The sequence below is a fragment of the Sus scrofa genome, chromosome 14 (assembly GCF_000003025.6).
Source record: "Sus scrofa isolate TJ Tabasco breed Duroc chromosome 14, Sscrofa11.1, whole genome shotgun sequence".
Taxonomy (NCBI): domain Eukaryota; kingdom Metazoa; phylum Chordata; class Mammalia; order Artiodactyla; family Suidae; genus Sus; species Sus scrofa.
Genome location: NC_010456.5, coordinates 49,208,148 through 49,322,948, shown reverse-complemented (window position 1 = coordinate 49,322,948; position 114,801 = coordinate 49,208,148). Strand labels below are relative to the sequence as shown.

Below are 114,801 nucleotides of genomic sequence, written 5' to 3'. Positions count from 1 at the left end.
ACCCTTACACCTGGGGGAGGGGGGCTGGGTCCTTGGAGCCCGAGCTTGGAGGTTTACCCCCAGGGTGTCTTGTCACACCCTTGATGTGACCTCCTCCAGGTCACCATGGGCCAGTGAAAGGCTGAGTTGAGCTCAGGGCCATGCCCTCTATCCCACTCTCCCCAGGACACTCCACAACATCCGTCCCCTTGGTAAAATGACACCAGTGATTCTCCACAGCTGGCGGGGCTGGAGAGGGAATTACAGTCCAGGCAGTTGACCTTGTGCCACATTCCCCCCAGACACCCTGAGAGCTGACCAGGCAGCTGATGAGGAGACCCTCTTCCTGGGGGGGTCTGACGAAGACCCTGGGAGAAGCTCAGGCTGACAGGGGCCGAATCGGGGTGGCCTCAGCTCCCTCAGTCTGCATCAGGAATGCCTACCTTGCATGCCCATCTCCACCTGGATGTGGCTTCCCTGTAAGCTGAGTGGCCTTTTCAGAGAGCGAGGCCAATGGCAGCTGAAAGTGACCCATGTCCTGTCTGTGGCAACAGAAAGGCTGGACCTGGCAGCATCACCGGAAACCACTGAGGCCAAGGGGCTTGGGCAGGGCCAGGCTGTGTGTGGCTAGAGTCCCCCCTGTCCTCAGCATGGCTGGTGTCCCCTCTGCCATTTGTCCCAAACCAGATAACCCCACGCTCAGCAGAGCAACCGCTGGACCCCGGCCTGGACTGTCGGCTCCACCTGTTCCTTCTTTCAGCTCTTGATGCCACCCCCAGCCCCGTCCCAGCAGTTCCGGGACCCTCAAAGGTTCCGATCATGGGGGTTCCTTCCCCTGCAGCCATCACCACTGACGCAAGTCATCTCAGGGAACTTTAATGAAAGTGTCAGCAGTCCTTTTCCCCACAGTGGTACAGAGACGGCCGAGTTCAACTTGGACTTGCAGCTGCCAAGAGACCACCACCCACCAGCGTGGGGTCCGGCTGCCCCCTGAGCTTGCTGCTCCAGACCCAGGGCCCCGGGGCGGCGAGGTGTCTCTTCTCGTCGCAGAGTCCGGCAGCCGAGCCTCAAAGAAGGTCACATGTGGGCCCTAGGCTGTCACCTGCCCATTGGCTTTGCCAACCCTCAGGCCTGAGTGTCAGGGGGAGGACGGGGCACGTGAGGACCCAAAGTGACTGCCGCCACTGTGGCCCAGCAAAGGAGCGCTTTGACATTCCACCATTAAACAGCACACATCCTACATAAATAAAAAGCAGAAAGGGGAAGGAGGTGGGGGAGGGAATGAAAGTTGGCACAGACACTGAGAGATTGCTTTCCAGTTTCAGTGCGACAGACGCAAATCATGGGACTCCAGGGAAACAGAAACAAGGGCTGGGTCTGGCTTTTCTAAGCGAAGGGTGCTCCCCTTGCAGGGCTGGACGGGAACATGGAAGCCAGGCCAGAAGAGGCCGGGATCTGGTGGCCTGGGAAACCCACTGAGTCCGGAAATGTGCAGAGGACAGAGGACCCTGCTCCCTGCCCTCCTCCCCCAGAAGGGCAGTGCTGCCTCAAAATGGTGGGTCTTGCGAGTAAAAAGTACAACTAAATAAATACAGTATGCAGACTTAAGACCTTCAAGTGACTTCTTTTTTGGTCCCCTGCCTTGGCAGGTCTACAGGCCAAGGGGAGAGTGGGGGCACGTGGCCCCCGTGTGCTGTGAGGTTGGGCAGGAGCTGCCCACTGCCTCACTGGGTGCCAGGGACATGGGAGGGGTCATGGGACAGTGCCTCCTGCTACCGGGTGTAATCATGTGAAAGCAAATGCCTTTTCCTGAGTCATGCCACTGCTTCTCTCCTCCGGTTCAGCTGCATCCTCTCTTCCTGCAAGTCCAGCATGGAAACTTGGCCTTTGTTTCTTTTCTCCTCGCCCGCGACCCTTTTTTGAAAAAAGTGATGCAATTCTTCACAGACTTGTTTCTTCAAACTACTTTGCGGCCCCCCCAGTTCCTCTTCCCCTAGGTCAGCCGGTCAGAAGGGTTACCAGGAGCGTTGAGTGTGGCCAGGCAGGCAGTGGGCGGGTCTGTATCTCCACCTGCTCTGGGATGGGAGCCCACCCTCGGCCTGGCCTGTGGAGTAGCTAGCCCCTGTCCCCAACCCCCCAAACCCCAGATGCTGCAGAGGTTTCAGAAGCAGTCTCCTGGTGGAAACTGAGCTGGCGCTAGGAGGAAGACAGGATACCACTGGGACTCCGATTGTCCACAGAGTACATTCTAACATCTTATTAGGTATCTGAATCTGTTAGGAAGAAAATTAGAAACTATGTATAAAACTTAAAAATATTCAAGTATCAAAAGGCTATTCGGATCAAAGTTTAAAACAAACTGTCTTGTTGGCAAGCTGCCGCTGCTGCCAAGAGAAAACCTTTACAAAAGTCTGCTGCTGAGTGTGTGCAGGGGGTGGCAGAGAGCTAGGAGGGGAGCCGTCTATAGGGGAACCATTAGGGGAGGAGAGAGCGGGGGTGGCTGGGCCACAGGCTGGAGGAAGCCGGAGATCAAGGCCTTTGTGAGCTGAGGAGGATGGCGTGTGCCCGGCAGGGCAGCTGGAATGGTGCTCCGGGTCACTCTCCCTAGACAACTAGCCATAAAGTGCACAGCCTGGGCCTCCCTCCCCTGGTGTTAAGTCCTGGATGGGAGCTGCTTGCCGAGGGGCACATGATCAGCAAAAACAAAGCAACAGGACAGAGCAGGAAGACCCATTTCTACATAGATCCTTCTGGAAAGAAAGAGAAGAAAGGAGGTGAAAGGGGTCAAGCGCTGCAAAGAGTAGACTTAGCTTTGCAAGCCCTGTTACAAACAGGAGTGGAATTTCTAAGTCTGGGAAATCAAAAACTCCACCCACAGAGGGTGGGGCCTGGCCCTCAGGCTTGAAGCAGCAGTACTTATTCAAGCCAGGACAGTGCTGAAATCTGCTCCTGTTCCCTTGACAGCTGACCCAGTAGGAATCTTTAAACTCTGATAAGTTAAATTCTAAACACCACTCCTTTCGCCCGGTCCTGCCCAGGCCCTCAACAGGAGATACACTGGCTTGGGGCACCCCCTGGTGGTGGCATGGCAAACCACAGTCTGAGGCCACCCAGAGCTCACAGGCCTCATCTGCTGGGGGCTCTGAAGTGCCCAGGCCACTTGACTGTTTGCCTTGTCTCTTGGTAGACAGCTTGGCCCAGGGGGTGGGGGGCGGTGTGGCCCAGTTACTCCTCAAGAAGTTCCGGTTCCCATTCTCTGGATGGCCCATTTCCCTAGGAGGTTCCCGGGCCGTCCTGCCGGCCCTGTGGGTGGAACTGGGCCCTTAGACTTCAGTGGAGAAGAGGACACTCTGTCTCTTGCTGTCCGGGGCAGGGATGGCCTCCAGCTGCAGGAAGTACAGCAACACCTGCACCTGTGGGGGCAGAGGAGGCAAGCAGCTCAGAGGGGAGGTCTTCCTGGCAGTGCCCAGGCCTGACCACTGAGATCACAGGATGCTGAGGGCTCTGCTGGTGACACCAGCCCGTCACAGCAAGAAGGACCACCAGATGGGGTGGGATGAGAGACCCCAGGAAGGTGTAGACTGAAGGGCAGTGGCCTGGGCCCTCCCTGCCTTGTGGCCCTGGACAAGTCCCACTCTCCAAACTATGGCCACCTTCCTGGCACAACTCAGGTGGGAACCGCCAGCAAGACTCAGGGTGGGGCAGGCAGAGGCCATCTGTGTCAGGCCGGCCTCCTCATACCTGGGACATGACCTCCAGGGACCAGCTGTCAGTCATGGAGATGGGCTGGCTGGGGTTGGCAGGGAGCTTGCTCTCCTTCTCGGAGGGCCGCAGCAGCGTGGGGCCAAACACCGTGGCGAGGTTGTGCAGGGACATCTTGTTTACTGTCTCCTTTTCTGCCACCCTGTGGAGGGACGAGGGCAAGGGGCTGCTGTGACACCACCTCTAAGATGGAGGCCAGCGGGGACCTGGGCCACCCTGGGAGGGAGGGTGAGCTCCGGCCCAGCTAAGCTGAAAGCAGACCCCACCCCAGCTCTTCTGGGTCGGAAGGGCCCAGCATGAACAGTGCTCAAGGCCAGCAGGTGGCCAGGCGAGCTCTGGGCAGGGGGTTGGGGGAATGTCCGGCTGTGGCAGAGAGGGATGGGGGTGGCAATGGTGCTGATACCCAGAGGAATAACCACAATGGGAGGGGCAGGGAAGGGAGAGAAGGCTCTGGGTGCCAGGGAGTCTGATGGGAGCCAGTGGGACAAGGGAGGACCCCCCTCATTGCTGCCCCGGAGCCATGAGCCCCCCAGAGCTGCTGAGCTTACCTTTTCAGGTGGTCCAGAAGGAAGAGAAAGGTCAACAGGTTGGCCTCCGGGAGGGACAGGAGCAAGTTAAGCATGCAGCTCTCCTTTGCAACAGGGTCTGAGAGCGCTGTGGGGAGGGTGGGTGGGGGGTGGTTACTTCTCGGGGTCCCAACAATGGGCTGGAGGTCTCTTCCAGGGCCCATGTCAGAGGGCACAGGACAGGCCATGCCCGTCATTGTCCTGGTTCACACAGCACTGGCCCCCAGGGAGGAAGGACCCTGTGGTAGGAGCTGATGTGGGGAGTGGACTTTGACTTTTCTGAATCTCAAAGGGGTTGAGGGACCAGTGGCAGGAGGTGCCAGGCACAGCTGTCCTCCTGGCTGACTTGGCCATTCCTGCCTCCTGCTTGGAAGAGACCCAGGCACGGGAAGCTAGACTGAATAAAGCAGGAAGAGGTGCCCGCACCACTCAGTGCACCCGAGAGACCTGCCCCATGTGCCAGCGCCCCTCAATCCAGGTGGACTTGGGCTCAAAGCCCTGCTTGGTGGGGCCAGGACCTGGGGTTAGTGAGGAGAGGGTGGCCTCCAGGACCCCTCACCCAGCCATGTTCCCAGCAGCACTGGCTGCTTCACCTCCCGGGTTGCATGGGGGGACAGGCACAGTGGGCAGCCTGCGGAGGCCTTCCAGGACCAGTTTGGACTTGGCACGGTCCTCTGCCACGGGCAGAGTTTGGGTCGAGACTTGGGTTCCCTCACCTTGCCCCTGACCCTCCCAAGGACAGCAGCGGACAGGAGTGGGGTGGGAGGTTCCGAACTCACCGATGCCCTCGGCGAAGTTGGGGTAGAACTCGTCAGTGAAGAGGGGCTCGGGCAGCTCCCGGAAGTAGAGCTTCAGTGTCCCAGCGATGGCGTTCACGTCCATCTCACTCATCATCACCGACACGTCCTTGTTGTCTGGAGAGAGTGCAGATGTGGCGTGAGGCCCATTCATGGACCCCGAACCGGCTCTGCTCTGTGAGCCCCAGGCTGGGCCCATGCTGGCCACCCAGAGGGGCCCGCCCAGGGGAGCTTGGCTGTCTGGAGCTTCAGGCCAAACCGAGGATGCAGGTAGAACTCCTGACTCTGGCCGCATCTACTCTGAGGACCCTCTGGGGTGTCAGATAAGGTCTGGTGTCCTTATCTGGCAACTGGGGCAGTTTTACCAGCTTCTCTGCAGCCAGACACACTGACCCCTGGGCTCTGGTCAGCACCTCTTGTATACCCCCAGGGCAAGCAGGCCGAGCCCCGGGTGAGATGGGACAGCCCCACAGAAGCCCCTGGTCCAGCTTGGCAAGAGCCATGAATGTGTGGTTAGGACAGGTTTGGCACCGGCATCTGCAGAACCTCTACCCCCAATTCCCTTCCCTCTGCATCGTATCAAATGGGCCCCGTGCCCACACCTCCCATCCCACACTGCCTGGCCCCACACTCACTGACGTCAAAGGCTGCCTTCAGTGCCTGGATGTCCGTGGCCACGCCAGACACGCGGTAGATGCCCACTTCCTCCATGCCCCGGCGCTCGATCTCCTCCACACACTGGCGCACAATATAGGGCACCTTGGACCTCTCCCTCCTGTTGGGGGGAGGGGATGCCCTCAGTGCCCAGCAGCCTGGCTCAGGCTGCAGTGGGGCTGGACCCCTGGGCTGTCTGCACACCCGGGCACCCAAGGCCTTCCTTCCATGTGCGCTCCCTCCACTCGGTGATCTCAGAGCCAGCACTGCTTACATCTTGTGAGGGCCTTTTCAACAGCTCCAGGTAGCTGACACCCTACCAGTCACACCTGAACTTTGCAGGAAGGTCATGAGGCTTTTCTAAGGGAGGTCAGCTGTCGGAAGTCAGTTAAAAGATCCTGGGCCTTGGGTTAACAAGCAACGGACCACAAGGTCCTGGAAGCAGCTGGTCTCCGAGTTGGGTGAAGGGACACGGTCTTTGCACTGGCCCCCAATGGCTGTTGCGAGATGCTGACCCCTCCAGGCCTGGGCGAGAGGTGGGCCCTGTGCTCGGCAGGCAGCTGGGCTGGAGGACTGACTCAGGGCTGCCTCAGGCCACTGCTCAAATCCTGTGATTCTACATGCATTTCTCTTCCACAACAGACAGACAACAGACAGACAACAGACAATCCCAGAACCTCTAGTAGGACACTGGAGTGAGGACACCTCAAAATAGGAGACGTGTGTTTGGAAGGTCAGCTTCAGTCTAGCAGAGCTCTGTCCCCAGCCACGCCCACGAGTGGCACTTACTTGGGTACTGCAGGAGAGAGTGCTCTCCGCTCCTGTCTAGGGCCACTCAGAGGTGCTGGACAATGGTTGGGGTGCAGCTGGTGGGGGGGGAGCCGTGTTCAGACACAACAGGTATCTGGGGAATGTCTGACGCAGGTCTTAGTCTGATGACCAGCAAGGTCAGGGGCCCGATCAGATTCCAAACTGGGGAAGTGAAGGGATTCTGGGAGAAAGTGGCCTGTGTCCCTAGGAACTGCCCTTAAACCTACACACAAGTGTCTCCTGGCAACTGACCTGTGACAAAGAGGAGGCACTGGTCATCACTGAACAGGAGCCCTGATCATGACAAATTCCAAGCAAAGGAAGAAAACCCTGCCACGTGCAGCCCTGGGAGCTACACGGGAAGGGGGCTAGACACCCCTCAGCTCATGGGGACATGTTTCAAGGTAAACATGGGAGGCAGCCAAGCACAGAATGCTTCACGGGCCTAGGAGGCGTCCTGCGCACAGGGTGGGAGACCCACACCTGCTCTTTCCTCTAGAAACACCTGGGGAGGGTATACCCTCAGTCCTTGGGGACAAGAGATGCATGACCCCAGTCTCTGGCCACTTACTTGGTGACCACGGCAATCTTGACTCCGAAGACACCTGTCTGTTTCCGGGAAGGCATCCTCTTCAAGCTGAACTCCCTGCTGGTGAACTTTACTGAGAGCTTCACTTCAATCTGCAGGGAGAAGTTGGGGCAAGACCCTCTCACCCTTCTGGTCTTTGCAGCCCATGTTCCCAGGGTCTTGGGGTCTTGGCAATTCTTTCCACCCCCCAGGGTGAGCAGGCTGAGTTTCAGGTGTGGAGCAGCCCCTGGTCCAACTCAGCATGAGCTGGGCACAGTCAGGTAGAGTTAAGGTTTGGCTTCTGCAGGTCCTTGCCTCCCTCAACCCGGAATCCCTCTGCTTCTCTTTCTTCCTTTTATTTTTCTCTTTACGGCTGCAAGTGCAGCATACGGAAATTGCTGGGCTAGGGGCTGAATCCGAGCTGCATTTGCCAGCCTACACCACAGCCACAGCAACACCAGATCCGAGTTGCATCTGGGACCTATGCTGCAGCTTGTGTCAACACTGGATCCTTAACCCACTGAGCGAGGCCAGAGATCAAGCCCGCATCCTCACAGACACTATATCAGGTTCTTAACCCACTGAGCCACAATGGGAACTCCACGTCTTTCTTATTTAATTCTAATAACAAAACCTCCACGAAACAGGAGTTTTGGCTGTGGTGTAATTGGGTTGGTGGTGTCTCTGGAGCACTAGGACTTAGGTTCAACCCCTGGCCCTGCACAGGGGGTTAAGGATCCAGTGTTGATGCAACTGCAGCCCAGATCTGATCCCTGACCCAGGAACTCCATATGCCAGGGGATGGCCAAAAAAGAAAAACAAAACAAAAAAAACAACCCACAAAACACTGGAGAAAATGTACAGAGAATCCCTTTGGGCAGACCCCAGGGTTGAGGTCTTCCTATCTCTGTGATGCCACTGGGCCAGGAGAGACGCTCAGTACCTTACGGGCTCCTCCCCACACCCCAACCACTGAATGAGCTCCTCCCTGCAAGCAGTGGTTCCGTCCTCCGGGGTCCCTGCATCCCCCTCAGACACTGGCTCAGGCTGAGCCTCCTTCTGACTATTATGGAAGAAAACAGGACTACCCCAGCCTACTGCAGGAAGTACGTACCCCGTTCATGGCAATGACTGTCCGCTGCCAGTCTCTATCCTGCAGGGCCTGGGGGTCCAGCTGGAAAGCAAGGGGTCAGGATGATCAGATGCCCTGGGGTCTGTGCAGAAGGCCTGCAGAGGCCTTCTCTGCACTGAAGCGGAATTGGAGCTGGGCCTCTATGCAGAGGCCAAGACCAGAGAGAGGAGGACCTGACAGAAGCCTGCAGACCTTTGCTGCCTGTAGCCCAGGCTGGCCCAAGCGATGAGTCATGGACAGCTTGTGCCCTGCCCCCTTGTCCTCCCTCTGTCCCTGTCCCCTGAGCTGGCATCCAAGCTCACAGCCCACGAGCTGGGAGCCGCCCCGCCCTGCCCCAGCATCACAGGTGCTTCATGCAGCTCAGAGGCGAGCGGTTGGTTTATGCGACATTCTGGGAAGCCTGATTTCTGTCTTTTTTTTTTTCCCCAATCTTTTCCAGGGCCGCGCCTGCAGCATATGAAGGTTCCAGGCTTAACCCACTGAGCGAGGCCAGAGATCAAACCCGCATCCTCACAGACACTATATCAGGTTCTTAACCCACTGAGCCACAATGGGAACTCCATTGTCTTTCTTATTTAATTCTAATAACAAAAACCTCCACAAAACAGGAGTTTTTTGGAGGTCTACGCCATAGCCACAGCAACAAGGGACCTGAGCCACGTCTTTGACCAACACCACAGCTCATGGTAACACCAGATCCTTAAACCACTGAGTGAGGCCAGGGATGGAACCCGAAACCTCGTGGTTCCTAGTTGGATTCATTAACCACTGAGCCATTATGGGAACTTCTGGGAAGCCTGATTTCATTAGCGTCTTCCTGGGGGTGCATCATCCAAGAGCTGGGGACTTGGTCTTCCCCCTTAGCGCGCCCTGTGGTCAGCTTTCAGGAGCCCGTGCAAGCAGGGCCTCTAGTCCAGGCTGGACCCATGGTTCAGAGTCAGCCCCACAGAAACCTGGAGCCCAGCTCCAAGTCACGCCGCTGGCCTGGAGGCTGGAAGAGGCCTCTGCAGCCCCTCTCACTTCTACCCCACAGAGAATGGTCCAAGCTGTTTAGTGTCAGCTGACCTTCTGTGCTGCTATAAGATGCCCCAACCTGGTCAGGCCATGTGCCGTCCTCCAATTCCCCAGGTCCTGGAAGAGCCACGCGGGCAGTGTGACCAGACCTCCCAGGTGATTCTGGGGTGAAGGCAGGTCAGGGAGCTGCCGTCGGCACCACATAACCTGGTGTGCCTCACCCAGGGCCTTGTGGTTTCATCGCTTGCTTTGGGCAACAGTTCACTAGAACGGTTCATGGGCTACTGGAAAGATGCTTAAAGTTTGATCCCTGGCTTTGCTCACTGGGTTAAGGATTTGGCACTACTGTGCACTGTGGCGTAGGTTGCAGACATGGCTCAGATGCTGTGTTGCTGTGGCTGTGGTACAGCCCAGCAGCTACAGCTCCAATTCTACCCCTAGCCTGGAAGCCCTATGCTGTGGATGCGGCCCTAAAAATACAAAAAAAAAAAAAGGAAAGAAAAAGAAAAAGAAGAAAGAAGCTTAAGGGCAGAGACCATACCCTGCAATGGCAGCACACATGCACCCACACCAGCACCCCCATGGAGACAGTACTGCACCGAGTGCCAGCACTAGAGGGGCACTCAGGACAGGCATATCTGTCCACTATAAGGGATCAGGTGGCAGCTGGGAAGAGACCCAGAAGCCTCGACCTCTCAGGTGGGTGCACCCGAGTTCTCTCTCTGAACCTGCTTGGCACAGAGGTCATCACAGGCCCTCCTCACCTCCTCTTCTAGGTCCTACTGGTTACCATTCTCAAGGATCCGAAATGTATGGACAGAATGACACAGACAGACAAAGGGAGGCAGAGTGTCTCCCTCCTGGGCTGTGTGGCCACAGGTCCTCCTTCTGTCCGTCCCAGGAGGTTCTCAGGGGCCCTGGGCCATGGGGACTGCACTCTGAGGGGGAGGTCTGAGCAAAGACCAGTCATAAACCACCCCCACGTGCTGCTCCTTGGGCTCCCAGCTGGGTTAACACCTCCCCTAGGGGAGGCTGCACGGGGTGACACAAGGGCCCTCACACCTCTCAGCCAGACCTGAGTGGCGGGAGGAAGGGGAGCGCACAGCTGGCCCCTCACCCACAAATCTCGAGTCCTGGCCATCCAGGGAGGAAGGGGGCAGGTGCGGTTCCTCCTGCTCCTGAGGAAGGGGTGGTTTACCTCCACCACTGGAAGCTTCAAAAAGGGAGACACAGGAGTTCCCATTGTGGTGCAGTGGAAACAAATCCGACTAGGAACCATGAGGTTTCGGGTTCCATCCCTGGACTTGCTCAGTGAGTTAAGGATCCGGCGTTGCCGTGAGCTGTGGCGTAGGTCACAGACGTGGCCTGGAGCTGGTGTGCCATAGGCCGGCAGCTATAGCTCCGATTAGACCCTTAGCCTGGGAACCGCCATATGCCGCGGGTGCAGCTCTAAACAACAATAACAATAACTACAACAACAACAACAAACGAAAAGGGAGACACAGTGGCAGAGAGGCACCCTCTCTTGCCCTCCAAGAACGGGAATCACCAGGCTCCCTCCCCTCACCTCTCCAGGACAGAGACTTGGCACATGCAGCCCAATGACAGGCAGAGGGACAGAGATCTCCAGCCCGACCGCAGGCCCACCTTGCCCTTGCGTACGAGACTCCGGATGTGGGTCCACAGGGCGGTACCGTGAGCACACAAGTGCTTTTCGACAGAGGTTGCCCGGCTCTGGCCCGTCCGGCCAGTGGGGAGGAGGTACCGCAGGAGGCCCTGCAGGGTGGCCGCACACGGTGTCTCTCGCATCCTTGGCCCTGCTGTGTGAGAGGCTGGTGCAGCCGGACTGGAGCGCGATGGACAGGAGTGAGATGGGTGGCAGTGAGGATGGAGAGCAGTGTGTCGAGCTCCGGGCCTCCAAGGCCTTTTGACCAGGCTTCTCAGGAAGCCCCGCCCCTGCAGCCTACTCCCCCCCCAACCCCAGGTTCTTTGTTTGTGTGTGGAAAAAATACCCCCACCAGCAGCCTATTGGTTACAGGAATTCTGACACGTCACAGTTCTCTCTAAAGCCCAGAAAAGCCAAGTTTCCTTCTCAAGTGGCTGGTTTCCTGTTGGTGAGCTTGGAGATGCTGAGTAACACGTGTCTGCCTGGCCAGTCTGCCTCATGGCTGCCCCTAGTCAGTGACCCCATCTTGGCATGGACTTGGGTGGGAGAGTTCCCCGCAGGCCCTGCAGCACCGCCAGTCAGATGCATGACAAGGGGTGATGGCCCATCATCTACCCCCTGTACTGAGGCCCAGTCCTGCCTCCACCTGCCCCAGAGGCTGCCAGGAGGCTCCTTACCAGGCCCCCAGCCCCCTCAGTGGCTCCAGAGGGAATGATAGTCCCCAGGCTGGCCCATTGCCAACAGAGAGCATGTGGAGTGGAGCGGAAGCAGCATGAGAATAACACAATGATGAGGTCGTCTCCATCCAGCCCCAAAGAGCACTCAGGGCTGGCACGCTCTCTCATGGGCTTTTTAAAGCACAGAGAAATAAACAAGTGGGGACCGGGGTTTGGAACAACAAACGGAGACGGAGGGGCAAGGACCGGGAAACAGCAATCGAGGGAAAACTGGGGGCACCTTCTTACACCCAGGTTCTAGAAGGAAGGTCTGGGCCCCAGCTCCTCTCCCTCAGGGCTGGCAAGGGGGGCAGTAAGCCTGCTGGACCACCTTGTGTGACCCATCAGAGAGGCAATGGGGGTGGGGCAGGTGCTGAGGACGTGGCCCCACCCTGCTTGCTCTGTAGCACGGCCAGATGGGTCACTGATGTCACTGATGGACAACCACAGCACGTCTCTCATCCACCCAGCCCGAGCACAGGCAGCACCAAACTGTCCAAAAAAGGAAATGCTGCTCTCTCCTCACTGGCCTCCCCGGAGTTTCCCCTGGGCCCAGTGTCACCACCCAGGACGGTCCAGCAGGGCCTTCCCAGGAGTCCTGATGGACCCCACGTGTCTACACTGTAACCTACTCCCTGGAGTGGTCTCCTTCTCTTCCTACTGCAGTCTGTTCTCTGCACCTCTATCCTCCATAGCATTAACGCCTCCACCCCTCCCTGCAACCAGGCTACAGCATAACTCAGAAAAATAAAGGACAGCTCCCACCCAGGAGACAGAGGGTGACAGGTATCAGTGAGGATGTGGAGAAATAGGAGCCCCCAGACACCACTGCCGGGATGTGAAATGCCATGGCCTCTCTGGAAAAGCAGGGCAGTTCCTCACAAAGTTAACCCTGGCTATCCGACCTGGCATTTCCCCTCCTAGGTCTCTGCACAGCAGCAAGGAAAACATCTTTCCTCACGGACTGTGCACAGGTTCACAGAACAGTAACCTTTATAGGCCTGAGCTAGAAACAACCCAAGTGTCCGTCAACTGGTGGACGGAGGAGACACGGATGGGATGTGGTTCAGCCAAAAAAGGAGTAAAGCTAACATGCTCTGACGCGGATGACCCTCAAAAATGTTTTGCTAAGTGGAGGAAGCCAGTCACAAAAGATCACGTAATACGGTACAATTCCGTTTATACAAAATGTGCAGAATGGATAAATCTAGCAACAAAAAGCAGTCCCACCCCCGCTGGGGGGTGGGAAGAGGGAAACCGTTTTGGGGGGTGTGTGTGGAAATATCCCCAGACTGGATTATTGGTGATAGCTGTTCAACGCTGTACATTACTAAAGCCATTGACTTACATACTGAAAAGGGACACACTGTGAAAGACATGACAGAGTATGACAGTGAAAGAAAAAAAAGATATAAGGTCCCAAACCAGAGCACAGTAGAGCAAGGAGGTGCCCCTTCCCTTGAAAATAGAAAGCATAAGGCAGAGAGTGGCAGGAGATGAAGCTGAATCACGAGGCATTTTTCTGAGAAAGAGAAAGAGTAGTAAAGTGATTCACAGCTCTGGGCCAAAGCCTTGGCCCACCTCTGGCCTGATTCAACGCAGGCCATGCACACATCACCGAAAACCTCAGAGAACCCAGGGTGTCCGCAGTCAATATCCTTTTGGATTTTTCTGTTTTTTTTTTTGTTTGTTTGTTTGTTTGTTTGTTTGTTTGTTTCTGGCCTTGCCTGAGGCATGCAGAAGTTCCTGGGCCAGGGATCAAACTTGCGCCAGAGCAGTGACAATGGTGACTCTTTAACAGCTAGACTGCTAGGGAACCCCTCAATATCTTTATTTTTTTAATGGCCACACCTGTGGCATATGCAAGCTCCTGGGCTAGGGGCTGAATCAGAGCTGCAGCTGCTGGCCTACGTCACAGCCACACCGGATCTAAGCTTCATCTGTGACCTACGCTGTAGCTTGTGGCAACACTGGATCCTTAACTCACTGAGGGAGGCCAGTGATCAAACCTGCGTCCTCACAGACACTATGTCAGGTCCTGAGTCATAATAGGCACTCCCTCAATATCCTTTTGTATCATACAATCCAAGTTTTTTTTTTTTTTTTTTTTTTGGTTTTTTTGCCTTTTCTTGGGCTGCTCCCGCGGCATATGGAGGTTCCCAGGCTAGGGGTTGAATCGGAGCTGTAGCCACCGGGCCTACACCAGAGCCACAGCAACGCGGGATCCGAGCCGCGTCTGCAACCTACACCACAGCTCACGGCAACGCCGGATCGTTAGCCCACTGAGCAAGGGCAGGGATCGAACCCGCAACCTCATGGTTCCTAGTCGGATTCGTTAACCACTGCGCCACGATGGGAACTCCTGAGCAGTAATTTTGAATAAAGTGAGGGTCCAACCAGATTCCCAAGGCCCCGGTCTCACCGTTGAGGCTCATGTAAGACAGAAAACATGAAAAAAACCCAACTCTGATGCTCCGGTTGGAATTTGAGTTGTGAGCCCAGTGAGACACACAGAGGAGTAGGGAAAAAGTCTTCTAGAAAAACGGGGAGGGGCAGAGGAGGAGGCCTGGCTGGGATCCCAGGGTGTCGCAGGCATGACCGCCCGCCTCTGCCTTCCTTCCTTCTTTCTCCTGAGGATCCTGATTCATAAACAAGGTCTCACGGAGGCTGCCCAACAGCCTGAGTCACAAATGCACGTCCGTCACTCTGGGATTCCCTCTCAGCTGACGCTGGTTCAGCAGCCGGTCCCCCCGCCCCTGTGTCCCTCACTGAAGCAGAGAAGGGGGGCAGAACTGGAGCCAGCCTGCACCACTAACACCACTGACAGCAAACAGTAATAACTGCAGTAGTAGCAGCTGACGGTGAAGGCCCCCATACACAGCTCTGTGACCCCCACCCAGGTATGGGTAAGGAAATGGCTCTGGGGAGACGATGCTATGACTCAGCCCACGTCCCAAATGGTGCAGTGGGGCTGGAGGACTGGATAGTCTCTCCTTGACCGGACTCCAGCAGGCTCCTCTGAGATGTTTTCCAGCTGCAGGCAGCCCTCATGTTTTTGCGCTCCACAGATAATTGTATTTTTACAAATTGGAGGTGTGTGACAACCCTGCATTGTCAGATGTTGGTAACATTTTTTTCTTTTTGGGCTGCATCTGCAGCATATGGAAGTTCCTAGGCTAGGGGTCGAATCAGAGCTGCAGCTGCTGGCCTATACCACAGCCACAGCAACACCAGATCCAAACTGCATCTGTGACCTACACCACAGCTCACGGCAACGCCAGAGCTGAGCGAGGCCAGGGATCCAACCCACATCCTCAAGGATACTAGTCCAGTTTGTTACTGCTGAGCCACAACAGAAACTCCAGCATTTTTCCATTGACGTACTTACATTGCTTCTTTAGGCATAATGCTATTGCACACTTAGACTATAGTACAGGGTAAACATATTCTTTAAATGCACTAGGAACCCAGAAAATTCCCGCAACTTGCTTTAGTGCACTATCTCTGAGTTACGTCTGCAGGCCCTGTCCCAGGAGCATTACCTCAAGGGGTCAGTTTTAGCAAGACTCCTGCTAAGTCAGTTTAGCAAAAATCTCCCATCCTCAATATCGAATCAACCTCAACACCTGACCAAACTCCTCATCCTTAGTCCCCTGGCAACCCACAGTTCCCTGACGGTGTCTTGCCCCCAGATGTTCCACTACTACTATTGTTACTGATGTTCTCAGCTGTAAATTCCCACCCTTCCTTGTCCTTTTCAGAGCTGACCCCTGTTTCTCTCCTGTGCAGTGGTCCCCACACCTATTTCAACAGTTCCCCTGAATGAAGTCAGCCTTGCTGGTTTAACAAGGCCAAATTTTTTTGTTTTGTTTTGTTTTGTTTTTAGGGCCACATCTGTGGCATATGGAGGTTCCCAGGTTAGGGGTCTAATTGGAGCTACAGCTGCAGGCCTACACCACAGCTACAGCCACAGCCAGATCTGAGATGCGTCTGCGACCTACATCGCAGTTCACAGCAATGCCGGATCCTTAATCCACTGAGCGAGGTCAGGGATCGAACCTGCAACCTCATGAATCCTAGTAGGATTCACTTCCACTGTGCCATAATGGGAACTCCCAGGGCCAAGAATATTTTTTTCAACAGAGCCCACCCCCTCCCCCACCTCCTGCCCCCAGCTCGCATCTGGGTCCTACTGGAAGGTGGAGCATGCTCAGGGCACCTTGGATGGGGAAGAGCAGGCTGAGATCTGACAGCAGAAGCAACAGAGTCTCGGGGAGACGCCCCCCTGACCTCACTGCTCACCTACTCCCCCAGACTGTCAGAGAATACAGGTTTCAAGCATAAGGAAATATTTACATCCAGATGCATCAAGGCAAAGGGTTTCCAAAGAGGGCTTGACTTAACAAAGGAGGAAGACGAGTATCTAGGGCTGCACCGGTGGCATATGGAGGTTCCCACTGGCCTTCGCCAGAGCCACAGCAACATCAGATCCGAGCTGTGTCTGCAACCTGCACCACAGCTCTCGGCAATGCTGGATCCTTAACCCACTGAGTGAGGCCAGGGATTAAACCCGCAACTTCACGGTTCCTAGTCAGATTCGTTAACCACTGAGGCACTACAGGAACTCCCTCAGTTCTTTTCTTGTTTCTTTTATGAAAACCCCAGTTACCTAGAGGCAGTGTTCACAGGCCCCGTTCAAACCCAACAACCCCAGGACTCCACAGGTAGGGGATGCACTTCAATAGCAGCATGGCCCATCTCTGGTGTTGGAATCCGTGGGATTCCATGTAAAGCCACGAGGGTGAACGAGATCTACATGCGGGGCTGCATCACGAGACCACTGCAGAGAATTAATGCCCCTGAGCTGCAAGGCAGTAAATTTCAGGCAGTACCCATGCAGCACCCCGTCTGCCAAACTCACATGGGGAGGGACATGGCCAGTCACAAGTTCCTGCTCAGGACCCTGGAAGTGGGATGACTGAAAAACCCTGGCCTACCCTCCTGCTTCTTCCACTTGGAAGCCCTGCTCTACACCAAGTCCCTACCGATGGTCCGATGGGGCTGACAGAGAGCAAGGAGGGACCACCCCCTTCTCACCCAAAACTGAAGCCACGGGTAGGTCTCGGGTCCAGGACCATCACCAAGAGATCTTGGACCAGGAGCCAACCCTTGCGGATCATTCCCACCTGAGAAAGACTGTGAGTCCTGTGTCCCCTGTGCCGGGCAAGACTGCCAGCCCGCTCCTTGATACGGCGTATTCCAACCTTAGCAAGGTCACTAGAGCACTGCCCTGAGCTGGTGTTCCCTCCCACACCAGGCAGCTCCCACCTTAGGAGAGCCCCAGCTCCATCTGTGGGGTTGGACGAGACTGGGGCCAGCTCCCCGAGGAAGGGTGGGGGTTCCAGGAGTGCACCTGGCTGCCCTGTGGTGCCAGCTGGCGGGGGGTGAGGGGAGCAGGACAGGGTGGTCATTTCTGTTTTGAGGCCTGGTCTCAAGATACTGACCCTGAGCCATTGAGTCCCCCATAAGCTCCCAAGGTGGGGAAGCAGACAATGTGCGCTGCCCCCTACCCTGGAGCTGCCCCAGGAGCTGGTAAGGAGCCCCACCAAGTGAGTGCTCCTGCCTCCCAGCAGACATGAATCACAGGGGTGAGTCACCCTCTCCCAGACCTTCACCCTCTGCCCCCAGGGAGGGAGGCGGGGCTTCCTGCGGAGCCCTGTCGGCACCTGGACCATGCAGTCAACACCCCTTCATGAGGCCCCATCCAGGGCAGGGTGGGGAGAAACCTGATTGGCTGGGTCTGGTTAAGATGCCCTGCAAGGAAAGACAGGGCAGGGGCTTCTTCCACGGGGTGCAGAGCTGTGCAGGTGAGGCCGCAAGAAACCAATGCAGGTGGTGCAGCTCCTGACTGCCAAGCAAGGCAAGCACTGGAGGGGGGCCTCTAAGATAAACTGCAGAAGACATGAGGGCCCGGATGGTTTTCCCCGAGAACCCAGGGCCCCTTGCTGGTCCTTCACAGACACTCTCAGCCCATCAGAGGCTTCTATGCCAGTGCCTGGGGTGACCTGTGCCCACCCCATGGAAGGACGAAGCTGCACCCGCTGGAACTTAGGTCTGGAAGCCAGAGAGGGGACATCAGGCGGGTAGACTCAGACTTGTACTTTCCCAAGAACAGGTGACTCCTAATGGCCAGTGGGCCAGGTGCAGCCCACTGGAGGCTGTGGAGACACTGCGGCCCCACTGGGAAAACAGGTAGAACTGCAATTCCCTTGGGGACCAGAGGAGGCATGAGAGACAGTCAGACAGAGGGGCAGGCAGAACCTGCCAGGGCGCCAACCAGGTCTCAACTGGAGGACAATGTAGAGCTGAGCTGCCTGACTATGTCTCCTAGAGTCCCAGCTCAGTGTCCCCAAGTGTCAAGTGGGGAAAGAACACAGGACCCAGAGGTGGGGCCGAGGGATGACGACGCGTCTGGGCTGGGGGCCCAGAGGGCACACAGGGATAGAGAGGCGGCGGTCTCACCTGCACCTGGCCCTTCCCCATGATTCTGTCTGCACTCTCGCCGTCCTCCTTGGTCATCTTTGTTTTGTTGTAACACTTTTCGTAGCACAGAATCCTCAAGGTCTGGGAGCCTTCCAGCTCGATCTCAAACTCCTGTAGCATCAGAGAGAAGGAAAGTCCGGAGTTAATGGGCCGGTCCAAGTGAGCGACAGGCAGCGCTGGTGGCTGAAGGGAACTCTAAGCCAGGCTCCTCCGAGGACAGCACCCGTGCGGGCCCGGGAGGGAGGCCCTGCACCGAGACCTTCCCCACTCTTGTCCTGTGATACAGAGCATTACACTGTGGCTCAGCCTGGGCACTTCTGGCAGCTCTGAGCACCTCTGGGACCTAATCCAAGCTCCTTAAGCCAGCATCTCATGGGGTGGTCTCTGCATCACCTGCCTCAGGAGTTCCGGGGTGCTGGCTACAGACACAGATGCTGTGGATTCTGGGGGATAACACGTGTCTACGCAGGTTCACTGGTTATGACAAGTGCCCATCCTGGTGTGGTAATGTGTGTGGTGGGCACAGGGATGGGGGTACACACACGGAACAGCCTTGTCCTTTCTGCTCTGACCTAAAGCTGCTCTAAAAATAAAGCAAATTTGAAAGGAAAAAAATCGATCCAGGGGAGTTCCCATTGTGGCTCAGTGGTTAATGAGCCCGATTAGTATCCATGAGGACTCAGGTTTGATCCCTGGCCTTGCTCAGTGGGTTAAGGATCTGGTGTTGCTGTGAGCTGTGGTGCAGGTCGCAGACATGGCTCAAATCCCACGTTGCTGTGGCTGTGGCGTAGGCTGGTTGGACCTCTAGCCTGGGAACCTCCATGTACCACAGGAGCGGCCCTAAAAAGCATACACACACACACAAAATCGATCCAGGGAGGCGACAAAGGAGAGGGACCTAGGAGGAGAGAATTCTCCCAGAGGCTTTGAAGTTGTCTGCTGTGGGTGGTGTGGTGCCTACCTTTTCCTCCACACCTGTATGACATCTTCAGTAAATTCTGCATTTCGCATCAGTGCTTTTGTAAGTGGGGAAACAGGAGGGTGAGAAAAACCAGGTATTCCTAAGCTGGAATGTGGGTGGGGAGCATGTGTGCGGGAACATGTGAGACCTTGGGTAGGCCATGAGCACAGCCAGAGAAGTTGGCGGTGGCCCACTGCTCTGGACCACCCCCCACCCCCATGCTTGGTCCCCTCGAGCTCCCATGGCTGGCTTGCACTTGCCCCTCTGCGGTGTCCAGAACCCCTCCCTTGTTGCCTCTGCTGGGTCCTGGTCCCCTCGCTCTCTGCAGCGCCTCCTTTGATGGATCCCCGGGCTATGACCCCCGTGTCACGGCAGCCATCAGTCCTTTCTGTTAGGTGCCCAGAGCTGCAAGGACCAGGCAGTTCTGTGGGCTCCCTGAGTCCCAATCCCACCTAGGCAGCATGGCTATGGAGCCCAGGAACATCAGCTGAGAAAAGCAGAGCCCAGGCTTCCCGGCACCAAGAGGGTCACTGAGCCCGTCACTCTTTCCTACGTCCAAGGAAAACATTATGGAAACCTCACAAGTAAACACTGAGTGATGACAAAGGCTGTATAAGAAGTGCTTCTAAAAGTTCTTTTTCCAGATGCTCTGCCAGCAAAACAAGTTTTTTTTTTTTTTTTTTTTTTTTTTTTTTTTTTTTTAAATAATGGGGGAATTCTTCTCAGGAACACAGAGATAAAATCTCTTGGAGCGGCCAGGAAAGCTGGCTTTCTAGGAAAGAGGCCTGTGGGGAAGACCTTGGGGACCCTGGGTCAGACTCCGTGGACGACACCCCTTCCACTCAGCCGGAAGTGGGGCCTCACCTCGTTCCAGTTGGGCTCAGCTGTGTCCCTGTAGACACGTGTCTTGGCTTTATTTACAAAGTAGCCAAAGGAATCCACCTCCAGGGTGCAGTACAGACCTGCAAGAAGGAGACACAGGGGATGACCTTGCTGCCCCTCGTCACCCACAGTTTCTTGTTAAAGCAGGCCTTATTTTCTACCCCCCCATTTTTTTTTTTTTTTTTTTTTTGTCTTTTTGGGCTGCACTTGCAGCATATGGAGGTTCCCAGGCTAGGGGTCTAATTGGAGCTGTAGTTGCCGGCCTATACCACAGCCACAGCAATGCAGGATCTGAGCTGCGTCTGTGACCCACACCACAGCTCACAGCAACACCGGATCCTTCACCCACTGATCGAGGCCAGGGATTAAACTCGAAACCTCATGGTTCCTAGTGGGATTTGTTAACCACTGAGCCTTGAGGGGAACTCCCCCCTACGTTTTTTTTTTTTTTTTTGTCTTTTTAGGGCTGCACCTGCAGCATATAGAAGTTCCCAGGCTAGGGGTTGAACTGGAGCTGCAGCTGCTGGCCTACGTCACAGCTACAACAATGCAGGATCCAAGCTGCATCTGAGACCTACACCACAGCTCATGGCTATGCTGGATCCTTAACCCACTGAGTGAGGCCAGGGATTAAACCTGCATCTTCCTCATGGATGCCAGTCAGGTTCTCTTTCTTTCTTCTTCTTCTTCTTCTTTTTTTTTTTTTTTTTTTTGCTTTTTAGGGCTGCAACCTCAGCATATGGAGGTTCCCAGGCTAGGGGTCTAATCGGAGTTATAGCTGCCAGTCTATGCCACAGCCACAGCCACAGCCACATCAGATCCGAGCTGTGTCTGTGACCTACACCACAGCTCACAGCAATGCCGGATCCATAACTCACTGAGCGAGGCCAGGGATCAAACCTGCAACCTCATGGTTCCTAGTTGGATTCGTTTCCGCTGTGCCATGGCACAGACTCTTAGTCAGGTTCTTAATGCACTGAGCCACAATTGGGAACTCCAAGCAGGCCTTATTTTTTTTCTTTGTTTTGGCTGCACCCACAGCATCCAAAGTTCTTGGGCCAGGGATGGAACTCGTGCCACAGCAGTGACAACGTTAGATCCTTAACCTGATGAGCCACTGGGGAACTCCCTTGGTTTTCATTTTTAAAACAAGATACCATAGAGCTCCCTGGTGGTCTAGTGGTTAGGATTCAGAACTTTCACTGCTGCAGCCTGATTCAATCCCTGGTCTGAAAACTGAGATTCCACATCAAGCTGCTGCATGCCACAGACAAAAAAATGAAAATAAAATAAGACACTGAAAGAGTGGCTGGCAAGATGACCAGAACCTCACACAAGTGTGGCTGGGAACTGGCACCTCTCAGAACATTCGCTCCCTTGGTTGCTGAAAGTAGATCAGTGCTGGGAGAGAAATGGGGTGCAAGGGAATGGAGGGGGTGAGATCGGGCTTGGGGACCAGGGCTGGGAGCAAGGGCATGGCAGGTATCTGAGGTGACTAAGAAATTCCACTGCTAGGAGTTCCCATTGTGGCACAGCAGAAACAAAGCCAACTACAAACTATGAGGTTGTGGGTTCAATCTCTGGCCTCGCTCAGTGGGTTGAGGATCCAGTGTTGCCGTGAGGTGTGGTGTAGGTCGCAGATGTAGCACGGATCTGGTGTTGCTGTGGCTCTGGTATAGGCTGGTGGCTATAGCTCCGATTAGACCCCTAGCCTGGGAACCTCCATATGTTGCGGGGGTGGCCCTAAAAGGACAAAAGACAAAAAGACAAAAAGAAAAAAAAAGAAAAAGAAAAAAAAGAAAGAAATTCCACTGCTGGAGATTGGTGTCTCACTGACAAACCAGTGATCACAGGGTGCAGGGTGGCACCATCCCTGGGGCGGGACATAAAAAAGGAGGAACAAAATGAAGCTGGAGGAATCAGGCTTCCAGACTTCAGACTATACTACAAAGCGACAATCATCAAAACTGTATGGTACTGGCACAAAGACAGAAATATAGATCAGTGGAAAAGGATAGAAAGCCCAAAATTAAACCCAAGCACCTAGAGCCAACTAATCTATGACAAAGGAGGTAAGAATATACAATGGATAAACATACCTAGAAGCAAATGACAACAAAGATATGACACTCCAAAACCTATGAGATGCAGCAAAAGCCGTTCTAAGAGGAAAGTTTATAGCAATACAAGCCCACCTCAGGCAACAAGAAAAAGCTCAAATAAACAACCTAACTTTACATCTAAAGCAGCTCGAGAGAGAAGAACAGACAAGACCTAAAGTTAGTCTGTTTAGGAAGGAAAGAAATCATAAAGATCAGAGCAGAAATCAATGAAATAGAAGCAAAGAAAACCACAGAAAAGATCAAGGAAACAAAAAGCTGGTTCTATGAAAAGATCAAAAAATTGATAAACCCTTAGCCAGACGTATCGAGGAAAAAGGGAGAGGACTCAAATCAATAAAATCAGAAATGAAAAAGGAGAAGTAACAACAGACATCACAGAAATACAAAGCATCATAAGAGACTACTATATGCAACTATACGCCAATAAAACAGAAAACCTAGAAGAAATGGACAAATGCTTATTAGAAAGGTACAATCTTCCAAGACTAAACCAAGGTGAAATAGAAAAGATGAATGGACCAATCACAAGAACTGAAATGGACACTATGATTAAAAAACTTCCAACAAAAAAAAGTCCAGGACCAGATGGCTTTACAGGCGAATTCTATCAAACACAGTTAGAGAAGAGCTAACACCTCTCCTTCTGAAACTATTTCAAAAAATTTCAGAGGAAGGGATACTCCCAAACTCATTCTATGAGGCCACCATCACCCTGATACCAAAACCAGACAAAGATACCACAAAAAAAGAAAACTATAGGCCAATTTCACCATGAACATCTATGCAAAAAACCTCAACAAAATACTAGCAAACTGCATCCAACAATACATTAAAAGGATTGTACATCATGATCAAGTGGGATTTATCCCAGGGAAGCAAGGGTTCTTCAATATGCACACATCCATCAGTGTGATACACCACATTAACAAACTGAAGAATAAAAATCATATGATCCTCTCAATGGATGTAGAAAAAGCCTTTGACAAAATCCAACACCCATTTCTTTTTTCTTTTTCTTTTTTTTTGCCATTTCTAGGGCTGCTCCTGTGGCATATGGAGGTTCCCAGGCTAGGGGTCCAATTGGGAAGCTGTAGCCTCCGGCCTATGCCAGAGCCACAACAACTCGGGATCCAGCCGCGTCTGTGACCTACACCACAGCTCACCGCAATGCTGGATCCTTAACCCACTGAGTAAGGCCAGGGATTGAACCCGCAACCTCATGGTTCCTAGTTGGATTAGCCAACCACTAAGCCACAACGGGAACTCCCCCCACACCCATTTCTGATAAAAACCCTTCAGAAAGTGGGCATAGAGGGAAACTACCTCACCATAATAAAAGGCTATATATGACAAACCCAGAGCTAACATCATTCTCAGTAATGAAAAGCTAAAAGAATTCCTGCTGAGAGCAGGAACAAGACAAGGATGTCCACTCTCACCACTACTCTTCAACATAGTTTTGGAAGTCCTAGCCACAGCAATCAGAGAAGTAAAAGAAATAAAAGGAATCCTAATTGGAAAGGAAGAAGTAAAACTATCACTCCTTGCAGATAACATGATACTATACCTAGAGAATACTAAAGACAACCAGAAAACTGTTAGAGCTCATCCATGAATTTGGCAAAGTTGCAGGATACAAAATTAATACACAGAAATCAATGGCATTTGTATACACTAACAATGAAAGAGCAGAAAAGGAAATTAGGGAAGCAATCCTGTTTACCATCGCATCCAAAAGAATAAAATACCTAGGAGTAAACCTACCTAAAGAGACAAAAGACCAGTACTCTGAAAACTAAAGACACTGATGAAAGAAATCAAAGATCACTCACACACTCACACACACACACAGAGGAGTTCCCGTCGTGGATCAGTGGTTAACGAAGCTGACTAGGAACCACGAGGTTGCAGGTTCGATCCCTGGCCTTGCTCAGTGAGTTAAGGATCCAGCGTTGCAGTGAGCTGTGATGTAGGTCGCAGATGTGGCTCGGATCCCATGTTGCTGTGGCTGTGGCGTAGGCCAGTGGCTACAGCTCCGATTGGACCCCTAGCCTGGGAACCTCCATATGCCATAGGTGCGGTCCTAAAAAGACAAAAAAAAAAAAAAAAAAAAATGACGACACATATAGACGGAAAGACATACCATGCTCTTGGATTGGAAGAGTTAATATTATCAAAATGACTATACTACCTAAGGCAATCTACAGATTCAATGCAATCCCTATCAAATTACCAAGGGCATTTTTCACAGAACTCGAACAAAACATGTTAAAGTTTGTTTGGAAGCACAAAAGACCCAGACTAGCCAAAGACATCTGAAAAAGAAAAATAGAGCTGGAGGAATCAGGCTCCCGGACTTCAGACTATGCTACAAAGCAACAATCATCAAAACCCTATGGTACTGACACAGAGACAGAAATATAGATCAGTGGAACAGGATAGAAAGCCCAGAATTAAGTCCATGCACCTACAGTCAACTAAAAGAATGAAATTAGAACGCTCCCTAACACCATATACAAAAATAAACTCAAAATGGATTAAAGACCTAGATATAAGACCAGACACTATACAACTCCTAGAGGAAAACATAGGCCAAACACTTTCTGACATAAACCACAGCAACATCTTCTCATTCCCACCTCTTAGAGTAATGAAAGTAAAAACAAAAATAAACAATTGGGACCTAATCAAACTTAAAAGTTTCTGCACAGCAAAGGAAGTCCTAAACAAAACAAAAAGACAACCCACAGAATGGGAGAAAATCTTTGCAAATGAATCAACTGACAAGGGATTCATCTCCAAAATTTATAAACACCTTCTGCAGCTCCATACCAAAAGAAACAAACAACCCCATCAAAAAATGGGAAGAAGATCTAAACAGACAATTCTCCAACAGATGGCCAAAAAATGAAAACATGAAAAGATGTTCAACATCACACATTATTAGAGAGATGCAAATCAAAACCACCATGAGGTACCACCTTACACCAGCCAGAATGGCCATCATCCAAAAGTCTACAAACAATAAGTGCTGGAGAGGGTGTGGAGAAAAAGGAACCCTATTACATTGTTGGTGGGAATGTAAGTTGGTACAACCACTGTGGAAAACAGTATGGAGATTCCTCAGAAAACTAAAGATAGAATTACCATTTGATCCAGCAATTCCACTCCTGGGCATCTACCCAGAGAAAACCACCACTCGCAAAGACACATGTACTCCGATGTTCATTGCGGTACTATTTGCAATAGCCAAGACATGGAAACAACCTAAATGTCCATTGACGGAGGAGTGGATCAAGAAGTTGTGGTACATATACACAATGGAATATTACTCAGCTATTAAAAGGAACGAAGTGCCAGCATTTTTAGCAACATGGATGGACCTAGAAATTATCATGCTATGTGAAGTCAGCCATACAATGAGACACCAACATCAAATGCTTTCACTGACATGTGGAATCTGAAAAAAGGACATTCTGAACTTGTTTGCAGAACAGATGCTGACTCACAGACTTTGAAAAACTTACGGTCTCCGGAGGAGACAGTTTGGGGGGTGGGGGGATGCGCTGGGGTTGTGGTATGGAAATCCTATAAATTGGATTGCGATGATCATTGTACAACTATAAATGTAACAAACTCATTGAGTAATTAAAAAAACAGAAGGACGAACAAGTCTGGGGCCACAGCAACAGGTTCGGTTTGGGGTCGGAAGTCAGGGAGACAGAGGGAAAGGCAGCAGAGGGAGGGTGGGACAGTGTAGAGGGGCTGAAGGGGCAGTTCCTGCCGTCTCCTGCTCCTGCGTTGCTGATGAAGGTCCCCGGGAGGAGGCGTATCCTTCAGGGGAGGGAGGTGTTGGGTAGAAATACCAGCCTTTACCAGACTGAGAGGGGGGTCCAGGGGAACAACACACGTCTGCTACAGCTTCAGGAGATGCTATGTACACACTATTTGCTCAGCTACTATAATTGCGAGGATTCTTAGTAAACTTGTACAAACAGCACCGTCATTGTTTCAGGACCTGGCCCTCTCCTCCCAAGTCCCCTGAGTCCATTTGCACTTGATCCTCTTTCCATCCTCGTCCCACACAACCGGGCAGGCTTTCTGTCTCTGTATTTTGCCTTTTCTAGAAATTCCACACACAGAATGACATCGTATGTAGTGTTTTGCATCTGGTGTCTGTCTTTTATTTTCTTTTTTTCTTTTTAGAGCTGCACCTATGGCATATGGATGTTCCAGGTTAGGGGTCCAATTGGAGCCATAGCTGCTGGCTCTACGCCCACAGCCACGCCAGATCCAAGCCGCATCTTCAAACTACACCACAGCTCATGGCAATGCTAACGCCTTAACCCACTGAGCGAGGCCAGGGATCAAACCCGCAACCTCATGGTTCTTAGTTGGATTTGTTTGCACTGTGCCACGATGGGAACTCCTGCATCTGGTGTCTTTCATTCAAGCATGATTGTGTTCTAGGTTCATCTGTGGTGTTGCCTGCATCAGCAGACCCTTCCTTTTTATTGCTGGGTGGTGCTCCACAGCCTGAACAGACCAAGGTTTGCCAGTCTTTATGTGGACGTATGATTCATGCCCAGTCTTTATGTGGACGTATGATTCCATTTCTTGCCCAGTCTTTATGTGGACGTATGATTCATGCCCAGTCTTTATGTGGACGTATGATTCCATTTCTCTGGAGTAAATACTCAAGAGTGGGGTGGCTAGGTCATGTAGAAGCGGTATGTTTAACTTTTTAAGAAATCGTTGAACTGTCCAACGGTTCCAATCTCTCTATGTCCTGCCAACCTTCATCACTGTGCATCTTTTTGATGATCGCTGTCCTAGAGGGTATGGAGTAGTCTTTCACGGTGGTTTTATTTTACCTTTTTTGGCCATGCCCATGGCATGTGAAATTTCCCAGGCTGGGGATCAAACCTGCCCCACAGCAGTGACATGAGCCACAGCAATGACAACGCTGGATCCTTAATCTCCTAGGCCACCAGGAAACTAACTCCTCCCTGTGGTTTTAATTTATATTTCCCAATGGGGATAAGCATCTTTTCATGTGCTTATTAGCTGTTAGTATTTCTTTGGTGAAGTGTCTAGCCAAATCTTTTTGCTTTCTAGTTGAAGCATAATTGACTTACAATATTTCAAGTTTCAGGTGTGTAACACAGTAATTTGACATTTTTATGCATTTCAAAATGACCCTACTAAGTCCAGTAACCACCTGTTACTGTACAAAGTTATTATAAGATTACTGACTGTATTCCCTTTGTGGTACATTATATTCCCTTTTTTTTTTTTTTTTGTCTTGTCTTTTTGTCTTTTCTAGGGCTGCTCCCACGACACATGGAGGTTCCCAGGCTAGAGGTCCAATCGGAGCTGTAGCTGCCGGCCTATGCCACAGCCACAGCAATGCGGGATCTGAGCCGTCTGCAACCTACACCACAGCTCACAGCAATGCCAGATCCTTAACCCACTGAGCGAGGCCAGGGATCGAACCCACAACCTCATGGTTCCTAGTCAGGTTCGTTAACCACTGTGCCATGACAGGAACTCCCCGTGTATGTTACAGTCCTATGACTTAAATTGTTTTGTAACTTAAAGAAAATAAATCTTAATGCTATGAATAATGCCTGGTGTCCTACCCAGTTTTCAAAAAAAACCAAAAACCAACACTGTAAACCAGCTATAACAGAAAAATAAAAATAATTAAAAAAAGGATGAGAAAAAAAACAAAAAATAAACACTCAATAAACCTTAAACAAAAACACAAACACAAACAAACACCAAGCAAACAGCCATAAGACACTTGCAGAAATTACTTATAAAATGCTGCTATCATAGGAAAGAAACTTTGAGATGATTTTTCTTTACCACAATCACACACTTTCTTATTTTCAGTGGTGGAAGTATAAGGTATCTTTATGAAAATAGTGTTGCTAAACTCTTTATGTCAATGGATGTAATTTAAAAAGCATCATTGAGGAGTTCCAGTTGTGGAGCAGCGGAAATGAATCCAACTAGGAACCACTAGGTTGCAGGTTCGAGTCCTGGCCTCGCTCAGTGGGTTAAGGATCTGGCATTGCCATGAGCTGTGGTGTAGGTCGCAGACACGGCTCGGATCCTGCGTTGCTGTGGCTGTGGCGTAGGCAGGCAGATATAGCTCTGATTAGACCCCTAGCCTGGGAATCTTCATATGCCATGGGTAGGGCCCTGAAAAGACAAAAGACAAAAAAAAAAAGCATTATTGATGTTGTATGCTCACCACTGTTTTATGAAATGTACTTTCACAAGTACTTGAAGCAACTAAATAATTTAAAATGCCCCAATGTAGAGAAGACTCATGATTATATCAGCAAATGGGAAAGTTGTAATCCTTTTGGTCATTAGTGTATTAATAAAGTTAGTACAGGGTAAAGTGAAAATGTATTTGTATCCATACTCACTTCTTGTTCAACTGTAGTAAGACAATTCATTGAACAGAAATTGTGTTCTTTTTTTATTATTATTATTATTATTATTTTTTTTTTGCCTTTTCTAGGGCTGCTCCTTCGGCATATGGAGGTTCCCAGGCTAAGGGTCGAATTGGAACTGTAGCTGCTGGCCTATGCCACAGCCACGGCAATGCCAGATCCTTAACCCTCTTGCAAGGCCAGGGATCAAACCTGCAACCTCATGGTTCCTAGTTGGATTCATTAACCACTGAGCCACAACGGGAACTCCTCTTTTTTATTTTATTTTATTTTATTTGTCTTTTTGCTATTTGTTTGGGCCGCTCCTGCGGCACATGGAGGTTCCCAGGCTAGGGGTTGAATCGGAGCTATACCACCGGCCTACGCCAGAGCCACAGCAACGCGGGATCCGAGCCGCGTCTGCAACCTACACCACAGCTCACAGCAACGCCGGATCCTTAACCCACTGAGCAAAGCCAGGGACTGAATCCGCAACCTCATGGTTCCTAGTCGGATTCGTTAACCACTGCGCCACGACGGGAACTCCCCTCTTTTTTTTTTAAGTGGCTTTACTGAGGTATGATTTACATACCTTAAAGTTTACCCGTAATGTCTAATTCAATGATTTTTGGTAAATTTACAGAGTTCTGCAATCATCACCACTATCCAATGTTAGTATATCTCTTTCATCTCCAAAAGATCTCATATGCCTGTTTGGAGTTATTTTCCTTTCAACCACAAATCTATTTCTGTACATTTGCTTTTACTGTCTATCTAAATCTTTTGCTCATTTAAAAAAACCTGGTTTGTCTCAAGCATTGAATTGTATGAGTTCTCTATATAATCTGGATATACCTCCCTCACTGTATATACACAGTTTGCAAATATCATCTACAATAGCTCATCAGGGATTTCTTGTTTGATTTTGTAGCAACAGTGGGAAGGTCAGGAATGGTGCCTGCCCTGTGCCCTCCTCTAAGGGACCCTGAGAGCCAGGCTGACAGTGATGTGCTATATCTGGGCTGAAATGCAAGCAGCCCTTACTGCTCTGACAGCTCAAGCATCCCTCTAGCTTGTCTCTGGTCTGCAGGGGCTATAGCAAACTTCAGCCCCTGCAACTGCACAACCCACCTGCAGGGGGCAGCTCTCCAGCTTACAGGGTCTGAGCCAGCCCCAGGCAAGGGCAGAGTCCACAAAGCAACTCCATACCCACTGGGCATCAGTCAACACTGCACCTCCTGGTGGTCAGCTGCTTCCCTGGTCCCCATAGCCTCTGGCTCAATGCCCTGCCACTCCCACACCAAAACCAGCCACTTACTTGAACTCTGCTTAAAGCCGGTGGCAGAGTGGACAATAACATTCAGGAACCCGTAGAGCCCAGGAGACTCATCGTCTGTGCAAGAGACCAGAGAGGTGAGTGTCCATTCTCCTGGGACAGCCAGGCAGGTGACAGGCTCTGCTTCATGAAGATACTGTATGATTGTCACTTGCTTAGCAGGGGACAAGGTGATGTCAGGAGCAGAAGCACATCCATTATGTCTCTGGGACCTTAGGATCTATCTACTTGGATTCACAACATGGGCGAACCAGGGACAGAGATGAGATGTGACAGGTTCTCAGGACAGAAGAGGGGATGTGGAGCATGCCACACGGATGGGGTGTGGGTCCTTAAATGTGCAAGGCAAACCTGTGTGTGTGGCTGAGTGTCTACCAGTGTGCCTAACAGTGAGTGCAGATCTAGCAAGACCACAGGTGGGGGTGGCCAGGGGGACATGGAGTGGGGCCAGACCCAGAAGGTTTAAGGAGCAGCTCAGGGCTGGGGAAGAAGTCAGGACGCCACCTCGGAGTGACCACCCTAACCAACCCCGTGCACTCCGCAGAGAGGCCAACAGGCACACACATCCTTTGGACTGGAGATGCCTGGCCCCAGGGCAGTGCTAACAGCAGAGGGATGATAGCCTGGGGAGGATTGCCCACCTTCTTTGTTGATGGTCAGCGGGATGCTATGGACAGTCTGTAGTTTGACGCATGAGTTGGTCAGCATCTGCAGCTCCACAGACGTCAGGGAGAAGCTCTTGAAACCTGAGGTGGGAGACACAGGTGCACTGACCAGTGAGTCCGCCCGGCTCTCGGGCTCCTGGACACGTGAGTTCTCAGATGTGCCCCCACTGGGCCTCAGTGCACCCTCTAAGATGGCCCACAGGAAGCAGCAGAGCGAGGTGTGACTCCAGGGACCCAGGCTGGGCTCAGACGGCAGAAGGATCTTGGTACAGTGCTCACAATCACGGGCTGGTCTGCTACCTCGGGGTAAGGGGATGACAACCTGCACAGACACCCAGCACAGCTCTGTCTCCTGCTCCCAACACGGTCCCATCTCTCCACCAGGTGGGGCAAGGGGCTCACTTCTGAGCAGAAAACAGCTGCTCTGAATGGTCTGGGTCCCGGTCATAACAGGATACCTGGGACAGGGACACAGGCAGAGCTGCCAGGAGCGCCCCATCCCCGGAGGCAGTGGCTCAGCCTCGGGGACAGGGCAGAGGCAATCTGCCTGGGTATGGTGCTCAGTCTAGCTCCCCTTGCAAGTGGGACAGTGGCACACAGGGTGCACGAGGCAACCTCTTAGCAAGGATGGCTCAGGAGTCCCAAACCACACGGCTGGGGGTGGAGGAGGGGATGAAGCAATGGAGGCCCCAGGACATGGGGCAGGTTCTGTTGTACCGCCTGAAGACTGCCAGGCAGGACAAGGCAGCTCCAAGCTGAGCAGGAGCAAAGAACTGCTAACAAGGGATGTGCCCAAAGGAGTTGCCATCCCAAGGAGAGTGGGCGTCTGGTCCTGACCAGTGGCCAAGCATAGGGGAGTGGGGCCAGCACAGTGGGCTGCCCAGGCAGGCCCAGCCAAGGGCCCTATGGCACCAGCATCTGCCTGGGGGGAAGGCAGCAGGGGTGCAGCAGGGTCCCCAGGGCAGGCAGGTCTGGGAGGCAGGTGGAGAATTCATACAAGGTCAGGGAGGGGAGGGGGTCATGGGGGGAGGTGAGAGGGCAGGAGCCCTATTGGGACAGCTCCTCCCCAATCATTTCCTACATAAGTGCTCCACGGCATAGCTCACAGCTCATGTGGATGAGAGGTCCACTGCACCGTCCCCTGGGGAAACCAGGCCTGAGACCAGGGGAGGTGACCGTCCAGCTCTGACACTCCCAAGCCTGCGTCCTCGGCGCATGGGCCACTTACATTTCTTCTGCTGTTCTCGGATGTTCTCCCTCCACTCGGCACGCTCATAGTCAGAAGAGATCAGGAATGTGTAACTCTGGGGGCGGAGAACACATCCCAGTTACCTCTGTTCAGCTAAACCGGCGCCCCACAGAGTCCAGGTGCCGTTCCTGGTCACCAGGTGAGGCCCAAGGTGCACCCGTCTGAGGCCACACAGCAGGCCTGCTGGGAGCACAGCACTGCTTGTCCCTTCCTACACTCCTCGCCCCTCCTGCCGTGCCCGGGTCACAGCTCAGGGCCACAGGGGGTCACCAGGTGGGATCTACAGAGGGGTTGGCTGGGGCCGCCCTGACCATCCGTGTCCAGCCCATAGGCCTGCGCCATGATGCAGATGCAAGGCTCCACAGAGTCCACCTGAGGGAAAGGCAGACACAGCAGGAGCCACTCAGAAGAGAAGGTGCCCAGGGCAGGGTCTGCACAAACCTACAAGCCCCCTGCCCTGCTGAGTCCCTGGAGACCCCGCCACCTCCCAGCCATGTGGGAGGGGACCCAGGAGTCTGTGTGCCCTGCTGAACAAGCCCCTTGGCACAGAAACAGGACAAAGCCACCCGGCTGGTGGGGCACTAACCTTGCCGTTACGGCTGTGCACCCTGAAGGCCATGCTGGGTGACATGAGCAAGAGCAGTGACTCCTGCTCCGAGAGCTTCTTCTTGAGCCGCTCGATGACCTTGCTGCCTTTGTTCGCTCTCTGTGGGGAGAAAAATGCAGTCACATTCCCGCCTGGCCCGCCCCGCTGCCCCTGCCACTCAGTCCAAGGAGGACGAAAGCCTGTCTGGTCGCCCAGTGCAGCCCAGGGCCTCAGACAAAGTGTCCAGACGCGGCCCAGGCTGCCAGACGTGCTCAGTCCACCATTCCTGATGGAATTAAGTCCTTCCTCTCCCAAGGCAGAGAGGAGAGACTCGCAAACACCCTTCTTTCACTCTCTCCAAACTCGGACGTCAAGGGGCCTGCGGTGACCCCAAGGGCCCCTCCCTGCTCCTGGATGTGAACACATTTCAGCATCAGGTGTCCCTGGAGTGACTGTGAGGGTCCCAGTGGAGGGCGAGATGTACCCCTGGGACCTGGTTGGGAAAACCCTCCCTGCCGTGTGCCCTGTGCCGCCCTCCTGAAGCCCCCATCCCAGCGGAGGCTGTGCTACTGCCACTAGGCGAAAGGCATGGCCTAGACAGGCGCGGTGGTGGCATAGGGCTCAATGGCCCCGAGGACGCAGCCCTGGCTCCCCTCTGCCTCCAGACACTGCCCCAGGGGCCACAGGCCTGATCAGATGAATAAACCACCCAGAGTTCACGCTGCTCCCAGACTCCTGTGCTTTCCTCAACCTGCGCAGTTTGTGGTGCAACAGGTTGGGCAGGGTTGAGGGCCAAGAAAGACCTCTGTCATGCTGCTGGGCGTCCCTTCCAGGGACCCAGCTCATCTTCAGCCACCACATGGCACTTGCTCTGGCCCAGGCTGACCCGATAGGCGAGAGGGGCTTAGCCTCCCTGTTACTGCAGAATTCTGTTCTTCTCCAGAAACAACCAGGGGCCTGCTGGTTGCAGCCCAGACCCGTGGGACGGGCCACATTCACCCACCCACACATCCCAACTTGCTCCCTACCTGGCACCTCCCCTGACCCCATCCTCCCATGCCAGATGGCTGCAGGCCGTCGGGCGGCCCTGCACTCTGAGAGCTTGCATGGGTCCCAGCAGGTCCCAGAGACCAGGCGTGGCATCAGATGCCAGGCAGAACTCACGCACTGGCCATCGTGAGGGGCTGCTGCCCGCTCACCCTGCAGAGCTCAGCCTGGCTCCCTGGCTGCCCCACCTTCTCTCTCTGGATGTCACTCTTGATCTGAGAGATCTTGATCTTCATGGCATCCAGCTCCTCGTCCAGCACCAGGGGGATGTTGGGCGCGGCCTCCGACTCATCCACTGTCTGGAAGCTGAGATCCGTGAGCGGGATGTACCATTTGCAGTCGTACTGCTGGGTTTTGCTGGGTGGGGGGAGGGGCACATTAACAAGCTGACCACTTTCCTTTGCTTAAGTCACTGCTTTTGAGTTTGGGGAACCCCAAGTTCATGGCCACAAAGTTTACCCGACCTTCAAATGCTGCTCATGGTCCCTAAGATAGGTTAAGATAAGACCATAGGGAGCCACTGGGGACCCAGCCTTGGTACCCCTTGGAAGGGGTACTATGCACATGCGACTCAAGCCCAGGGGTCTAACAAGCCCCCACCTACCCTAACCCTGTGCTGACAGTGGAGTTCATAGGCTCCGTGGTGCAGCAGAGCATCAAGGCTGTCAATGACACTCAGGACAGGACTGCTGTCACCCCCAGGGCTGCAGAGTTTGAGGGGCTGCAAATCTACCCAGTTGTAACCCTTCCCTTGACAGATGGGGAAACTGAGGCTTTCCTCCGATTAAGTCCACTTGGCATGGAACAGCTGAATGGGCTGAGTTCAGTTCTGGTCATTCCTACTGTGATCTTCTTTCCTGCCTTCCAAACCCTGCAACCCGGGTGGTCTGATCCCTGCGGGTGTGGGGCGGGTGGTGGGGGGGTCTGCAGGCCAAAACTGAGAATCACTTAGAAGATACCGCGACCTTAGGAAGACAAAGTGCAGGGATCGTCTAGTGATGCCTGCTGAGGGCAGGGGAGGGGCAGCCACTGTCCAGCACCCCCTGCACTAGACCCTGACCTGTCACTCACTCCTCCCTGACAGATCACAATGCGACAGCCCCCCAACAGCACCTGAAATCATGGATTCCCCTTTCACTGTTAAAGACAACAGCCTGGTCACCCACCTTGACCCAGAATGTCTCCAGATTGTTAATGATGAACTTTGACCTTGAGCCTGGCATCACGTCTGGTTGGAAAGAGATCATAGCTTTTTTTTCTTTTTCTTTTTCTTTTTTTTCCTGGGGTCGGGCATACCCACAGAATATGGAAGTTCCAGCTAGGGGTCGAACCGGAGCTGTAGCTGCCAGCCTACACCACAGCCACACCAGATCTGAGCCATGTCTGAGACTGACATTGCAGTTCACCGCAACACTGGATACTTAACCCACTGAACTAGGCCAGGAATCGAACCTGAATCCTCATGGATACTAGTTGGATTCGTTACCCCTGAGCCATGGTGGGAAGTCCTAGAACGTAGCTTAATGGGAACGGCCTGGCCACAGGGTTCCAACCTCTCCAGGCTCGCTGCAAAGAACACTAGGTCTCCTCCTAGAGAAGCTGCCCTGAGCCCCCTGGGACTGTGCATCTGGTGGGGGCCGGCTCACTCACCCTCCACTCTGCTTCTTGAGCTTGGTGCACAGGAGCAGGTCGGTGAACAGGAAGACATGCCGCAGCTTGCGGGCCCCCTCCACCAGCTCCACCATGAAGCTGTCCTTCAGCAGCTGCCGGTGCTGTGGGCGGGCAGGGGCTGGTCAGGGCAGGGGCAGCCAGGCCTCCACCCCCACCCCCACTTTTAGCTCATCCACTTTAAACACACACACACTACACCCTTGCTCTTTGTTCCACAAAGTTCCTGAGCCCCTGCGTCCATGGCTGGTGGAGGAGGGTGAGCAGACAGGGTAATGGCCAGTGGACTGGAGGCCATGTGGCAGTCAAGGTGATTGTCTGCTGTGAGGACGGTAGGGGGAAAGAGACCCTCAGTGGGGGGCCATGCCTCCCCAGCACACACCAGAGACCCAGAACAGGCAAGAAGCTGGCCACATGAAGAGGGAACATTCTGGTACAGGGACTGTCAGGGCACAGGTGAGAAGAACTTGGTGCTCCAGGCACAGATGGGCAGCTAGGTGAGTGGGAAGGAGACAGACCGGAAGAACTCTGAGGGGGGCAGGCCTGGAGGTCATGCTAAGGGCTGGGCCTGGAGCTGAGGGCTTTCTAGGCTGCCTGGGGTCAGTGCCCACTGATGGGCAGGGGCTCACACAGAGGTTACACCTCTGATGCCCATCCAACACTGCAGCCGGACCTTGAGGTGGCCTCAGATGAGCCGGGAACTGGAGGCACAAACCCCCAGCAAGTGCTGCTCCTCCCTGTCCCTGGAGGCTTCACCTGAAAGACCAAGGGACAGTCCCACTGGCTTGCAGAGCTCCAGGGCACATGGACATTAGCAGGCAATTCAGCCAACAAACAGGGCTGAGGACACGGAGACAGGATGAGAGGCTGCCCTACCGCCTTGGGGGATGCTGTGCCTGGTCAATGATGTGACCCCATAACACCCCGTGGGTGGGTCCTTGTGCCATTCTGCAGACGAGAAGCCTGAGCCTCAGGGAGCAACACCAGACAGTGAGTGGGGACACTCAGTGGTCACTACCCTTGGGACCCCACAGCCCAGGAGGCGAGACTAGGGGCCCCTCAGGGAAGGAACCCCAGAGAGGGCAACTCCCAGGCCCTCACGCATCCGGAGGGTCAGACATGCACACCACAGTAGGCCAAGACTCACAGCCCCTCACTGCACCCCTGCCAAGTCTGGGCCCCTGGCTCCACTCTCACATGCAGCCGGAGATTCTTTTCAGGGAGACTGTGCCTCCCTGAACTCCCCCACGCTCTCTGCAGGAGTCCCCCAGATACACTGCAGCCTGGGCTGAGGCCCTCCACTAATACTCCCACGTCACTGTCACCTGAAGCTCAGCTCACGGCGGCCGCCAGCCCCTGGCTCAGAGAGCAGATGATTTATGCAGGAGCTGCCGGTGCCTACCAGACTGTAAGTGGAAGGGCAGGAGGGCTGCCCGCGTGCCAAGGCCATGACTCATCGTCACTGTCCTCGCCTGCCTGCTGTGGGCAGAGGCCCGGCCTACATCTGCACCCATGGGAAACACAGAAGTGTGTACCCCTGGAGATACTGCCAGGCAGTGGTGGGTACCCAGGCAGCCTGACTGAGGGGTCTGCACTGGTGGGGGGGCAGGTCTGGGAAAGGTCCCGGGACACTGAGGTCCTCGAGGGACGAATGGGCAAATGCCTCCTCAGCAGGGACGTGGCAGAGGGTCTTCCAGACCAGGAGGCAGGACCCAAGGACCTCCGTTAGGGGAAACTGCAGGCCTTTTCCCTACACAAAGGGGCTGAGCTTCTGCCTGCTGCCAGCAGAGGGCGCCCTATGTCCAGCTCAGACATGGACTCATCCCCCTTCTGGCAGGTCAGAATCTGCTGGGGTCCCAGCCACAACGGAGCCCCCAGTGGGCCCTCCCCTTCCCCTTACTAGGTCCTGCCACTCACATATTTGACCTTAGCCCCACCTTGGGCACCACCTTCATCCTCCAGAGACCACCAGGGTCACCCTGGCACTTGTGGTGGTCTGTAGGCCTACCCCTCCCTGTTAGTGGACATAGAGCCCCTTGTGCTCAGACGGCAGCCCTGTGGACTCAGTTGCTGGGCCCCAACCCACACATCCTTCCTGTGCAAATCCTAGTCTTTCCAGGAGAAACTCCCAGCCCACAAAGTTTTGATCCTACTCTGTGCAGCACCCCATCTCTGAGGGCTGTGCATGGAGCACAGCATGAGGGTGGACGGCATGGCTGTCCTTCGAGCACAGCAGGACCTCACCACCAGCTTCCCTGTCATGTCATGAGCGCCCCCCATCCCAGGGAGGCCCCAGGCTTCGGTTCTGAATCCCAGCTCACGCCAGGGTCCTGCAGTGACTCAAATAGAAAATGCCCCACAGACAGGCGACGTGCAGGAAGGGTCTCCCAGCTCTGGGAAAACAGGGTCCCCAGCCACAATGCTGACAAATCCAGGAAGGGAGCATGGACCCTGGCAGAGGGGCTGGCGTCACACTGTCTCCCAGGCCTGCGCCACTCTCTCCAGGCTGGTGGTCCCACCTGAGTAGCAGTCCGGGGCTCCAACCCTTGGTAAGATGCCTCCTTCTCGTTCAGAGAGACAGCAGGGGATAGAGGTCAACAGTGGGTCTGTGTGAGGCCCTGAGAGTGGCCGCTATGGTCTCTGAGTGAGGGGTCCAAAGAGGCTGCTGGATGGAGAGGACATCACCTAGGCCTCCCCTGCAGTGTCCTGTGCTTCTGCTCTGGCCTGGGGCCACAGGACCAGAGCCAGGAAGGAGGCCGTGACCCGGCCACCAGCCCTGCCTGGCTCTCAGAACCAGCACTGACTCCCGGCCTGGCAGGTCCTCTGGGGTTGCAGGCCAGAGCAGGGCTCACGCTGCACCTGGGCTCTGCTCTAAAGCTGGTGTAAGGTCCTGGGGTTGGAGCAACTATCCCTTTGATTTAGGGTCTCACTCAGAGCAAATGGCCCAGGGGTGGAGTGGTGGGAGAGAGACCTGGACACTGCTGGACCCCAGGACAGGACAGCACTGCACCTACAGAGTCTGAGGGTAGTGACGGAAGAGTGGGCTCACAGGGACCACAGCAGTGTGTGTGCGCAAAAGAGTGTGTTGCTGTGTTTCTCTATGTGTCCCTGCGTACCTTGATATGCCCCTCATGTGTACTGTGTCTGTGTGTGTCATGGAGCTGAGCAGCGGTGGTGGGAGGGAAGGCATCAGGTGGTGAGTTGACACACCAGCTGAAACGAACACCACTGCCTTCTCGACACTCCCCCTTGGAAGCCCCCCCACAACTGGGTAGGGACACCAACCAGAAAGGAGACCACTCTCTGCTCAAACAGATAACACTACCCACCAGGCCCCCAGGCCTCCTGCCTGCCCTCCTCTCCTCTCCATGTGGCGGTAACGCTGGTTCTGCTGCTTTGCTTCTCTGAGCCTCAGTTTCCTTAAAGATGGGGATGAAAAAGCCCTTCCCAGAGATATCTTTTAGAGTCTCACCCAGCTATTGGGAACCCTTTGCCCAGTCCTCTGTGGGTGCAGGCCCCATGTCCAGAGTTTCCCTGTCCTCATGTCCTGGTTCCTTATGATAATCCTGTCGGGGGGACACCATCACCCCCATTTCCACAAACAGGGAGGCTGCATCCTAGGTCGCATCTCCAGAGGGGGCAAAGTCTCCCCTAGGCTGGCCAGCCTCCTCCACGTGTTACCAGGGCAACATGGCCCCCAAGCCTCCTGGGCAGACGCACCTGGATGAGGCACACTATTATGGGCTGAATGTTTGTGCCCCCGCCCCCTACTCCTATGGTGAAGCCCCAACTCCTAATGTGATGGTATCTGGAGGCAGGGCTGCTGGGGGTGATGAGGTAAGAGGAGGTCATGGGGGTGGGGCCCATGATGGGATTGGTGCCCCTATGACAAGAAGAGGAAGACAGATCTCCCTCTACCATGTAAGGACATGGTGGAAAGATGGCTACGTGTGAGCAGGAGGCAAGCCCCACAAGACCCTGAGCACTCCACATCTGATCCCCATCTTTCAGCCTCTAGAAGAGTGAGAAACAAGTGCCTGGAGTTTAAGCTCCCTAGCTGGTTGACGGCATTTTGTTACAGCAGCCTGAGCCAACTGAGACACACATGCAAGGGAATCGGAAACCAGGGGGTTCCACGGAGGCACTGGGAAGTTTGACTATAAACAAACTAGCTTTGCCAGGTGGGACCAGGAGGAGGGACCAAGGATAGTTCAGGTGGGGGCTGAGAGGACGGGAAAGAGATGGTCGACGCAGGACCAGGGTGGGCCCTTGCTTGGCTCCAAGAAGGGGCTGGATTCAGCATGTTCTGCGCCCTGGAGGAGGCCAGCACCCAGCCAAGCACAGGTGGCCTGGCTGAAACAGAGCAGAGAGGAGCACATCCTCCTTGTGAACACACAGGAGAAGGCTGAGACAATCCCGTCAGTTCAGGGAGGGGGGAGGGCGAAGTCACAACACACCTGGGGTGCACACCGTTGCCAGGGGACATCCGGCCTCGCATCCTGGTTTAGCTGCTTAGTGGCCGTGTGGCCATGGACAAGCGACCCAACCTCTCTGAGTCAGTTTCCTCACCTGCAAACTGGGAGAACACCTCTGACCTCAGAGTCTGAAGCATAGCTCCCCTCTCCCTTTGGAAATGTGACAGCCAACACCACATGCCAAATTTAAGAGGCTGGCACAAGGTATTTCCCAAGCTCAGGCCCTTCCCAGCTAGACTCTGAAAGAGCAGCCTCGCTCCCCGACTCTGGGGAAGGGCCTGCAGATTCTCTCCCGGCCGGTGACCTGGTGGGTCAACCTTGGTGCTGAGCCCCTGGCACACGAACTGGAGAAAGAGGAGGAATGGACTCTGAGCGGCCATGAGTCAGCATCAGGTTCACTGCCAGCCCATTTGCTGCTAAGCCACACAGCTCCTGGCCCCACATGAGCCCCTCCGAGGCCGTGGATCAGGTCCCCCAGTCCCAGTGCCGCTTCCAACAAAGGTGCTCCCGCTGGACACTAACTCCAGACAGGCATCCCCTCCTAGCTCACCACGTGCTGCCCAGTCGGACGTGCCCGCCTGCAGCAGGCTGGGCCCCTCCCGGGAAGGGGCAGAGGTGGCAGGGCGGCATCTGAGCTCCTCTGTTCCACATCCTCCCATCTTACACGTGCTGGAAAGGAAAACCCCCACCACCACCACCTCTGGAGATGCTGGGAGGGGGAGGGAGGAGGGGAAGGGGAACCTCCCTAGCCCAGGATGTCAGGCACCTTCTCCATCCATTCTCATGCCACAAACACAAACCACACACCCCTCCCTTTCTTCCCCTTTGAGACCCTTAAACCCGCTGTTAATTGTATTTTAATGGAAGAACACTCAGGAGGAACCGAGTGGATCCCAGGCAGACAAGTGCTGTCCTCCCTTTCTCCTCACCTCCTCAGCTGGGGACTTGGATGCAGCAAGAGGAGGACAGGTGCATAGGACATAACCCCCAAGTGAGGTCCGCAACCCTTCCCTGAAGCCCGCACACCGGCCTGGGTTCACCCAGTCAGGCTTAAGGGCCTCCAAAGCTAGGCATTTCTGTGTTCGGCTGAGCTGTGCAGACACAGTGGGCTTTATGCCCCCCTCAGCTCGGCCACCAGGCTCACCTCTCCCTTCTTCACGGTCATGGACTGCCGGCGGGGCGTGATCTCCTCGTTGATGCTGGACAGGAAGTTCTGCGAGATGCGCAAGGCGTCCTGCAGCAAAGGATGGTCAGGGTGGCTGGAGGGGGTATGCTTCAGCAAGTCCTGATCAGAGAAGGATGGAATTAGCACGGGCCCAGCACCCCTGCCGTGCAAGCCCTGGATGCGCAGGGTGGCCCCTGTGCTCATGGGAGCACTGTTCCAGGAACAGGTCCTGAATGGCACCCCATGAACCTGTGCTATCTGCATGCTGCTGAGGGAGCTCTGTGCTATGGGTTGAGGGCAGGTTTCTGCACCTGCAGGACCTACAGGACCTGCAGGGCTGGATAACTGGTGGGGGCTGTCCCGTGCACTGTAGGATGCTGGCACCGTCCCTGGCCCTGACCACTCCAGGCCAGTAGCACCCCCTCATCTGTGGTTATGACAAGTAGAAATGCCTCTAGACATTGTCACATGTCCCCTTGGGCAGAACCAATCCTGGTGAAAGGTCAGGAGAAAGCCCTCAACCTTCCCAACTCTTCCTTTTTATTTTTTATTTATTTAGCTGTGGCTACACCATGCAGAAACTCCTGGGCCAGCCATCAAACCCATGCCACAGCAGTGACAACATCGGATCCTTAACCCATTGAGTCATCAGGGAGCTCCTCTCCCTCTTTTAGACAAGAGCCTGACAATCCTCCTAGGCAGAGAGTGCACATAATCTCTGTTGAAAGTCAATGGCTCTCTGGGTCAGAGAAACAAAACTACCTTAGCTCCCAAGTCCTACCACCAGGAGAACCTGGGGTGATGAAGTAACTCGGGGATGCTCTGGTGTCAGGGACCCCAGACCCAACACCCCCCAACCCCTCGACTTTGGCTTCCCCTTGCCAGGCCAGGGCTCATCACAGCAAGGGTCTCTAGGTCTCTCATGGGCCATTTGCCAGAGTTTCCTAAACTGCAAATCTCAGTTCATTCTCTTCCATCCAGGAACTCTTAGAGGATGGTAAGAAAGTGGATGGAAAACCACACAGCTTAAAAAGGAATGAGGGAGTTCCCATCATGGCGCAATGGAATCGAATCTGACTAGGAACCACGAGGTTGTGGGTTTGATCCCTGGCCTCACTCAGTGGGTTAAGGATCTGGCGTTGCCGTGAGCTGTGGTGCAGGCCGGCAGCTTTAGCTCCAATTAGACCCCTAGCCTGGGAACCTCCATATGCTGCAGGTGCAGCCGTTAAAAAAAAAAAAACCCACAAAAGCCAAAAAGAAAAAAAAAAAAAGCATGAGGCAGAGCTGTCTGGACTCAAATGGGACAACTACCACAACATAATATTAAGGAGTAAAATGTATGGAATGGGGAGTTCCCATCATGGCTCAGCGGAAAAGAATCTGACTAGCATCTATAAGGACGCAGGTTCGATTCCTGACATCGCTCAGTGGGTTAAGGATCCAGCATTGCCATGAGCCGTGGTGAAGGTTGCAGTCGCAGCTTGGATCTGGCGTTGCTGTGGCTGTGGTGTAGGCCAGCAGCTATAGCTCCGATTTGACCCCCTAGCCTAGGAACCTCCATGTGCTGCCAGTGCGGCCCTAAAAATACCAAAAAAAAAAAAAAAAAAGTGTGGAATGGCATGAGCAGCATGATACCTTTGAGTGATCAAAAAAGATGTCACATGTGTTGGTATAAAGATTCTCTCAGTGCAGGCTCCTTTGTAGGGAGGAACAGGAAGGGAAACAGACATTTCATACACTTCTGTCACTTGGTTGCTGTGCACGTTTTTTTATGCACATGAAAGACTTTTTTTTTTGTCTTTTTGCTATTTCTTTGGGCCGCTCCCGCAGCATATGGAGGTTCCCAGGCTAGAGGTCAAATCGGAGCTGTAGCCGCCAGCCTACGCCAGAGCCACAGCAACGCGGGATCCGAGCCGCGTCTGCGACCTACACCACAGCTCACGGCAACGCCAGATCGTTAACCCACTGAGCAAGGGCAGGGACCGAACCTGCAACCTCATGGTTCCTAGTCGGATTCGTTAACCACTGCGCCACGACGGGAACTCCGAAAGACTAGTTCTTAATACATGTGAATAGGGTCACCGGGCAGTGGGAATGGGGGCCATTTCTTTCTGCTTCTGGTTAGTATTAACACGAGTACTTAATATGGGTAAACCAGCATAATGGAAAAAAATAAAAATCATTAAAAAAAAAATAATGTGTGACTCCCCACTGCCTTCAGGGCCGGCTGCACACCCTTTCCCAGCTGGGAGATTATGGTCTGACCACAGCCCCTGGTGAACCTGCCATCCACGCCCTCGCTCGTGCTGCCCACCCCCCTTCCAGGAAGCTTCTCCATCTGCGACCCCCTGCCCATGAGGGACAGGATGCTCCCTACCTGTACCTGCTCAGATGAGGCACCTGGGACAACGGGAGAGCCTGCTTGGCTCTCCCTGGCCGCAGGTAGCCCAGGGATGGCAGAGGTGCCTCATTTTTGCATCCTCAGTAAAGGTGTGCAGCAAGAAAAGGTGGCAGGTGGGCCAAAGTAACAGATACCAGCATCAGCCCCAGGACAGCAGAAGCCGGGAACCCAGGGCAGGAGTGGCTCCCCGGCTGAGGGACTCACGTGCAGAACCAGCGTGCTCCGCGTCACCCGGTCCACAGGCTTGTAGAGCAGGGCTGAGGAGAGATGGGCAGCGTGAGATGCCGCCTGTGGAGAAAGTGGACCACCGCCTGCCCACTCTCACTGCATGGGCAGGGGAGGGGGTGCCCCCATCCTCCACACCCCTGGGAATCCCACCTCTCCTCTGGTCAGTGTCAAGGCTGGACCCAAAGTGTTGGAAGGGTGGGGACATGGCTGTGACACTAGTGCTGGGTCCAGGGCTGCTGACCAGAACCCAAGCCTGTGTGGCTGACTCAGTAGCAAGCTCTACAAGGCCTCTATCGACTGCCCTCCCACAGGGGGATGACGATGGGCTGGTGAGCAGGTCAGCATGCTGCCCTCCACATGGACCCGAGCCCAATGCTGAGACATGGCTCTTGGATTTACAGGTGTTTTCAGACTCCTGGACGCCAGCAGCACGGAGCCCCACTGGCTTTGGCTGTCTCTGCCTCTCCACGGTGGGCACAGCCCATCTCAGGCTCAGGAGTGTAATGTGCTCTGACCTGTCAGGTGCATCTACACCCAAGACTCCTGTGACCAGTGCAGGACGTGCGCCGTTGTTCCCACTTTACAGAAGGGAAAGCCGGCTCAGAGCGTGGTGAAGCTGTGGCCAATGGAACATGTCTACTGCTGTCTGTGAGCATGACTATTCATGAGGCCCTAATGCCCAGAAGTGAGAAGTGCCTTGCTGTCCCTAACCCCACTCCATGCCGAGAAGGAGGAGGGTGGACATAGGCCTGGGAGCCTGACCACTTGGCTCTGTCCCTGTCCAGTCACTCAGGACCTGCACTCTACACAGTTCCTTCCATTCTAGGCCTGCTTTATCATCCAAAAGGAGGAAGATAAGTCCTCCTGCAGGGCCTTTGGGACAACATGGTGATGCTGTAAGCACCTGGCAGGGCCTGCCTTGTGGATGCTCCCTAACTCCCATTCTTCTTGGTTGTCTCTGTTGGTGACAACAGGGTGGTCTTGACGATGTCCCTCCCCACCCACCATGCCCAGCACTGCCCCCTCCTGGTCCTCACTCTCACTATTGGATGTGCGGAGCGGCAGAGGGTGACCCAGATGGGTGCCACACCTGCCTGCAGTGGCCATGCCCCAGGGGCATGCAGGGTCTCGGCCTGGAGAACTTACTTTCCAAAGAGTTCTTGGTGGTCTGGTCCTTGGCATCCTTATTGCTTCTTGCTCTCAGGTTCTGCAAAGAGAAAAAGACATTTTCACTTGGGGGCAAAGGAATCAGTATTGACATGGAAGCAAGTTCACAGTCAAGAAGCTTTAGCAGAAATCTCACTCTCCTCTCACTGCTGTGGCAAAGCTCAGGGGTGTGTCTGGGCCACAGCGTGAAGAACGGGGCCCTGGATGCTGTGGTTCACGTGGGGTGGCCTCGGTGCTGCTGACCTCGGAAGCAGAAATGCTCTTTTGTGAGAGGCTGTCCTACACACCCTGGGATGCTGAAAAGCAATACCCTCTCCTTCTGCTGTGACAATCTAAAATGTGCCCAGGCATTGCTAAGTGTCTCCAGGAGACAAAATCAGCCCTGGTTGAGAACCTCTGACACAGAGGATCCTGCAAACTGAGGCAAACAGCAGCACCCCTTCCTGAATGCGCTGAATGCCTTTCTTGGAGCAGTTTACCCGAGTGTAGGAGCTGGTGGGTCCGAAGACAGCTTCAGGGCCGACCAAGGCAGGCCGCCACCAAGGATTCTGCTTCCATCCTACCTTCTCCCTGCTTTGCCAATGTCCTTACTAACAGACGAGGCATGAGACTCTGGGGAAGGGAGCAGAGTCTTTTACTGGGTGGGTGATGTCTCCACACAACCGCATCAAAGGTGTTGCTGATTTGGTCCAAGGTACCAGAAGAATTATGGATAAAAGGTCCCTGTGTGCCTGAAAGAGTCTCTGGAAAGCTGTGGTTAATCTCAGTGCTAAGCGTCTGAACAACAATAAAAAAAAATAGCCAGATAGAGTTCCCATCGTGGCTCAATAGTTAATGAACCCGACTAGAAACCATGAGGTTGCATGTTCAACCCCTGGCCTTGCTCAGTGGGTTAAGGATCCAGCGTTGTTGTGAGCCGTGGTGTAGGCTGCAAACGCGGTTCAGATCCCACGTTGCTGTGGCTCTGGCATACGCCGGTGGCTACAGCTCCGATTGGACCCCTAGCCTGGGAACCTCCATATGCCAAGGGAGCGGCTCTAGAAAATGCAAAAAAAAAAAAAAAAAAAAGCCAGGGACCAGAAAGGGCTGACACGGCTTTCCCCACCTGACAGGCTATAGGAAACCTGGGACCAGAAAACAGACTAGAAAACACAGTGTTTCAAGCTCACAGGGGCCACACTCAAAATGCACTTGGTGCCTCTGCCAAGTTTAGTGCCCCTGCCCCTTGGGACGCCTCCTCCACCTGCCTGTCTCAGCAGCTCTCAGAGGGGATGGGGGCGGGCAAGCTCAAATCTGCAAACATCAGGTGCTGCTCACGTGAGCTGGGCAGGAGCCCACGGGCTGAGTGTCCCAGAAGCGTGATGCACGTGGGCTCTGGGAGGCCTACCTTAGGGAAACTTACGAGTTCAGTTTAACCCTGAATCTCCCAAATTTCCTAGATGCCAGGAGCCCTTTTCACACGATTCCTGAGACCTCCTGTCTGGAAGCTTGAGCTTCTGGAACCCGCTTGGGCTTCTTCCGTCTGACCCGACGCTGGTGCACAACCATTTCTCATGCCTGGTCCCGCAGGACATGAAGGACCACTCCTCCACCCATGCCTTGGAGGCGGACATCCATCCCCATGGCCGAGCTCTGACCCCCCAGGGTGCGACCCCCAACACCTCTACATGGACCGCTGCTTCTGTTTCCTTTTGGTTCATTTCACTGTCGGTATGGCTCCAATTTCTCAGGGTCTTTTTTGAAACACAGATGGGGAACCAAAGTGGACAGCGCCGATGGTGCAAGTGTCAGGGAGGGCCAGCTTCTGGCTGCCCCACATGCAGTCCTGCTGCCTGTGCCCGGGTTTTGGCTTAGAGCACCCACTGCCCATGGTTGGTGGGACCACGTGAGTCGGTGGGGGAGGGGGGCATCTCACCAGTACTTCCTCCCTTCTCTGTGGAAACCTGTCAAGGTGGATGTGAACTTGGCCTGATCTTAAAGGATTAGATCCCTAATTTGTCAAGGTCATGCGGCACTCTGTACCAGCATTCCAGCTGTTGGGGAGTGAAGGTTGATGGTTTAATGAGCTAAAGGAGAGGAACAGACCAAATGCTCCAGGCAAAGCAGGGCAGCTGCGGAGGGAAGCGTGGCATCATCCTACAGCACATAGCCCATTATCAGCTGGGGAGTGGGGCAGCCCTGGGCTCTGGGGAGATGTCACAACACGTTATCACCCCGGACCCACAAGGGCCACCTCCCATGATAAACTATAAAACAGCACAAATCCCCCAGAACAAAGCCCAGGTGTGACAGGTGGGCTATGATTGTCTCCCAGCAAGAGACCCTCTCTTCCCTATTTCTAGTTTCTGTTTTTCTTCCTAAAGCTGATTTCTCATTCAAGAGGTTTTCCCGGAGTTCCCATTGTGGCTCAGTGGTTAACAAATCCAACTAGGAACCAAGAGGTTGCAGGTTCGATCCCTGGCCTTGCTCAGTGGGTTAAGGATCCGGCGTTGCCGTGAGCTGTGGTGTAGGTTGCAGATGCTGCTCGGATCCCGTGTTGCTGTGGCTCTGGCGTAGGCCGGTGGCTATAGCTCCGATTCGACCCCTAGCCTGGGAACCTCCATATGCCATGGGAGTGGCCCTAGAAAAGGCAGAAAGACAAAAAAAAAAGGTTTTCCCTCCCAGGAGTACCCGTTGTGGCTCAGCAGTTAACAAACCCGACTAGTATCCACAAGGACATGGGTTCGATCCCTGGCCTCGCTCAGTGGGTTAAGGATCTGGTGTTGCTGTGAGCTGTGGTGTAGGTTGCAGATGCAGCTTGAATCCCATGCTGCTGTGGTGTAGGCTGGCAGCTGCAGCTCCAATTCGACTCCTGGCCAGGGAAGCTCCGTGTGCTGTGGGTGCAGCCCCGAAAAGACTAAAAAAAAAAAAAAAAAAAAAAAGGTTTTCCCACACAGAATCCTAGTTTGGTGAGGAAGGCAAGTTATGGCTCCAAGGACTTCAGGCCTAGAAGGAGGGCAGCATCACCCAACAGTCTTCGGCAGAAGCAGGATGGAGCAGGGCGGGGAGGACCTGGCATGGCCACCAGCCCCTGAAGGCTGTCCATCTTCTGCATTGAGGGGCTAAGACTCCAGGGCCTGAGGTTTCAGTTCCGGGGAGCCTGTGTAGCTTTCTCCATGTGTGACTATGGAGCGCACACCACCAGCCCCAGCCCCTGTGCTGGCTGCAGGCCCAGAGAAGCGGGGTATGACATTTCTCCCCTGTTCCCCACCCACAAGGTGTAGCTGGCCTCAGGACTCGTGTGTGGAGACCTCTGTCATCAGGGCAGAACTATGGACACCCTGAACTGCACAGGGACAGTGCAAGAGAACCTCTATTTGCCCAGGATACTGTGCCGAACCCCAGAACTGGGCCCTGGCCCCTGGGGAGACTGCTCCATTCGCCTGCTCATGAAGGTGTCCCCCGCCTGGGGTTGATGGAGGCAACCCACAGGCACCCAGAAACAGAGCCGAGGTTCACGACCAGACCTCAGTGTGCTGCACCCTGTTCTCCCATGTCCTGGTGCGCCCACAACCAGCCCACAGCCCACCTGCAGAAGGTGGAGGGATGCACCTGTCTGAACAGTGTCACACGTACCTCAGAGATTTCTGCAAACTGAGCGTTGGCCTGACAGCACTTCTCGGCTGTTTCCATGGCAACTCCGTAGTTGTCCACAAAGGCCCGGTACACACCCAGCTGGCTGGCCTGTGAGAAGAAGCAAAAGAGTGTGGGACAGGTGTGGGGCAGGGGCCACAGGTTTCCATCTTTCTGAATAATGGGCTTGCACGCACAGCCCTGGAGCCACCACAGTGTGGGGCTGCAGGAATCTGAGCACCTCTGCGCAGCTGCTGCCTCCTACCTGCTTCCCTCCCCACGCACTGAACACGCTTCCTCCCGAAGCAATACACTGAGGAGTGACTCAGCCCCGGGCAGGCGGCAGTTCCCTTCCTCCGCTGCTTCATCCCCTCACCCCACTTGTTTAAACAGGGCCACCAGCAGCCGCTGAAGTTCTAGGATGTTAGTGAAAGTGGATGAGCATCTCCAGCAGGTGGGACGGAGCAGCCTCTTCTGGTGGACCAGGAGGTCGGCCCATCCCTGGCCTGTGGGACTCAGCTCCTATCCCACCCCTTCAGACACACTCTTCAGGAACATGCGGTTTAGCTGCCCTTGGAGAAGAGGGGCTCCTGCAGCCCCAACCTGGCGATGGGGCCCATTGCACACCTGGCAAGTGGGAGAGCTCTGCTGCCAGCTGCAGGGCAGGAGGGATTTGTCTGTCCTTTGTTCAACCAAAGGTGTTAACAGAGGGTTTCCTCACACAGCCTCCTGCTCTGACAAGTGGTTGAGTACAGACTTCCTTGGGGGGGAGGTCTGTGTAGAGCCACCACCATTACTGGCCACAGGTCCCCTCCAGGGGAAGCGGGGGTACCCACCCCTCATCTTGCAGCTGTAAACCCAGGCCTGGGGAGGTCAGAGCCAGGCCTCCCACTGCGGCTGATCGGGAGTGGGAGGCCTAAGGCTTCTGCTGATCCTGGTGTTTGTTCTGTGTTGAACCTAAATTTTATTTCTACATGTATTTGCATTTATATTGAATTTTATGTTTCTTCAGATGGCAATCCCAGATGCCCTTGGCACTGTCTGGTTTTCTCCCTGTGGGGCTGCATGAAAGGCCTGGGGCACAGAAGAAAAAGTAGCAGCTGGAGGAGGCCCAGCTGGCCCCGTCCGCAATGATCACCCGGACAGGTCACTGTACCCCAGATGCCAGGTTCTCCAATACACGGTCAGACCCAGAGTCCTTTCTCACCACCACCCTCCCCTCCGCCTCCCCTGCTACTGAGCGTCTCCTGCCAACACAGAAGCCCTGCTTTAGGCACTGGCACTGAGAATCATTCAGACACAGTGCGGCTGGCTGGCAGCAGACACATGATAAATAAGTAAGGAAACATGTAACACGGCAGATGGCTGAAAGCAGAGCTGGGGATGAGAATGTGGGGCAGCAGCTTTCAATAATGTGGTCAGGGCTGCCTCTCTGAAGACGGCAGCTCTGCTGAGTCCTGAGGGGGTATCACTCCTGAATTGTGTCTCCTCGAAATCCATGTTAAAGCCCTAACCCCCGGCACCTCAGAATGCAACTGTATCTGGAGTTGCGCCTAATGAGGTGATTAGGTAAAAATGACGCCACCTGAGGAGGCCCTAATCCAGTCTGACTGGTGTCCTTATAAGAAAAGGAGACTGGGACCCAGACACAGAGGGACGGTCACATGAGGACTCAGGGAGATGCCAGCTGCCCACACACCAAGGAGAGAGGCCTCTGGAGAAACCAGCCCTGCCGGCACCTGGATCTCAGACCACCGGCCTCTAGAAGTGGGAGAAAACAGATCTCTGTTGTTTAGGCTGCCCGGGCAATGGCACAGGGTCTCTGGGAGGAGAAGCCCTTTCATTACTTCCCTGGCCCCCCATCCAGGAGCTCACAGCACCCATGTAGCTTTTACTTAAAACCGACAGCAGGACAGATGCAGATCACGTTTCCGCTGATGTGAGGCCCCAAAGGACACAGCGTCACAGCGATGGTTGGTTTCTTTCTGCCAGAAACACAGAACCTGAATATATTCCTGAAGGAACATCAGGCCCAAACCAGCCTGCACCCTTGAAAAAAAGGACAAGGTCGTGGAAGACCATCAAAGGCTGAGGAACTGGTGGGGTGGGAGGAAACTAAAGAGATGTGACTACCAGGTACATCTTGTGGCCGGGACCTGTGCCTGACGCAGGAGGAAAATGGCCACAAAGAACACAATGGCTGACTTGGAAGAAATCTGTACATGGAACTCATATTAAATAATAGTATCACATCAGTGTGAAATGTCTCCGAGAGAGGGCTGTACTGTGGGTTATGGGAGAGCGTGTCCTTATCCTTAGCAAATACATGATGAAAGTATTTAGGGGTATAAGGGCAGGCATCTACACTTTGTTCTCAAACTATGTAAGGGCACCCACACGTATGTGTATGTGTATGTGTATGTGTGTGTGTGTGGGGGGCGGTGGGTGAGTGTATACAAGGGAGAGTAAAAAAGATAAAGCAAATGTGGCAATAGGTTACAATCAGTACGTCTGGCACATGGAGTTCTTTGTGCTATTCTTGCAACAACTGAGGAAGTTTGAAACAAAAAAACCCAGAGCTGATAAAAATTCAGCCAGAAACAAAGCTCAGATAGGTGGCAGTGGGGGTTAGATAGGTGGCAGTTAACCTGTGCAGGTAGGGGAGTTCAGGCACTGTCAGGACCCGGCTTCCCAGGTATGGGGGGTGGTTCACAAGTTCCCGAGTGGTGGAGGCACAGGGGCCGGGACACCACGGGCTCCTCTGTGGTCCTAAGACCCTCCCAGCAGGGAGCTGGACCCAGCTGTGCTGATCTGGAAGGGATGTGGGCAGGGACTACGGCTGTCTGTCTGGCCCTGGGACACACACGTGAACACTCAGCATGCTGCTTCCTGGGTTCGACCTCCAACGGCAACCCCCCCCCCACACCCCATCTTCCTGCTACAACATCCCCTACATGAAGGTAGTTCAGGGAAACCAGAGAAAACTTTCCAAATTCCAGTGTTCATCGGACTATTCACATTTTTTATAACTTTCCAAGCGACTTCAGACTTCAGAGTGTTATTTGGAGAAGTCTGTGGTTGTGGTTTCTGGCCCCCACACAATTCTTCAAAGGTGGGGGGGCTTCAAGGATGGGGAGCACCTGCCTCAAAATACAGCTTCCCGCTCTCTGGTTGAGGGAAAGGGGTCCCAGAGGGAGAATCTGAACAAAAGAGGTACTTCACGCCACCTCAAATCCTTGCTCCATTGTGTCTGTTGCTCAGGGCGGTGGATAGAGGGGACCGCCAACAGGAAAGCCACACCTCAGAGCGGAACGCCAGAGCCCAGCGTTGGCCAAGACAGGCCAGCGGTGGGCCAGCTGGGCGTCTGGTGGCCCAGGAGGGCTGGGTGCTGGCCATCAGTGACCACGTGCTCTGGGCACATAGAGGGAGCCTGGTGACCTCAGCCAGTTCACCTTGGGAGGGAGACTGCTCCAGGCAGAGTGCATGTCACAGGGGGCCCAGACAACCCTGATACCAGGATTAGGGGTCTTCAGAGGGGGAGTCCTGGTCATACGGGCCTGCCCCATGCACCTGCCTTTGAGGGAGACCCAAAATGGGGTTCTAGGTGCTGGGAGGGGCCTCTCTGCTGGGCCCCCAGGGTGGCTGGGCTCTGACATCCATATGCCGCCCCCATATACCAAGCTTCCACCTAAAGAGGCTGGCTCCCTTTTTATTTTTTATTTTATTCATTTATATTTTTTCTTTTTTATGTCTTTTTCAGGGCCACACCCACGGCATATGGAGGTTCCCAGGCTAGGGGTCTAATCAGAACTGTAGTCGCCGGCCTATGCCAGAGCCGCAGCAACGCCAGATCCTTAATCCACTGAGCAAGGCCAGGGATCGAACCCTCAATCTCATGGTTCCTAGTCAGATTCGTTAACCACTGAGCCACGAAGGGAACTCCTGGCTATCTTTTTAGACCTACAAAGGTGGGGGGGCCCCTCACACATGACCCTCACACACTAGAAGACAAACGCTGATCTGGCAGCTCCTATCTGAGAGTCTTCTCCCCCAGACTCAGGTCCCTGAACCACCTCTTCTGGACAAGTTCTACCGTACCCACGCTCATTTAAGTGTGTGCCTGAGCCCGGTCCCTTCTGGGTATGGCCTGGCCGACGCCAAGGGGCCCACCAACTCCCTTCATTGGATCGATAGATCTTCCCGATCTTGCACGCTGGGCTCCTCCTGGGCCTGAGGTCAGCAAAAGGGCCAGAGAAGGCCCCTGACCTGCTCTCTCCCTACTATGAGGGGTCTTCTGCCTCTGGGACCCAAAACCACCTCTGCTGAATGGATTCCTGGCCAGCCTGAGACCTTTCTGAAATCCTTGTTCTGTCACCTGGCACCACCTGCCTTCTAGTTTTGAGTCCCCTTGGGAAGCAAACCACTCTTCCTGGGGACACAGAAACCAGCATTACAGTCTGGGCAGGCGCCCTGCCATTCCTGAGCCTCCTCACCGACACAGGGTAAAGATGGGATGCGCCTGGTAGGGCTGCCTTGGTTCAGCTGGGATGGGGACCCTGCAGGCCATCTGGAGCCCAAATGGAGTCGAACCCTCTACTGGGACCAGACGGCCTCACAGCATGAAGCTGTCCCTCAGCCCACACCCTGGTGTGGCCATCCCTGGGAACAAACTAACCCTCCTGCATTTCTCCAGCCCATCCATAGGACGAGCTCTGGTTCCTGCCAGACTGGAAGGCGCTGCTGTCAAAGTTGCCAGCATTAAATATGCCTGTAGGTTCCCAAAATAGCTGCCGCAGGAGCTGGGGCCACACATAAGGCCTGCTCTCACTACCTCTTCAGCAGGGAACCCCTGGGGACCCAAGGGCTCCTCCTCTCCTACCACCCTTTTATTGACCAGTCTTCCCTCCCCAAACCACTGTTCTCTTTCGAAAAAATTCTTGGTTGATTCCAGAGCCTTTAATTCAGAGAACTGCAAACATGAAATAAAGTACAATAACCCCCCACTGTTCCCTTCTGTGCCTGCCTCTCCAGACTCTGTGCTCCTAGTCCCCCTGCCCTAGCTCTGAGTCCTGCTCCCTGGTGAGCAGTTTCATTCTGACCAAAGGGGACCCTGGTCTCGTGCAGGAGGCGGCGGTGGCGGTGGGGGGCAACATGGGTGCTGCAGAGCCACCTTCCCCCGGCAGCCGCCTGGGGCATCCAAGGCAGCAAGAGGCCTGGGCTCCCATCCCCTCCTTCCCTCCTCCCCTCCCCTGACAGAGCCCAGGCAGCACAGGCCCACAGGTTGTCTCAGGCTCAGGGAGCAGACAGCACCCCGCCCCGTCACCCCCTGCCAGGCTGCTGCGGCCCCTCCCTAAGTCACTCACCAGCTTCTGGAAGAGGTCGCCCACACGCTGCTGGTGGCTCCACTGCTGCACACGGGGGAAGAGCCCGTCGTAGAACTCCTTGTGGATCTCATAGAGTTCAGGCACTTTGAAGAAGATGGTCTCGATCTGCTGGCTTGTCAGCACTGGTTGGGAGGTGGTGGCAGCAGCCTTCAAAGGCTTCATGGGCTGGAGGAGAAGAGGTACCAGGGATAGCGCTTGCCGCTTGTCATGTGCATTGAAGTCACGTGACACAAACATTTATTTTTATTTAATTTATTTACTTATTTATTTTTGGTTGCGCCTGCAGCATGTATAAGTTCCTGGGTCAGGGATGGAACTCGCACCATGGCAGTGAAAATGCCAGATCTTTAACTCGTGGAGTGGACAGGGAACTCCTATTTTCAAATTCCATTAACAATAAAAATTTAAAGCCAGCCTGGTTTGACACCTGAGTCTTATTACACTGGCATCCACTGCCCCCTGGGGGGGTCCAGCTCCCACAGAGACAAAAATGTCCTGACTGCCTCTCCCTAGGTAAGTCGAGGCCTCCTGGGAGGGTGGGCTGCCCCAGGCCCCAGGACCTGCAGCCTGGGACATGTCAGCAGAACTCCCTGGCCCCCCGACTCAGCCCCTACCCCGCTCCTCACCAGCAGCAGTGCCTCCAGGTGGCTCAGGTAAGTCTCCTCGCTAGCCAGGATTCCAGACAGGACCCATTTTCTCATCTCCAAGCCCTTTTCCAAGTCCAGCTCACTCTGGAGGAGAAACAGTAAAAAGTCAGCCTGGGGGTGGGTGTGGGTAGGGGGCCCCTCTCAGACAGGAAGTCGGCTTGTTCACCTGAGGACAAGCCTCCCGGAAGGTTCCAGGGAGGATTAAAGAGAGGCACGTCAGCCCCTTGCTCGTGGTCACTGCAAATTCTGTACGGTCATCCAGCAGAGCCGAGGGTCACCCTCAGTCTTGACACCGGGAAATGGGCAGTTTGGAGCTGAGCAGGGGGGCGAGGCCCCTCTCCACACCTTCTGCCCGTGACTGAGGCGTAGCTGTCCTGGAAGAGGATGAGCTGGGGGAAAGTCGGGCCCACTGCACGGCCACCCTGACTCCCTCTGTGGCGCTCCACCCCTTGCCTGGTACTTGCCTCGCTGGCGTCGGCGCTGTTACATCTGACCCTTGGACCGACCAAGCCGGGGCAGCACCGCCTCCCTCCCGGCCACAGGGGTGGGGCTGGGGGTGCTGCCACCTGCCAGGAGGACCCCCTCGCCCTGGGCTTTGGGCCTCTGTCCTTCAAACCTGCTCTTCTGAGTCTGCTATGCAGACTTACTTAGTTGGCAAGGACCTTGTTCCGGGTGGGCTATGGCCAGGTGCCCCCTCCCCACTATTAAAAGTGTTACTCATTTTCCCAAACTGCTAATGGGGCCAGGCTCTGGGCCCTCACACACCAGCAACTGGGGCTAGAGGAGTCTCTGAGGGCTGGGGGCCACCCTGTGTTTTGTGGGAGGTGAGCGTCCTTATAGCCTCTGCTCACCACATTCCAGCAGCAAGACCCCCACCTCTGGATGCAAATATCTGTAGATGGGGCCATGTGTCATCCCGTGGGGGCTGAAGTACTCCCAGTGAGAAAATGACTGAGGCTGGCTCGGATGTCATGGCGCTACCAGTTCCTGGAACTGGACCTTCCCATGCAGCCCCTCTGGGCCCTTGACCCTGCTGGCCCTTTCTACCTCCCCGGCCTGAACGTAGGAGCTTCTATAGACAGCAAGCCAGAAGGGAAGTGCCCAGGGCCAAGAGTCGGCATCTGAGGCCACCACGCCAGGCCCGCCCAGCCAGCCACACTGGCTCAAGCAACTGCCTCCTGCCCTGAGGAGACTTCACTGTAAATGGGAATGGGGGCCCCACCCCATGTTCCCCTGTCTCTGCCTTTTGCGCCTCTAGGGCCCATCCTGGATGCACTGGGACCATCGAAAAGGCTTTCTAGACCACTCTGCTCCAGGAATCTGAATTTGCACACACAAGGTACATGCAGGTGGGTCTATCCCGTGTGCACATGTGTGCACACGCACAGGGGGCAGCTGTCAGATTCTTGGCTTAGAGGCACTCCAAGGAAAGGACCCCACATCCCACACCATGGCCCCCATCTAGGCCACGACAGGCAGCAGCTCCATGAGCAGAGCCTCTGGGGCGCTGGGCCCGATCTTGAAGTTCCCTATGCCCAGCATGGTGCCTGGAACAGACAGATGCTACATGAAGATGTACAGAATAAACAAACCAATGAGAGGAGCCAGAACTCCTGACCGGGCCCAGGCCTGGCTGCACCATCATGGCCCAGGGAGCCCTTGGCTGGAAGACAAGCAGGTCTCTGGGTCCAGGACTGTGCTGGACCCTCAGTGCCACCACCATCAGCACAGATGGGCAGGGTGGGGGACCTTATTACCTCCTCTCATCTCAGGCCACAGAGGCCACATCACAAATGAAGACGCCTCGGGGAAGCAGCTCTCAGCTGGCCCTGCACATGCCTCCCACCGTGTCTGGGACAGGGTGAAAGCCTGTGCGCTCGGAACAATCCCACTACTGTGCTCTGCCGGTGGACCCGCCTGGCACAAGATGCTGTCTGCTCCCTTCTCCCGCCTCCATCACGGGCACGGTCTGGGAAGCAGGGAGGAAAATGCGCAGGCAGGATGGCGCCCAGTCCAGCTCTCCCTTCTGAAGGGCGTGGCCTGCTCAAGGCAACATCTGGGCAGCGGCCAGGGCGCCCGAACTCAGGCTAGAACCTTCTCCTGAGTCCCAAACGGGCCAGTGGTAGCAGACAGGGCAGCTTGGACACCAGCTGGCAGCCCCATCCACAGGAGAGAGGATGGGAGGAAAAGCATGGAGGAGAGAGCAAAGGGCAGGGTGGGGACCAGCAGTGTTGTTGGCTCCGCCTGGCACACGAGCCAGCTCTGGAAAGGACCCATGAATCCATTCCGTCCATGACGGGAGGAAGCCGGAGGAAAAGGGCAAGTGGAAAAAGAAGGAAAAAGGCTTCCTGCCCCTGCAGTCAGGAAGGTGGGGGAGCAACAGAAATCCTGAGGCTGAGACAAACTGGGTGTGACGATGGACTGAGGGAGGGACCGGGTGAATTGCCACCTGCTAGCTGTCAAGCCCACAGGGCACCAAGAGCAGGGGTCGGGGGGAGCTTTGCAGAGGCACCCCTACCCCACCTCACCCCCAAGAGACCTAGCCTGTTCCTGGCTGGGAGGTGGTGGCCAACACAGCTGCTGAACAGAGGACCCCTGTCTGGGGCAGGGGCAGCACCATGTGCTGGGGGCTCCTTCAGCCTGGATCCTCCATATAAAGACCCCCGCCTTCAGGGCAGGCAGGACGATCCCTGGGCATCAAGCCTCTGAGACTGTCCAGGGATGGAGACCATCACTAACCTCAGGGCTGGGAAAGCCTCCATCACCAGGATCCAGCCTACATGGCCCCCTGGGTCCTTTCCACAGTGCTCTGGGTAAGGGGGCCTGGCCTCTGCTGATTCCACCTAACCACAGAGGTGGGTATTTATGGATCAGACATGAGCCACTGAACCCCTGAATTACCGTGGAGACTTTAGGAAGGTTCTCCTGATGGCCCACTACCCAAAGGGCCCAAGCTTCGCAGCTGGGATGAGCCCCTCCCAACCCAGGTCAGGATGGAGCAGGGTAGGCTGGGACCCCTCCCCTGGTTGGTTGGGATCAGGTATCTCTGACCTCAAGACCACCACTGTGGTTGCTAGAAAGTGACATCTGTATCTTCCTCAAACCCACAATCAAAAACAAAATGGGGGGGGGTCTTACTATGCCCCTGGTGGGGAAACCAGAAGTCGGGCTGCACCCATCTCCAGAGCAACAGAGGGCACCTGCCCTGGGGCTCCAAGCACCTAACCACAGGCCTTCTGGAACAAAGGTGCACAGCCCGCCTCTGATCAAGTCGCCATCTCAGTCAGGCGCCTCCTGACACCTCTCTGGGCCAGGTGGTCTGCTGGACCGGAGCCCTCAACCCTGCAAGCAGGTGCAGCCTCTTGCTATGCACATAATGCAGCCTTCACTGGGGCGGGAGGGAGGCCCTGGTCCCGGATGGGCAGCACAGCAGATAGCACCTCAGCTGGGGCTGAAAGGTGGGGAAAGAACCCCCCCGTCAGTGTAGCAGGTGTCTGAGGGCAGGGCCTTGGGGGAGGGGGTGTGTGTCCAGGCTGCATGGGACCTGGGGCCTGAAGTGGAGTGGGGTCATGCCAGGGGGAATCCAGTCCTCACAGACAATGGACAGGGATGACTGTCCCAAGCTCAGGACTCGGCCATAAGGAAGCCTATCTGTACTGAATAAACTCATGAAGCAGGAAAAGAGGGGGACGCATCAAAAAGGCAAGGCGGCATGAAAAAATGCTCAACATCACTAATTATTAGAGAAACGCAAATCAAAACTACAATGAGGTATCACCTCACAGCGATCAGAATGGTCATCATTTTATACGTCTACAAATAACAAATGCTGGAGAGGATGTGGAGAAAAGGGAACCCTCCTGCACTATTGGGGGGAATGTAAATTGGTACAGCCACTATGGAAAACAGTATGGAGGTTCCTCAGAAAGCTAAATACAGAACTACCATATGATCTAGCAATCCCACTCTTGGGCATATATCCAGAAAAAAATATAATTCAAGAAGATATATGCACCCCTGTGTTCACTGAAGCACTATTTACAAATAGCCAAGACATGGAAACAACCTAAATGTCCATCAACAGATGAATGAATTAAGATGTGGTACATATACACAATGAAACACTACTCAGCCATAAAAAAGAACTAAATAATGCCATTTGCAGCAACATGGATGGAACTAGAGAGTCTCATAAGTCAGAAAGAGAAAGACAAATATCATATGATATCACCAATATGTGGAATCTAAAATACGGCACAAATGAATTGATCTATGGAACAGAGACAGACTCACAGACATAGAGAACAGACTTGTGGCTGCCAAGAGGGAGGGGGAAGAAGTGAGATGGACTGAAAGTTTGGGGTTAATAAATGCAAACTATTGTATCTGGATGGATAAGCAATGAAGTCCTACTGTATGGCACAGGGAAGTACATCCAATCACTTGTGATGGAACGTGATGGAAGATAATGTGAGAAAAAGAATGTGTATGACTGGCTCACTTTGCCGTATAACAGAAATTGACAGAACATAGTAAATCAAACTTTAATAAAAAAAATTAGGAGTTCCCACTGTGGCACAATGGAAACGAATCCAACTAGTATCCATGATGATGTGGGTTCAATCCCTGGCCTTACTCAGTGGGTCAAGGATCCAGCATTGCCATGAGCTGTGGTGTATGTACATCATAGATGTGGCTCAGATCCTGCATGGTTGTGGATGTGGTGTAGGCTGGCAGCTGTGTAGCTCCGATTCGACCCCTAGCCTGGGAACTTCCATGTGCCACAGGTGCAGCCTTATTAAAAAAGCCAAAAAATTTAAAAAATTAAAAAAAGAAAGGCAAGGTGGTTGGTGTTAGCCAAAGGGTTGAGAAGGCTTCAGAGGCTGTGTGGACTCAAGCAAGTCACTTTGCCTCTCTGAACCTCAGTCTTCTCATCGGTAAAATGGTGAAAATGGCTGCCTGGGTAAGAATCTGCATGAGGCAGGTGTGTGTACATTAGGGCTCTCTTCGCACCCTCCCATTTCAGGATGAGAAACCCACCCAGCACTGGGGTCTTCAGAAATCACAAAATGAGCATGAGAAGCAGTCCTGCAGCTAAGGCACGAGCCCAGCACAGAGGCTACCACAGCAAAAAAAAAATACACTTCCTATGCCTCCTCTCGGCCACAGGGAAAAGCAGAGTCCTCTTTCATTTTTTAACCTCGGGTGGCGATCAGCCAGAAACAAGCTAAGACACAGGGGGAATGTGCCTGTCCTCAGGGGCAGAAGGACCTGAAAGAGAGGTGCAACCCGACCTGGGCCCCAAAGGAAGGACCCCTTCAAGCTGGGCCCCAATGCACCTTGGAGTGCCTGCTGGCAGTGTGAGGACATTGAGCCAGGCTGGGCCGCCATTCCTGCTCTGTGACCACCTTGGCTGTGTGCCCACAAGAGAGGGCACCTGTGGGATGTGCCAGCCTATACTTTCCAGGGACCTCGGGGTCTCAGTTCCCTATTCATGGAAGTGATAGTGGGATCACTGATGACAATGAGACCTCAGGAGAAAGACCGTGGGGATGGATGCATCTCAGCAGCTCCTCTGGGAGAAGGGGGCAAGTGCGCTGGTGGAGCTCAGGGACTGGAGCCTGGGCACCACCCTGCTCAGCACCTTGCTGGGGCCACCACCCCCGGGCACGCTGATTTAGACCGCGGCCACCTTCTTGGTCTCAGCCTCCCCTTGGCTCCCTGACCTCGCTGCTCACTCACCCAGCGGGCAGCCCTTTAGCGACTGATTGGGACCACTGGCCACCCCATCAAGAGTTACCTTCCGGTGAGGACGGTAGGTTCAAGCCCAGCCCGGCCCAGCCCTGTGCTTGCCTGGCCTCCCGCCCTGGAACTCACAGATTTGGTGGACTCCAGGGTGTCCCGGCCGGCCCTGCCCTTGCTGCCAAGGTGGGGCGAGGACGAGGGTGAGTCGTCGATATAAGGCAGCCCATCCTGCTGCCGGCGCTGCTCCTCCCGGTCGGCAGCACAGCTGAACCCTGCTGGCGTTCCAAATGATGCATCTGTGTGCAGAGAAGCAGTTGTGTCAGAGACGGGGCGGGGGGGGGTGCAGGGCCATCTGCCCGGGTTGGGGGTTGGGGGGAGGTCCACGCCCCACCTGTGTCACCTACGGGTGTCAAACAGGAACCTCACGAAGGCTGACCTCACCTTCACACCGAATGGCAAGTCAGGAATGAGGAGGGCAAGGAGAGGACAAAGCAGTAGCCCGCTCCCCAGGTGACATGAGACTGGGCTTTCAAGTGCCATGAGCAGTGGGAAGGGGCTCTGAAAGGTGGACTCCAAAGGCTAGTGTCCTGGAGCTCCCACTGTGGCTCAGCAGTAACAAATCCATGAGGATGCAGGTTCGATCCCTGGCCTTGCTCAGTGGGTTAATGATCTGGTCTTGTGATGAGCTGTGGTGTAGGTCACAGATGCGGCTCAGATTACCACAGTGTTGCTGTGGCTGTGGTGTAGGCCAGCAGCTGCAGCTCTGATTCAACCCCTAGCCTGGGAACTTCCATATGCTGCAGGTGTGGCCCTAAAACAAAAAAGAACAAAAAAGATTTTTTTTAGGAGTTCCCGTAGTGGCGCAGTGGTTAACGAATCCGACTAGGAACCATGAGGTTGCGGGTTCGGTCCCTGCCCTTGCTCAGTGGGTTAACGATCCGGCGTTGCCGTGAGCTGTGATGTAGGTTGCAGACGCGGCTCGGATCCCGCGTTGCTGTGGCTCTGGCGTAGGCCGGTGGCTACAGCTCCGATTCAACCCCTAGCCTGGGAACCTCCATATGCCGTGGGAGCGGCCCAAGAAATAGCAACAGTAACAACAACAACAACAAAAAAGACAAAAAAAAAAAAAAATTTTTAAATAAAAGCGAATGCTAAGGTCCTGCTGTCAGGGACAAGCTTTGACATCTGTGGGATCAGACCTGATCCTACCATCCCAGGTGCAAGGCCAGGGAACAGGCCGCAGCCCACCTCCCGCCAAGTGTCCCAGTGAGCACAGACCGTGGCTTATCCCACACCAGGCCCCCTGCTACTCAGGACTCTCTAGCTCCAGATCTAACACCTCCTCCTCCGGGCACCTGACTCTAGTCACCCTCCTCCGGGCTGCATCACAAAACCCGCACATGCTTCTAAGTCCTTGGCCCCTCTATAGCGCTCTTCCCAGGATTGTTCTAACCAAGGGAACACCGTGTTGGGACGTCAACCTATGGGCCCAGCCCATTCCAAACCTCACGTGAGGACCTCTGGATTCCTTCCCAAGAGTACCCTCTGCCCTGGGATTTCTGAGAGGTCAATCCCGACTGGGTTAAGTCACTTCACCATGACTCACTGGCAGGCAGCCCAAGGTTATAGCACAGGAGGCCCCAGGGCAGTCAGCCACAAGGGTTTACAATTTCTGCCACCAAACACGCCCACTCTGGGGCTCAGGCTCCAGGTGCTGGTGGACACCCGGCCTGCTCGCTGAGGCCAGGTAGGCACAGGGCCACTCTCGGGCTTCTGGAGCCTGAAACAGAACTGTTCTCAGTTCCTTCCACTGGGCAGCTGGGAGGAGCTGTGGCTGGAGTGGTCAGGTGCTCACTGAAGGCTAAGACCGCCCACCAAGCTGCAGGTGCCTGTGTGGCCAAAGTCCCTCCCACGCCTCTGCCTCACCCTGTTCCTCCACCTCCGGTCCCAGCATGTCACGTGTCTTTTAACAGGTGTCCTTAGCCCAGGCTACACGTCAGCATCACCTGGGGAGCTTCGAAAACATAACATAGGCGGGCCCAAGACAGACCAACTGAATCAGATGCCTGGGGTGGCCTAGGCCCAGGTGGCTTACAGGGGGTTCCCGGGGGCTCCAGCAAGCAGCCAGGGCAGAGACCGGCTGTACTCCCCCATCTGGCTGGCTCTGTGTTGGCTGCCATGCCCGCCCACCCACATCCCTGGTGTCTGCACACAGGTGCCAGATGCTAAGGACAGGTTGGGTTCAGCCGGTGTGTGTCCCATGGGAGGGTCCTGGCAGAGGCTAGTTCTAGGTTGAGAAGAGCGGACAGGTGGAGGACCCCGAGAGCTGCACAGAGCCACCTGGTACCTCTTAGTCTTGTGGACCCTTAATGAACCATCACGGAGGCTTTAGGTACCAAGATCACTGTATAGGGTTATCACTGCTCAGAGCCCCTGGACTTTCGGTTTTGTATTGTCTTTGCAGGACAGGCTACGGCCAGGTTCTGCCTCCTCCTCCCAAGAATTAGCAAAGGGGCTTAACTAGTTCTCACTCCACCTCCCTGAGGATGGCTGGGGAGTGTCAATTGTGCTAAAAAGCACAAAACCCTGTTCATGCAGAGTCTTAACTCTATACCCTACCCCCAAAATGGGCCTGACTCCAGCTTCCACTTCCTTTTGGAGAACCAGATTTTTCTTTTTAAGTAAAATAAATACGAATCCCTCTCATCCTAAATCATAGCAGCCCCTACTCGAAACTTGCCAACTGTGGAGCTGCTTCCCAAGGTGGGGAGGCGCAGGCAGAAGGCTTCTTCTATCAAGGCTTCGCTCCTGGTGACCCTGAATGGTCCTCCTGGGCCCAGGGCTCTTTCCACTGGTCCTGCACCCAGGATTCGTCCTTCTGGTGGGACAGGTGAGCCAGCTCTAAGCTGTGGTGGGAATTTCTTAGAAGCGAGAGGTTCTGGTCCTGCCTGTGTGGCTGCGCACCTGAGGTAGTGCAGGTCACCTCAGCCATCCTTGACTCAGCTTTCCTGACTTAAAATTGGGCTGTGAACTAGATTGTGGGTTGAGGCTTTCTTAGCTCTAAATCTTTGGGGCGGTGGGCTGTGCCCTCTCCACCTCCTTCAACAGTTCCCATTCTCTGCCCCCTCAACCCCGACCCAACTTTTACGTTAGCTTGGGAATCACCAGCGTCCACGTATCTTGTCTGATAAACTTTTCTTTTTTTTTTTTTTAATAACGATATTTAAAAAGTCAACATGTTCCTTATCACCTGGAAGAACCCCTGATTTCCAGGCCTTGATGACACTGAGCTCATGTCCAAGGTCAAATCAAGACTGAGGAAGTCCCTGTGAGAACCTTGGGGCAGGCTCAGGGCTCCAGGGCTCACCCCTAGAAGGGGAAACCACATTCAGAAACCACATGCTGATTCAAGGACATCTAGGCTAAAACCTGTGCAAAACCAAGCGGTCGGTGGCCAGTGTGATGTGGGACCATTGGCTTCAACATGGATGCCTCACCCGGACCAGGTGAGACAAGGGGCCAGGTCTGCAGCCTGGCTCCTTGCGATCACGTGAGGCTCCCTGGCAAGTGAAAATCCAGCCGGCTTCCCACTTTGCACACATTTCCCCAAACTGACATCTGAGGAACTGATGCTTTTAAATCTGGGTACTTGGCAGCCAGCCACCCCTCCCACATTAGGCCCAAGGGCTCACTCTGCTGTCTTGCAAACCTGGACCTGTCACCCCTCACTTGGCCAATTGAGCCAGGCTGCTCCAATGCAAGTGTGATGGGCGGGAGGAAAGTCTCAACTTCCTCATCCCCTTCCAACCAGCACATGGGCACCTGCCTTTCTCTCATACTGAGGGGGTGGGGGGAAAGTTTTCACACCCCAGGTCCCTACCTCATACAGGTCCCCTTCCTCCTGAGCACAAGGAACATTATTTGGGGATTTTGAAAGTCTCCCCAGAACAAAAGCAAAGCAGCAAAGAGGCCTTGCTCCCCTTTCCTCTGCCAGGAATGCCCAGTGCCACCTAGGGCACCATCGGGGGCCCAGGTAGCTTCAGCAGCCGGGTACTTCCTGCAAAGCTCTACCCAAAGCTGAAGCTAAATACAGGAAATCAGCGGGTGTGAGCCTGGGATCCCTCAGCTCCCAGAGCCTCAGGGAGATGAAGGCAGATCAACTGAACAGCTCACCAGCAGGAGAGGGAGGGGGAGGAAGGGGAGGGGAGAGGGAGGCTGAGTCACAGCTCCAGGCTTAGTGTGGAAAAGGGATTGCACAGTGAAATCTGAAACCTCTTCTCCAGGCAACTCAGCTGGCAGCTCCCAGACTAGCACTCTGCCAATCTAAAATTTACTCTCTGAGGCAAGGAAAAAAAGGAAGCCCATAGCACCCACTCCCTCCAAAAAGGTAGGAGGAATAAGTCCGGGGGGCGGGAGGGGGAGGGGTGTAGGTGTGTGTATGTGTGTGAGTGTGTGTGTGTGTGTGTGTGTGTGTCCAGACAATGCCCAGGTCACCTCCTTTCCTTACACCTCAAAGACAACACTGGTTAAAAAAAATCCTTCAAAGCATAAAACAGAATTACTTGATGATCCAGCAGTCCCACTCCTGGGTATATACTCAAAGGAATTGAAAGCAGGAACTAGAACAGATATTCACAGCAGTGTATTCACAGCGGCCAAATGGCGGAAGCAACCCACCTGTCCATCAGCTGATGGATAAACAAAACGTGGCCTATCCATACAAAGGAATGTCACTCAGCCTTAGAAACAAAGGTCATTCCAGTACAGGCTGCAACAAGATGGGCCCAAGGACATTATGCTCAGAGAAACGGGCCTGTCACAGGACAAATTTACTCCGACTGCACACATATGAGGTCCCTAAACAGTCCAATTCATAGACACAGAAAGCAAAACACAGGTTACCAGGAGCTGAGGGTAGAAGGGAATGAACTTACTGATTGATGAGGGCAGAGTTTGGGTTCAGGAAGCAGAAAAAAGTTCTAGAGATGGATTGCGGGGATGGTTGCACAACTTGGTCAACATCCTGAAAGCCACCGAGCTGTACTGGTAGTGATTAGACTGGCTCACTTTATGTTTGGTAGGTTTCAGCCAACACACACTCATTCCTGAGGCCCCTCCCCCACGTGGCAATGCTGGGGTGGCTGTGCTGGGGGGAGCGGCCATCACATCTGAAATTAAGCACAGAAGCACAGACTCGAAACTTCCTCAGATGTGTTCCTTGAGGTGTTGAGAGAGCACTGGGTGATAGGTACCCTGGCTTCCCTCCATCTTCCACCTGGGCACTTGTTTAACAATAACGGCAATAAAGAGAGCCTGGTGCTCTCCCTACATAATCCCTGGAGGAGCCCCTGGCATCACGCCGCCTGACTAGCTGACTTGGCACAGCCGCATGCTGGTTCCCAGCCACCCTCTGCTCTTTGAGTTCACACACCCCTTCCTGGGCCTCTTCCTGTCCACTTGCACCCTCCTGACCCAGGCTGGATGGGACCCATGCCAGCTGGGTTCCTGAGGGCACAGAATCTGGTCTACCACAGATCATACCCAGGGAACCACATGATATGTGCCTGCAGCCCCAGTCGCCGTCCTCCTTGCCCGCGGAGAGCCACACCAACCACACCTGCCAGGAAAGCACCAGTGCCCCCCGACCAGCCTCAGTCCCTCAGCTCCTCAGGGGGCCTCCAGGAACCTCGACCCTCCCCCCTCCCTTCTCGATTTCCACTGCTGCAGAGCAGGGAGTGAGAGCCCCTCTGAGGCCTCTGTCTGGGACCCATTGCAGGGCTCCCAGGAAACATGGGCAGAACGGAGCTGGGACCACTGGCTGCTTGTCTCCTGGGAGCAGCCAAGCAGGGTGGCCCTCCTGGACCAAATGCCGGGAGCGGGGGCGGTAGGGGGAGCAGTTCTTGTCTTCGGTTGCCTTGCTGCCCCCACATCCAGCTCCTGTCCCATCCTCTGGCCAGCGTGCCCCAGGCGAAGTCCAAAGCAGGCCCTCAGGAGGAACAAAGGTTATGCTCTCAGCCCTCCCCACCCAGAACGACAAGGGACAGTAGAGAGGCCAAGAGAGCAGTTCAATCTCGCAGAAGGACCCAGGCAGCAGTGTGGTCTCCCCTCCCTATTCACACCACCAGCAAAGGGCTGGGCTGTATTTATTTACAAAGGCAAAAGCAGATCAAACACCACCTTCCTTCTGGTGGCTCAGCCAGCTGCAGCGGGACGCTGGCAGGGAGCCCCCACTGCACTGTATCTGTAGAAACCTCTTCCTCTTCCTGGGCTCCCCGACTTCCTCTCTCAGCCCTGCAGCCCTCCTGGTCAGTGGTGGTGGTGGTGCAGGGCTGGATCTTTTACAGACAGTAGGTCACATTGTGGGGTAAGGGTGGGTAGTCCAGCCAGAGAGGCACTGCCCTCTGGGAGAGGCTCAGAACACCAAGCTGAGGGGGAGGTTCAAGTCTCACCGAAGGCCTACAGGCTCTGTGGGACAGAGCCAGCTCCAGACACCACACTATCCTCAGCTTTGAGCCCACCCCCCAATGCCCTGTGTGCTGAGAACGGAGTCTATCCACAGGATGGGCCACTGATCCTGGGGCTCAGTGTCTAAGAGGCTGGCTCCTTTGTTTGTAGCAGAACTTCAGCTACTGGTGGGGAATGTCTGTAGTACTTCGGTGAATTTAGTTTCCCAAATAGTGGAAAAGCCTCAAAGCTTTGATGCACATTTTGAGGCAAAACACCTGCCAATCTTTGGCCAGCAGTGCCTCCGGGCCAGGCACAGGGCTGGCCATCCACCCACACCATCTCATTGATTCCCCTTCTCCCCTTAGGGGGCGGGAACTCCCGGATGCCTATTTTTCAGACAGGGTAACTGAGTCTCCAAGAGAGGAACCACGCCCAGGTCCGCTTGTGTGACCTGCCTAAACTGGTGACTTTCCAAACACATTTCAAAGAAAAGATATTTTTAAAAAGCCGAGCTGGGGGAGTTCCCGTCATGGCGCAGTGGTTAACAAATCCAACTAGGAACCATGAGGTTGCAGGTTCAATCCCTGGCCTTGCTCAGTAGGTTAAGGATCTGGCGTTGCCGTGACCTGTGGTGTAGGTTGCAGAGTGGTTCGGATCCTGAGTTGCTGTGGCTCTGGCATAGGCCGGCGGCTACGGCTCCTATTAGACCCCTAGCCTGGGAATCTCCATATGTCGCGGGAGCGGCCCTAGAAAAGGCAAAAAGACAGAAAAAAGAAAAGAAAAAAAAAGCCGAGCTGATAACCATATGACCCAGCAGTTCCCCTCCTAGGTACGTAACTTCAGAAGATGAAAACAGGTGTTCAAACCAAAACATGCACCAGAATGTTTCAAAGAGCAGTCTCTTTCACAACAGTTCACAATAGCCAAAAGGTAAAATAACTCAAATGTCCATCAGCTGATGAATGGATAAACAAACTGATAAAGCAAAGGGGTCTGTCCATACAGGGGAATATTATTCGGCCTTAGGAAGGAAGGAAGTGCTAACAAAGGCTACAACATGGATAAACCCCTGAACACCATGTCCAGAAGGTGGTCCCCCAAGACTGCATACTGTCTGATGCTGTGTATAGACTGGAGGTCCTCAGTGAGTAGATTTCCTTTTGAGATGAAAATGTCTGGGAACAGAGGCAGGGGTTACACAACCCTGTGTGACACTGGGTTGTTCACTCCCCCCCCCTCTGCACTTTTTAGGGCCACACCTGAAGCATATGGAAATTCCCAGGCTAGGGGTCAATTTGGAGCTGTAGCTGCCAGCCACAGCAATCCCAGATCGGAACCACATCTGTGACTGCAGCTCTCAGGAACACCACTGAGTGAGGCCAGGGATTGAACTTGCTTCCTCATGGATACTAGTCAGGTTCTTAACCCTCTGAGCCACAATGGAAACTCCTGAATTGGTCACTTTAAAATGCTTTGTTTTCTGTTCTATAATTTCATCACAATACAAAACAGAATGAAACAGACCCAATTTCCCCTCTTAAACAGGGAACTTGGAACAAAATCCAGCTGTTTCCTGAGGACCCAGAGCATCACTCTGGACCAAAGTCAGTGCAACCTGGCACCATAATTCCAAGCCCTGCACGGGTGAGGAGAGGCTAGTGTGCTTTCTGAGCTCTTGGGGGAATGTGGGTGGTTTTTCTGTTTCCTCTTCTGCCGTCAGTCTGGCAGCTGTCCCCTCTTGCACCAGGGGGATCCAAAACCTTTATGTCTAGACGGCCTTCCACCTAGTCAGCCGCTGCACACTGGTGAGAGGCCTGTCATCTGAGCCTGTGGGTCTGGGGGAGAAGAAGGGGCAGGGAGGGTGCCCCAGGATCCCGGACCCCGACAATGACATCACCAGGCCAGCATGGCAAGTCCCAGATGCCCGGGCAGGGGGAAGTTACAGTTCAGACAAGCATGTGCCACATGGAAGGCCCTGAGGTTGGTCAAGTCCCCAATGGGCAAGGAAAATGCAGTCAGAGAGGGCGCAAGCCAGCCTGGCTCTGTGAGCACCCCCAGATGCCCTGACCCAGGCCAAGCTCTCCTGGGGAGATGGCCAACCAACACGGTGGCTCTCACAGCCCCTCCCACCAGGCTTTGGGTGCCAGGTGGTTGGAGACCCAATCACCATGAAGTCAACTTTGCTGGGGACTTTGGGCATTAAAGCCTGCATGCCCCCTGCACGGGCAGATGAGACCCCTCCCCAGTCAGCACTATCAAAGGACTTTCTTCTGTTTCCAAGGACCCACTTGTACTGACGGCTCCGATATCCTCGGGAAGGGAAAGGTCACGTGCCCTGGGGCTAGGGCCGGAGCAGGCTTGTGCCAGGGCGGACAGGTGGAGGCTGGAGCACCAGCTGGGAAGTACCACAGACTCCCAGGCTGGGAGGAGATTATTACTCAGCACCAGCACAACTGCGACCACAGGGCTCGGGAAGGTTTCTCTGAGGCAATTTGGCTTCAGACAATCAAACCGGTACATTTCTGGAGTGTCCAACATTCATCCAAGATGTACAGCACCACTCGTTCACACTGGGCCCCGAGCCAGGTGCAAGATGGTGAGCAATGCAGACACTGCTCCACCCCGGGAGCCAGCAGGATCCCAGGAGCCATGTGACACATGCACCACAGCAAGGCCACCAACGAGGGATGCAGAGACTGTCTCCCCAAGGAAGTGACCACAGAGCCAAGACTTGACAGGATGAGAGGGGCAGGCGCTGGCTCCCCCCAGAACACGAGGTGGGAAAGAGAGAAGAGGAAAAGGCCATGTGAGGATGCAGGCAGAGACTGCAATGACACGGCCACAAGTCGGAGAAGGCACGGGGTCACCAAGAGTGAAACAGCAAGGAAGGGTTTCCCTGGAGCCTCCAGAGAGGGCACGGCCCTATTGCAACCTGACGCTGGACTTCTGCCCCTAGCACTGGTGAGGACGCACATGCGCTGTTAAAGACTCTGAGTTTGCAGTCATTTGTTACGGCAGCTCCAGGAGACTGACACGGACACAGCCCGTGGCCTGGATGTGGTGCCATGGAGTCAGAGAAGACACACTGGTCCAGGAGATCCAAGAGGGGCTTGACAGAGGCGAGGTCTATGCAAGACAGGAGAGCAACTGAGCCTTGACCCGGCAGAGATCCCCCTTGGGGGGGGGGGCTCCAAGGGCACCTGCTTGGGAAGACTGGGAGGGTGATATGATGGGAAGACAATGAAGGGGGCAGGAGCCCTTCTGTAGGAGCCGTGGGCTGTAGGACAGGGACTCAGGGCTTCAGCTGGGAGGGATCGGGGCTGCAAAAGTCTGGAATAAGAGTGAGCCCCTAGACAGGCAACGCTGGTGGCACGTCTGAGAGTGGTGCTGGAGGTAGGTGCTGCCAGAGGCTTCTGTGATGGTCACTCCAGGTGAATGGGTAGAGGTTGGTTTCAGTAAGAATGGACAAACAATGCACGGGGCCAGGCCAAGGGGCTTGGGTGGACAGCAAAGTGGATGCTGGGCTCCCAGCACCCGAGGCTGAGACTTGGCTGCAGGGCACTGGCCAGCAGACCCACTGGGAGGTGGTGAAGGCGACAGACGGGGCAGCAGTAGGGTCTGTGGGCAGAGGGGAAGCGTGGCAGGGGAGCCTGCATCATGGTCCCTCTGGGCTCCCAAGGTGCTTGGCCAGGAGCTGGGACACGGTCACTGTACTGCTGCGGGTTCCCCCTCCCGGTCCACCCCCACCCCAGAGAGGAAACACAGAACATAAGAGAGAAAGATGGCAGGAAGGAAGGGCTCCCAATCTGGTGCTCATCTTATGCAGCCCAGGCCAGGCCCAGCCACAGAAGGGCATTCATCAGCAAGACTGGAAGGCAGATGACCCACTACACCCCCTCCACTCGGGCCTCAGCACTGCCCCTCCTGAAGGAAGCCCTGGGAGGGGCGGGAGGGAGGCACATGTACACCAGTTCACAGCCACACATTTCCAATGGCCGAAAGGTAGGGGCCACCCACACTCTATCAGCAGAGGAATGGATGAGCCAAGCGTGGTCCAGCCATAAAACAGACCATCACTCAGCCTTGAAAAAGGAGGTTCTGCTCTATGTAAGACGTGGATGAGACTTGAAGACATTATGTAAGTGAGATCAGCCAGTCACCAAGGACAGATGCTGTAAGATCCACCAGGTTATGTGAAGACGTCAGGTTGCTTGGGCTGTCACTACAAAACCCCACAGACTGAGTGCCTTAAACAACAGAAACAAGCTTCATGGTTCTAGAAGCTCTGGAGCGAGCCTTCCTCCTGTGAGTAGAGCCTGTGTCCTCCTGTGTGTCCTTACCGTGTTCCCTCCTGGCCCTATCTGGGTGCCTATTAGGAGATGGAGAGTGTATTCTTTGCTGTCTCTGGATAAGGGCACTGACCCCAGCTTGAGGTCTTGACCCTCATGACCCCATCTTACCCTACTCAGCTCCCATCCACAAATATCACACTGGGAGTTAAGGGCATCCACAAATTAACTTTAGGGGAACACAGACATTCGGTCCACGACATATATGGTAGCCAGGGCGGGCAAAGTCAGAGACAGAAGATAGGGGGTGGGGCCAGGGGCTCCAGGGAGGGAGCAGGGAGTGATTGTTTAGTAAGAACGGAATTTCTGTTTGGGAAGATGAAAAAGATCTGGAGATGGACAGTGGTGCTGACCGCACAACAGTGTGAATGTAATTAATGTTAACACTGAACCATACACTAAAAAATGGTTAAGGTGGTAATTTTCATGCTATGTATATTTTAACACATACATAGCATTAAGTTTGGAAATTTAAAGAACAAAAGAAGTGCAGTGTTATGGGTTGCACTATATCCCCCAGATTCATATGCTGAGGTCCTAACCCGCAGTAATCAGAATGCAGCCTTCTTTGGAGATAGGGTCTTTACCAAGTTAAAATGAGGCCGTTGGGCTGGGCCATAATCCAGCATGACTGTGCTTGGAAAAGGGAAATTTGCAGACAGACTGGCACATAGTGAGAATGTCCCATGAACATGAAGACAGCCATCTACAAACATGGGGAGAGGCCTGAATAGACCCCCTTGTAGCCTGAGAAGGAAGCCAGCCTGTGGACGGAGCTAGTAGATGACAGACATCTGTTGTGTGAACCACCCCGTCTGTGGTTGTCCCACTGCCCTAGTAAACTCGCACACACAGCGAGTGCAGACCAGACACCAGCACCGAGGAGCCGCTTCTCAACCCACATGGACAATCAAGGAGGTGGGACCCTGGCTTCTGGGTGCCACCCTTGCTCAGATGGCCTGAAAGGAAGAAGAGAGTGGCCACTGAACCCCATGCAGTCAGAGGGCAACGCCCAGCCCTAGCCTCTCACCCATAACTGTGTTCTCCTGTGTCCTTGCCATGGCCACCCAACAGCCACTCAACACATCGGTGCCCCCCAGGCCCTCCCTCACCCAATGTCACTTGGAAGCTAAGTACCTGCAGACATGCCCCAGATGCTCCTACTTAGGAACTGGCCAGCATGGGGAACTACGTCCAATCTCTTGTGATGCAACATCATGGAAAATAAATATTAGAAAAAGAATGTGTGTACATATGTATGACCGGGTCACTTTGCTGTATAGCAGAAACTGACACATTGTAAATCAACTAAACTTTAACTTAAAAAAAAAAAAAAAAAGAACAGGCTGGAACCACCTTGAATCATGTGACTATACAAGTTATGAGGCCCATTCTTCTTTTTTTTATTTTTGCTTTTTAGGGCCGCACCGGCGGCATAGAGGTTCCCACGCTAGGGGTCGAATCAGAGCTGTAGCCACTGGCCTATGCCATAGTCACAGCAATGCCTGATCCAAGCTGCATCTGCAATCTACACCACAGCTCACGGCAACACCAGATCGCTGACCCACTGTGCAAGGCCAGGGATCAAAGCTGCGTCCCCATGGATGCTAGTCAGATTCGTTTCTGCTGAGCCACGACAGGAACTCCCATGAGGCCCATTCTGACCCGTGCTCTGTACAGGCAGCCTGTGAGCCCACTATGGGCTGAAAGTCTGTGTCCCACCCCTATTCATACGCTGCAGCCCTAAGGGCCAAGGAGATGGTATTGGAGGTGGGGCCTTCAGGTTAACTACGTGTAGGCAAGGTCATAAGAGTGGGGCCCCCACAATGGGATTAGTGTCCTTACATGAGGAGGACAACCAGGCTTCACGTGCTCTCTGCCACATAAGGACACAGTGAGATGACAAACAACTGCAGGCCAGGAAGAGAGTCCTCACCAGGAACCAAACCGGCCTGCACCTTGATCTTGGACTTTGAGATCCTGCACTTCCTGGTTTGTTCCTTGACCTCTGACATCTCAAATTCTGGTGCAAAATACCAGATATGACCCCCTTGCCCCAGCCACTCTGAGTTCAGACCCAGGGTACATGAAATTGGGGGTCCAGCTCAGGTGTGGCTAAACCTGTAACACTCCAGGAGGTGGCCCGGCTGGGCAGACCAGCCTGTGGGGACTTCGCCTTGCAACTCAAGGCTCAACCCTGGGGCTCAGGACACAATGTTCCCACTTCTAAAGCTTCTGGGCACAGGCATCTCACAAGGGCCAGGAACTTACCTGTCCTGAACCTACGGATTCAGAAAAGGAAACACAATACCCTCAGTTCCCAGCCTCTCCCTGCCTGACCTCTGGGGCCTCCTCCAATCATGCCTGCGGGAAAGAGATGACAGACAAGCCGGGATCCCGGGTCCAGCAGGTTGCTTTCATCTCTCCACATTCCCACCAGTGAAATGGGGATAATGACACTCCACCCACACACCCTGTGGGTGACAAGCAGGCCACCGGGGGCGCCCCAGCCAGAGTGGGAAAGCGTCAAGAAGCATAAGCATCATTTATCATAATTACCGGAAGCCTCGGCTATTCATGCGGCCCAGCCTGTGACAGCTGCCAGTGCTGTGTCCCAGAAAACCATCCCATATCCTCCTGCCGACTTCGCTTGGCACGCTTGGCTCTGCTCTCCACAGCCACGTCAGGCTGCAGGCTCCACTGTGGGAAATGAGGCAGGGCCCATGCGCCTGTGGCAGCCGGGAGCCATGTGTCAGTAAGGCCCATGACACCTGTTGGGGCTGCTGTGGGTCAGGGGTGACCCTGTCCCTCTGGTCCACCCAAGAGCCAGTTCACTCCACCCCGATCAGAGGAAGGAAAGGTACTACCCCCCACATACCCCCAGGCCTCAGGGTCTCTGGAGCACAGGGTCTGGCAAATAGCTGAGAAACCATGCAGGGAACTAGCAAGCAAGGATCTCCCTTCAGATGAAGAGGAGATGGAGGACTGGCCTCAGCCCTGGACCTGAAACTTGAAACTGTCATGTGGGAATTACCACCTCTGGTGATAATCCCAGTTGTCATCATACTGTGACAGCTTGGTCCAGCTCCATGGCTTACTTTCCAGTCAACCAGCTCCTATCCCGCTTCTCCAGCCTGTGGGAGGAGGGGACTCACTTAGACAGGCTACCTCTGGCAGGAATAGCTGCCAGACCCCCACTCGGGGCTCCAACCTGACCCTGCCAGGCAAACCAGAGAGCAGGTCCCCATGGGGTCCAGGATATTGGTTTTTGAAAGCACCATCTGGGAAAAACAAACTTTCAAGAGATCCTCAAAAAAAAAAAAAAAAAAAAAAAAAGGGTGTGTGTGGGGGAGTTCCCATCGTGGCTCAGCAGAAACAAATCTGACTAGCACCCATGAGGATGTAGGTTCGATCCCTGGCCTCGTTCAGTGGATCCAGCATTGCAGTGAGCTGTGGAGTAGGTTGCAGATGTGGTTCGGATCTGGTGTGGCTGTGGCTGTGGTGTAGGCCAGCACCTACAGCTCTGATTCAACCCCTAGTCTGGGAACCTCCATATGCTGAGGGTGCGGCCCTAAAAAGATTTTTAAAAAAATGAGAGAGCGCCTCCATCCATGATGGGGCAGTGTGGCCCACTGGGCCCATCAGGTACAGATGGACTAGAAGAGGTCCTTCCTCCAGAATCATGGGATCCAGCAAAGACCAGGCATCCAGGGGGGGCTCCCAGAGGTACCTGACAGTAGCTCTGCACCTGGCACTTCCCAGAAACACCCCAAGTAGGAGAATAAGAGCCAGCTTCACAGATTGCCCTGCCCAGCACACACGCCATAGGCTGGCAATGTGCACAGGTACCAGAAACTGAGCTTGAACTTCTTGGACAGCCCTGGAGAAAGCAAGCTCGATTCCTGGGAGCCCGTCCACTGCCTCAGGTCGCTGACCCTGTGTTTCTGTCCCTCCAGACCAGGACCTCCATCCTCTGCTTGGAGGGTGGTGGAAACCAGTCACAGTCACACCCAGGCAGTTCCTGGCACACAGCAGGCATCTAATAGGTGTTGGCCCCCTTCCGTCCTCATGAAGGAACCCAACCGCTTACCCCAGGGCTCTGCCCACAAGGCTCCTTCCCACATGACATGCTTTCTAAAGCATTTCTGAGACTCAAAGTCAGTCCCAGCTGTGCAGGTGGGCGTCTCCCTGTCTCGCCTTATCCCAGCCTGAGGTGTACCTGCTCCGGCCTGGGGGTAGGGAATGTCACCCAGGGCAATCACACAGTGGAACTGGTCTAGCTGGATGGCTGGACCCAAGCCAGCAGCTCTCTCTCACCCCTTACAGAGAGGCTGAGTGCATCAGCACCACAGCGACAGTGCAGACAAGCATCTCCTAGCTTTCCAGCTCTTCAGCCACATTGCAGCCTGGGGCCACTGGAGGACTTGGCTAAGTTTCAAGACATCTGAGGGGTGTGTGGGCTGGGCTCACTTCTTTCTTGTTTTGGCTGCGCCTATGGTATATGGAAGTTCCAGGGCCAGGAAATGAACCCGCACCATAGCAGTAATGCGAGTTGCAGCCGTGATAACACCAGATCCCCAACCCGCTACACCACCAGGGACCTCCTGTGGGCTCACTTCTGAGTCACAAAAACCAACAGTGACTTTTGGGTCAGCGACAACAAGAGAGCCTCCAGTGTCTACTCAGGGACTCTAGTGCAACAGGCAGGGTCACTGCTTCTCTAGGACCAGGAGGGGACAAGCTGATGGAGGAGGGGGTGGGCCACCCACCACGGTGCATTCACAGTGGCCCTGAACTCAGCCTCATGTTTTAGGAAAGGGGAAAAAAAGCAGCGATGGTGTCTTTTCTGTTTTCAAACAAGAACAGCCTGTCACCACAGGGCAGAGAGCTGCCTGCATCAGAAGGGCCAGTGGGTGGCATGGAGACGCCCACCCAGGCTGGTCCGGGCATAGTTCAAGAACCGAGCACCTAAGTGGGAGCCGGGGAGCCAGAAGGCCCAATGCAGATGCTCTGCTCAGGAACATCAGTGTCCCAGGAGATGACAGCAAGTGCAGAGGAGCCCCAGAGGGGAGATTTCCCACCAGATCCCAAGAGTCAGGAAAGATTCTCTGAGGCTCTGGACCTGAGTCCAGGCTGAAACCCTCTGAGCTGGACTCCGTCCCTTGATGCTCTCCCCCGCCTTGCAGAGAATTGTCTGTGTGTCTGTGTGACTGTGCACATGGGCATGTGTGTGCCTGAGTGTGCACCCTACAAAGGGAGCCAGCTTCTCAGGCTGGCAGTTCCCGCTTGCAGTCACCAAACTAACACAGGACAGAGGTCCCTTGGCCTGGCACCACCATGTGGGGTCCTGCATTCCCACAGTCTGACAGCACTGTTCCCTCTCATCAGCCATCTCCCCTCAAGACCATAGGCACACTGGGTGGGCTCCTTGATCAGCCACAGGGACCCAGGGCTGGCGAGTGGCCGCGCCAGGCTGTAACCTCCATCATGGTCAAACCCCGTCTGCTCCAGGCACCAGCCTCTCTGGGTGGCGGGATGGCCACACCTGAGTGGCTGGCCCGGGGCAGAACTCATCGTGCTGGGCAGGGCAGAACTTGGCTCCAACCCAGCCTCACCACTGCCCAGCTAGGTGACCTTGGCAAGTTACTTTGTCTCTCTGGGTCCCATGCTTCTCAACCACAAAAAAAGGACTCAGCTGGTCCGCTTGCTGCATGTCCTGAGGAGGAGGTGGCGGGCACTGCACTTGGCAAGGTGGCATCTGGGAAGATGCCTGCCTGGGGGCCCTCAGGGCCCAGTCCACAGCCCAGCTGACCAGGACCTTGTGATCAGCAGGCACTCTCCTTGGCTGAGCACTGGATCTCAAGGCTCCCAACTGCTAGAGAGCAGCATGAAAACTAGGGGATTTTGCTGAGCTAAGACACTGAGTGTACATCCCTGGAAGAGGAGACTGGAGAAGACAGACAGTGGCCTGTAGGGGACAAATGGCCTTCAAAAGGGCTAAGGACACTCAGGGAGCAGGCAGGCATGGCAGGGCTGAGAAAGAGGGTGGGAAGACCCCAAAACTTACTTGTCTGGGACACCCCACCCCCACCCCCACAAACACACCTGCAGCTCCTGCCTGGCCTCAGATACTCCCTGTAAAAACAGGGCATAAGCAGGAGAAGGCATGGGTGGGGACATAACTCTCAGGGCCATGTGCTCCACGAGGCTGGCCAGATGGTGCAGGTGGCCTGAGCATCCAGGGAGGAACGCAATTTGCATTCCTGCTGGATTCCAGGCTTGCAGGCAGTGGGAGGGGTGGAGGCAGCACAGCTGGCTCAGCCTTCAAAGGCAGCCTGGCACACAGGGCCCCCAACAGCACAGCTCCATCCAGCATGCACACTGGTCCCCCCATGGGAGCAGGGAGGTCACCTCAGGTGCAAAGCCCCTCCCTCCTGAGGCACCTACAATGTTCTGGCTGTTACAGACTTCACTGCTCATCCCAGCACAGCCCTACACATTCCTAGAATCACTCTCATCTGACAAGTGGGAAAACAGACAGAGAGGAATGGCCACCTGCCTGATGCCACACGCCCCATCAGATGGTCCTGGCCACTGCACTCACGGCTCACCCACAGCCCCCACCGTGGAGAAGGAGGAACCCCATACCACCAGGGGCACATGCCACGGAGGAACGCAGTGAGTCCAGGACAACTGCCAGGGTGGGTGACAGCTGGATGTGGGGCTGGGGAGTGGGCTGCCTGGAAGGCAGGCCTGGCACGCAGGACAATTTCTGGGATCCTCCCGGCTCAGGAATCCCTATGCTGGCCAAGGTCTCCGTGCCTTGGCGGCCCAAAGCCTTTCTCCTCCTAGAAATGCAGGCGGCAACTTTAACATGCAGACAGGTGTGGCCACCTGGCAAGGCCCTCGCGTCAGGCCATGGAGATCAAAAGCGGGGCCTGAGCAGGGCAGCAACTGGGCAAAGCAGGGCAGGCAGCTCAGTAAACTGGGGAGGCAGAGAGGAGCTTCCCAAGTCACAAGCCGGTTGGGGATGTGACTGGAGACCCCGAGGACCAGCCTGACCCTGTAGAGGGAGTGTTGGATGGGCGAGGCTCAGGGGTTTCAGGAGGGGCTGCAGGAGAATCCGTGGGGGAAACGGGGTTCTCAGCACCCTCAGAACAGTGTCCAGGGATGGGGGCAGTCAATCCAGGCAGCAACTCCACACATTCAAAAGCAAAGGCACAGATTCCTGTCCCAGGCCAGGTGGAGGACGCACACCCCACCCCACTGGCCACAACTAAGCTCCTGGACAGACCACTTGGAAGGGCTGTTGAGGGTGAGGCTCTGAAAGGCAGACATGGCCAGGATCAGGCCAGGGGCCTCACGATGTCTCAGGGGAGGTCCTGGCAGTGACTTGGGGTTGTCTGCTCACTTGTTTTTAAACTATTTCTTCTGCAGCAGTCTCAGGTTTGTGGCACATTGAGAGAAAGGCTGGGAAATTTTGCACACACCCCTGCCCCACACTGACACGGCCACCCCCCCATCGATGCCCCCACCAGAGCGGGATGTCTGTTACATCTGATGAATGCGGAGTCTGGTTTCCTGTCAATGGAACCTGCCGGGGACCCCCGCCCCTCCCCCCATCGCATGTCCCTAACCACTCACAGGGCTGACAAGGGCACCCCGAGGCTGATGGAGGCTCGGCACAGAGGCAAAAGGACCTCACACCACGGTCCCGCCTCCCAGATATCTTCAGCTCCAGAACTGTCCCAAACCTCCAACTGCTCGGGGCTCTGTGCTGCTGGGACCAGAGGAGCTTGGCGGGGAGAGGGAGGCCCAGTCAGAAAGGTGGGGAGGTTGTCTGGGGCAGAGGAGGCCACTGCCAGTCACTGGGCAGCTGAAAACCCAAGCACTACACCCGTGAAACATAGTTTATTTTTCCCTCCCTGCTCTCCCCAGATGGGAATTTCTCACACTCCTCTGACAGCTTCTCCGTGTGTAACCATGCTTGCACACAAGATGATCCTTCTTCTGTCCTGCAGGGCAGCTCAGATGCTGGCCAGCTCCCGTTCTTGCTGCAAGACTGGACCACAGGGGCAACACACCCCTGGTAGCTCCCTCCAGTTTTTGGGCTGAGTGACCCATGTTTGGTGCCCCTGTGGGCAGGGAAGTTACCCAGAAGGCTGTTTTGAGACTAAGCATGTTGACAGCGTCCACTCCAGGGTCTGGCACACAGTAGGTGCCCAAAGCAAGAGATGCCAACAGCAAGCAGCACTATTAGTCCAAGATCCCAGGCTATCAAAATTCACATCTTCAACTACTTTCTACAAAGCTCTATTTTCTTTTTTTGGACTTTTTGTCTTTTTTTGGTCTTTTTGTCTTTTTTTTAGGGCTGCACCTGCGGCATATGGAGATTCCCAGACTAGGGGTCTAACCAGCTGCCAGCCTACACCACAGCCACAGTAACGGCAGATTTGAGCCAAGTCTGTGACCTACACCCCAGCTCATGGCAACACAGGATCCTTAAGCCACTGAGCAGGGCCAGGGATCAAACCTGCAACCTCATGGTTCCTAGTTGGATTCATTTCCGCTGCGCCACTACAGGAACTTCCAAAGCTCTATTTTCTACCCCTTCTACTACTGTGTTTGGGCAGCACAGGGATTGAGTGGCTTCTGGCTTTGAGGAGACTTTTTAAAATTCAAGGTGAAATTGTGTTCACAGCAGGCAGCTCCCTATTCACAAGGATCCTGTCACAGAACATACATGGCCAGCCGCCTCCAGATCACCACCAGCTTGATCCTGGGCTTGGTCTCCAAGCTGAGACTAAGGTCAGGCTTCCCCCAGACCTAAACCTCAGGACCTGGTCCTTCTGGCCCCTTTTAGGTGAAATTGGGGTGGCTTGCATTTTCACAGTAAACCTAATTTGAAAGATAAATCACCAAAGATGAGAATCCCTCTGCATAAAACCGCTCTTCTGGGGCCTCTCCACTGCTGCATTTTATCCTCAACCAGGGGTCAGCTACCTCGCTTCTACAAAGAGCCAGCTAGTATACATTTTCAGCTCTGCAAGCCATGTGCTATCTGTCGCAACAACTCAACCTTGCCATCATAGAGTGAAAGTGGCTGTATATCTTGCAGAGACCCATGAGTGTGCCGTGTTCCAATAAAACTTTATTTACAAAAGCAAACAGTGGACCAGACTGAGCCCTAGTTTGCTAGTCCCGGCCTCAATCACGAGGAGAGGTCCCCACCACCTTCCTCTTCTCTGTTTCAGAAATTGGCTATATCTTGCCACCACCATAGACCTAGAAATCTGTTATGCAGCCTGGGAACATCTTTCTTTATCTCTGCCAAAAACCCAAGAGCACAGGCAACAAGCCGTAAGACAAAAAGAACATTCTTCTTAGCTTCCTTCACATGCAACACTGGTAAGATACACACATGTGCACACACGTGCACACACTAACACTCTCACAGAAGAAGGACGTTGGGTCCTGTGGGAAGAACATTTATTTCTAAAGGGAAATGCACATCAGTCATGGCAGAAAATATGAGCCAGCATCTTGATTCACACGTAACAGAGATTGTGCTGGAAAACAGTACAGGACACTTGAAGGAAATGAATCATTTACGGAGTCCAAGGAGGAGGTCTGTAGGGTTTCTCGGGAGACGCCCCACCCTGCCTTGCCCAGAAGAAGGGTTCCCGCTGCACCAGAGCCTCCGGGTTCCGAAGAAGGAGAGGACGTGCACCGGGGAGCCTACCAGGCTGGGCAGACGGTGTGTCTGTGTAGGTTTTATCTGCCAGTTTCCAAAAGGATCTGAGGTAGCCTTCAGAAATTCAACAGTGTGAAATAAGACTACTGGGAAAAAAACAAAAATGAAGGCCCAACGGGTGTTGGCGGTCCCTGGGGTCCATGAACCCTGCCAGCTGAATACTGAATCTGGCCTCCAAGCTTCCTGAGGGCAAGGGCCGGAAAGGTCGATGAGTGGGAAAAGGGCTGCTGTGGGGGTGAGAGTGGAGCCGAGATGCAGGATGACAGGGGCCTGGCAGTCACTCACTGTGGACTCCTTAGGCTGGAGCAGGTGATGCTGGACGTAGAAAATGAGGAACAAGCCCTGGGTCACCTTGGTCTCACCCAGATCCACAAGGATTTCCTTAAAATCAAAAGTTCTAACAGTGGCTGGCACAGACTGGGCAGGAAGGCCCTCAGAAACTGGCTGTTTCTTGCCATCACCAAAGACCTAGACATTTGTCAAGCAGCTTGGGAACCTCTTCCTTCATCTCTGTCTTGAACCCATCAGCGCAAGTGACAAAAACAATGTCTCAGGCCATGACTTCTGAGTCCCTGGGGCATGAGAGGCTGGTGCAGGGACCCCCAGTTTGGTTTCTGGCTAGGGTCTTGGCTTTGGCAGAGCCCACCTGGCCTGGCCAGAAGTAGGATGGGGTGCCCTGAGTGGGTGGGCCCAGAGGTGCACAGAGAGCAAGTCCCCAAATAACTACCATGAGTGCTGTTCTGGGCTCAGATGACATCTTTGGTCCGTGCCCCATTGCCCCCCAAGTTGGGAGTCCCTGGATGTTAGTGGAAAAGGGGAACCAGAACACAGGAAAAAGCACAGCGCCAAAATGTGGCTTTCACTGTACAGGACACACATGCCTCAGGGGAGCTGGTCTCAGTTCAGCTCCAGGCTGGGCCAGCTGCCCCACTGCCAGCTCTGCCTTTGAGGCTATCCCCATGCTTTGTTGCCCAGAGGACGGGAGACAGCTCGAGAGCTCAGGCTGGCCCCCCACCCCCCTCCTGCTCTGGGCCCATTGGTGCCCGCTCTGCCCGGTCCAGGAGGTCCTCCTGCCCTGATAAGCAAAGGGCCTTTGGGCAGACACAGTACCAAGGGGACATGGTGCAAATGGGCTCCCCCTATTAACGAGGTGGCTCAGAATGAGCGTCATTAGATGCTCCTGGAAGCAGGGACGGAAGCTGGACATCTACCCTGCCTGCCTAGTGCTGCCAGCAGCCACTTTCACCTTGGCTCTGGTGCTGTAGGAGGGTCACCCTGAATGACCCCATGCACAGTCTACAAAGAGCTCTAAGAACAGCTGGACTGAGTCAACAGACCAAATGCCACCTCTACAGCAGCCCTCCAGGCAGGAGAGCCCTGGGGATCAGAGGGCTGTGGTCCTGGGAAGGAGTCACCACTGTGAGGGGCCAAGGGACCTGCACCCATGCCCATCTCCCTGCTGCGGAGTCAGGGCCTGCATGTGCCGTTTCAGTTCCCGCTTTCTTTGACCTTGTGGAAAGGAGAGATAAATGGACCCTCCACTGGTGACCAAGATAAAAGCCCTCCTGTCATTCCCTCTGAGCTGCTGTGGGGCTGGGCACCAGGGCCTCTGCCTGTAGGAAAGGCAGGGACAGGCCCCGCTCGGGGGACAGGGAGGGAAGAGGAGGTGATCCTAGGACTTCTTGCTGCAGGAGCAGAGGGTCAGAACCCCTGGTCCTCTCTGCGCGGGGAGGTGGGTGGAAACCACATACAATTGGGGCTGAGAAACAAAACTCGGAATCTCAAGGGTGGTGCTGCAGCCTGTGCAATGGGAGGGCACTGATCTGCCTACCTGGCCTCGCCCGGAGCCCAGCAGGTCAGAAGGGGGGCGCTGGGGGTGGGGGGCTCTGCATCTGTACACACAATGCACACCAGGGCCGAAGGATGCACCACCACTCCTGAGACTGCACATTATATCCTTTTCTGTTCTCAGAGGCACATGAAGGAGTCGGCATCTTCATCTGTGAGATAAGCTCAGAGCCAAGCCCTGGAGCAGCTGCTCCTCTCCCCGTGGGCGCAGACACATGCAGACACACGCACACAAACTCGCTCACGTGTGCACTCAGCTGTGAGTACACATGCACACCCCCACCCCCGTGCATACACTCAGCCACCCTTGGTGGGCCCTCATCACCCACCAAGCTAGTTGACCCCTTTGCCCTGCTCTATGCAGAGATGCCACCCAGAGGCCAGAGGACCGAGGTGGGGGGCAAGAACCCTGCTTACCTCTGCCTGATGATGTGGCTGCGGGCTTTGTTCTGTTCACACACGCTGTTGATCAGGGCCTTCAGCCACCCTCTTCCGCCCAGGCCCCGTCTGTATGCGCCCTCTGCCCTTTGCCAAATTCCACCCTCCTTATCCTTCCCCACGAGATCTCACCCTCCAGGCCGCGGTGGAACAATCCCCTGCTCTGAACTTTCACAGCCCTCAGCACCTGTGCACGTTACTGACGGTCATAGAACTTTGTCCGCCATATGCTGTGAACCATCACTTTACCTTTTGTTTTAATTCTCAAATATTTGTGTTCCACCCTCCCATTCAGGCTGGAAACCGCCAGTATCAAACTTGGTTTTGTTTGTTTGTTTGTTTTTTATTACTCAAAGGATCAAACTTGTTTGTGCCTCACTGGGCCTTGGAGGGGGCCGGAGATGAGACAGGCAAGTGTGTCATCTCTTCCCTCTGCAGCATGAACTGAGCATCCACTGCAAGCCCCGCGCTGCATCGGGTGATGAGGATGTGGGAGTGAGCCAGCAGGCAGTGACTGCAGGCCTTGCTCTGGAGGGAGACTGACAGGAGGGACCAAAGGAGGGATAGGCACGGGAACATTCTATGAATGTCACTCTTCATAACCAAGAGGACTCCCCCGTCCCTAAAGCTGCCTGCTGAAGAAATAGGGGGAAGGCAGAAAAGCCAGTAAACCCAACTGGGAAGACAAAAATTACATTCGTCACCAATTGGGGATCCATCCTGAGTCTTACAAAATAGTTTCCTTCAATCTGGAAGTGAGAGCCCTAAATATTTGATTGGAACTGGGAATTTCCTTGAGAAGCATTTAGCAACTTGGGTGCCCTTCTCTGGCCCCTGCCTCCATGTGCAGGTGGGCGACAGGGGCTCCCTGCTCCCCTCCCTCCAGGTCCTACAGAATCCCCCAGACCCCTTGATCATAACGCATCAATCTCCCATCCAACCTAGTCCAGGGGGAGAGGGGGCAGCGCAGAAACAGAACCACCATCTACACCACTGCCGAGGAAACTGGGGTGAAGGTGAGGGGAGGGAAGCAATGGGAGGACTGGGCAGGGTACAGATCCTCCAGGGGAGTGGGAAAATGGTCTCCCATGGCTCCTCTGTGAAGCAAAGGTGCCTCCACTCCCCCCGGGGGAGAGTCATCCTTAGATGAGAGCACAGAGGCCTGTCTCCCCTCCCCCCGGGGGGCCCCACAGGTCATTTCGCATCCATGCTTGATTCTCTGATTTGTAAGAAATTATGGATACGTAATCCTCGTGCCCTGGGAAGAATGAAGGACTGCAGCCAAAGCTATTCTGCTTCCCTGTCAAGGGGCTGGAACCGAGAGATAATGATAAGGTGATGTGAGCCCGTGAGAGTGAGAAGCTCAACCCAAGGAGGCTCATCTGTGCAGACCCCGCCCCACCAGCAACAGACGGACCCCACTGTCAACACACAGTTGACGTCAACGGTTGTAACAGGAGGACTCCAGCTCCAGAAGGTGAGAGGCGCATGGGTAAGTTATCAAGGGGCCTGGACATGGCATGAAGGAGGTGTGAATGAGGGGTTGAGACAGGTGAGAGGAGGCAGAGGGGGACGTGGAGTGGGACAAAGGAGGCTCAGGAAGAAGGCAGCATCAGGGAGTTCCTGTTGTGGTTCAGGAGTAATGAACCCGATGAGTATCCGCGAGGTTGTGGGTTCAATCCCTGGCCTCACTCAATGGGTTAAGGATCTGGCATTGCCATGAGCTGTGATGTAGGTCGCAGATGTGGCTCGGATCCCATGGTGCTGAGGCTGTGGCGTAGGCCAGCAGCTGTAGCTCTGATTCAACCCCTAGCTGGGGAACTTCCATATGCCACGAGTGCAGCCCTAAAAAGCCAAAAAAAAAAAAAAGAAGGCAGCATTGGATCCGGTTCCGGAGGATAGGTGGAGACATGTGGGGGTCACTGCTGGCAAAGGCAAAAGAGACAGTGCGAGGCACAAGGGAGCAGGATCTCAGAACTGGTGAGAGGGAGTTCTGCTCCCACAAGGGTGAGGGAAGCAGTGTGTGGGTGTCCTGCAGGCCTGCCTCCCTGGGATGTGCATAGCATGGGGCTCTGGGCAGACAATCCAGCGTGTACACTGGCGGCCTGGGGCAAGCCCAAGGGCAGCACGGGTCACAGTCGGGCTGAGGGTCAGTCCTACCTGCTGGGCGCCACACAGGACTGGTTTGGAGGCACAGTGGGATGAGGCTGGGCAGGAGGCTTCCTCCTCAGATAGCATCTAAGGCCAGGGACAGACCTGAAAGATGCCCCGCCCACTGAGCTTCTTCAAGGTTTTGCAGGATCTCCAGCCTTGAGAAATCAGAGCCACTGGAAGACCAAGGGGCAACTGTTGGCTTATGCTCTCTGTTCCTCCACTTTCTCCCTTCCCCCTGGATTATTTTTTAAAAATTACATTTCCTGTTTTCACTGTCAGGCTGGCCAAGCCCTCCATCCATCCATCCGCTGGATGTCAGGGCCATAGGGGCAGCAGCTGGGCAGGGGCAGGCTAGCACACGGCAGGCCCTCCCGATGAGCCCCCTCCTCGCCCTGCACCAGCTGGGCTCTGTAAACACTGCTTCCTCTGGAGCAGGGCCAGGCGGCGACCTCTCCCACGGGCAAGGGGCCTCTTAATGGAACAAGTAAATAGGCGATTCATCCCAGCTGCTGACAGCCACTTACCCTTGGAGCAGGCTCATTTCAGGACAGAAAAAACAGCCTTCTTTGGCAGCCCTTTCCACCTCCCCTCCCACAGCAGTGGGGCCTAGACCATGGCCTAGGTGCCCTGGGCTGGAAACAAAGGATTCTGGAGTTCCCCAGTGGCCTGAGGGTTAAGGATCTGGTGTGGTCACTGCTGTGGGGAGGGTTCTATCCCTGCCCTGGGACCTTCGTCATGCCAGGGGTGCGGCCAAAACAACAACAAGGGGTCCCAACTATCAGGACCAGAGTCCACCATGCCTGTCCAGTCCCTTGTGGCCTGAACTGCTGGCACACTGTCAGGCTGGTCCCCGGCCACCACTGTCCCCAGACAAGTCACAAGGCTGATGACCAGGCCCACCACGTCACCAAGAAGACAAGACCCTTCCTTGTCATCCCTGAGACCTGCTGTCCGGACCCCACAGCAGCCTCCATGGTGGGGGCCAAGTGGGGAGAACATGGGGAGGCAGGGATTGTCAACTAGCTCCATCTGCCTTATATCCTGGGGTGGGGGGTCTCACAAATTCTGGCTAAGAGTTCTGCAGCTGTTAAAGAAAAAGTTGAAACCCAATGGGTCTGGCAAAGAAATTCAATTTTTGGGCAATTCCTCCAAGCTGGGTACCAGGTGTGGTCTCAGGTCACCTCCTGGAATCCTCACAAGGTTCTTGGGGTGGGGGGGGCGGGCGGCTAGGGGGGGCACACAACAGAAGCTCCAAGGCTGACCAGTAGCAGGAGCGGACCCGGATGCTCACCCAGCTCTGAGGGCTCCCTGCTGTCCCTGACCTGCCTTGGGGGCCAGGGCACTGGCAGGGCCAGCGGGGATAGCCAATGGTATCCTGAAGGTGTGGGACCCCAGATGGAAGAGAATCATGAGCACAGGGACACTGAGAGGGGGGCAGGTCCTCACACACCAGGGGAGGAATTTCTCTGATCAGAGGAGCCTGAGTTTCATCCACAGCCTGAGTTTCCCCTGGAGCAAGGCCCATGAGCTCCAGGCAGGTCCAAACCCCTTCCCTGCACCCGGGCCACAGCTGTGTAAGACTCAACTTTCCTCTGTGAGGCGGACTCAGGAACCTGGGCCATGGCTCTCCCTCCAGCAGCTGGATGTTGTGGCCCCTCACACCCCCACCCAAGCCCCCCACCCACTGACCAGCACCCCCTGGAGCTCAGCCTTCGTGGGAACGCCCTTCCTCCCTCTGGTCCTCACAACCATCCCAGGCCGTAGGCAGAGTGTGGTTTCCCGTGTATGTATTTACTTAACTTTTTATTTTGAAACACTTTCAAACTCGTAGAATACTTGCAAGGAGAGTACAAAGAACCACTTGTTTGGGACAGCAATGATCTAAAAAAAGGAAGCTGGGGGAGGGGCAGATGAATATGCCCTCCCGCCCCCAACTGGAATCGACAAGACAGCACCACCCTTGGACACAAAGATCTCCATGACGCCCCCTCATGTGATATAAAGATGCCCAGTCTGCCGCTCAGAGGTGGTCCACCAACACCTCCACTGGCCTGGGTCCATTCACACTGCCCAAGGCCCATTCACTAGGTGTCTGTCCAGGTGACGAGGCATATAAAGCTGGAAGGCCCCCACTTACCATCTTCTTCCCAGAGTCCTAGCTGCAATGTCCTTCACCAGCCACACCCACAAGTCTCGGGGACCTACCAGCTGGGTTCCCATCATTCTCAAGCTAGGTGCCCAATGGTTGGCATGTAGAGAATTTTTATTTTAAACCAATTACACAAACCAGGCAGCAGCAAAACTGTGAGGGGAGAACGCACCCAAACCCTCACTTCCTTGATCAATTATCTAGGTTTGTTTTCCCACAAGCCCCTCTCCTGGGACCACAAAACTGAAATCCTGAAGAAAGCAGCATAACCAGGGCACCAGGAACCACAACCTCTATGCCCACACCCTGAGGCCACATGATGCTGCTGCCCAACCCCCATCAAGAGGCAGAATTGAATCCTGGTTCTCTGCACCCTCAGACCAGGGCCAGTGCTGCGACCTGCTCTGACCAATATGGCGGAGATGATGGGGTATGAGTTCCATGACCCCCATCTCAAGAGGCTTGCAGCTTCAGCCTTTGTCCTGGGAGCCCAGCTTCCTTGTGAAGGTGCTCAGGCTAGACCTTGGAGGGATGGCTGGTCACATGGAGAGTGGGGTCCCAGCTTTTCAGTATCCCTACCAGGGGACAGCCACAGAACAACCGCCCACCAATACAGAGTCTCAAGAGATTAAATCGTCTTGCTCTAAGTCACTCAGTGTGGGGGTGGTTTGTTACACAGCCAGAGATGACAGATACAGATCCTAAAAGCTCTGTGTCACTCTACTTTGGAGCTTGCATAACGTGGCTGCATAATCAACATCATTACCATGTGCTGGTTACGTCACAGTCTACCAGCTAACATAACCCCTTTTCTATTGCAGGAGTAGTCTAGTTTGTTTCCAGCTTCCCACTGTTATGAATACAATGAATTGCCTCATATCATAATACCAAAAGGAAAAGGGAAAAAATGTCCTATTTCCTTAGGAAAATCTAGGGTGGGATTCCTGGGTCTGAGCTTATAAACATGTTAATGGCTCTTGAACCACGTAGGCACTAAAAATTCACAGAGAGATGCCCATGAATTGTGATGAGAAAGGGCTGGGAGTCAACCCAGCTTTGCAGAAATCAGGCATCCGTGTTCTAAAGCCAGCTCAGCCAGATTTCCTGAAGCTGGCAAAATCCAAGGGAATCTGGTTATTTTGGAAAATGACCCAGGTTTCCAGGAAAGGGCCAAAACCTGGAGTCAGTCACTGTCTAACTCCTTGCCTCCCTGGCTCCCCCTCACCCCATGTCCCCGTCCCCTGAAGGCAGGCTCCCATCCTGATTACTTCTTTTTTTTTTAATGATTTTTATTTTTTCAGTTATATTTGATTTACAGTGTTCTGTCAATTTCTACCGTATAGCAAAGTGACCCAGTCATGCATTTATATATACGTTCTCTCTCTCACATCTAGACTCTAGATACACTTCCCTGTGCCTGATTCCTGAATTGCTGATGGAGAGGCAGGACCTTGGTCCCACCCCAGGGCCGGGCCCAACACTGTGGGTGCTGCCCGGAGGGAAACCCCTGCTCTGCCTTCCTCTTTTTCTTGGGAAGCAAAGGGTCAAAACCAAGTGAGGTCCCTGTCCCGCCTCTACACTGGCTTCGTCAAGGACTTGCCCAGGGGAAGGTGCCGGAAAAACACTCCATCAGCTCCCAGGAACCTGATCGGAGGTTCACCACTTCCCAGGAGTGGCTGACTCAAGTTTCCTTGGCAGAGAAGGCGGTTGGAAACGGAGGCGGGCCTCAGCACGAGCAACACCCCTTTCCAAGAACTCCCGCCCTGCTCATCAGCCACCTGCTACATTCCAGAGGGCTGTGCTCACACAGCGAATGTAGAAGGGTGCCCTCTCCCATCTCCACCACCAAGTGGTACCCTGGGCCATCTTGCAGGGGGGCCTGGTTGCAAGGGATCAGGAGTAAAAGCACTGCATCCACATTCACGGCAGCAACATGCACAGCAGCCGAGAGACAGCCCGAGTGTCACTGCCCAATGAGTGGGCCAGAAAATATGGTCCATCCACACAAGGGAACATTATTCAGCCTTACAAAGGAAGGGCATTCTGACACTTGCTACACACAATGTGGACAGACCTTGAAGACACGATGCTCAGTGAAATAAGCCAGACACAAAAGGACAAATACGCTAGGATTCACTTATGTGAGGTGCCTGGAACAGTCAAATCCAGAGCTCAGGAAGGGGGTGGGGGCAAGGGCTGGGGGAGGGGGAATGAGGAGTTAGTGTTGAATGGGGGACAAGGCTTCTGGAGGAAGATGACAAGTTCTGGAGGTGGATGATAGTGATGGCTGCACCACCATCTGAAGGTACACAATGCCACTGAGCTGTCACTTAACATTTGTATCACAATTTCAAAAGAACAGGGAGCAGGGATAAGTTAGGAGGTTGTCATTAGTATGTATACACTGCTATATATAACACTGATAAGGAACAAGTACCTACTGTGAAACACAGGGAAATCTACTCAATCCTCTATAATAACCTACATGGGAAAGGAATCTGAAAAAAGAAGGGATATGTGTCTATGCAGAACTGACTCACTTTGCTGTACACGTGAAACTAACACAACATGGTAAGTTAGTGATACTCCAATAAGATTTAAAAAAAAGAAGAAGAGAAAGAAAAAGGAAAAAAAAGCAAAAAGCAAAAGTAAAGTTCTATGACCTCTGAAAGTCTTGCCTTCAACCCCTTCCAAATGCAGGTTTGGCCAGCACACCAGCAAACCCAGGCTCGGGGCCAGTCCCCTCACCTCCCCCAACACTTGTTGACAAAAAGCTGGTCATTGCCAGGACTGAGTCTGTTTCTCGGCTCTGAGAAGGAAGTTGTGCCAGACTCCCTGCCCAGCCAACTCCACCTTGGAGACACAGGACAGGGGTCTCCAGGAAGCACTTCCCCCCAGATCACTGGCCACGACCTCTGGGGACAGCCCAAGGAGAACAAGAGAACTGGCTACAAACTTGGATCCTCAGAGCCACATGGTGGCTGCCAGGTTGGGCTCGGCCTGCAGGGACCCCCATCTTCTGTTTCACATACTGAGGTATCCTCTAAAATGTCATTTGAGGAGTTCCCATCGTGGCGCAGTGGTTAACAAATCCGACTAGGAACCATGAGGTTGCAGGTTCGATCCCTGGCCCTGCTCAGTGGGTTGAGGATCCGGCGTTGCCGTGAGCTGTGGTGTAGGTCACAGACGCAGCTCGGATCTGGCGTTTCTGTGGCTCTGGCGTAGGCTGACGGCTACAGCTCCTATTAGATCCCTAGCTTGGGAGCCTCCATATGCCACGGGGGCAGCCCTAGAAAAGGCAAAAAGACAAAAAAATAAAAAATAAATAAAATAAAATGTCATTTGAAAAAAAGCGCTGTGCTTTGAGAACAAAATCAAACCATCTGAAAAATCACCACTTGGAAATGGACTCTGGGCGTTACCAACTCTAATGGAAAAAGGCAGTTTCTCATCTTCCACTGCAGCCCCTTAAAAAAATAATAAACCCATACCTCCAGCCAGCAGATGGAGCAGCCAACATCCTCCTTGCTATCTGTCATAACAACTGTGAAATGAGAATAACAAGTGCTATGAAGCACCCGAGACACACCAGGGCTGGGCTGAGGGCTTTTCCCTGCGTGCACTGTCTCGCTGAATCTTCATACAAGTTCCTGAGCAGGAACTTCAATTTACAGATGAGGAAACTTAACCGTCCTGATTTTCACACATGCATGTTCCACAAATTTCAACGAAACTGTGAGTGGGACCTTATGCTCCTCTCTGCCTCTTATGACGGTAAGCGGCGTCATGGCCCCCCCTTCTTAGGCACATCAGCTAATGGTGCGCCCCACCACCGACAGGGTGTCCAGTGAATGAAATGACCAGGGACGTTCCCAGCTCTGGGTCCCTCTGAGGAGGGGCTCTCCACACCCTGCAGCCCAGCCCCTGCCTCGCTGGGGACCGCCAGGTCTCAGAAGCTGAGTCAGCAGTGCTCCCCGCTGCGGCCTGGCCAGTGTCCCCCTGGCCCAGGGCCCCTTCTGCTGAGCTTGGGGCCATGAGTATCCACAGAGGGCTGCAGGGCCAGTGCATCTCCTCTGGGACGTTGCCCCAAGACAGTCAGTTCAAGCAAGGGGACAGAGGGCAGAGGAGCCCACATGTGAGGGTCCCACAGGGGAACCTCCAGGGGAAACCCGGAAGCCCCCAAGAGAGAGTGCTGTCCTATCTTGTCCCTTCTGTGGTCCCCTTCCTCCAAATGATGGAAAGCCCACAGGCCTTCACATTACTGGGTCTGCTATAGACGAGACACTGATTTATGACCAAGTAATTCATCCCGTCATCCGGGAAAGACTCGGCACTAGGCATACAGCTTGCAGCTGCCACCTCGCTTGGCCAGAGAGCAGATGCATTCGTCTTTGTCCTCCAAAGGAGAATAAACCAAAGCACAGAGTCATAATCGCCCTGTCTGTCAGAATAAGAGCCTGTGGGGGGGTCAAATCAGGGGACAGGGGAGGGGAGGGGGGAGGCAAGACTCACGGGAGGACACAATGCGTGGGCATGAGCCTCTGGTGCCATCCAGCTCTGGAAGCCCCTGCATTCCTAGAGCAGAGTTGTGTCCCTCCGGAGAGGGCACTGGCCCTGGCCACCCACAGCTCGGCAGGGCTTGTTCTAGGCCTGCAGCCCGGTGGGTCTTGCGCACTTGCAACCACAGCTCTCACGAGAGGCCGGTGTACTCCCCACTGAGCTCCAGGGCCCTGGAGATGCCAAGTGCCACAGCCATTCCCAGGGACAAGGACAATGGGCAACAGAGGGATACAACCGTGATCCCAGCTCACCCTGTAGTCCTCCCCCTGCAGAGCCAGTACACCTGCCAAACCCAAGGCATTGTGTGTGTGTGGGGGGGGGGGTGTCAGTCCTCCTGCACAGCCTAGATCCCAGCTACAGTTTTAGCCATGGGCCGGCAGGCTGCTTTTCTCCTGCCTCCAGCCCCTGCCTGGGGCTGGGCCAGCATGGCAGCAGAAACAACAAAGGGGGCTCAGCAGTTGGACTCATGGGGAGGAGAGGCGCCCCGGATGCTGCAGGCCCCTCCCAAGGTTGAAGAGTCCAAACTCCCATCCACCAGCCACCTCTGGGATCCAAACCCTTGGGGAGGCCGAGAACGGGACAGGCAGGAGAGAAAGGGGAGAAAGGGGTTTGCTTTCTGGTACCCGGTGGGGAGCAGCTCCAAACCTAGAGAGAAAGGCTGGGCTTGGGGAGGAGCTGGAGACACTGAGGGAAGCAACTCCTCACCCCTCAGGATGTAGGGTGGCACGAAGACAAGCCTTCCAAAAGAACCCATAAAAAAGGACAGTGTCCAAGAGCCACATACCATAGACATTTGTATGAAATGCCTAGAAAAAGCAAATCCACACAGAGAGAAAGCAAATTAGCGGGTCTGGGCTAAAGGCAGAAGGACTGGGAGAGACGGCTGACGGCTGACGGGTGTGGGATTACTCTGGAGCTGATGGGAAGTTCTGGGATTAGAGTGGTAGCAGCTACATCACTCCATCTCTGAATCTACAAAGCCCACTTGAGTGGTACACATAAAATGGGGGAAGTAGATGGGGTTTAAGGTATATATCAGGAAAGCTGTTAGAACAGAAAGGATAAGGACCAACTCCAGCCCAGGTGATGAAACACGACTCAGTAACAAAAGGAAATAAAGTATCTTTAACAATTTTATAAAAGAACAAATGTTTATATATACATACACACACATATATATATATTATTTTTTTTGCTTTTTAGGGCCATACTTGTGGCATATGGAAGTTTCCAGGCTAGGGGTTGAATTGGAGCTACGGCTACTGGACTGTGCCACAGCCAACTGCAATGAGGGATCCGAGCTGTGTCTGCGACCTACACCACAGCTCTTGGCAGTGCCGGATCCTTAACCCACTGAGCGAGGCCAGGGATCAAACCTGCATCCTCATGGATAATAGTTGAGTTCGTTACAATTAAGCCATAACAGGAACTCTCTGAAATGTATTTTTTTTAACCCTCACCCAAAATTTCATTTTCCTAACATAAACAAAAATTCCTCTAATTGTAAATCCGTTAAAAGAGGAAAGGGAGGAGTTCCCATGGCGGCTGAGCTGTAACAAACCTGACTAGTATCCATGAGGTTGAGGATTCAAGCCCTGGCCCCACTTGGTGGGTCAATCAAATCTGGCACAGCCATGAGCTGCAGGGTAGCTCACAGACATGGCTTAGATCTGGCATTGCTGTGGCTATGGCGTAGGCTGGTAGCTATAGATCCAATTCGACCTCTGATCTAGAAACTTCAATATACCACGGGGTGTGGCCCTAAAAATAAAAAAGACAAAAAATAAATAAATAAATAGGAGTTCCTGTTATGGCTCAGTGGTTAATGAACCCAACTAGTATCCATGAGGACTCGGGTTCGATCTCTGGCCTTGCTCAGTGGGTTAAGGATCCAGCGTTGCTGTGAGCTGTGGTATAGGTCGCAGACGAGGCTCAGATCTGGTGTTGCTGTGGCTGTGGCGTAGGCCAGTAGCTACAGCTCCAATTTGACCCCAGCCTGGGAGCCCCCACATGCTGCAGGAGCAGCCCTAAAAAGACAAAAGACAAAAATATAATACAATACAAAAATAAAAATAAATAAATAAAAGAGGAAAGTGAACTGGCTAAAAAACAAATAGGTGAACAGAAAAATTTGTAACTGTGTGGCAATGGATGTTAACTCAACTTATTGTAATAATCACTTTGCAATATACACATATATCAAAGTGTTATGTTGTATGACAAATACAAAATTAAATGTCAATATATCTCAATGAAAATGAATAAGCAAACCAAACAGCTGAAGAAGGAGACATGCAAATGTAATTTTATTTTATTATTTTGGCTACCCCAAGGCATATGGAGTTCCCGGGCTAGGGATCAGATCCAAGCCAAGGTTGCAACCTACTCCACAGATGCGGCAACACCAGATCGTGTAACCCACTGTGCTGGGTTGGGATCAAACTCATGTCCTGGTGCTGCAGAGATACCACGGCTTCTGCTGTGCCACAGCAAAAACTCCAATGTAAAATTCTGATGTTTAAAAAAACCACTGAGAAGCTCCCTTGAGGCTCAGTAGGTTAAGAACTGGATCCTTAACCTGGTTCGGTCATTGCTGTGGCACAGGTTCGATCCTGGCCTGGGAACTTCTGCATGACATGGATGCAGCTAAAAAGAAAAAAAAAAAAGAAAATCTACTGGATTTGGAGACGCATGTTCATGGCAGCATTATTCACAACAGCCAGAAGTGGAGCTAACCCAGAATCCATCCACAGATGAACGCATAAACAAAATGTGGTCCATTCATACAGTGGAACATCATTCAGCCTTAAAAAGGAAGGTAATTCTGACACACACTGTGACAGGGATGAGCCTTGAGGACATTCAGTGAAACAAAAGGACAGATACTGTATGATTCCACTGACGGGAGGTCCCTAGTGGAGTCACATTCATAGAAACTGAAAGTAGAAGGGTGGTTGTCAGGGGCTGGGGGAGGAAGTTTGGGGGAGGGTATGTTTAATGGGTTCAGAGCTTCAGTTTGGGAAGATAAAGAGTGCTGGGGGCAGGTGGTGGCGGTGGCTGCACAAGAGTGTGAATGTACTCAATGCCACTGAGCTGAGCATTTGGAAATGGTCAAGATGGTCAGTTTTATGTGTATTTTACCCACAATTAAACAAACAAATCCCAATGACTCTTTCCCACAGTCCTAAGTGACAGTATGCGCTCTGGGACTGGTGAGTCCTCCACAGCGCAGCTGCGTCCACAGCCTCCACACAGCCACAGAGTTGCTACATCACAAGGATACATGCCCAGGTGCAAAGAGGACCCCAGAGGAGCAAGGGCTACTTGTCTCTGCCCTTCCAGCCATGGGCTCCAGCCCCAAGGTTTTGTGGCGGAGGGTCGGCCGCAGGTGTGTGGACAGCCACCCCACATTGGCCCCAGGGAAGCCAAGCGAAGCACAAAGTTCCAGAACACCAACACTCCAGCACATCTGTTTATTTTGCAGACAGACACAAAATACCATGCTGTCTGGACCAGTGCTTGCCAACAGGAGTCTGTGAGCCAAGAAGCCAAAACAAAGATGAGGGCAGGTAGGCCACCTGCTCAGCCAGAGCAAGGCCGTCAGCTGCCCAGCTGGGGAGGAGGTCTATGCTAAAGGTGTCCAGGAACCCACAGCAGCCTGTGGGGAGTACCGAGCAGGGCCTGTGGCTGCCAGGGTGGCTCTCCCACCCACACTCACCCCAACCTATATGCAGGTGCCACTTCTCAGCCCGGGGAGGGGTGGGCACACCACCTCATCGCCAACCAGTCCCTCATCCCAAAGCCATGCTCCAGCTGTCCCAACCCTCGAAGAACTCTGTGGCAAGCCACGGCATCCTGCTCTTCAAGACCTCTGTTCACAGGCCTGCCTCTGCCTGGAATATCCCCTCCCCTCCCCCTTCACCATGGCCCAGCACACTCCTTATCAGTGGGGTCTGCTCAAGACCACCTATGGGCCACCTCCTTCAAGATGCCTTCCTTGAGTAACCCAGCAGTTAGTCCCTCCTCAGTGCCCACCTGGTACTGACCTACATCGTAGCTCCCATTTATCAGATGTCTCTATGGGCTCCTTGGGGTCAGGGATAGTGTTGAGGCCTAAGCACAGGGCTTGGACCGCAGCAGGTGCTACACACACTTCAGATGAACAGATAGACCTCTGATTGGAGGACAGATGGATGGATGGATGTTTGGATGGTGGATGATGACTGGTGTTGATTAAACGCTTGTGTCCCCCTAAAAGACCACATGTTGGAAACTAATCCCCAAATGCGATGGTGTTAGGAGGGGCGAGCTTCTGGAGGTGATTCAGTCATGAGGGTGGAACCATCATGAATGGGATTAGACCCCTCACGAAAGAGACCCCAGAGGGTTCCCTCAAGCTCTTCAGACATGTGAGGACACAGTGAGGAGATGGCAGTTTATGAACCAGGAAGTGGACCCTCGCCAGATGCTGAATCTGCCAACACCTTCATCTTGGACTTCAAGCCTCCAGAACCTGGAGAAATAAATTTCTGTTGTTCACAAACCACCCAGGCTACGGTTCTCTGGTCCAGCAGCCCAAATGGCCTAAGGCAGATACATGGACAGATGGATGGGCTGACGGATGGATAATAGTTGGATGATGGATGGAGTGGCTTAAGCTCAGCTATAGCTTTCTCAGGAACATCTGCTATGAGGAACAGAGGGGTATATTTACTCACAGACTTGTGGCTTGAAAAAGATTCAGGATTCCAATACCCTATTCTCTCAAAGTGGAGGGCTTTTTTTTTTAATAGCTTGGATCAATAAATTATTATTTTCTTAACTTTTTTTTTGTCTTTTTTTGTCTTTTCTAGGGCTGCACCCACGGCACATGGAGGTTCCCAGGCTAGGGGTCGAATCGGAGCTGTAGCCGCCAGCCTATGCCAGAGCCACAGCAATGCCAGATCAGAGCAGCATCTGCAACCTACACCACAGCTCACAGCAACGCCGGATCCTTAACCTACTGAGCGAGGCCAGGGATCGAACCCACAACCTCATGGTTCCTAGTCGGGTTCGTTAACCACTGAGCCATGATGGGAACTCCTATTTTCTTAGCTTTTTATTACAGAAAATTTCAAGCACATACAAAATTGAGAGCCCAGCATCACGAATGCCACTCCCACCACCCAACTGCCAAGATGGTGAACCCACAGGCAGCCTTGTTTCAGGGAGTGAACACTCAACACTGGGTTGCAGCAGGATGCGGCAAGAGACAGGGTGCTGTTAACCAGGTGACTATTTCCCACCCCAGCTCTGCTACCGCCAGTGACTTCCCGGGCCAAGGAAGACCAGCCCTACCTGCCTCATGGTTCCAGGGGAAGGCTCTCAAGGGCTCCTGAGCACAGAGGAGATGCACCAGCATGCGGCTCCATCATCCTGTTTCACAATTACCAGGAATCAGGAGGCAGTGCACTTCAGGACAGTGCTCAGCAAACAGTGGTCCGTGGGCCAAACCCACCCTGTCACTGCCCGTTTGTGTGACCCAGGATCTGAGAACAGATCTTACGAAGATTTTTTTTTTAATTTTTTTTCTTATTTGGATGTATCTTTTTTTTTTTTTTTTTTTTTTTTTTGTCTTTTGCCATTTGTTGGGCCGCTCCTGCGGCATGTGGAGGTTCCCAGACTAGGGGTCTAATCGGAGCTGTTGACACCAGCCTACGCCAGAGCCACAGTAACGCGGGATCCGAGCCGCGTCTGCGACCTACACCACAGCTCACGGCAACGCCGGATCGTTAACCCACTGAGCAAGGGCAGGGATCGAACCCGCAACCTCATGGTTCCTAGTCGGATTCGTTAACCACTGCGCCACGACGGGAACTCCCTTACGAAGATTTTTAAACAATTGCATTTTGAATGGTTACAGAAGTACCTACCTAACCTGCTTCCATTTCACCTCTCAGCCACAAAGCCTAAGCTGGCTACTCTCTCTCTGGCCTTTTAAGGAAGGGTCGGCCACCCCAGCACTGTGGAGGGAGGCAGAGGCTCGCACAACCACCCCTGCTTCCTTCTGATCCAGGCTCTGCCCTGGAAGTTTCTGCCCTGTCTAGGCCCCCGCCGTCTGAGCATCGGCAAGGCAGGCACCACCCAGCTAGATCCCAGCTGGAGTGGGGCTCAGATCCCAGAAGGCACACAGGTTCCGTGACAAGGCACAAAGCCAAAGCCAAACCCAAACCCCAAGTGCAAAGTTCCAGTAAAGGGAAGGGTCCTCTCCCCTGCAAGATGCCAGAGAGGGAATGCCGACAACTTCGCGGGTCCCTGGGGAGCCCAAGCTGAGCTCACTAACAGAAAGCTCTGAAGGAAAGCACGGACTTTGGCAGAGGCATCCTCGCCCCACAGGTGTGCAGAGAACTGGCATAGTCTCCTGTCTGTCCTCGGGCCTTCCAGACTGACTGACCCATCCCCAGGGCCAGCCTGGGCCCCAGAGAGTCCTGCCCCAGCTGGCACTGAGAATGCTCAGAAAGTAACAGGGGCCAGACCAAACGCCTGCCTGCAGCATGGGTCCCAGTGGGCCCTGGCAAGGCAACAGACCACTGGAGGACCAGTCATCTGTGTGGAAGGAGGACCATGGCCCCAAGGTACCAAACGTGCCCCACCCCACAGCATACAAGCCCCGCCTGTCTCAGGGCCAGCCTCCGCACCAACGCTCCCAACCTCGTGAGGTTGTTCTCCAGCTGGCAAGGTGCCAGCTGGCACTTCCAGGCCTCCCACCGCCAACCACCTGCCTGGACACCACCACCTCTGCCCTGGCAGACACCCTCCACGCTGTCCTTACGCCTTCCCACACTGACGGCCCAAACTCCTGCTGAGAGCCTTTCAGCGTCCTGCCCAGGCGACACCTGCATAGCCTGAGCATCTGCACTTGCCCTGGGGGACGGCCGGAAGGCTGGCCAGTGGGCTGGGAGAGAAGATGACAAATTAACCTGGTTCCTGTTCTTGAACTCGCAGAGCAAATCCACCCTCTGACCCACCATGGGCTCCCAGGACCCCATCCCTGCAGGCAGCCAGAGTCTTCAAGGGTCTCTCGGGAAGACTGCTTTGGGACATCTGCCAACAAGGTTCTCCAAGTGATGGGCTGGCAACCCAGTGCAACATGACTTCACTTTATATGGAATCACAAAACTAAAGAGATCTTAAAGACGCTACTGTGCAGCTTCCTCACTTATGGGATGGGAGTGGGGTGATTCAGAGGCCCCCAGGGTTTAAGTGATTTACCAGAATCAGAACAGCAACCAATGGCACAGTCAAGATGGTCAACACGGAGCAGAGGGAGTAGGTGAGAGCCCCAGCTCTGTAATCCACAAGTCGGGAAGTGCTGGCTTCCCACTGCAAGGCACCCTAGAACAGTAGGATGGGTCCGCCGCAGTGCGAGACGACTCGCCAGCATAGAGAGGTGTCCATTCCTCTCCTTTCCAAGCCCATCACACCTGCCTGCCCCCCCCCCGGGCGGCCTTGCTGTATGTATCTGCTTTTCCCACCCCCTCCACACAACCTCACACTCACACAGCCTGCACAACCACTAAGCCTACATGCTCCAAGTCCTCAGGCACAGGGAGGTGTTTGAGCTGACAAGCTCAATAGCATCCTGCTGCCCTGGCCAGCTTCTTCCAGCTTCTGAGACCTGATTGCAGCCATGTTCTACCTCCCCTCAAATCCCTTTTCCACCACTGCATTCATCTTCCTTGGAGCTTCCCTTAAACCAGGCAGGAATTCCAGGGGCCAGAATTCCCTGGACAACACTGTCCAGCTGACTGAATCCATGGCCAGGACGCAAAGGAGGGAGGACAGAATGCTTCTCAGTTTAGATTACAAGCAGTCCAGAGCAGCAAGTTCCATGATAAACAAGGGGACAGTGAGTTCCTTCCCTGTCAAAGGCCACGGAGTGGACAAAGGACTGTTACACAGCTGGTAGTCCCAGGGATCTTTCCAAATGAGAGGTGGACTGACATGGCCCCAGCTCATGCCTCTCCTTATCTAAGGTCTATGGGGAGCACCAAGGAGTCAAGAGTTACAGTGAGACCCCGCCTGGCAAGAAGTCAAAGGAGGAATTCCCGTGGTGGCACAGTGGTTAACGAATCCGACTAGAAACCATGAGGTTGTGGGTTCGATCCCTGGCCTTGCTCAGTGGGTTAAGGATCCAGCGTTGCCGTGAGCTGTGGTGTAGGTTGCACACGCTGCTCAGATCCCGCGTTGCTGTGGCTCTGGCATAGGCTGGTGACCACAGCTCTGATTAGACCCCTAGTCTGGGAACCTCCATATGCCGAAGGAGCGGCCCTAGAAAAGGCAAAAAGACAAAAAAATTAAATAAAATAAGAAGTCAAAGGACAGAGGGGGACTGACTGTAAAACCAAGGGTAAATCAGAACAACGTTTCTGGAAGGTAATTTGGTGGCAGGTATCAAGAGTCTTCAAACCATCCACACCCCTGACTTGATAAATCCACTGACAGAAGCTCAAGCAGGGAGCAGAAATGTGAATGGGAACCCATATAAAAAAATGACACATTCAGAGTTTCCATTGTGGCGCAGCGGAAACAAATCCGACTAGGAACCATGAAGTTCCAGGTTCGATCCCTGGTCTCACTCAGTGGGTTAAAGATCCAGTATTGCTGTGGGCTGTGGTGTAGGTCGCAGATGCGGCTCGGATCCCAAGTTGCTGTAGCTGTGGTGTAGGCTGGCAGCTGTAGCTCTGATTTGACCCCTAGCCTGGGAATCTCCATATGCTGCGGGTGCGGCCCTAGAAAGAAAAAAAAAAGATGACGTGTTCACTGAATATAATGAATGCCACAGAAATGTACACTTAAGATGAAATGCTGTCTAAACAAACAATGTGATTATTAATTAGCCTCAAAAAAGAAGGAAATTCTGACACAGGCTACGACACAGATGAAACTTGAAGACAGTATGCTTAGTGAAACAAGACAGTAATACTCTATATGAGTCCACTTACATGAGGTCGCTAGAGCAGCCAAACTGACAGAAACAGAAAGTAGAGAGGTGGGTGCCAGGGCTGGGGAGGGAGGGGAAGTTACTGCTTAAAGGGTACAGATTCCAGTTGTGCAAGATGAAAAAAGTTCTGGAGATGGATGGTGGTGATGGTTGCACAAACAACATAATATACTTACTACCATCAACCTACACACTAAAAAAAAATGGTAAGTTTTGTTTACATATAATGTATATATATGAATTATTATTTTATATATATAACCGTAATATAAAAAAGTTAACAATGCAATACACCAAAACCCATCAAATTGTATATATATTTTTTTATTCAAAAAAAATTTTTTTATTTTCCCACTGTACAGCAAGGGGATCAAGTTATCCTTACATGTGTACGTTACAATTACATTTTTTCCCCCACCCTTTGTTCTGTTGCAACATGAGTATCTAGACAAAATTGTATATTTTAAATGAGCAAACTGTATGGTATGTGAATTGTATTTCAATAAAGCTTTTAGAAAAAGCTGCTTATTGAAACATTATAATAACCAGCTACATTCAGGAAACTTTAAGTAGCCAACAAAATTCATTAAAATTAGGTCAACTGAACTATATTACAAAGTAATAATGTAGCCCTTAACAAAAAAATGTCAACAAGATATTCAGTAAAACAAGAAAATGCTCACTTTAATTGACCAAAGCAGGACACCCAAGTATGCAGCAGGATCTCAGTTACATAATATAGGCATAGATCTGATTTTGTGTAAAGTTGGGAAGAAAAGAAAGTCTCTCTTAACACTGAGCAGAAACCTGTTTCCTTGAAGCTTTTAACCGTGAATAACATATCAGCCTTCCAGAAAAGAAATCCATTCCCTCATCCACATGACAACCATTTAAAACACATAGCAAATGCTCTCGGATTCCCAGAGGGGTAAGGTTCTCAAGCCTGGCTACAGAGATCACCCAAAGAGAAACCCAGCTGGCTCGGAGAGGAAATCAGGTATTCATGTGGGAAGTGCTTATGAAGAAGGGAGGCCTTTGGGAGCCAGGAGCAGCCAACAGGCAAGCAAGAAAACAGCAATCTCAGTCCTACAACCACCAGGAACTGATTTTTTTTGGTCTTTTTGCCTTTTCTAGGGCCGCGCCTGCAGCATATGGAGGTTCCCAGGCTAGGGGTCTAATTGGAGCTGTAGCCGCCGGCCTAGGCCAAAGCCACAGCAACACCAGATCGGAGCTGCGTTTGCAAACTACACCACAGCTCATGGCAATGCCAGATCCTTAACCCACTGAGCAAGGCCAGGGATCAAACCCACAACCTCATGATTCCTAGTTGGATTTGTTAACCACTGAGCCACGATGGGAACTCCTCCAGGAACTGATTCTGCCAACAACCTGCGCTTGGAAGGGACCTGGAGCCCCAGATGGGAACATAACCCTCGCTGACACTCTGCAGCCCTGGGAGACCCTGAGCAGAAGACCCAGCTGGGTTGTGCTGGGACTGTCGACCAGCCGTGAGGATGTGTGTGATTCTTCTAACTATAGCAGAAGCAGTCCACATGGGCAGCAGAACAGAGATGCTGCCTTCAATCTCTGCCAGGTCAAAGGCCCCCAGTTCCCATTACCACCCTGCTGAGTCTTTGGGCTTGGAAGCACTGAGCAGAGTAAAACCACAGCTTGAGACATCCCTGGACACCAGGCAGGACTTGGGCTCCTAGATGTCACATACAGTCCTGCTGACTACAGGAAGCTCCAGTCAAATGAAGCCCCCCAGACTTTTCCCAAATGAATCACAGTTTTAAAGTATTTTTTTTTTTTCGTCTTTTTTTTTTGCTATTTCTTTGGGCCGCTCTTGCGGCATATGGAGGTTCCCAGGCTAGGGGTCGAATCGGAGCTGTAGCCACTGGCCTATGCCAGAGCCACAGCAATGCGGGATCCGAGCCGCGACTGCAACCTACACCACAGCTCACGGCAACGCCAGATCGTTAACCCACTGAGCAAGGGCAGGGACCGAACCCGCAACCTCATGGTTCCTAGTCGGATTCGTTAACCACTGCGCCACAACGGGAACACCTGAATCACAGTTTTAAAAAGCCCCACTGACCCAGCTGGGTCCTGACCCACTGCTCCTGACGGGTCTGCACACCCAAGTGGGGCAGGTGTGGGCATTAGCACACACCCTGCTGACGGCTGGAGCTCCCTGAGAGAACGTCCCACCTGGCCTTTTGATGTCCAAGGTCTTATTCACAGTCATGCCCCTTCATGCCCAGCTCAGAGTCAATAAACATAAAGTGACCCTCCTCCTTAGGAATGGCTCCAATTAATTCACATACTTGAGGGAGCCCAGTGCTTTGGGGCCAGAGAGAAAAGACAGGGAGAGATAGAGCACACACGAGATAGACAGACAGGCACATCCCGTTCCCCTCCCGTGGTGCCCCCGAACTCTGGTTCTGGCAGTCACCCCCTTACCTGCTGCACCCCAACAGCCGACCTGATGGTTTCCCACTTGCCCCTGTGGAATCAGCTTCTCAGAACAACAGCTGGAACAAAGTGCCTCTCCGGGCGGCCAGTGGGCCAGTCACAGCTCCCCCCACCTTTTTTGATTTTTTAGGGCTGTACCCATGGCATACGGAAGTTCCCAGGCCAGGGGTCAAATCAGAGCTACAGCTGCTGGCCTACGCTACAGCCATAGAACACTAGATCCAAGCCGCATCTGTGACCTATACCACAGCTGGTGGCAATGCCAGATCCTTAACCCACTGAGTGAAGCCAGGGATCAAACCCGCATCTTCATGGATACTAATCAGGTTCTTAACCCACTGAGCCACAACGGGAACTCCTAGTCACAGCTCTTTACTCTTCCTCAGCCTCCCTGCCAGGGTTTTTGGACCCCAAGACTGCAGACTTGGCAGGACTAAAGGCAAGCACAGGGCCCATGGCTCGGGAAGCTAAGGGGACAAGGAGTGAGGGATCAGGTCTTTGACGCTTCCCCACACCCCCCCTTTGTGGAGTCCTACACGCTCCTTCCCAGAGAAGAGTCTGTTACAGTCACTTACACCATCTGGTTACTGACAAAATGCCACAGGAGGGGAACCCAGACTTATGTTAATAATCACAACCTGGACTTTTAGAGCTGAATTCTGATGGTGGCTGCCCAGTGGGCACCCAGGTCTCGGTGCCAGATTGTCACCACCACCCTGCGGGGCCCCAAGGCAGATATTTTCACCTACGTTCCTAAAGGAAAGGGTAGAAAGCTTTCAGAAGCCACCATTGATAAGGGAGTCACATTTTTCAGCCTAACGTCTAAGATTTGAGCAAAACCAAAATCTGTGGACACACCCAGAGGGTTGGGCATCTCCTAAGGTAATTCACAGGTCCGGTCACTGGGACCTCCAGCCAATAGGATGACTGCTCTGAGCCCAGCCCAGGGACCCTGCACCTCAGAGAGTACAGGAGAGGTAGATGCGGGTGTGGCTGACTCAGCCTGTGCCTCCCTGCCCACGACATCAGGGAGGGCCAGGGACTAAGATCACTCTATCTGTTCAACTACGAGCCAGTCTCTCACCTAAAGCCTCAGGCAGCTCAGCTCTGGGGGGTCAGAGTGCAAAATGCAGCCCACTCCCCAGGCACCCTCCGCCTCCTCTAGAGCAGAGGCCTCAGTCAGCTCAGCCTCTCCACAATCCTGCCATCCAGTCACCACCCAGGTCCGACAATGCAAGGCCTGAGGAAGAAATGGTGACATCAAGCTGGTGAGACGAGCCAGATGCAAGAAGACAAGTGCTGTATAAGTCCACTTAGGAGAGGCCCTGGGGCAGTCACAGAGGTGGCCAGGACGGTGTTGGTGCTGGGGGCTGAGGGTTACTGTTTAATGGGGACAGAGTGTCAGTCTGGGGAAATGAAAAGTTTCTGGAGATGGATGGTGGTGATAGTTGCACAACAAGGTGAATATACTTAAGGCCACTGAGCTGGGCACATAAAATGGTTAAGATGGACATCGGGCCCCGCTATCCAGAGTCCTCCCTACACAATACAGGGCAGCGCCCTCCGCTTTGCGGAGCCCTAGCCACCTGCACAGGAGCCTGGACGCAGCTCTTCTCACCGCTTCCTGGCTTCCTCCTTTGTTTCCTACTGATTGAAGAAAGTCTGTGGTTTTCACTTCCTCCCTTAGGGCCTCACAACCACTAAAAATGAGAAGTCAGTGGTTATAAGCTTTCCTTCTAGAAACTGGGTGGGGGGGGAGTAGGGGGAGGACTCTGTGAGAAAAATCAAGTGGCCTCTCTCTCCCTGCAACCCCTAGCGTCCCAGGCCCCCAGAAGTACAAGGCCAAGCAGTCCAGAAACACTGCAAGAAAACCCCATCCCACCCACAGGGCTGTGTGCAGGTGACATGGGTGTGAGGTCCCAGGTGCCCTGGGCAGAGGGAACAGCCCTCCAGACGAAGCAGCCAGCTTTTCCTGAAGCCATAATGCAGAAAAATACACCGTATCGTGCCTTAAGATGTAAGAACTCCAGGGAGTTCACTTCACGGCTCAGCGGTTAACAACCCCAACTAGGATCCATGAGGATGCGGGTTCGATCCCTGGCCTCGCTCAGTGGGTTAAGGATCCAGCTTTTCTGCCAGGTGTGGTGTAGGCCGACAGCTGTAGCTCCAATTCGACCCCTGGCTTGGGAACTTCCATATGCCACACATGAGGCCCTGAAAAGCAAAAAAAAAAAAAAAAAAAAAGATATTAGAACTCCATTCAGCCCCTGAGGACATATCACGAGAGGGAACAGAGGGGGATGAAGACCCCATCAGGCCCCTGGGTTCCTCTGGAGTGCATCCTGGGGTCCTGCTGAGCCCAGTGGGAGAAAAGGCCTGCACCTGCCAGATATTACACCTGTCTCCTTTAAACTCTGCACTAAGTGGCATTCAATCAAGTGACACTAGGTGTCCCAAAGGACTCTATGAGACCACAGAGAGGGCCAGACCCCTGGGAGCCATGGTCCTGGGCACTCCCATCCCCACAAAGCCCGCATAGAGGGGGCGTCCTTGCCAGCCAACAGAACCAAGGCCCTGAACAAGGCCACACCGGATCTCGGACCAGTTTGGGTAACTTCAAGGTCTGTGCTCCTTCCCCAGACTAAGTGGACATAGGTTCCAGAAGGCTGACCTTGTTTCATGCAAGGGTATGTGCCCGTACGTTGCCTGCAGAAATCTCTTCCTGCTCCCTCAGCAAACCAACTGACCTCAGCATTTTTTAAGGGAGCAGGTCAGGCCTGTAAAACGAAGTGAAGCTTCAAAGGTCCTTCTTCAGCCAACAGAGGCTTCTGAATGGAGGACCCCTAGGGCTGCTCCTCCCAGGCTCTGCAGCCCACAGGGGCTGAGGCAGCAGGGCTCTCGCCCTCCGGCCAGTGTCCCCACGCGGTCCCCCAGCCAGCTAGAGCCAGCTCCTTCCCAGAGCTTCCTGTCACCTCTGTCACCCCTTCCCAGCCAGCTCCCACCCCTCCCAGGAGGGCCCGCAGCAGAGCTGACAGCATTGCGACCCTCCCCAGGGCCCTTGACTGCTGGATGGAAAAGGCAGATGGACAGCACTGTCCTTCCAACATGTGTGTCCTCTTAGGCCCTTTGCCACCAGACCTGTTGGAGGAATCTGAGCAAAGTGCCCCAGGAGAATGTAGGAAGTTAGGACATTTTCTAGGAGTTCTTTTTTTTTTTTTTTTTTTTTTTTTTTTAAATGGCTACACCCATGGCATATGGAAGTTCCCAGGATAGGGGTCAAATCTGAGCCACAGCTGCTGGCCTACACCCCAGCCACAGCAATGCCAGATCCAAGCCACAAATGTGATCTACATCTTGGCTCACAGCAACATGGGATCCTTAATATACTGAGTGAGGCCAGGGATCGAACCTGCATCCTCACTGACACTATGTCTGGTTCTTAACCTGCTGGGCCACAATGGGAAATCCTGGGAGATTTTCTTTTGTTTGCTGCATGACTGATCAGGTCCCCTCCACCCCTGGGGGGATGTTGTTCTATGCCCACTCCCATGAGATGGGCCTCAGCCCCCAGCCTAGGAAAGAGGCCATAGCCGGCCTGCCTGACCTTGGGCAGGTGCGTGTCTCACACCGCCCCCAGACTCAATCTGCCAACAGTGTATGATTATGATAATAATCTCCCTCTAGCCACTTCAGAAGAATGTTCCAAGGGCACATGAAACAGCCTCCGCCAAAGTCACATTAACGACCCAGGTCAGGCATTGCTGTCTCCCTCCACCCCAGACCTCTGCCACAGGCACCAGCCACTGCCCTATCTCAGTCCTTTGCAAGGTTACAGTGGTGAGTGCCAGAGCCCAAGATGGCTGGTTAGGAGGCCTCAGTGCGATCTGGGTGGCTTTTAGGGCTGAGTGGGAGCCCAAGCCTTGGCCAGGAAGAAAAATAGCCTCTAGGTCATCCCTGACAATCATCATCAGCCCACCCCCCACTCCAAACCCAAGGCCACTTACTAGATAGGGGTAAGTGGGGTGGGGCCAGAACACGGAAGGGCTGAGCAGACAGAAACCTCAGAGACGGGGTCTGATTCCATTGGTGATCCACAAGCACCCATGGTACCTGAGACTCAGACACCAAGGTAGGTCCTTGTCTTAAGGAGCTCACCACCCCGAAGGAGGAAGCTGGACAGACACAGGATTAATGGAAGTAGCTGCAAACACACAGTTAAAGAAAGGTACACAGTCAGGGAAAGTGCTGGGACATTATAAAGGTTCTGTTTGTCTGTGCTGGTTTTTAAAAGACAAGGCCATTGGAGAAAAGCCTTTTCATGAGCTCATGGATAAAAGCAAGAGAGAATTTCCAGCAGACAGTACCTGGTACTTAGTAGATGCTCAACAAATATTATGAGTGATCAAATGGGAAGAGGTAGTTGTCTTGGTAAAGGAAATGTAGGTATAAACTAGGACAAAGAAGATGTGGAAAGAGTTCCCATTGTGGCTCTGCGGTAATGAACCTGACAAGTATCCATTATGACATAGGTTCGATCCCTGGCCGCGCTCAGTGGGTTGGAGATCCAGAGTTGCTGTGAGCTGTGTGTCACCTCAGCCCCACCTGGTGACCCCCCCACAGCACCTCATTTCCTCCTAAAACCTGGCTGCTGAGGCCAGCACACAGGGACTCACTGAGTGTCGTGGGCTATCTCGTGTCCCCACAAGTTCATATGTTGAAGTCCCAGCCTCCAGCACCTCAGAACCTGACAGTACTTGGAGACAGGCTTTGTTTCATTGTTTGGCCATGCCCATGGCATGTAAAAATTCCTGGGGCCAGGGATGGCAACACTAGATCCTTAACTACTAGGCCACCAGGGAACTCCAGGAGGTGGATTTTTAAAGAGGTGAATTTTTAAAGAGGTGATTAAGTTAAAATGGGCTGTCAGGGTGGGTCCTAATCCAATCTGACCTGTGTCTTTACAAGACATACAGGGAGTTCCCATCATGGCACAGCAGGGAAACAAATCTGACTAGTATCCATGAGAACACAGATTCAATCCCTGGCCTTGCTCAGCGGTGTTGCCGTGAGCTGTGGTGTAGGTCGCAGATGCGGCTTGGATCCCATGTTGCTGTGGCTGTGGCATAGGCCGGCAGCTACAGCTCCAATTACACCCCTAGCCTGGGAACCTCCATATGCCACAGGTATGGTCTTAAAAAGACCAAAAAAAAAAAAAAAAAAAAAAAAAAAAACCGACACAGAGTCACAAGGCATCCGGGCACAGAGGGAGAATGGGATGTGGGGCATGTGGAAGCCTAGGAGAGAGGCCTCCAAGGAAACCAACCCTCCTTACCTTGATCTTGGACTTCCAGTCTCCAAAATTGAAAGGAAAATAGGCTTTTGTTGTTTAAGCCCCCCAGTCTGTGGCACTGTGGCCCAGAACACTAACACAGTGGATTGTTTCAAACATGTGGGTATGAAAGCCAAGGAAATATCACAACACTAACAGGTGTCTTTCTAAAGAGGATACTCTCATTAAGGACCAGAGGTGGGGCACCAAGGATGAGAATGTGTCCCCAGAAACTTCAAAGCTCTGCTTGAGTGACGTAAGCTAAACACGTTTCATGATCCCACTGACATGAGGTACAGAGGATGAATAAATTCACAGGGACAGAAAGCGCTCGCCAGGGGCCAGAGGTGGAGGTGGAGGGGAGATGAGTTATCACATAATGGATACAGAGTTTCTTGTCGGAATGATGAAAAGTTCTAGAGATAGCGATGGTTACACAACCCTGTGAAGGTACTGACTGCCAGTACCCTGAATAAAAATTAAAATGCCACACTGTGTCACATACAATAAAGTCTTAATTAAGTTACATAAAGAACTTAATTAACTAATGTTACTTTTTTTTAAAAGGAAGGGAAAGAAATCCTACAGGAGCCACAGGGATTGTAATTCCAGTTGGGGTACTGACCCCCACGGGGCTCATAGTTAATTATATCCACCACCTCCCCCTGAATGTGGAACCCTCTGGCTCATACTCTACTGCGTCCTCTCCTGGGCACCTGGCTCACCTGGACTCTGTCCTAGTGAAGGTGGCTGTCACATAAGGGAGCCCTCTGGGCCACAGGACTCCCAGCCAGGAAGGGGAGGTGTCTATGGAAGCCAGAAGAAACAAATGAGGCAAAAGCGAGCCACATCCCCTGGGACCCACACAAACCAGTGCTCTGAAGCCCAGCTTTAGCAAAAGGTCCAGAATCCTTCCTTCTGTTCCCCAAACAAGAATGTCAACCTTCCCGAGCCGGAAAACCCTTGTAAAACTCCATCAAGATTCCGTTGCCACCCTGTTGATGACTTAAGGGTCTCAGACTCGGCTGGTTCTGTCCACCCAGCCTCTGTCTCCAGGGAGGAGCCTGCATTCAACTTGGAGGTGACCACAGGCTCTGGGCCAGGGACACCGCTGGAGCCAACGCCAGGCCTGAGTGACCTTTTGCAGCCCCACAATTACTCACTCACATTGGTCGCCGGTCCATTCAACCACCCAAGGGAAAAACAAAGGCTCGATCATTTTGATGATAACACATCACCAGAATGCAAAGGCAAATTAAGCCGCTTCACAGAAATGTGGAAAAACAGGGCAGTGACTGGCACCAGTGCCCACAAAGAAACATAAGATCTGGGGTTCCACCTCATGAGGGACACACGGGGCTGGGGGTGCCTCAGACCTAAAATAGGAAAGACCCTTGATTGTATGCTCTGAGGAAAGGGTCCCAAAGTCCTCCAAAGGGGTTTAAGGGACAGGGATGAGCACAGCTGCCAGGACATTTCCAAATGAACATCCAGCTTCCCAACTCACCCCCCGCACCCCCTGCACCCCCAGAAAGGAGAGGGGGGGGGTCTCTGGGATGCGCTCTGAGAAGGGCTCCACCGGAGGCCCAAGGATTAACCAGGGATCCCGCCTTCAAAACACACAAGGGCATGTGCCCCCATGTGGATGACACTTGGGGACAGGATGCAAAAGTGAAGTAGGCCAGACACAGAGGGACACATACAATGTGTGATTCCACATAAGGCCCCAAGAGCTGTCAAAGCATAGAGACAGAAAGTGGAAGGGTCCCAGGGGCTGGGGGAGGGGGTGCTGTTTGATGGGGACAGAGGTACAGATGGAAAGTTCCAGAGATGGATGGTGGTGATGGTCTCACAACAATGTGAATGTACTTGATGCCACCGACCTGTGCACTTAAAAATGGCTAAAAAAGTGGATTAAGATAGTAAATTTTATGTCATATATATTGTCCCCAACACCCGCCCCCCCCCGCAAAAAAAACCCTACCAGACTCACAGAGGCCTTTGCTCCCACTGCTCCTCAGGGCAGATGGCACCCCCCACCCTCTGCCACTAGACAAGGCTGCTCTCCAGTGCTGCTGCTTCCGGAAGCTTCCCTGATCACTGAACACCTAAGTGATGCATGTGTTCCTGCCTCCCATTAACCTGCAGGCTCCCAGATGGCAAGGACCTAATCTCTTCTTCTTTGCACCCTGCGTGGAACCAGGGATGGGTTTGCACACAGCATGGCTCACAGCCGGTGGGCCCTGGCTGTGTGGAGCTGGAAGGACCCCTGGACCAACCCGGCTCCAAGGCCCTGGAAGCCCAGCTCTGCCACTTCCTGGCTGTATCCTGACCTGAACACAAGCAGCCCCACCCCAGGGGATGTAGAGACAAAAAGGGGCCCTATGTGAAGCCCACCATCCCTGTGCCTGCACACAGCCTCCCTTCAACTCATAGGTACAAGAACCTGTTCATCCAAAGGGACTCTGAAGCTATTAGATCCAGTCCCCCAGCGACTGCTGCTGCCACCACAGAAAACAAGGTGATTTCCACTGCCTCCCCACACTGGAACTTTTCTCACAGTCCCTTTTCAGAGGGGCAGCCATGGCTTGCACGCCCCACACCCGTCTAAAGAACATAGGTAAATAGTCAGGACATAGACAGATGGCAGGGCCAGCGCGGGTCCTTCCTTCCCCGCCAGCTGCAACCCTCAGGAGGGTGCTGGGTACCGATTTTATAGCCTTGCAGCTAAAACCACCAGGAGAGAGCACCTGAAACCCTGAGGACAGTCAGAGAAGGGTCCAGAAAGCACTAAGAGTGGAGTCCAAGTTATAAAATTAGCTCAGCTGAGAACCAACCCTGTGTTACCCACTGAGCTGGGTTCTCTCAGCTGCAGGGACCGAGAGGCAGGCGAGGAACTGAGAGTGTGAGGATAGGGCCTGCAGGGGGCCCAGCTTTCGGGAAATTCAGAATTCCCCCAGCAAGAGAACATTGTTGCAGATTCTAGGTCACCATGAAAACCTCTCATTTTCTGCTTTGTTAACAACGCTCTCCCACACCATGGTGCTGAGGGCCAGTTCAAGCTGGCTCACTCGGCCGACAGCTGGCCAGAGCAGGCTGGTGCCCATAGACCACAGGGCAATACTCCAGACCCCAGACAGGTTGAAGTGCCTGCAAAGCAGGTTTCTAAATACTACAGCCTTACGCCTCCCATGAGGGACTTGGGATGCGGCTGGGCCAGGCCACAGGTCCCAGCAACACACCGCTACCACTCCAGCTGCAGATGGAATGGGCAACTTAGATGTGCCTAAAACAAACAGGACGCAAGGCCCATCGCAAAGAGGCCGCTCCACAGAGCCAAAAATAGTCTCGCTGGGTTTCAAGAGGATTCTGGTGAAGGAAGCATATACACCACCATCAGCAAAAAAAGAAAAATCAATGGAGCAGAGAACCAGATCAGCCCAACAGGGACCAAGACTCCAGAGATTCCCGCTGGCCTCACCCACGCCCCCATCCCCCTCTTTACTTCAACCACAAACTGGACCTGGATCTCAAAACCCAGTCCCATTGCCCCCAAGCCTCAGAGTATTTGTACACAGATGTTATACACACGATCCCATAGGTTGAATCTTAGAGCCAGGAATCAGACCATGGACTGGGAGCCCAAAATAAGTGCCAGTAAGCAGAAGTCCTTGGGAAGACTAGAAAGCAAGGATCCGAAAATGGAGCTGGGGTGAGACATACAGGGGTGAGTAATGATGGGTGATCAGGACGGGTGTGGCTCTGCTCCAGCCCCGGATAAAATCTTCACCCCGTGGATCCTCAGTGGCCCACTGAGTCAGAACTGCCTGTCGCCTCACTTCCTCCTAATGCATATTTTCACCTGCACTGACTTGTGCAGGAGCTGCGAACCGACACTCCTATGGCCTGGGAGCAACTGGAACATCTTTGGTTCCCCAAACGTGTCACATAACTAACTCTCCCAGGACAGGTGGCAGGGACTGCCCAAGACACAGCTCAATCCCAGCTAAAAGCATCCATCCAGGCGGCAGAGGTGACCCTCTCTGTATACCATCTCTGTGCGCCAGTGGTGGGATCAGAGGACAAGGAGGTGACGGCCCAGAGCATCCTGGTCCTGACCCACAGAGAGTATGGTCGTGAGAAGCACAGGGCTCCAGAACCAAAGACAGGAGCCATCTACCATCCCCAGCACCACTCCTCCCACACTGGGAATCTGCAATCAGGAAGAGGGTGGGATGGAGTTTGTTCAGGCACAGGATCAGTGTGAATGCTTCCAGTCCACAACAGCATCTGAAAATCACTCCCCCAAGTATCTACCTGTTCCTCCCCGGATTCCCAAGCACTCAATGATTTCCAGCCAGGGGCAGGTGTGTCCACCAAGGTGGTGGAGGTACCCACCTGCGTCTCCGTGGAAGGCGCTGTCCTGAGGCAGCCTGCCGGACAAGTTGTCCCCATCGCTGGGCCAGATCTGTCCCGTCTTGCGGACACCTACAATGGTGGCCTCCGACACAACCACCTGGCCCTGCCGGTGCCGCTTCTGGCACTGGGGCGTAGGGGGGCTGCTGCTGTCAAAGGATTGTTGAGAGTTCTGCGAGGGCGAGCGGCTCTTGTCCCGGAACATGCGGTAGGTGGTGGGGCTCGGGGACACGCGGCTGGACTGGCCGGAGGAGAAGTCCTCCTCGCTGGAGGTAAGGTTCTCGTTGGAGCTGCAGTCTGGGGTGTAGCCGCCTCCGCTGTCCTCAAAGCTCCGAGGGGAGTAGGATCTGCGGGGCCAGGTAAGGCGCTTCTCCTGCTCCGAGGTGCTCTGGCTGCGCTGGAGCGGGCCCTTGCCCTCCCCTTCCACCATCATGCCCCCGACGTAGATGCTCTGGTAGGGCTGGTACTCCAGGGGCGGCCAGGGGGGCCTGCCGCCGCCATTGGCATTGATCAGGTTGTCCTTTAGGAAGCGTGGGTTCAACTCAGCGTCCTCGTAGTCGCCATCGAGGCCGCAACCGCTCTCAGAGGTGCGTCCACGGTAGGAGGGCCTGGACACGTCCACTGGGCCGGACCCGGCGCTCTGCTGGGACTTCTTGCGCTCCATTTGCATGGCCTGGCTGCCCAGGGAGCTGATATGGTCCGACACGTCTTTGTCGTTGACCTTCACCAGGCCGCGCTCGTGGTGGAACTCGACGTTCACGTAGAAGGGTTTCTCGGTGTCTGCCGCAGTAGGCTGGCTGGGGCCCTTGCGGATCCTCTCGAAGTTGGAGCGCAGCGCCGCCACGCTGGTGGGGGGCCCGCGGTCGTCGCGGTCCGCGGGAGCGGCGGCCCCAGGCCTGCGCGTAGCCGCCGGCCTGGCCTTGCCCGGGGAGCCCTCCCCGTCGGGCCGCGCCTCGGGCTCATCCACTGGAGGAGGGTCGGCGCCGTCGGCGGGCGCAGGCGGGAGGCGCGGCGCGCGGGGCTCCGCGGCGCCGTCGGGGGGCTGCGCGGCGCGCCGGAAGCCCCAGCGCTGTCGGTCATAGCTCTTCTTCTCCTTGGCCAACAGCGTCTGCAGGTAGATCATGCGGAAGCGCTCCTGGTTCACCTCCTGCTCCAGGCGCCGGATGGAGGCCTTGCAGCGCTCCAGCTCCTGCTCGATGTCTCCCACTGAGCGCAGCTCCATGCGCGGCGGCTCCGAGTCCGGGAACTGCGCCTTCCACGCCTCGGCGAAGCCCACCGGGTCCACCATGGCGCTGCCGGCCTCACCTGCGCTAGCCGGCTGCGCGCGGGGCCCGGCTTAGCGGCGACGCGGCGGCCTCGCCAGGCCCGGCCCGGAGAGCCGGGTGGCCCCCATTCCCCCGGCGGGGCGGCGGCAGCAGCGGGGGGTGAACAATGCCCGCCCCCTCCGGGGCGGCAGGTGAAGCTGCGGCCCGGCTCCCCCGGCGTGGGGCGGGGCGCGGGGCGGGCGCGGCGCGCGCGCGCGCGGGGCGGGGGAAGGGCGCGGGGCTGCGCGCGCTGCTATTGTGTGCGGGGCTCCCAGCGCGCGGGGCGGGCACTGCCTCCGCTCCGCCGGGGCCGCTAGCCCATGGCCGCTGCTCGCGCGCTGCTCCTCGGGTTCCCGCGCCGCGCCCGGCCACCCCCTCCCCGCGTTGCGCTCTGCCCGCCGGCTCTCGCCGCACTCGCGCCCGGCCCGCACTCGCCGCCGCAGGAAGGGGAGGGCCGGGGGGCGGTGGCCGCGGCGCGGCGGACGGAGCGGGAGGGCCTCTTAAAGGGGCCGCTCCCCCACCCAGTTGCGGCACTGCCGGCGTTCCCGCGCTTGGGGAAACTGAGGCCTGGACAGCGAGTTCTGCCTTCCTGGGACAG

The 114,801-nt window shown here is 54.1% G+C and overlaps 1 protein-coding gene across 2 annotated transcripts; it reads right to left on the bottom strand.

The window, feature by feature from the left end:
• Window positions 840-114,287, bottom strand: BCR (BCR, RhoGEF and GTPase activating protein). Of its 2 annotated transcripts, XM_021074056.1 has the most exons (23): window positions 112,882-114,287; window positions 60,130-60,293; window positions 54,232-54,336; window positions 53,585-53,770; window positions 48,225-48,332; window positions 44,589-44,649; window positions 43,419-43,471; window positions 40,793-40,933; window positions 35,156-35,277; window positions 33,694-33,862; window positions 32,459-32,578; window positions 31,852-31,927; window positions 30,600-30,704; window positions 29,941-30,015; window positions 20,033-20,130; window positions 18,187-18,318; window positions 8,251-8,310; window positions 7,140-7,249; window positions 5,740-5,879; window positions 5,087-5,221; window positions 4,290-4,395; window positions 3,721-3,883; window positions 840-3,392 (listed from the first exon to the last, which is right to left on the bottom strand). In XM_021074056.1, exons 1-23 carry the CDS (start codon window positions 114,185-114,187, stop codon window positions 3,303-3,305), a joined length of 3,825 nt encoding a protein of 1,274 aa, XP_020929715.1. In that variant the 5' UTR covers window positions 114,188-114,287; the 3' UTR covers window positions 840-3,302. The 2 variants fall into 2 exon arrangements, with proteins under 2 accessions (XP_020929715.1, XP_020929716.1); XM_021074057.1 differs by lacking the exons at window positions 60,130-60,293; window positions 112,882-114,287 and adding an exon at window positions 54,419-54,739.

Excerpts from the sequence above, each read along its gene's own strand:
- BCR (XM_021074056.1), bottom strand. The coding sequence starts at position 114,187 with ATGGTGGACCCGGTGGGCTTCGCCGAGGCGTGGAAGGCGCAGTTCCCG. Across the intron at positions 8,311-18,186 it reads TGGGGAAGGGCCAGGTGCAG|CTGGACCCCCAGGCCCTGCA; the intron begins GTGAGACCGCCG and ends CTTGCTTTCCAG. Across the intron at positions 5,222-5,739 it reads GAAGGCAGCCTTTGACGTCA|ACAACAAGGACGTGTCGGTG; the intron begins GTGAGTGTGGGG and ends CACTCTCTCCAG.